Source organism: Schistocerca cancellata, chromosome 2 (genome assembly GCF_023864275.1).
Source record: "Schistocerca cancellata isolate TAMUIC-IGC-003103 chromosome 2, iqSchCanc2.1, whole genome shotgun sequence".
Lineage (NCBI taxonomy): Eukaryota > Metazoa > Arthropoda > Insecta > Orthoptera > Acrididae > Schistocerca > Schistocerca cancellata.
Window position 1 is genome coordinate 211,142,612 of NC_064627.1, and position 144,179 is coordinate 211,286,790.

The 144,179-nt window shown below is 43.0% G+C and overlaps 1 protein-coding gene across 1 annotated transcript; it reads right to left on the reverse strand.

The window, feature by feature from the left end:
* Positions 1-2,551: 2,551 nt before the first annotated feature.
* On the reverse strand, positions 2,552-118,654 carry LOC126152570 (craniofacial development protein 2-like). The gene is made up of 3 exons (XM_049916015.1): positions 118,584-118,654; positions 65,068-65,756; positions 2,552-2,748 (listed from the first exon to the last, which is right to left on the reverse strand). Exons 1-3 carry the CDS (start codon positions 118,652-118,654, stop codon positions 2,552-2,554), a joined length of 957 nt encoding a protein of 318 aa, XP_049771972.1.
* Between the last annotated feature and the right edge of the window lie 25,525 nt (positions 118,655-144,179).

A 144,179-nucleotide genomic window follows, 5' to 3' on the forward strand; every position in this document is an offset into this window, starting at 1 on the left:
TCCTTTTTCAGTTTTCCAACCTACCTGCCCGACTCAGGGATCTAACAGTCCACACATTGATCTGCAGAGTGCCAGTTTTGTTTCTCCTGATGATAGCATCCTCCAGTCTCTGCCTGGAGTTCTGGATGGGGGTCGTCATCATTTAACCATACAACAGAACCGCATGTCCTCAGAAAGAATTGTGGCTGTAGTCTCCCCTTGCTTTCAGCCATTCACAGTACCAGAACAGTAAACTGTTTCGGTTACAAGATCAGATCAGCCAATCATCCAGATTGTTGCCGCTGAAACTACCCAAAAGGCTACTGACCCTCTTCAGGAGCCACACATTTATCTGGCTTCTTAACAGATAACACTCCAGTGTAGTTGCACATATGGTATGGTATCTTAATCGCTGAGGCACGCAGACCATCCCATCGATGGCGAGGTCCATGGTTCGTGGAGAGGGCTGAATTAAGTGCTAAAAATTCCCTCTTCTTCGCAAGAGGGTTACCATATACTTCGAAATATTTTCAGTACATTCTGAATTAGGTGCTGAAAATATTTTCAAGTGCATGATGACCCTCCTGCTATCAACATAGAATTTTATGAACGTTTATGTATTTATCAAACGTGTTTGAAAAGCTCACTAAACTGACACACAAATTTCCATGGTTGAGAAACACTCGTATAAAAGAGTTTCTAGAAAGATAGAAAGAAAGACTAACCTGCTGTTGTTGACTAGGTGACACAAAGCTATTGGTTATCATTTTAATGGAGAAGATTTCTCAATCTTTGCAGAAAATGCATCCTTCTTGCACAGAGAACAATAAACACATTACATACAGCCAAATGGCGAAAATATCTATCCGAACAAGAGCTGTGCCTGAGATACGTCTGTAAGAGTGGTGCTGACTGGACAGGAGAGCTGACAGGAGAGCTTCTGTGAAGTTTGGAAGGTAGCAGACGAGGTACTGGAGGAATTAAAGCTGTGAGGACGGGGCGTGAGTCGTGCTTGGTTAGCTCAGTTGGTAGAGCAGTTGTCCGCGATAGGCAAAGGTCCCGAGTTCGAGTCTCGGTCCGGCACACAGTTTTAATCTGCCGAGAAGTTTGACTGGAATTTGTTTATAGTGAGGTGTCATGCTTGTACTGTGTAAAGATAACAAAAGAGAGACCTTGAAAGCTGGTTCTCGCACGCAGCCCACTCCTCTCAAGTAGGAACAATACCGCCAAAAGAGCGCCTCGTCTGCGTCTGAAGGACGGGTTTGCACCAACATTTTAGCATACCAGAATTTCATGAGACACTGTGGAGCATTTGGATTTAAATCCAGGGACTCATTGTCGCGTCTCGTGATGAGAATTTTTATATCTCCACGTCACGTGCCGGGAAATTATTATCACAACGTAATTACTTTCCGGCGGTTCCACTGTTCAGTTAACAGAAGAGCTCATTTTTGATGGTCATACACCCTTACAACACTGCTCGCCTGCCCAAACCACCACCAATGACAATTAGAGTCACCATTAATAATATGTATTAGGTCTGAGAAAGTATTGAATATCAAGACAAAATTCACGACACTACTGGAATTTCTTGTCGTATCAATAACTAAAATTTCTATTTCTTACGAAAGCACAGATGAAGTCACCATTCTAATCTTCATAGGCAACATTTAAATGTAGTACCAGCTATAGCACTTCCAGATGTTTGTAATTATCAGTGTGCTACATTTTCTACATAAATCACTCATCATATCAATTCTTCTCTCCTGTAGTGGCGAAGTGTGTTACATTCACTTTTAAGTCTTTAACAGAACAATGTGAACTGCAGTCATAGCATTATCCCAGATAGAACACATTCCCTAGTGTTCTGTCTGACAATATGTATCATCCATACTAGTCGTACTGCACTTCAAAAAGGTGGAAATTACTTCAACCCTTAAGACCCCAGAGATGGATCAACAGAGACACAATGGAACAACAGAGACCTCAGAGAAGAGTTCCAGACTTCACAGTGGCATGCTGTATCTATCTCAGTTATGGTACCGTGTGGTTTAGCATTCGGTTTAGGGTATCTACGTATCTGTTTACACTAAAGCCTTATACTAGCTCACATGGCACTGGAAGCTGGACTGGAGTAAGTTCGAGGAACCTAGTGTAAATCAAAGTCTTTTAGTGTATGTCAACTGAACTCCACATTGGTGCAAAAGAAAGATAACCTTTATTTTTTTCTTTATCTGATACATGAAACGCTATGCTACTAACGTAATAAAATACAGATAACACTTCACCTTATCGGCAGAGGACTGATGGAGCTGCTTTTTGAGTAATGGCATGAAGATGAGCGCATGTAGATACTTTAATGAAAGTAGAGCAACTTAGGAATGGTAATGGGCCCAGCTGTTGTTATTATTATGTTTTTTTTCTGTCACAGGTGTGAGTTCCAGGTGTCAGGTAAATGTACCTCCTTTTAAGTACCTACATTATTAATAGAGGAAATGGAAACAATTGATACAACTATTCTATTAGTTTTTTGTTTCAAACAAACTTCCTTAAATACAGGCACTGGCATCTGTCAGAATGCACTGTCAGCAGAAGGCGATGCACCGAACTGCAACAGTATGATGGCATGTGTCACGACTGTGGCCACAAACCCCGTCAGCAGCCCGCTGTCCACATTAAAGATGGAGCAGGCGCTGAAAGAGACAGGGTGGTGACGCACCTGCTGCGACAGCTGGCGCAGCTGCTGGGACAGCTCCTCCTGGCCATACCCTGTGGAAAGCAACAGTAAACGTTAATTCCGTTCCAGTCATCAACATTCACTAGGCTGGTGTAATGAAGAAAGATTAGGGCTTAGCGTTAAGTCGACGACGAGATAATTAGAGACAAAGCAAGAACTCGGGTCATGGAAGGAAACTGCATGCGTCCTACTTATGAAGCCATCCTGGCATTTATTTTAAGCGACATAAGGCAGAACATCTTGGAAAAAAGTATTACATAATGTTAATGGTATTGTGGTTTGTCTCAATGCGTCACACTCACAGTTCAATTGAGGTTTGGTGATTATGGTGGCCTATCGAGTTGATGTATACCTAGTGCAGTCTACTGTCTCTGCCTTACTGGAACATCATATATCTGATTTTGTGACAACATCAAGAGACTAGGATAGATGATGTTATTGATTTCAGCTGCATTGCTCGTTGTTCCTGTAGTAAACGCTTGTAGTTACAAATTACGTAAGTAATTTGTTGTCATGCTGAAACCCAACTATATTCCATCAGTCCCTGCAGTGACTGTTTGATTACCCTGTTAGTGGAAGGCTGCGTGGTGCATGGTGTACGCCCAGATTGAGAGACACTGGACTTGAGGGATAGTTGGCTTCTAGTACCTCTGACTCCTCTTTCAATTTTTGAGGGCTTCTTTAAATTGCTTTAAGGCAGGTCATGAATGGGTCTTACGAAGAGGCCAGTCATTCAACAGCCAACTGGTTGTGCTACATCTTTTAAAATGTTGTCACCAAAGAGACACTTCACTCTATCTTCCTTCGCGTCACATCCCATATGCAGAAGTCAGTCAATGGTGATCCTTAATGACTCTATGTATGCCAAATCGTTTATACCTTGTGCATGAAAGAAAAGATCTCAGTTTCAGCACAATAGTGACTGCATGCTGAGTATATTTTCTTTATTGCATTATGAAACACTCTGTCTTATGTCCTCAGTTAGTGTCCAGTACTAATATGGTGTGCATCCAATGCCAGTGCTTTCGCAACATGCTTTTGCAACACCCATGTTCGCTGCACTTCGTGTTTTTAGGCATATTATAAAGTGCTATTGTGGGTTTATGGGTTTTCTAGTTTTAACCCTGGTGGGTCAGATTCGAATTTCGACGTGGTTACCAATACGTAGGCAATGTGTAGTCAGAGACCTAGAAAATATTGTAGAAACATAATTACTATTTAATCTTCATGTTTACAGTGTGCCCCTCGTGGTCGCATCAAGACAACATCAGGATAATCGCATAATGTATAGATCTCCACAGTGGTGTTGAAACTACACTGGTGTCGATTATAAATATTACAAATCTTACAAAATAGCAAATGAGTTGTGTCTATTCCAAAACCGAAAGTCCACGTCACATGCTCTTCCTATCCTAAGAATGAAGTACCAACAATATAATTATCTTTTCTTCTAAAGTGATGTGAGACTGTTAAACACGGTTGATCAGAGATGGGTTGACATTAGTCCTAAGACCCAGGGCACATTGATGGACATGGATTTCTGCCTTTCCTTCTCTACTTAGCCCTTGTCAATTCCCCACATGTAAAGCATGATTGATTAACTGAATACATTTTAGAAAATTCAAGTGAGTGACTACTAATTAGCAATATGTGTACTGGATGGTATAAAATGAATGAAATGAAACATCTTACAATGTGAAAGCTACAAATTTGTAAGACACCTGGGGATAACTCGCACACCACACTACCCACAATGCAAACTTCTGCTGGTTGCGAGAACCACAGATCACTTCTCAACCAGGAATATCTCTCGTTTCAGAGAAATTAGTGTACAAGACCACCTCTCATCTATTTGACACGAGCTTAGAGAATATAATTTTGTCAAGCTTCAATTCGTGGAGAATGTGAGTGATGAAGGAACGAAATGGGATAAAAGTGATACCTTTTACTTTCATGTTACACACTCTGAAGTATTAACATTCCACATTCCATAACTGTGGCAACAGAATAACTCCACATGGTGGAAGATTAATTTTATTGCCAGAAAGAGAGCCAGAAGAAGTAAGAATATCCCTCACTAACACTTTTCCTTAACGCACGAAAATAAGTTAATAATGGATAGAAAAGTATCTTCTTCTGACGCTATGAATCTTTGTAGTGTAACCCAGCAGTCAACAAACATTAGAATCCAGTTTTGTGTATGTATGGTACAAGAACTAGTTCTTCAATGGGTACAAAGTTAGCTGTTAATTACTTGAGGGTTTCCAAGTTAACCGAGATAATGTAAGAGTTATAAAACTTTTCAGATGGTGGATAACATGAACATTAGAATTTATCAGCGTCAAATGATTGGTAAGAATAGAATGTGTTGTCATAAGTTCGCAAGTTCTCTAAATTCTACCTTCTTTTTGAATCAGCCATGAAATACACTCATTATTTGTTGAAAGTGAGCCATCTCTGCGTCGTTCACGAGAACATCCTTTCTGCTGGTGCCATGTAGATATCTACTAATGTTCACGGCAATTATTCATAGTTTTCATCAAAAAAAGTATCTACATTCTTGAAGTGCTTATCGCTCAGTGGTCGATTACTGTCATGGCAAGCGCACCAATGTGAAATCTCATGTTTAGAGGTATCTTGCAAGCAAGAGCCGGTATGATTTGCTTCAAGGCGGCAAAACCTTCCCCAATCATCCTCAATCCTAATTTTTGCACCGTCTCTAATTACATATTCGCCTCCAGAATGTTAAACTAATGTTTCTTCTGCCTTCGTACTTGCCTTCCATTGTGGAAATAGGATTTATTTATTTAATTTTTTTTTTAGTTTCATGTGGCCTGCCACGAATTCCTCTCCCGTGCCAACTTCTTCATCCCAGAATAGCACTTGCAACCTACCTCACCAAGTATTTGCTGGATATATTCCAGTCTCTGTCGTCCTCTACAGTTTTTGCCTTCTGCAGCTCCCTCTAGTGTCATGAAAGTCATTCCGTGACGACTTAACAGATGTCCTACCATCCTGTCCCTTACCCTTGTCAGTGTTTTCACACATTCCTTTCCTCTTCGATTCTGTGCAGAACCTCCTCATCCCTCACCTTATCAGCCCACCTAAATTTTGACATTCGTCTGTAGCACCACATCTCAAATGTTTCGATTCTCTTCTGTTTTGGTTTCCCCAAGACTTGTGTTTCACTACTATACAATGCTGTACTCCAAACGTACATTCAAAAAAATTTCTTCCTCAAATTAAAGCTTGTGTCTGATACTAGTAGACTTCCCTTGGCCACGAATGCCCTTTCTGCCAGTGCTACTCTACTTTTGATGTCCTCCTTCCTCCATCCGTCACTGGTTGTCTTGTTCCCTAGGTAGTAGAGTTCCTTAACTTCATCTACTTCACTACTTATCATTACTTTCGACTTTCTTCGATTTACTCTCAATCCATACTTTCTACTAGTTAGACTGTTCATTCCATTCAGCAGATCATGTAATTTTTCTTCACTGTCACTCAGCATAGAAATGTCATCAGCGAATCATATCACTGACATCCTTTCACCTTGAAGTTTAATTCCACTCCTCAACTTTTCTTTTATTTCCATCACTGTTTCTTCGCTGTACAGATTGAACAGTAGGGGTGAAGTAATGCATCCCTGTCTTACACTCTTTTTAATCCGAGCATTCGTCCACTCTTATTTTTCCCTCTTGGCTCTTGTGAAAAATGTATATTACCTGTCTCTCCCTAAAGCTTACCCTTATTTTTCTCAGAATTTCGAACGTCTTGCACCATTTTACATTGTCTAACGCTTTTTTCAGGTCGACAAATCATATGAAAGTATCTTGATTTTTATTTAGTCTCGCTTCCATTATCAACTGCAACGTCAGAATTGCCACTCTGTTGGTTTTACATTTCCTAAAGCCAAACTGATCGTCATCTAACACATCCTCAATCTTCTTTTCCATTCATTTGTATATTATTCTTGTAAGCAACTTGGATGAATGAGCTGTTAAGCTGATTGTGCGATAATTCTCGCACTTGTCAGCTCTTGCAGTCTTCGGAATTGTGTGGGTATATATATTCCGAAAGTCAGATGGTATGTCGCCAGACGGGCACATTCTACACACCAACGTCAAAAGTCGTTTTGTTACCAATCCCCCCAATGACTTTAGAAACTGTGATGGAATGTTATTTATCCGTTCTCCCTTATTTGGTCTTAACTCATCCAAAACTTTCTTAAATTATGATTCTAACACTGGATTCCCTTCTCCTCTAAATCGACTGCAGTCTCTTCTTCTGTCACAAGACATAAATGTTCCATCTCACAGAGGCGTTCAATGTACTCTTTCCACCTCTCCTCTGCATTTAACAGTGGAATTCCTGTTCAACTCTTAATGTTAGCACCCTTGCTTTTAATTTCAGGGAAGGGTGTTTAGACTTTCCTATGCGCTGAGTCAGTCCTCCCGACAATCATTTCCTTTTCTGTTTCTTCGCATTTTTCATACAGCCATTTCGTCTTACTTTCCCTGCACTTATCATTTATATCATTCTTCAGCGACTTCTGTTTCTGTATTCCTAAACTTCCCTGAATATTTTTGTAGTTTCTTCTTTCAACGATTAGCTGAAGTATTTCTTCTGTTACCGTTGCCTTCTTCGCACTTACTTCCATTGTACCTACGTTCTTCTTTACAAGTTCTGTGATTGTCATTTTTATTGGTGTCCATTCCTCTTCAACTGTTGTGCCCCCTGCATTGTTCTTAATCGCTATATCAGTAACCCTAGAGAACTTAAAGATCATCTCGTCATTCCTTAGTACTTCCGTATCCTACTACTTCGCACACTTATTCTTCCTGACTAGTCTCGTAAACTTCAGTCTACTCTTCGTCACTACTACATTGTGACCTGAGCCTTTATCGGCTCCTGAGTATGCCTTACACTACAGCATCTGATTTCGGAATCTCTGTCTGACCATGATGTAAAAATGGTTCAAATGGCTCTGAGCACTATGGGACTCAACATCTTAGGTCATAAGTCCCCTAGAACTTAGAACTACTTAAACCTAACTAACCTAAGGACATCACACACACCCATGCCCGAGGCACGATTCGAACCTGCGACCGTAGCAGTCCCGCGGTTCCGGACTGCAGCGCCAGAACCGCTAGACCACCGCGGCCGGCTACCATGATGTAATCTCACTGAAATCTTCCCATGTCATCCAGCCTTTTCTAAGTATACCTCCTCCTCTTGTGACTGTTCAACAGAGTATTCGCTATTACTTGCTGATATTTATTACAGAACTCAATCAGTCTTTCTCCTCTCTCATTCTCACACTCCTCTCTCAAGCCCATATTTTACTGCAACCTTTTCCTCTACTCCTTCCCCTACAACTGCATCCCTGTCCCCCACAATTATTAGTTTTTCATCTCACTTTACGTACTGTATTACCATTTCAGTATCCTCATAGACGTCTTTCTCTACCTCTTCATCTTCAGTTTACGACATCGGCATAAATATCTGAACTATGGTTGCCGGTGTTGGTTTCCTGTCGATTCTGAGAACAACAACCCCATCGCTGAACTGTTCACAGTAACGCACTTTGTGCCCTAACTTCCTATTCATAACGAATTCTACTCCCATAACACCATTCTCTACTGCCGTTGATATTACCCTGTACTCATCTGACCATAATTCCTTGTATTCTTTCCATTTCACTTCACTAACACCTATTATATCTAGACTGAACCTTTGGATTTCCATTTACAGACTTTCTTGCTTTCTTATCACGTTCATGATTTTGACATTCTACGCCCCGTCTCCTAGAAAGTTATACTTTCGTTGGTGAGAGATATATGATTTGTAAGCTTGAAAATACTGAACTTTTAAAAGTTGCAGTGCTTTTGTATCGTTAGATTGTATTTACGCACAAACACATAAGCTTGTATATTACTGGCCACAAACCTGTGTCGTTCCAGAGTGCTAGTTCTTCTGCCAGTGCTACTGTTTTCTTTGACTCTGATGAAATTGACTGACTGGCCACAGATAAAACTGTCATCTGAATAAATAACAAAACCACGGAGATTATGGTAGCTGCTATTGTCATCGGTGTTCTGTAAAATGAATCCATGAAGAGAGTGACGATGAAAAACACAGACTGAGTAGTCAGCATGAATATCTGCACTACACACATTAAAAGGCTTAAACTGTACGTGTCGTTAAGAGAGACTGCGAGTTTGGATAGAGTCATATGGAGAACTTTAAACTCTATCACTCGCTTTCTTGTCATTCGCCGTGCGGGATACGACTGTCTACAGGCTGATATAGAAACGGTGGTTTGTCCACAACGGACGGACGTTACTCCTCTGGAGGTCTGTTCGGGAAAAACGCAATTCAATTCCTTCAGTAACTCCTCATTAATCCATCTGAACCTTTGTCCGAGAAGGAGACAAGCTGTTACAAACTGTAGTAATACCAGGGACATTATGAAGTCGTGCACTACCATAAGGGCAAAGAAAAAGTTTGTATGGAGAACACAATAGTAAGACATGCCAAAAAAATGCACGCTTATTACAGACAAGCTCACAGCTAAGAGACATTTTATTCTCACGTGGCTCCGCCGTGTTTCTTTTCTAGGCTGAAAGGCTACCAGCTGAATCACTGCAATAAGTTCCGTGAAGCTTTTGCTTCGTGGTTGAGGACAGAGTAGTACACAAGTGGCAGTGCATATAGTGGACAGCGAGCACGTCAGCACTCCAGACAATGTCCATTGTGTCGACATGTGCATACCCAGCTCTTCAAGAACTTGCTTGGTGGAAATGAAACCGAGGTATATCATAGCGATTACGACCGCAGTCTTGTAGGCGCGAGCACACGCGATCAACAGCGGCCGGGTGGGTCTAGACAGCGGCACGCCTACTAGTGTGGACAGCAGTGACAGGGGCCACAGAAGGTTTTCCAGGTCCGCACAGCCTCCATTCTGAAGAAGAGGAGCCATCACTGCGCACTACGGAATGAACGAATTGCGCTATCGCAGCTACTGGCGCTGTACTGTAGCTTCTCCTGTCGTGTGCTAAAAGCGACGCCATATTGTGGGTAAATGATTGACAGTAAAAGGAAGGTTCGCTGGCAAGCAATTAATAAGGCAGCTGAGTACTTATACGATAACAGCTACTGCCACATGACGTTTTCGGTGCATTGATTAATCTGCCTTCTTTAAAGTTTGATATTCGTTTGCATCATTTGGGATGATACAGAAAAGTGTTACTTGATTACGTACCGTTGTTCTACCGGCGTGTGACAGTGTGTGATGACCTAAATTCAGCTCGAATTCTGGCGAGGGAATGTCTGCAGCGCTTTTAGGTAATTACGCACTTCCACTAATTGAGAGAGTAACAGTTTAATGCTGATGGAACACAAGATACCTAAGAGGAAATCGCCTTGCGCTGTCAGCGCTAACTGAGCCAATCGACTGAGCTCAGCCAGTGAGAGCACACACGCTGATAACCACCGTCGCTATTCGAATGTCGGTCCGGCAACAGTTTCAGTCTGCCAAGTAGCTGCATGTTCTCAGAAAGCAAGATGCATCATGGAAGGAGGTGTAAATCTGTAGAATCTTTCAGTAATTTTAAGGAGATCAGGTCGTTCACTCCGATTAACAGAAAATAATAATAGGAACGTAATTGGTGACCTATGTCTGACGTACTTGGGGATCAATTTATCTACTCATTTTGCGTTGAAGCATGTTTCTTAGGAGAGTGTAAAACGGAATTTAAAATTCGGACTGGCCAACTTTCTCTTTACTTGAATGAGATTTTCACTCTGCAGCGGAGTGTGCGCTGATATGAAACTTCCCAGCAGATTAAAACTGTGTGCCCGACCGAGACTCGAACTCGGGACCTTTGCCTTTCGCGGGCAAGAGCTCTACCATCTGATCTACCGAAGCACGACTCACGGCCGGTACTCACAGCTTTACTTCTGCCAGTACCTCGTCTCCTACCTTCCAAACTTTACAGAAGCTCTCCTGCGGACCTGGCAGAACTAGCACTCCTGAAAGAAAGGATATTGCGGAGACATGGCTTAGCCACAGCCTGGGGGATGTTTCCAGAATGAGATTTTCACTCTGCAGCGGAGTGTGCGCTGATATGAAACTTCCTGACAGATTAAAACTATGTGCCCGACCGAGACTCGAATTCGGGACCTTTGCCTTTCGCGGGCTAGTGCTCTACCATCTGAGCTACCGAAGCACGACTCACGGCCGGTACTCACAGCTTTACTCCTGCCAGTACCTCGTCTCCTACCTTCCAAACTTTACATAAGCTCTCCTGCGGACCTGCACGGCATTGGTAAATTACTGACAGAAAACCTCACAATTTTTGTTGTTTCCACGATACCTGCAACAGATAAATTTTATTTTATTTCGGTGCTGCTGCACACTTTAAACCTTAGGCCATATTCAGACATCCTCTTAACTAACTGTTGTAGCACAATATTAGATCTTCAGTACTTCACCTATTTTAGTTGATGGCAGCCGCTAAAAAAACGTAAGTTAAGTGTAATAACGTAATGGATACATGTGTTAGGTCTGTGACCATGAAACATCTCCTGCAACCAAATTTGATAATTAAGCGAAAGGTGTTGTTACTACAATTGTTCTCGCCGTACATTGCATCTTTAGAGAGATGAAACATCTTTGTCATACCTATTCTGTGTCTATTTAATACTGCAATTGCAGGACCAGGAGCAGCTGATAATTGCATTTCAGCTACAGCAGTGTTAAAAGTATTAGTCCACTTTGTTATATAAATGAATAAAAGATTCACTTAACTTCGACAGACCTCTTTGCCACAAGAGTACTGGACAATTTACAACTGTCTTGTACTAGCAAAGCATCACTTGATGCATTAACAAACTGTTTTTCTGCAGTACAATGTTACACTCCTCCATATGAGGTCACCAAATGGCCTGAGATCTTGTGCCTCCACACAATATTTGACCTCAGTGTGAGGGCGCTTCAGGTTTGATAGGGGAGGTGTGAGCACTGGGGGCTCCTCCGACACATCGTTACGGATCACAGTGAGACCTCGATAATGTCTTTGGTATCGATTCGTGTTGCCGTCTTTGACGTGGCAACGCGATCTCTATAGGATACCATATAGGGTATTTTCATAATAATCTCCATGTCAGTTAGAAGGAAACTGAGCCGTGGTCGACTCGTGTTGCCGTTTATTACTTGACATCTTGTTTTTGCGGTACCGCCGTCCCATTTCTTATTCGATTTACTGGCGTCACTAAGTTGCTGGCCTGACTGCCCGTGAGTGACAGCAGCAGCGCTATCCATAAGAGCACTGTCTTCCTATCTTTGGAGCACAGCTAGTATTTCTGGGTCGTCGTGCTCGTAGAGTTCAGTTGGGATGGAGCTCCAGTGAGGGCCAGACAGCCAGTACTCTTCCGACCATTTCTGGGCCCCTTATTGCGGGACGTGGGTCGGTTCCTTCCTTGTGCGGATATGTCGGGTGGCCAATGGGCCGGTGTTCACTCTGCATGGTTGGGTCCGAGCCAGTGTCTCCGGGTCATTGTGTGTCCGAGTAGCGAACGGACATCAAGGGAGTCGGTATAGAGCTCCAGTGTGGTCTGGACAGCCAGTACTCGCCCGACCGCTGGGGACACACACATGCACCGTCTGACGGAAGGAGACTTGAACGGCGACGACCGGTGGTTGGTCGTTCGGTCAGTCGTCTCATTGGGCGACATAGATTTGGTCTTGCAATCGCTTCTGGGCCCCTTCAATTGATCATCTTCCGGGAATTGGGTTGGTTCCTTCCTTGTGCAGAGATGTCGGATGGCCAATGGGCAAGTGTTCCCTCTGCACAGTTGGGTCTGAGCCAGTGGCTCCGGGTCGTCGCACATCCTAAGGCAGTTGGGACGGAGCAGCAGAGGCCCAGACAGCCATGACTCGCCCGACCATTGTCGATACACATGCCTTGAGTGGTGACGACCTCGGTTGGTCCTTCTGTCGGTCGTCTCATCGGACGACGTGTGTTTGATCACCGATCGCTTCTGGTTTCTGTGTCTGTGTGTGTGTGTGTGGACCTGTGATTCGTCCTGGTTGTTCCCCAGTGACTGGTTTTAGTATAATTAAAGTTGTTTGTGGAAGTGTTTCCGCGAAACCGAATGTAACCTGTGGTTTTGACTGACCATTTATTGTAATGCTGTCTGGTGGTATGTGTGCTAGTGAGTCGGTTGGGACAGAACAGCAAGCAAGTCTCCACGGCGTGAGGCCAGGCTGGGGCCGCTGGTCGTGTTCACGCGCTGTCGGATCGTGTGGTGCTAGTTGTGAGAACGACAAGTCCGTTGCGAGGTATTTGGCCGTGTATCAATTCTTTTTTTTTTAATTTTACGTAATGGCCTTCAGCCTTGTTGAATTTAAATTGTGAGCATTGATTGCTTTTTTTTTATTTTTTTTACTTTTAGAAATTGTTCTATCTGAAATTGTTTGTAATCCTGGCCTTAAGCCGTTAGTTGGTCCACGTGTTGTGTCTGGCCTTCAGCCGAGGATTTACGTGAACCCCTCAGTAAGGCCTTCAGCCGTTTGTATTCTCTAAAGGAAAATTTTTAATAGCAAGCAAGGGGTTTATTCTAAATTATTTATCTGACTTGTTTTCCAGGATTTTCAGCCATTGTTTCAAAATGGCTCTGAGCACTATGGGACTTAACATCTATGGTCATCAGTCCCCTACAACTTAGAACTACTTAAACCTAACTAACCTAAGGGCAGCACACAACACCCAGTCAGCCATTGTTTCAGATTTGTTTGTGGCCTTCAGCCCTGCAATAAGTTAACCAGGCTTCGACAGTTCTGTTGTAAGTTTAAAAGGAATTTTCTTGCTTAGAAAAAATTATTTACTAACGTCCCATAATTATAGTTGTCCTTCAGACGTGTGGTGTAGGGCTTCAGCCATCAATTGTTTTCATTGCATGGTTTTTGAAAAAAAATTACCTTCTGCTTTTAATTGCTTTTGATTTCTAAGCCAGGCTTTCAGCCGTTCTTGTGTTTGCTGTGTGGTTTGGGCCTTCAGCCCAGGAAGCACCTCAAGTTTTCTTTAACTAGGACTTCGGCCTATTGTTTAATTGTGATCTTTTGAACCAATACGTAAATAAGTGGTTCGTAGAAAAATAGTTGTGTGTGTGATTGTGCAACTCGCAGTATCTGTTTACGGCCCCACCCACAATCGTAACCTTATACTGTGCGCTCTCTGACTACCTACCAATCAGGTCTCAGAAACTTACAGAAAACGTCCTAACTTTAGACAAGATATTTCATTGGCTAGGAATACACGAAAATAGAGGGAGAGTAACTTCAATGTAATTCCACATTTAGCTCCAATCAATCATAGACGCCTCAAGAAAAGAACAAGATATAGGATGTATGTGGGTTCCTCCAAACAACTCGAGAAGAGACAATCTTGGAGCATTTTAAAAACTTGTTGATGACGTAAGAATGATGGTGATATATTTAGGGTGAGTATGAAAACTTTTGACGATCTACATCCAAGAAGAAAGGAATTAATCCAATGCCAAAACACACCGTTCACGGAATATATCCGAAGTATATGTATGTTCGTTGACACAATCAGGTGAGTGAATAAATTAAAAATATTAAATTTTCTTGTCTCATAGGACGTTAAGAAAACGTGAGAGAAAGTGAACTTCTTAGCCAAGATTGCTTATAAACAATCTTTATTGTCGATTACACGCTTTTGTAGGCATGGTTATCATCTTCATACCTGCGAATGCATTCACACAATGTGAAATTATACAGATATCTACATCTACACAGATATTCCGCAAGCCAAAGTGCGGTGCGTGGTGGAGGGCACCCTGTACCACCACTAGTCATTTCCTTTCCTGTTCGATTCGCAAATAGAGCAAAGGAGAAGCGACTGCCTATGGGCCTCCGAATAAGCCGTAATTTATCGTATCTTATTTTACAGGTTCTTACTTGCAGTGTATGTTGGCGGCAGTAGAATCGTTAAGCAGACAGCTTCAAAAGCCGATTTTCTAAATTTCTCCATACTGTTTCTCGAAAATGTCATCACATATTCTCCAGGGATTCCTATTTCAGTTCCCGAAGCACCTCAGTAACACTTACTTGTTGTGCGAACCTACAAGTAACAAATCGAGCAACGTGCTTCTTAATTGCTTTATACACTCCTGGAAATGGAAAAAAGAACACATTGACACCGGTGTGTCAGACCCACCATACTTGCTCCGGACACTGCGAGAGGGCTGTACAAGCAATGATCACACGCACGGCACAGCGGACACACCAGGAACCGCGGTGTTGGCCGTCGAATGGCGCTAGCTGCGCAGCATTTGTGCACCGCCGCCGTCAGTGTCAGCCAGTTTGCCGTGGCATACGGAGCTCCATCGTAGTCTTTAACACTGGTAGCATGCCGCGACAGCGTGGACGTGAACCGTATGTGCAGTTGACGGACTTTGAGCGAGGGCGTATAGTGGGCATGCGGGAGGCCGGGTGGACCTACCGCCGAATTGCTCAACACGTGGGGCGTGAGGTCTCCACAGTACATCGATGTTGTCGCCAGTGGTCGGCGGAAGGTGCACGTGCCCGTCGACCTGGGACCGGACCGCAGCGACGCACGGATGCACGCCAAGACCGTAGGATCCTACGCAGTGCCGTAGGGGACCGCACCGCCACTTCCCAGCAAATTAGGGACACTGTTGCTCCTGGGGTATCGGCGAGGACCATTCGCAACCGTCTCCATGAAGCTGGGCTACGGTCCCGCACACCGTTAGGCCGTCTTCCGCTCACGCCCCAACATCGTGCAGCCCGCCTCCAGTGGTGTCGCGACAGGCGTGAATGGAGGGACGAATGGAGACGTGTCGTCTTCAGCGATGAGAGTCGCTTCTGCCTTGGTGCCAATGATGGTCGTATGCGTGTTTGGCGCCGTGCAGGTGAGCGCCACAATCAGGACTGCATACGACCGAGGCACACAGGGCCAACACCCGGCATCATGGTGTGAGGAGCGATCTCCTACACTGGCCGTACACCACTGGTGATCGTCGAGGGGACACTGAATAGTGCACGGTACATCCAAACCGTCATCGAACCCATCGTTCTACCATTCCTAGACCGGCAAGGGAACTTGCTGTTCCAACAGGACAATGCACGTCCGCATGTATCCCGTGCCACCCAACGTGCTCTAGAAGGTGTAAGTCAACTACCCTGGCCAGCAAGATCTCCGGATCTGTCCCCCACTGAGCATGTTTGGGACTGGATGAAGCGTCGTCTCACGCGGTCTGCACGTCCAGCACGAACGCTGGTCCAACTGAGGCGCCAGGTGGAAATGGCATGGCAAGCCGTTCCACAGGACTACATCCAGCATCTCTACGATCGTCTCCATGGAAGAATAGCAGCCTGCATTGCTGCGAAAGGTGGATATACACTGTACTAGTGCCGACATTGTGCATGCTCTGTTGCCTGTGTCTATGTGCCTGTGGTTCTGTCAGTGTGATCATGTGATGTATCTGACCCCAGGAATGTGTCAATAAAGTTTCCCCTTCCTGGGACAATGAATTCACGGTGTTCTTATTTCAATTTCCAGGAGTGTATTTACGCACAAACACATAAGCTTGTATATTACATGGCCACAAACCTGTGTCGTTCCAGAGTGCTAGTTCTTCTGCCAGTGCTACTGTTTTCTTTGACTCTGATGAAGTTGACTGACTGGCCACAGATAAAACTGTCATCTGAATAAATAACAAAACCACGGAGATTATGGTAGCTGCTATTGTTATCGGTGTTCTGTAAAATGAACCCATGAAGAGAGTGACGATGAAAAACACAGACTGAGTAGTCAGCATGAATGTCTGCACTACACACATTAAAAGGCTTAAACTGTACGTGTCGTTAAGAGAGACTGCGAGTTTGGATAGAGTCATATGGAGAACTTTAAACTCTATCACTCGCTTTCTTGTCATTCGCCGTGCGGGATACGGCTGTCTACAGGCTGATATAGAAATGGTGGTTTGTCCACAACGGACGGACGTTACCCCTCTGGAGGTCTGTTCGGGAAAAACGCAATTCAATTCCTTCAGTAACTCCTCATTAATCCATCTGAACCTTTGTCCGAGAAGGAGACAAGCTGTTACAAACTGTAGTAATACCAGGGACATTATGAAGTCGTGCACTACCATAAGGGCAAAGAAAAAGTTTGTATGGAGAACACAATAGTAAGACATGCCAAAAAAATGCACGCTTATTACAGACAAGCTCACAGCTAAGAGACATTTTATTCTCACGTGGCTCCGCCGTGTTTCTTTTCTAGGCTGAAAGGCTACCAGCTGAATCACTGCAATAAGTTCCGTGAAGCTTTTGCTTCCTGGTTGAGGACAGAGTAGTACACAAGTGGCAGTGCATATAGTGGACAGCGAGCACGTCAGCACTCCAGACAATGTCCATTGTGTCGACATGTGCATACTCAGCTCTTCAAGCACGTGTTTGGTGGAAATGAAACCGAGGTATATCATAGCGATTGCGACCGCAGTCTTGTAGGCGCGAGCACACGCGATCAACAGCGGCCGGGTGGGTCTAGACAGCGGCACGCCTACTAGTGTGGACAGCAGTGACAGAGGCCACAGAAGATTTTCCAGGTCCGCACAGCCCCCATTCTGAAGAAGAGAAGCCATCACTGCGCACTACGGAATGAACGAATTGCGCTATCGCAGCTACTGGCGCTGTACTGTAGCTTCTCCTGTCGTGTGCTAAAAGCGACGCCATATTGTGGGTAAATGATTGACAGTAAAAGGAAGGTTCGCTGGCAAGCAATTAATAAGGCAGCTGAGTACTTATACGATAACAGCTACTGCCACATGACGTTTTCGGTGCATTGATTAATCTGCCTTCTTTAAAGTTTGATATTCGTTTGCATCACTTGGGATGATACAGAAAAATGTTACTTGATTACGTACCGTTGTTCTACCGGCGTGTGACAGTGTGTGATGACCTAAATTCAGCTCGAATTCTGGCGAAGGAATGTGTGCAGCGCTTTTAGGTAATTACGCACTTCCACTAATTGAGAGAGTAACAGTTTAATGCTGATGGAACACAAGATAGCTAAGAGGAAATCGCCTTGCGCTGTCAGCGCTAACTGAGCCAATCGACTGAGCTCAGCCAGTGAGAGTACACACGCTGATAACCACCGTCGCTATTCGAATGTCGGTCCGGCAACAGTTTCAGTCTGCCAAGTAGCTGCATGTTCTCAGAAAGCAAGATGCATCATGGAAGGAGGTGTAAATCTGTAGAATCTTTCAGTAATTTTAAGGAGATCAGGTCGTTCACTCCAATTAACAGAAAATAATAATAGGAACGTAATTGGTGACCTATGTCTGACGTACTTGGGGACCAATTTATCTACTCATTTTGCGTTGAAGCATGTTTCTTAGGAGAGTGTAAAACGGAATTTAAAATTCGGACTGGCCAACTTTCTCTTTACTTGAATGAGATTTTCACTCTGCAGCGGAGTGTGCGCTGATATGAAACTTCCTGACAGATTAAAACTATGTGCCCGACCGAGACTCGAATTCGGGACCTTTGCCTTTCGCGGGCTAGTGCTCTACCATCTGAGCTACCGAAGCACGACTCACGGCCGGTACTCACAGCTTTACTCCTGCCAGTACCTCGTCTCCTACCTTCCAAACTTTACATAAGCTCTCCTGCGGACCTGCACGGCATTGGTAAATTACTGACAGAAAACCTCACAATTTTTGTTGTTTCCACGATACCTGCAACAGATAAATTTTATTTTATTTCGGTGCTGCTGCACACTTTAAACCTTAGGCCATATTCAGACATCCTCTTAACTAACTGTTGTAGCACAATATTAGATCTTCAGTACTTCACTTATTTTAGTTGATGGCAGCCGCTAAAAAAACGTAAGTTAAGTGTAATAACGTAATGGATACATGTGTTAGGTCTGTGACTATGCAACCAAATTTGATAATTAAGCGAAAGGTGTTGTTACAAAAATTGTTCTCGCCGTACATTGCATCTTTAGAGAGATGAAACATCTTTGTCATACCTATTCTGTGTCTATTTAATACTGCAATTGCAGGACCAGGAGCAGCTGATAATTGCATTTCAGCTACAGCAGTGTTAAAAGTATTAGTCCACTTTGTTATATAAATGAATAAAAGATTCACTTAACTTCGACAGACCTCTTTGCTACAAGAGTACTGGACAATTTACAACTGTCTTGTACTAGCAAAGCATCACTTGATGCACTAACAAACTGTTTTTCTGCAGTACAATGTTACACTCCTCCATATGAGATCACCAAATGGCCTGAGCTCTTGTGCCTCCACACTATAATGACCTCCGTGTGAGGGCGCTTCAGGTTTGATAGGGGAGGTGTGAGCACTGGGGGCTCCTCCGACACATCGTTACGGATCACAGTGAGACCTCGATAATGTCTCTGGTATCGATTCGTGTTGCCATCTTTGGCGTGGAAACGCGATCTCTATAGGATACCATATAGGGTATTTTCATAATAATCTCCATGTCAGTTAGAAGGAAACTGAGCCGTGGTCGACTCGTGTTGCCGTTTATTACTTGACATCTTGTTTTTGCGGTACCGCCGTCCCATTTCTTATTCGATTTACTGGCGTCACTAAGTTGCTGGCCTGACTGCCCGTGAGTGACAGCAGCAGCGCTATCCATAAGAGCACTGTCTTCCTATCTTTGGAGCACAGCTAGTATTTCTGGGTCGTCGTGCTCGTAGAGTTCAGTCGGGATGGAGCTCCAGTGAGGGCCAGACAGCCAGTACTCTTCCGACCATTTCTGGGCCCCTTATTGCGGGACGTGGGTCGGTTCCTTCCTTGTGCGGATATGTCGGGTGGCCAATGGGCCGGTGTTCACTCTGCATGGTTGGGTCCGAGCCAGTGTCTCCGGGTCATTGTGTGCCCGAGTAGCGAACGGACATCAAGGGAGTCGGTATAGAGCTCCAGTGTGGTCTGGACAGCCAGTACTCGCCCGACCGCTGGGGACACACACATGCACCGTCTGACGGAAGGAGACTTGAACGGCGACGACCGGTGGTTGGTCGTTCGGTCAGTCGTCTCATTGGGCGACATAGATTTGGTCTTGCAATCGCTTCTGGGCCCCTTCAATTGATCATCTTCCGGGAATTGGGTTGGTTCCTTCCTTGTGCAGAGATGTCGGATGGCCAATGGGCAAGTGTTCCCTCTGCACAGTTGGGTCTGAGCCAGTGGCTCCGGGTCGTCGCACATCCTAAGGCAGTTGGGACGGAGCAGCAGAGGCCCAGACAGCCATGACTCGCCCGACCATTGTCGATACACATGCCTTGAGTGGTGACGACCTCGGTTGGTCCTTCTGTCGGTCGTCTCATCGGACGACGTGTGTTTGATCACCGATCGCTTCTGGTTTCTGTGTCTGTGTGTGTGTGTGTGGACCTGTGATTCGTCCTGGTTGTTCCCCAGTGACTGGTTTTAGTATAATTAAAGTTGTTTGTGGAAGTGTTTCCGCGAAACCGAGTGTAACCTGTGGTTTTGACTGACCATTTATTGTAATGCTGTCTGGTGGTATGTGTGCTAGTGAGTCGGTTGGGACAGAACAGCAAGCAAGTCTCCACGGCGTGAGGCCAGGCTGGGGCCGCTGGTCGTGTTCACGCGCTGTCGGATCGTGTGGTGCTAGTTGTGAGAACGACAAGTCCGTTGCGAGGCATTTGGCCGTGTATCAATTCTCTTTTTTTTAATTTTACGTAATGGCCTTCAGCCTTGTTGAATTTAAATTGTGAGCATTGATTGTTTTTTTATTTTTATTTTTTTTACTTTTAGAAATTGTTCTATCTGAAATTGTTTGTAATCCAGGCCTTAAGCCGTTAGTTGGTCCACGTGTTGTGTCTGGCCTTCAGCCGAGGATTTACGTGAACCCCTCAGTAAGGCCTTCAGCCGTTTGTAATCTCTAAAGGAAAATTTTTAATAGCAAGCAAGGGGTTTATTCTAAATTATTTATCTGACTTGTTTTCCAGGATTTTCAGCCATTGTTTCAAAATGGCTCTGAGCACTATGGGACTTAACATCTATGGTCATCAGTCCCCTACAACTTAGAACTACTTAAACCTAACTAACCTAAGGGCAGCACACAACACCCAGTCAGCCATTGTTTCAGATTTGTTTGTGGCCTTCAGCCCTGCAATAAGTTAACCAGGCTTCGACAGTTCTGTTGTAAGTTTGAAAGGAATTTTCTTGCTTAGAAAAAATTATTTACTAACGTCCCATAATTATAGTTGTCCTTCAGACGTGTGGTGTAGGGCTTCAGCCATCAATTGTTTTCATTGCATGGTTTTTGAAAAAAAATTACCTTCTGCTTTTAATTGCTTTTGATTTCTAAGCCAGGCTTTCAGCCGTTCTTGTGTTTGCTGTGTGGTTTGGGCCTTCAGCCCAGGAAGCACCTCAAGTTTTCTTTAACTAGGACTTCGGCCTATTGTTTAATTGTGATCTTTTAAACCAATACGTAAATAAGTGGTTCGTAGAAAAATAGTTGTGTGTGTGATTGTGCAACTCGCAGTAACTGTTTACGGCCCCACCCACAATCGTAACCTTATACTGTGCGCTCTCTGACTACCTACCAATCAGGTCTCAGAAACTTACAGAAAACGTCCTAACTTTAGACAAGATATTTCATTGGCTAGGAATACACGAAAATAGAGGGAGAGTAACTTCATTGTAATTCCACATTTAGCTCCAATCAATCATAGACGCCTCAAGAAAAGAACAAGATATAGGATGTATGTGGGTTCCTCCAAACAACTCGAGAAGAGACAATATTGGAGCATTTTAAAAACTTGTTGATGACGTAAGAATGATGGTGATATATTCAGGGTGAGTATGAAAACTTTTGACGATCTACATCCAAGAAGAAAGGAATTAATCCAATGCCAAAACACACCGTTCACGGAATATATCCGAAGTATATGCATGTTCGTTGGCACAATCAGGTGAGTGAATAAATTAAAAATATTAAATTTTCTTGTCTCATAGGACGTTAAGAATACGTGAGAGAAAGTGAACTTCTTAGCCAAGATTGCTTATAAACAATCTTTATTGTCGATTACAAGCTTTTTTAGGCATGGTTATCATCTTCATACCTGCGAATGCATTCACACAATGTGAAATTATACAGATATCTACATCTACACAGATATTCCGCAAGCCAAAGTGCGGTGCGTGGTGGAGGGCACCCTGTACCACCACTAGTCATTTCCTTTCCTGTTCGATTCGCAAATAGAGCAAAGGAGAAACGACTGCCTATGGGCCTCCGAATAAGCCGTAATTTATCGTATCTTATTTTACAGGTTCTTACCTGCAGTGTATGTTAGCGGCAGTAGAATCGTTAAGCAGACAGCTTCAAAAGCCGATTTTCTAAATTTCTCCATACTGTTTCTCGAAAATGTCATCACATATTCTCCAGGGATTCCTATTTCAGTTCCCGAAGCACCTCAGTAACACTTACTTGTTGTGCGAACCTACAGGTAACAAATCTAGCAACGTGCTTCTTAATTGCTTTATATCTGCCTTTAATCCGATCTGGTACGGATCCCAAACGCTCGAATAGTACTCAAGAATAGGTTGCACCAGCGTCCTATAAAAGGTCAACTTACCAGGTGAACGATTGCTTCCTAAAATTCTCCCAATAAGCCGAAGCCGACCTTTCGCCTTCCTTACCACACCTCTCACGTGCTCGTTCCATTCCATATAGCTTTGCAGCATTACTCCCAGATATTTAAACGGCTTGACTGTGGACTGAATCCAAGCAATACAGGTGTGTCCGTCCTACTCATTAGCATTAAATTACATTTTTCCACATTCAGTGCTAGTTCCCATTCATCATATCGACTAGAAATTTTGTCTAAGTCATCTTGTATCTTCCTACAGTCACTCAGCTTCGACACCTTGCCGTACACCGCAGCATTATCAGCAAACATCCGCAGATCGCTGTCCATCCCGTTCGCCTTATCATTTATGTATACAGAGAACAACAGTGGTCCTATCACACTTCCCTGGAACACTTTTGACGACACACTTGTCTCTGATGAACACTCACCATCGAGGACAACATACTGGTTTCTTTTTCTTGAGAAGTCTTCAAGCCACTCACGTACCTGTGAAATTAGTCCATATGCTCCTACCTTCGTTAACAACCCTCAATGTGGCACCGCATCAAACGCTTTCTGAAAATCTAGAAATATGTCACCTGCCTTTTGTCCTTCATCCATAATTCGCAGTATATTATGTGAGAAAAGGGGAATCTAAGTTTGTCACGAGCGATGCTTCTTAAATCATGCTCATTTGTGGACATAAGCTTCTCAGTCTCAAGAAAATTTATGGCTGTAGTAGAAAATTTATGGCTGTAGTAGAAAAACCATGATGTAACATATCCCAATAAAACGTTAATACATTGTCTCCTATACCAGCTCTACAAATAGCTTTCTAAAACCCTGCCAAGTTTTGAGGGACGACATGAATGAGGGGTCGGCCAGTCAAGTTTAAACGCACAGTATATAGAGACTAGTTAGCCAGATGCTCTTGCCCTCTACCACACACTACTGAGAACTTCATAACAGCCAGGGCATCGTTCTAGATTGGCGGGTGGTGGTCGCTACTGGACGAAAAATATTGACAACTGGCATCGACACATGCCACTAGTGTATTCATGTACTTCTCACTTATAATTATTTATGTCTTTTAATTACAGTAAGAGACGCCTTATGTGTCGGTAACTGATTCGGAACACATTTAAAAAAATAGTAAAGTAGATATCAAAACATAAGTTAAAATTATTCTTATTACGTTCACTTGCACATGTGCGCCTACGTAGAATCTGCTTTAGAGCTTTCTGTATTTTCCACAAACTAATATACACTATGTGATCAAAAGTATCCGGATACCCCCAAAAACATACTTTCCACTATTAGGTCCACTGTGCTGCCGCATAATGCCAGGTAGACCATGTCAGCGACCTCAGTAGTCATTAGACGTCGTGACAGAGCAGAATGGGGCGCTCCGCGGAATTCAAGGACTTAGAACATAGTCAGGTGATTGTGTGTCACTTATGTCATACGTCTGTACGCGAGATTTCCACACTCATAAACATCCTTTGGTCCACTGCTTCTGATGTGTTAGTGGAAACGTGAAGGTACACGTATTGCACAAAAGCGTGCAGGCTGACCTCACCTGTTGACTGACAGAGACCGCCGTCAGTTGAAGAGGGTCGTAATGTGTAATAGGCAGACATCTATCCAGACCAGAAATTTCCAACTGTATCAGGATCCACTGCAAGTTCTATGGCTATTAGGCGGGAGGTGAGAAAACTAGGATTTAATGGTTGAGCGTTTGCTCATAAGCCACACATAGCGCCGGTAAATGCCAAACGACGACTCGCTTGGTGCAAGGAGCGTAAACAATGGACGATTGAACAGTGAAAAGACGTTGTGTTGAGTGACGAATCACGGTACGCAATGTGGCGATCCGATGGCGGGGTGTGGGTAAGGCGAATGTTCGGTGAACGTCATCTGCCAACATGTGTAATGCCAACAGTAAAATTCGGAGGCGGTGGTGTTATGGTGTGGTCGTGTTTTTCATGGAGGGGGCTTGCACCCATTGTTGGTTTGCGTGTACTATCAGAGCAGAGGCCTACACTGACGTTTTAATCACCTTCTTGCTTCCTATTGTTGAAGAGCAATTTGGGGATGGTGTTTGACTCTTTCAACACGATCGAGCACCTGTTGATAATGCACGGCCTGTGGCGGAGTGGTTACACGACAATAACATCCCTGTAATGGACTGGCCCGCACAGAGTCCTGTCCTTAATCCTGTAGAACACCTTTGGGATGTTTTGGAACGCCATTTCCTGCCAAGCCTTACCGATCGACATCGATACCTCTCCTCAGTGCAGCACTTCGTGAAGAATGAGCTGCCATTCCCCAAGAAACCTTCGAGCACCTGACTTAACGTATGCCTGCGAGAGTGGAAGCTGTCTTCAAGGCTAAGAGTTGGCTAACACCATATTGAGTTCCAGCATTGCCAGCCGGAGTGGCTGAGCGGTTCTAGGCGCTACAGTCTGGAACCGCGCGACCGCAACAGTCGCAGGTTCGAATTCTACCTCGGGCATGGATGTGTGTGATGTCCTTAGGTTAGTTAGGTTTAAGTAGTTCTAAGTTCTAGGTGACTGATGACCTCAGAAATTAAGTCCCATAGTGCTCAGAGCCATTTGAACCAATTCCAGCATTATCGATGGAGGGCGCCATGAACTCGTGCGTCATTTTCAGCCAGTTGTCCGGATACTTTTGATCACATAGTGTACAATAAATTGCTGCATGACAATATTACGTAATTTATAAAAGTATGCAGACATAACCACAAAATTATTAAAAGATATGGGGCTGTAAAGTTACAGTATTGGCTTCTGATGTGTCATTTTGGTATCAATCTACACTCCGGATGACAACATAAGAAATTACCACGTATGCAGATATAAAACAATTATAGTGGTAGAATATAAGACACCTAATTTACGTAGTAACAACAGTCATACCATGTGACTGCCAATGAACAGTCACGATCTGTGGCTACATTGTGTTCCAGGGGTTTACTACTTACAAAATATAGACTCACCGTCATGATATTAACGTATAGGGCAAAATCAATGAGTTAATAACACACTGAAAAAATATGAAAAAAGTAAAAGGCTCTAGCTAGTGAACAAATTATAGTCACACGGAAGACGTATGAAACGCCCTCAAAATGCTCGTTTACTACGCTCTGTTAATGGTCTCTTCCTGTGACCAGCATTTATTATTATTGCTTGCAATCCCCCCCCCCCCCCCCCCCCCATCATTTGCTGATACCGAAGAAAACGGGATGTCCAAAACGTTTTGAGTGTGGAAGGATACGTCGCACGATGTCTACGTTTGTAAAGGTATTGCCGCACCTTATTAAGACACGTTATCTCCTTGGGCTGATAAAAGACCTGAACTCATTAGCAGTGGGAACATAAAAGTAAACTGCAAAAGTCGCAGCCCGTAGAGATCAGCGGAAAGAAGCCATCATTGTAGTTCAAACAAATCCTCAATCAACATTTAATGCTGTGATTTATCTGGTTATCAAATACAAAAGATGATCTCTTGTATTGATCTACTAAGCAGACCGACATATGACTCTACATGATACATGTAACTTATTTCAGACATGAGCTAACTACCATATGCAGTACTAGATGTTTACTCTCAAGATACCTATAGAATGCAGTAACAACAGCTCACTCGAAGTCTACGTACTGTAAATATATACATACGTACATACACCTCTACATATGAAATCCAACTGAGGAAGATAACCATTATAATATATTATAGACTGGGGTTTACAAGCAATTTGTGGCGGTGAATCTTACTAGGGGAACCTACATTATACGACACCACGTGCTATGTTAAAAAATTAGCTCCCAGAGTCCAACAAGAATGTAAAAATCTCAATTCCACAAAAACAAGGGAAGGGAGTTCCTGAACAGAACGAAGAAGACTGCAAAGGAACAACACTGAAGTGTAGTACGTAAGGACAGATTGAATAATGGTCTCGCAGATGACTGATTCATATATCAGTACCAGCACCCGTAGGATTTTTTTTTACTAATCACTGGCCGACATCTGTCTCTTCCCACGTCTATCTCAATGTAGTATCTACCTTTAATAGCTCTAGATAGATACTGTTACATATGTGACTATTATAAATGATTCCACTGGATGGCCTGTCGCGTTTTCAAACAATACCGGGTGTTTTCGTTCATTAATAAAAACTGCATTACATTTATGTTTTCCAGGTGTTAGCCTACGTTACGGCTAGTACTCGTACGATCACCAGGCGAAACCTTGGAACTTGTAGAATAATTTACAGTGTCAGTTTAGTACAATTATCAGTGAACCATGTGTTACAATCTATGGTGAGATAGCGGCAGTAGCTAAAACGTCTGTATATTTAGCTAGTTCGACCCCTATATTCTATGAAAAACTAGCTGATGCCAAATCCACCTTCAAATAATACATTAATGTCGTATATTGCTACATAACATTATGCGGCTGTTTTTGATGATAAGTACTGTATTAATGAAACTGGCCATTGCAAAGCTTCGTAAATCAATTATTATTGGTTGTTCCGCTTTAGCTAACTGTAAATAATTGAAAAGTATTTTTCACCACACGTATTTCGCTTGTAATTATAAAGAACCTCCTGTGGTTCTTCTGGAAATATAATAAAACTCTACACTTTGTATTTACACGTTGGAAACAGTGTTCCCTAATAAAATTGGTGTACAGTGTATTCACGGTGCTTTTGTTTCTCATTTGCATATTCTGTAAACCACTCATTTTCATTCGTTGTCAGCGGAGATTAATGTCTTGAAAAAATTGGTTGCACAATCACTAATAGTGAAGGAAATAGTAGTTGTTTTCAAAATTTGTTAACAAGAGGCGAAAACGCTTTGAGCAAATTTGTTAAGGATAGTCTGTCATTAACATGTAAATGTGAAAATGAAGAAATATATTGTGTATGCAGTACCATATTTCCGGACTGACTGCAGACTATGCCAAGCGACATGTGTTTGATGAAATATGCTTTAGTAAGCTTAAGCTGAAAAAAACAAAAGTAACTGATTAATAGTGAGCTGCTGCGAAAGACAGCCGTGCAAATAAATATAAACCTACTGAGGCAACGCGAGCTGTTTATTAAAACGAATTTCGTTCACTGCAAAGTAACTTCCTTGACGAAAGAAAACAGTTAGAAAAATACTCAGATACGTTGGTGTTGTCAGTAAGAATCGGATCCCAAGTTTGGAACCGTATTGTTTTTAGCTAACTCATTCCTCATTATGAGCAGAAATAAGACAGACTGGTTCAAGTTGACCAAAATAAATTCTGTACTTGTTGATTTATTGATCATTCACAATTTTCTCTGAATAATGCCTCTCTAATTCTAGGCTTAACCACAAATCTCTTTGAAACATTATTAATTTGGATGTCTACTGCAAAGAACATCGTTAAATTATTTAATCACAAGGAGATGGAAGCACTGGCACTTAACTTGAATTCTAGAAGATCTCTATGGTTGCCACTTTCAATATTCAAATTTATGTTTCTTTTAATACCACACGTTCATAAACTGGAATCAGGCTCAAGATAAATCCTTCATTACTGTAATCAATGTTAAATTTCATCTCACACGTTTTTGTCATTAAGTTAGCAAAGAGGCTTAGGAATTTTGATAGTTACAGAACCGATATTGTCTCAAAACATCCTGAATTGTAAGAGAGATACTTTCTGTTAACAGCAGTGACGTACAAATACATTACAAGACAAGTGCATTACGTCCCTGACTCATTACATTAGAAAGAAATCATTATAGAAATGTGCTGACGCCGTTAAAGAAACACTGTCATCCTGTAATGTTTGCTGTGCAGATTCTGATAGCATATGTTCCAAAGAGCTGATGTGCACTCTGTTAGTTTCCCCATTTGTTTCCTCCGGAGAGAATATGGCCGTAAAAGTGACGTGGTTGGGAACACATTCTCGCCAACTACAAGGTGTAAGTGCAGATTTTTCTGTTGGTGACTGAGGACGGTGTACTGAACAACAGTACATCAGTATTTACGTCATTTGCAGACTAACAATAATAGCTGTTAATAGTAGCACGTCCTTAGGTTCCTTAGTACCCCCAAGTACATGCGGCAAGAGCAAGTCGTTAATGATTAATTTCCCCTGGGCTCCAGGTGATATGTTTAAGTGTGACCGGTGCACGTGAAACGGTTAGTCTTTAGCGACAGACGCACTCCACTTAGTGGTGCAATTGCAATCATGCAGAAAACTTCGGGTATTATATTACGTCACGAGCTTGTGGAAAGACTGCTCGACAGAAAGAAAAAAGCAATCAACACACCGATGTGTATACCACATATAAGGTACCACATATAAAAATTCTCATAGCACTTAGACATCGTAAAGTAGCAGTTGGAAGGGGGGCGGCACTATTTCTAAAGCGGTTTAGTCCCTGTTTTGTTTGCCTTCAGAGGGATGATGATGTCGGCGGTGTGGAAACTGGACCTTCGGATGCCATGAGATCTCAGATGAAACATGGTGAAACATTCAATGGGACCTTTAATACTGTTCGCTTTCTATGATAAGATTACCCATCCAATGGTCACGTTCGGGCGTACTTTATAACCCTGTGGAAGATGAATTATCTTGATACAAGGTAGCCCGAAATTTCGACACTACACATAGTTTTAAATGAGAGCAAGACTACGCTCAACACTGTAAGATTTCTTAAAGTAGTAAGAAGTAATGGTAATTTTCGTTACTTGGCATGAAAGATGAAGGTGAAAAAAGACAGAACAGGTGAGTTATCAGACGAAGTTGTAGTTGAAGGGAATCTAATATTTCTCAACGATGGGTCAGTTGTGCCTAATCGCCCAAGAAAGCGCCATGGGTTTGCGTTTAGTTTCGACTGTCCTGCCGGTAGGTTTAACGCAGTAAATAAAAACTAAGCTAATTCGACGTGAAGTACAACCTTGGGCTGCAGATAGACGAGGAAGAAAATCAGCTGTGTTTCTTTCAAAGTAACTATCACGGCATTTGCCTATGCGGTTAGAGAAATTTAAATGTGGATGACCGGACCGCAATCTAAATCCAAGACCCGCTGATTGGGAGTGCAGTGACTTCCGACTGTTCCACCTCTCTCGTTGTTCACTGGAAAACAGCAACTGAAGGACGCAGAGGGAGATCGACTGTCATCCAACCTGCTGGCAGATGAAACATTCAATCAGTAAAATGGCATCAAAACGAACACAGAGAGACCTTACAGACAAACCTATATCTTTGAAGAAACCACTTAATTAGAGTGGGCATGCGAGATGATGTATTCAAGAAGTTGTGGTAAGCTTAATTCCGTAAACTAGATCGTGTAATTAGCCACCACATCAGTTCTGAAACTGCATATGGCCTGTGCAAGTGTTACTAAGATCTTGACTATCTATTGTAGTGGATAGTGGGAGCGCGGCCACATATAAATACAATGGCCCCTGGCTGCATATTTGCTGTCCTAACTTTTTTATGACGAGATCGATTTCAGGACAAAAAGTCCCACACAGATATACATGTGCGCACACAGCAAAATACTCAAAGAATTATAATAGATCATTGAATGCACAACAAAACATTTACTTCAAGGTATGTGTAACAAGACATCAATCCAACCGGTCATGAAACTACATTTAAGTTTTTTTTTTTTGCAGTCACTAGTAGCCAAGATGTAATAGGTAGTGAATAATATTTTCCACTTTTGGAATATTAATGTGATTGCACATAGTTATAAGCAGTTGGTAACAATCAGAATAGAAAGCAGCAATAGTGGGATTGTGTATAACCACGTACTGCAAGGAACAAACGTTTATGGTGTTGACAACAACCCTATATTCAGAACATAAGTGAATATTACTCTGGAAGAACACTGAGACAGAGTATTTATTTTATGTCCCAAAGGGCTACGTAGTCAGGCGGTTAGATTAGATGAATGTTCACATGTAAGAGCGTCACTTGACAAATAAAACTACTTAAAATCACTAAAAATGTGTTTTTTGACCTACTGTCTAATTATTTATTCATAGTTATAGTATTGCGTCAGAATAAAATGACGGTCAAAACAAGAACATCAGACTTCATATTAAAGAGTTTGAAACTCGCAGAATATTAGTGCCAGGTAATTTGCTGAAAGGCATTAAAAATCAGATTAGGGAAAGAAAGAAATTATATAGTAAGAAGTGATTAAAGTAAATAATCGTAACATTACAATTTAATTCAGATACTACATTAACACATGACACAGCCTTTTAATCCATCTTTTCAGGAGGAACGCTACGAAACAAACGAACAGAAGACGATGGCGAGGCACCAGCATTTGTCCTTCCAAAGCAAAGAGCAAAAACAGTCAGAGCACGGATTTCCATGCAGTTTACGATATCTGAGAACGAGAATCTTTAGGAATAACGTCAAATGTAGCATTATACAACAAAGTTATGAAAGATATGTGGTGAGAGTAGCAACTTTCAAAATACTTACTAATTATATAATTGATAATCACTGCAGTAAAACTAAGTGAACATAATTTTGGAGGTACACAGAGACACAATGAAACACTGTGTCCCTTGGGGTATTTTATGCTCTATTTGATTGATGGGGCAGAAAAGAGTCTGTTATATCTCAGCGTTCTTCCAGACAAATATTCACTCACATTCTGAACAGCGTTTCTTGCCGAAGCCATACAAGTTTATTGTTTGTGCTACGTGATTATACAATTCCAGTGTAACTGGTTTTGATTCATCTGGAAATAGATTGCCAACAATGTGTAGTGGTATTAACATTTCTAAGTTAGACAAATCTAATGAGTTAATATCTGGTCTTGGCTATGAGGTAGTGTAAGTTCATATGTAAACGGACATAAGCAAATGAACTTTAACCTGATTTTACGAAAGGTATGCTTGCCAAAGTGTACCACACAAAAGAGTTTTTATGTTGTGTATGTATTTATGTATCACAACTTTTGGGAACTTTTGCTACGTGCACAAGTGCACCTGAGGATGGGACCATTGGTCCCAATATCGATCATGTAATAAAAAGCTACGAAGAAAACTTTCGATCTGGAGGACATTTTGTTTATAACTTCCAATTATACATGGCTGCGTTACCACTAGACACTACCATACACAGTCAAGATATTAGTAACAAATGTTTAGCTCATACACAGCTAAGAATTATACTGGTGGCTGGTTACATGATATGGTCTGCAGAATTATGCTCATTACAATTTCTTAAATACAGACGCCAAAGACTAAATAGGCCCCTTAGAAACCAAAAGTTTCTTCTAAGATTTATGTTACGTGTCTGTGTTGATGCCAGCATGCTCTTCTGACCTTCTATCAACAAACATACTGAGTGACAGTCGCTGTAACTCTTAGTCTTTCAGCTTACCCACTTAAAAACAAGCAGGGTCGAGCAGTGGTGACACAATGGGTCCCATTCGGGACGACGTCGATTCAGACAGTCCGGTTCAGTCCAGTCATCCAGATTTAGATTTCTCTAACAGTCTGTAAGGCAAATAGCGGGATAGTTTCTTTAAAACAAACACAGTTGATTTCCTTCCCCATCTTTTTGCAACCCGCGTCTGTTTATCGTATCTAGTCATCTCATCATCGATTAGACGTATAATCCTAATATTACTTCGCATCTTATCTGTCGCGTTAAATCTTGTGGCAGGCTAGCCGAAACGAAACACGAATCCATGGCGCTTTCTCTTTGATTAAGCGAAGATCGGACATCACTGAGAAAAATTACATTCTCTTCAATTACAACTTCGGCTGATAATGCATCTGTTTTGTCTTCTTCTACCTCCATATTCCACGCTAAGTAATGAAAATTACAATTTCTTGTTACTATTTTAAGAAACCTTACAGTATAAATCGCTGTTTTCCTCCTAATTAAGAATGTGAGTACTGGTGGTGTACCAGAATAATCAGTCTTCCTCAGGATAATTATGTATTATCATTTTAGGAAAATTTTGTTGCGCGCACAATTTTCCTCTGGTGTTTGGACCCGTGGTCCGCGAATCGATCTTGTAACAATAAAGTAGTGAAACCAATTTTGCAGCCAGAGACCATTTCATTTGTAGTTGCTGACGTGTTACTAAATCTCAAATATTTACATGTGTGAATTAGTGCAACTTAGTTATAATTGAGCACTTATTTGGTTACGTTAGCTACACTCTTTTTGTTAAGGTTGATATTTCTTCTTCTCAGTTCATAGTAGCGATTGCGTAATGTGCAAATTTCGAAAAGTCATGTTGTCATTACAGTGATTCTAAATCAAAATTCAGCACTCGTGAGTCTTGCATTTACTTCACTTTTCATATAAAATCTGTACAATGTCTTATGCTAAAAGTGTTTACCATTTTGCATTCACATAATGTCGTAATAACAGCCCTCGACGTGGTCTGAAAAAGACTTCATTCCATGAGCTCTCCGCAACAACTTCCCTCAACGAGATCCACATATGACCTAATTTAAATAGCGACGCATTGTGACGTTAATTCCCGGGCATTGTAATTTATAGTTTTGTTCCTCTCTTTTTAGTTAATTAATAGTATCAATTTACAAGTATATACAGATATTAGTGATGTACACGTACCTTTTGTGTTGTACCGGTGCTATATCCACAGATTTTAAGAAAAGAAATAATACTTCTGGGTAAAACAACATGTAAAACAGACAAACGGACAGTTAAAGATATGTAGAAAGAGGTCAAGACAGGAATGGTTGGCGAGTGTGTTTGTCTAGATCGAGTATTAAAAAAAAGGAATTAAACAATTGAAGAACTGATAGATAGTAAGGAAAGTGCAGTAAAGAAGTGTAAATACAACTGCTTAAATTTGTTGACTTTCTGCAAGCGATTTGCGATCTGTGAGCATTTGTAGAGTGGTAAAATTTTACTTTCAGCAGCGGCGGCGTAGTATGTTCATGTTGAGAACAGCGTTTTATGTTGAGCATGAAGTAAATAATTTATGCTGCTCGTGCTATTTGACTGACAGGCTCTTGTATGTACCCTTGTACTCGTTCTCACCCTCGTAAAACGAACATTTCATAACAAATCATTTGTATTAATATGAAAAGATTAATACCAACGCACGCGCTGCCAGTATCAGTACACCATGCCGCCACTGCCGTAAGTAAACTTTAACCAGCAGAGCTGATACATTACCTCATTACCTGTGAATGACGCATGAATGTGATTTTTTATTGACTTATGGAGAGGAAGAATTTAATAGTAACCACAATTTTTGTGAAGGCATGACATATTCAATTTCACGCAGCTGTTTGCAATACATTTTCAGGCTCTTGTAATAAAACAATACCTGTGACTTCAACAAAGTATATTACAGTAGAAATGTTTTGTTTCCAACAGCCTTTTTATAGTTTATAACTCCTTATCACACAAAAAAGAAAATTAAATTAACTGTACTTCCGTAACTGTTACGATTTACGGCAGCAATCAGATGTCAATAAATATGGAATTCTCTTTAACAGAAGACTGAACCCTTCGCAGCACTTCGCTAGTGACAACAAAGATGTGACACAGTTTTTTTTAATGGCACTGAGGACGCTATGAACTGAATGGATACTATTAATCGGTAGTACTAACATGACATTGTTTGATAACTGTTTCAGCAAAGTGGTGTAGAAATCGGAAAGCTTATTATGAAATTCCCTTTAGAAGCAAGCAGGCCATCAGCTAATGAGAGTTTTCCAGGCTGTCACGTCAGTTTCTGGGTAAAACAAAGCACACCTAGTTTAGCGGAACACTTACAAACTCCACCAGCTATTGATTCACAGGCATGGTACATATTTTGAATGGTACTGACGTCCTGTAGATATCCTCAAGCTACTGATAAAATGTGTCAACACAATTTGTATGATTTCAGTTAAGACATAGAATTCAATACTATGCCAATGCTTCACCAGAAGAAATGGATAGAATTCCATGTTGGCTTCCAAACGATATGTAAATTATGGTGGGCGTTTGGGCTGGCGCCATTTCCTAAAGCAAACAGACATGAGACGCGCTGCATGGATCGGAAGATGAAACTGTGGAAGAAATTGGTGACTGCTTCTGTATTCTGGTTCTTATTGGTACTGGTCATGTTGTTGTTGTTGTTGTTGTTGTGGTCTTCAGTCCTGAGATTGGTCTGATGCAGCTCTCCATGCCACTCTATCCTGTGCAGCTTCTTCATCTCCCAGTATCTACTGCAACCTACATCATTCTGAATCTGCTTAGTGTATTCATCTCTTGGTCTCCCTCTACGATTTTTACCCTCCACACTGCCCTCCAATGCTAAATTTGTGATCCCTTGATGCCTCGACACATGTCCTACCAACCGATCCCTTCTTCTAGTCAAGTTGTGCCACAAACTTCTCTTCTCCCCAATCCTATTCAGAACCTCCTCATTAGTTACGTGATCTACCCACCTTATCTTCAGCATTCTTCTGTAGCACCACATTTCGAAAGCTTCTATTCTCTTCTTGTCCAAACTAGTTATCGTCCATGTTTCACTTCCATACATGGCTACACTCCATACAAATACTTTCAGAAACGACTTCCTGACACTTAAATCTATACTCGATGTTAACAAATTCCTCTTCTTGAGAAACGCTTTCCTTGCCATTGCCAGTCTACATTTTATATCCTCTCTACTTCGACCATCATCGGTTATTTTACTCCCTAAATAGCAAAACTCCTTTACTACTTCAAGTGTCTCATTTCCTAATCTAATTCCCTCAGCATCACCCGACTTAATTTGACTACATTCCATTATCCTCGTTTTGCTTTTGTTGATGTTCATCTTATATCCTCCTTTCAAGACACTGTCCATTCCGTTCAACTGCTCTTCCAAGTCCTTTGCTGTCTCTGACAGAATTACAATGTCATCGGCGAACCTCAAGGTTTTTATTTCTTCTCCATGAATTTTAATACCTACTCCGAATTTTTCTTTTGTTTCCTTTACTGCTTGCTCAATATACAGATTGAATAACATCGGGGAGAGGCTACAACCCTGTCTTACTCCTTTCCCAACCACTGCTTCCCTTTCATGCCCCTCGACTCTTATAACTGCCATCTGGTTTCTGTACAAACTGTAAATAGCCTTTCGCTCCCTGTATTTTACCCCTGCCACCTTAAGAATTTGAAAGAGAGTATTCCAGTTAACATTGTCAAAAGCTTTCTCTAAGTCTACAAATGCTAGAAACGTAGGTTTGCCTTTTCTTAATCTTTCTTCTAAGATAAGTCGTAAGGTCAGTATTGCCTCACGTGTTCCAACATTTCTACGGAATCCAAACTGATCTTCCCCGAGGTCGGGTTCTACCAGTTTTTCTATTCGTCTGTAAAGAATTCGCGTCAGTATTTTGCAGCTGTGACTTATTAAACTGATAGTTCGGTAATTTTCACATCTGTCAACACCTGTTTTCTTTGGGATTGGAATTATTATATTCTTCTTGAAGTCTGATGGTATTTCGCCTGTCTCATACATCGTGCTCACCAGATGGTAGAGTTTTTTCATGACTGGCTCTCCCGAGGCCATCAGTAGTTCAAATGGAATGTTGTGTACTCCCTGGGCCTTGTTTCGACTCAGGTCTTTTAGTGCTCTGTCAAACTCTTCACGCAGTATCTTATCTCCCATTTCGTCTTCATCTACATCCTCTTCCATTTCCATAATATTGTCCTCAAGTACATCGCCCTTGTATAAACCCTCTATATACTCCTTCCACCTTTCTGCCTTCCCTTCTTTGCTTAGAACTGGGTTGCCATCTGAGCTCTTGATATTCATACAAGTGGTTCTCTTCTCTCCAAAGGTCTCTTTAATTTTCCTGTAGGCAGAATCTATCTTACCCCTAGTGAGACAAGCCTCTACATCCTTACATTTGTCCTCTAGCCATCCCTGCTTAGCCATTTTGCACTTCCTGTCGATATCATTTCTGAGACGTTTGTATTCCTTTTTGCCTGCTTCATTAACTGCATTTTTATATTTTCTCCTTTCATCAATTAAATTCAATATTTCTTCTGTTACCCAAGGATTTCTATTAGCCCTCGTCTTTTTACCTACTTGATCCTCTGCTGCCTTCACTACTTCATCCCTCAGAGCTACCCATTCTTCTTCTACTGTATTTCTTTCCCCCATTCCTGTCAATCCTTCCCTTATGCTCTCCCTGAAACTCTCTACAACCTCTGGTTCTTTCAGTTTATCCAGGTCCCATCTCCTTAAATTCCCACCTTTTTGCAGTTTCTTCAGTTTCAATCTGCAGTTCATAACCAATAGATTGTGGTCAGAATCCACATCTGCCCCAGGAAATGTCTTACAATTTAAAACCTGGTTCCTAAATCTCTGTCTTACCATTATATAATCTATCTGATACCTTTTAGTATCTCCAGGATTCTTCCAGGTGTACAACCTTCTTTTATGATTCTTGAACCAAGTGTTGGCTATGATTAGGTTATGCTCTGTGCAAAATTCTACAAGGCGGCTTCCTCTTTCATTCCTTCCCCCCAATCCATATTCACCTACTATGTTTCCTTCTCTCCCTTTTCCTACTGACGAATTCCAGTCACCCATCACTATTAAATTTTCGTCTCCCTTCACTACCTGAATAATTTCTTTTATCTCGTCATACATTTCATCTATTTCTTCATCATCTGCAGAGCTAGTTGGCATGTAAACTTGTACTACTGTAGTAGGCATGGGCTTTGTGTCTATCTTGGCCACAATAATGCGTTCACTATGCTGTTTGTAGTAGCTAACTCGCACTCCTATTTTTTTATTCATTATTAAACCTACTCCTGCATTACCCCTATTTGATTTTGTATTTATAACCCTGTAATCACCTGACCAAAAGTCTTGTTCCTCCTGCCACCGAACTTCACTAATTCCCACTATATCTAACTTTAACCTATCCATTTCCCTTTTTAAATTTTCTAACCTACCTCCCCTATCAAGGGATCTGACATTCCACGCTCCGATCCGTAGAACGCCAGTATTCTTTCTCCTGATAACGACGTCCTCCCGAGTAGTCCCCGCCCGGAGATTCGAATGGGGGACTATTTTACCTCCGGAATATTTTACCCAAGAGGACGCCATCATCATTTAATCATACAGTAGAGCTGCATGTCCTCGGGAAAAATTACGGCCGTAGTTTCCCCTTGCTTTCAGCCGTTCGCAGTACCAGCACAGCAAGGCCGTTTTGGTTAATGTTACAAGGCCAGATCAGTCAATCATCCAGACTGTTGCCCCTGCAACTACTGAAAAGGCTGCTGCTCCTCTTCAGGAACCACATGTTTGTCTGGCCTCTCAACAGATACCCCTCCGTTGTGGTTGCACCTACGGTACGGCCATCTGTATCGCTGAGGCACGCAAGCCTCCCCACCTACGGCAAGGTCCATGGTTCATGGGGGGAGGATACTGGTCATAACATTTACAAATTTATACTCACATCTAATATTATATTGTAATATTTCAGAGCTGTTAACGCTCACATACATCGTCATAGATATTATGTCGTCACTGAAAATGCAATTTACGATGGGGACATGCATCATGATTGGTCTCCAAGAATTGCGACAATATGGTAAACAGCTGAAGAATGCAGATGCTGTTCTGACCTGGAGGCCTTTTTGCTAGTCATTTCGCACGGCCCGCGACTGCGTGCCTCAGCCGCCGGGTTCTTCATAGTCGACCGCTGTTTGCTAGTCCCTGCATTGGTCATTGTTATCACTCAACTTGTCATCTTGAGACAGCTCACTCCTAACAGAGAACTGGAGAGAAGGTTTGTTACCATACACGAGAGAAGTTCATGGGACATTATCTTGGTCATTCCCTTAAAAGAGCACATTAGTAGTTTTGGAACATGGTAAAGACCGTGCTCCAAGCAGTAATGTGACCATCTAACATAGACGCATGTCATGGCAGTGGAGTCATTTGTACTTTTGAGACGGTTGTATGGACCAAGCGCACTGCAACAGACCAATAAGGGAAAACGATCGAAAGGCTGAAAGGCACTCCCCATGACCACACTGTGATTGACGCTGGCTGAATTGTTGGTGTCTCTATGTGGAGTGTTGGAGGTATCTACAAGGAATGCTGTACCACCTGCAGCCATATGACATGCAATAAGAACAGTGATCGTCAAACAGTGCTAACTAAAAGGGACTAGAGATAGGTGTTACACATTCTCTTTCCCAACCAGATTGAAAACCAAAAGGAGCTGCTACTCTCCAAGACTGCAGCTCAGTCTTAAACAGTTTTCCAATGAACACTGCAAAGTGAGGCAATGGACAATTAGTGTCAGGCACCATCCAAAAGTTCGTTGTTGACAATGGTACATGAAGCTACACATCTCCAATCTGTTAAAAACACCGAAAGTAGACAACAGATGACTGCGGGAATACATTGTAACCCAATGAGTTGGTATTTAGCTTGTTTTCTGACGACACAAGGCATCGAGTGAATCGACAAACCAGTAGGTCTTGTAAAGCAAGGTGTAAGCATTGTGTAAGTCAGAGGAGGTTCTGTTATTTCCTGGAAGTCTTTTCTATGACCTGAGCCCATTATTTCAAGTTACTGTGAATATGAAACGTGAATCTGTGTTTCAGTAGTAACAGCGACCTAGCGTTGAACTTTCTTTTACATTTTCATAATCTCTATGCTAAATACATCTCCTCTTCCAAAATAACAGCGTAATTCACAGAAATTCAGACATATGTTCCCGGTGTGCAACATATATCACCTTCACTGCCTTCTAAATCAATCATCTCATTCCCATTAAAAATGTCTGCGGCTATTTGGAGCAAGATGTTAAACACTAAAATCAGCATCATCAAAGGATGTCTACAAAATGCAGACGTGAGCTGGTGTTATGGGTTTTACTTAAGTATCCTGAGGTGAATCACATTTGTACAGTGTGCTTGTGTTTCACTGTTGACCTTATGTCCAGGTTTTGGTTTCAAGATTACCATCTCGTGCCTGCGGTGATCTGTCAAGTACCTAGTTAGCTTTCCGTTTGCTCCTTTTTGTCAAACACTACTGGCCATTAAAATTGCTACACTATGAAGATGACGTGCTACAGACGCGAAATTTAACCGACAGGAAGAACATGCTGTGATATGCAAATGAATTAGCTTTACAGAGCATTCACACAAGGTTGGCACCAGTGGCGACACCAACAATGTGCTTACATGAGGAAAGTTTCCAACCGATTTCTCATACACAAACAGCAGTTGACCGGCGTTACCTGCTGAAACGTTGTTCTGATGCGTCGTGTAAGCGTTCGTACCATCACGTTTCCGACTTTGATAAAGGTCGGATTGTAGGCTATCGCGATTGCGGTTTATCGTATCGCGACATTGCTGCTCGCGTTTGTCGAGATATAATGACTGTTAGCACAATATGGAATCGGTGGGTTCAGGAGGGTAATACGGAACGCCGTGCTGGATCCCAACGGCCTCGTATCACTAGCAGTCGAGATGACAGGCATCTTATCCGCATGGCTGTAACGGATCGTGCAGACACTTCTCGATCCCTGAGTCAACAGATGGGGACGTTTGCAAGACAACAACCATCGGCACGAACAGTTCGACGACGTTTGCAGAGGCATGGACTATCAGCTCGGAGACCATGGCTGCGATTACCCTTGACGCTACATCACAGACAGGAGCCCTTGCGATGGTGTACTCAACGACGAAACTCGGTGCACGAATGGCAAAACGTCATTTTTTCGGATTAATCCAGGTCCTGTTTACAGTTTCATGATGGTCGCATCCGTGTTTCGCGACATCGCGGTAAACGCACATTGGAAGCGTGTATTCGTCATCGCAATAATAGCGTATCACCCGGCGTGATGGTGTGGGGTGCCATTGGTTACACGTCGCGGTCACCTCTTGTTCGCATTGACGGCACTTTGAACAGTGGACGTTACATTTCAGATGTGTTACGACCCGCGGCTCTACCTTTCATTCGATCCCTGCGAGAACCTACATTTCAGCAGGATAATGCGCGACCGCATGTTGCAGGTCCTGTACGGGCCTTTCTGGATACAGAAAATGTTCGACTGCTGCCCTGGTCAGCACATTCTCCAGATCTCTCACCAATTGTAAATATCTGGTCAATAGTGGTCGAGCAATTTGCTCGTCACAATACGCCAGTCACTACTCTTGATGAACTGTGGTATCGTGTTGAAGCTGCATGGGCAGTTGTACCTGTACAAGCCATCTAAGCTCTGTTTGACTCAATGCCTAGGCGTATCACAGCCGTTATTATGGCCAGAGGTGGTTGTCCTGGGTACTCATACGACATACGCAAACTGAAGATAGATCATTAAAGTCATCCCAGAATTAACACTTCACTCGAAAACGATCTCATGGTTAAGTGTATCCCGAGTAACTTATTACGGCGTCTGAGGCTGTTTATAGCAATGATACCAATGCGACGCGACTCCCGGCACAGGTGGTACGCTAATCAGCGTCTGGAAAGAACTGGGGCCTTTTTTTTCTCACGCAGCGTTCTTATATATAAAGCCGCCGTGCGGACAGCTAAGGGAACGCCTGATCAAATCCGCTCTCCCGACTAGCCGCTGGGCTAGTAATGCACCACTTTAAGTTACTGAATAAATCATTGCTTCCTTTGCTGATGGCCGATGAAGCTCTCAATTTAAATGTGCGATCAGCACACAGGTAAGTAATCGTAATAAAAGTCTGACGTGGCTAAATCAAATAGTTTGGGCGAGAGAATTAATTTAATTACGTTACACGCAGTAGACGAGCTCTGAATTTGCCCTTTGGAGATACGCTATCGCTATAGTTTTATAGTTATTCAGTTGAAACTTCTCACATCTTTATGATTATAGCGGATCTCCCTTCTACTTAAATTTATTCGCCTACTTAATCTATCTTGCTTCCTTAATTTCTAAGACAAAAACCAGAAAATCATGAATTTTAATTTGTGAGATCCAGAATTCTGTTTCTACTAAATTATTATGAAAAAGGAATCTAAATATAAATTTTTAAGTTTCTAGCTCTTTTCTGTTGGGCCAATGATTTTTCCAGAAAAACGTCCAAATTTCGAAAATGGTTAAAGTTATTGAACTGATGTTCAACGCATATTGATTTAGTATTACTCCTGACCTGCTAGAAACGTTACAGGTTACTTACTTGATTTTTAAGGTATTGCGCAACATTTATGACGTCAGAGCTAGTTACAGCGGACTGGCTGGCACAAAATGGAAAGACTAATGTGAATTTTATACGGCGTGAGTAGGCTACTTCCCTACAAGATGGCGTTGCATATAACAAACACTGACAGTAGCACTAAGTACAAGGCCAGCATACAATTAAAATCACACCTCTCAATACACAGGAGAAACAGCATTTAACACAACACTGACATGGCACACTGACAATGGTCAAAACGGAGGATCTGCTAGGCGCAAGGAGATGAGGGAGAACAGAAGAAGGGAGGGAGGAGAAGAGAGGGGGGTAGATGGGCGGGGGGCACTGTGGCGAAGAGAGCCAGGTAGGGAGAGATGTGGGAGGGAATGAGGCAAGGATGGGGTGCAGGGTCTTGGGGAGGGGGGGATGAGGAAAATCCGCTCTAGGACAAGGAGGGGAGAGGAAAAAGGGGGCCCTGGGGAGGGGGGGGGACAAGGCCAGGTTATAGTTGGAAGGAAGGGTATATGTCATGGCAAAGTTCATCTGGGAGGGGTATGTGCTGGAAATTGCCCTGATGAAGGAGATAATGTGGAGGTGGAGAGAAGGAGGGATACAGCGATAGAGGCGCGGCAGCAGGTGGAGCGTGGAGAGGAAGGAGGAAACCATGGGGTGTGTCTCACCTAAGTGAACGTTAGTGTTTTAAGTGCTGTCCGACCCCCGAAACTTCTGTGCGCCGTTAGCTGCACTGCCTTTTCTTATTTTCTGTTGTGTGTATTTGTATGGCTCATAGCCGATTGTCTTGAATTGAAGTTGAACTATTGTTAGTGATGTTGTAAGTCATGGGCCTTCAGGAACTTTAAAATGAAAGTTCCTAGCTTTACGATTGTTAGGGCCTTCAGCCTGATTAATATATTGTTTATAGATAAACTCTCTGACCTTCTGCCTAATAAATATTATTTTTGGCATCTGAATTTTGAATTAATGGCTTTTAGCAGTTTTTTTTTATTAAAGTGGTTGTGCTCTTAAGGCATGAGATAGTGTGGCATATTCTGCCAACAACTAAGTTCAAGAATTTGTACTGTAATGTTTGGTCAAATAAATAAACTTATGTGTTTGAGTGTAACTGACAGTCGCTTATTTAGGCTCCTTTCCACTACCTGTCCTGTCCTGTCCTGTCCTGCGATTTAGCAAGGCGTTTCAGGTAGTTTCATTCACTTACTATTATCATAATCGTATACATAATGTGAAGTGTGAGATTATATGAATATTTAATGAGTTGAAATATTTCATTATTAACAGTAATTTGATTTCTTGTTTTATTCCTGGCTTTAAAGTCAGTGGTATAGTTTTTCCTACTGATCCATGAAGGTATATCCCCCATGTGTTATGACCTGCAAGTAAAACCTGTTCCTGCAATATCTAATCTGCAGAAAATATTACATTATCTGGGTGTAAGAGACAGGTTAGAGTAGTGTGTCTATTAGTACAGCAGCATGTAATACAGGTTTCTATTTACCTGTTGCATGACTGATGTGAAGGTGACCAACTATTCGTGTTGGTGACCACTTAATAATAGTAGTGTCAGATTCCCTTTTAACTGTAGGCTGATTGTACTTTTAGTACGAGGGCTCACGACCAGAACCCTGCCTCATCGTTTTATGGCCAAAACGATATCAAATCGCTGAATCAGACGATCCTGAACCCATCTAGATGGGCAATAAGTCAAAAACACTACGGTTTTGTGGAGTTCATTTCTGATATATCACAAAAAAGGCTGATTATATTTTTACAAAACGTTTGTATTAAAAAGCTACATGTATTTTGTCATCTTATTGCAGAAATGTTTATTTTCAAACTTTAAATGTAGCATTTGGCCTGAGCGCATGGAGCACTTGTCCAGTGTCAACAAATTTTAAGGAACAGTATTTTATTCACCAGTTTTTAAACTTTTGAAGGATTATGGCAAGAACGAAAATATAGTTTTCAGACGCTTTCAATGTCACCCAAACTTCCATAAACGAAAAGAACGTTTCAGTGCTTGTTATACTCCTATGTTGACGACTGCTATTTAGTTACATACATGACGACAACAACGATGATCAGTCTTTGATTAAAAACGTTTACATTTTTTCACTTTAAAGAAACTGTGCTTTTCAAATTTGATCCCACTTTTGTGCTAACTATTTAAAAAATCATTAATCATCAGTATGATGGTTTCAATTAAGCTCCTTATTAATCATCACAATAACTATGGGTTGCACTACATTTATTGACTTACTGCATAAGTTTTCACATAGCTCAATACGACTTTTTAATGATTTTTAAATATCGAAAAGTTGTCTCTTTAACAAACTGCTGCATTAAATTTTTCTGTTATTTTCTTTTTACTTATGTGCAACATAGTTTATCATGTGTAATAGTTTTTGTAAGTAATGCTTGGTCACCAATTTTTAAATTATTTTAACATTTTCAAAAAGGTGTCAAAATGGAAGTTGCTCATAATTTCTTCTAAAACAATTTTTTTCGTATTTAATGTCCCAAATCTACTAGTAAAACAGACGATCTACGACAATTTGTTGTTGTGGACCTTTTTCCCCCTCCAATGGTTCTGCAGATTTGAGCTTGCTCAAGTTCAGTAAATTTCGTCGACATTTTTGAAAAAGTAAAAGATGATATCTAATGCAATGCGAAGCATTTCTGAAGTTATTATTCCATTTAGAGTAATCAATTTTATGTAGATTTGGCCATATTTCTATTCATCAAATATTTTGGTAAGGGGCTCTCGTAGTTGTTGTTCTCGCATGCTTTCCAGACTATCAGTCAAATATACAGGATAATCAGTCTATTCTATTGTCTTCCACAGTTGACTGTGTGTTAACATTATCCGAAATGTTACAAGGTTTATGCGTGCTACTTATGGCACTCCTAGTTTTTATCTAAAAAACATAAATAATTCCAACAAACGGTGGTTTAATATCTAATTAATGTATACTTAAAGTCTGATAATTCTTAAATTTCAGCCTTTTACCTTTGTGTGTCTTAAAACTTCAACGGATTTTGGAACTTCTCTATAACCAGATCATGCTCTGCATTCAAGCTTTATTTTTAATTCTGTGTGACTTCATACCAGTCGTCCTGATAAGGAATTGTTCATAGAATTTATACTGTATTTTGTGTAATTGTAAATATCATCTTAAGTGACTTACAGAACATTTTCAATCTTTTATAAGCTAAGTTTTATCCCTGAATGTTGCACTCAATTATACGTTTCTACTGTGACTTTTAATGGGATTTCCATTACATTGTCATAGATTTATATAGTATAAAACTTATATTTTCTCTTAAATTTTAGAACGTTTTTACTGTGTACTTTCCTATATTTCCCACATATTGTATTTTCCTCTTTCTTGATCGAATTTTTGTCTTTTGGCTGCGATCATTACTTTTCTAATTTACAAAACGTTTGTCCATTCACTGGTCTATAGTAGACATTTAGTAAAACGGAGGTAGACGGTCTTTATTGATTTCTATTTTTTATAGATTCCGATGCACAGAAGACAAATAATATTGAATTTATTTTTTAGTGCATGGTTACAATTAAGTTGGGACCTTATGTTCCAACTGTAATCAATAAGATACATACATTAATTGTAGTTACCCGATTTATTCGCGCTGTTTCTTTGCCCTCTTCTTCTTGTGGGTGGTGTCTAGAGCTAGCCTCCAGCAGAAATCGCCCAACACATCAGTAGTGCACCAGTGTGTTCCATTATCAGAGAAATTTCCACGTGGAACCGATCGCCATGCACATCACTAACTGGTAACAGATCGAGGTGGAAGTGAAGAAAATGCATCTTCGGGCTCATGCTGTAGCCATTGACCTTACAAGCATGAATGAGTTCGTCTGTAAGGACTCCGTGGTCTCAGCTATCTTGTTTCCAAAGAACAATACTGTGACGTTACGAAAGCAATGCCACGCATGCAGTTGATGCAGGGTTAGAATGGATTCAAAATCGGTGTCTCACAACAGCTAGCACATCTGTGAACCAATGTCTCTGTGATCTCTGTACTGACAAGTGGAAAGTTCTTATATAAACACTGAAATGCTGCTTCAGTCCTATGCGCATCCTTCGCAAATGCTGTCATGAGTCATAGCTTAACGTGCAGTGGTGGAAAAACAATTTTGTTAGGATTAATTACAGGTTCTTCGGTAATATTTTGTGACTTAGGCACAAGAGCTGTTTTTGAAAGTCATTCCCTCTCTGTGTTGTGTTTTTCGCTTCCACAACAGTCCTGATCTCACTGGTATCAGCAATACTTAGTATCAATCACATGCAAACCTAACAGCATACAAATGAATTAGAAATCGGCACGTATTAGCCATTACATAAGGCAGCAGATGCGACGGAGATGAATGATCTTTCATTCCACTGTGTAACAGCACTACCTTCAGGCTTATTTTTGAGAAATTTAAAGAGTGTTTCCACTCGTCTGGTTTGTTTGTAATGTTCAGGTCTTCAAATAAACCTTCAATGTCTTCAGTCCTGAAATGACACTCATGTTTCTTCTGACGATCCCAAAACACAGAGACATGTCAGATAGCGATTCCACTGCTGAAATCATGACGCCAAGAGTTCGGTGATACACTTTCGAAGATCTAAATCGCTGATCAGATCACTGGTTTCGCACTGTGTGTTTTTGTGTGGTTCTCCAAATGACAATGTTCATGTAACTGTACGGTCTGTGTCACTAGCTGTATGTGTCGGTTCAGCATTATCGCCTGATGTGGGGGAAGAGAAAGTGGATAGTCCTCCTCCATTAGCTGCAGTGCGAGTGACACATGGGGTGTTTCGGTATTGAGTATTCCCCTTTCTCTTGTTACTGACTCTTTGCTTCATGGGAGGAATCATAGAAAAATAGGAGTCTTATGTATGATGTGGTTTCAAGTCAAGTAGCAAGCACGCCAAACTTCGTGGAGACCTCTTGATGTATTTTTTAAGTGTAGAGGAAAGCGAGGTGCAACGTACATAGGAAACCCACGATTTATCTTGTTCACCAAGTTGACATACAAAATAGAAGTCATATGCTGGCTTCGCTGTTTTAGCTAACAGTCGCGTTTTTGAACCGCAGGTAACATCTACAGCAAAGTAACCAGTTGCCAGGTTGGTTACTGCAGGTGGGAGGTCCGTTTGTTAAAGCTTACGCCATCACAATGACTCAATCTTCATTTACAACACTCCACCTCACTAACATTCACTGCTAAGTGCCACAACAGCCATTCCAGTAAAAAGTGAACTATCGCTGCACATGACCACATAGCAGTAACAAGCTATAATTGCGTCCGGTTTCTGCATTCAACAATCCTCACGTGACTGGATGGTGTGCACATGAGTCATGATCTAAAGCAGTGTTGTGAAGCAGAACTGGAAGCGCCCACCATACTCGCTCACAGCAGAAGAAATCTTGTCACAATATCTTTTTACGTAGCTTTTATAATCGCCTGTAACTGTGACTGAAACGTAAACACCTCATTTGCTTGCAACAATGAGCTACAGAACAACTTTAACTTTGATATTCATGCAAGAAAACCTGCAAAGCATGGCTACTTTCGATTCTGTACAAAATTGAAAGTTTGTGGACTAGTGTTATTTTCCACCTCTCTCTCAACTGGTATCGCTTCTTGATATTTCGTATTGCTATCGGATTTTCGCGTTTTACATTAGAATCCATTTTTGGTGACGAGATATTTAGGCGAAGTTGTGTTTACCACACTTGTTTAAGTTGGGTCGCGCTAATTTCTATTTCGTCCCTCTTTGAAAGTAAGCAATATGCATATTCCTGTTTTTGTTTCGTTTTTTATATTTTGATATTACTGCAACTTTGTGGTTGTAAATATCTTAAACAATTTTAATAAACATTTTTGGAACAGTGATCAAACAATTTTTTTAAATTTTTTTTCTTAAATCATGAAGCTCAGTAAGAAAATTAAATATAATAAACTATGTCTCATCAAACACGTTATACCAAAGTATGCTAAAGTTAATATCCAATCTAAATCTAATGATGCAAAATATGTACAGCAAAAGAGTAGCATTTTATGGATTAAATCCGAAATTAGAGAAGCTTTTAAAAAGAAAGATCTTTTAAATGTTGATATGTATACAGTTTACATTTGTCGTTAAGTAATGAACTTTTGCCTTTAATTTTTTCCACGTTATCTGACGATAATATAGATTTTTTACATAAACAAATTATTAAGGGACACCAGAGAAAAATTGACTCGCTTATGAGCCAACAACAAAATCAGCCTTTAGAAAGATCAGATGTTTCAAAGTACAATGAATCTTACAGACATATAGTTTACAATAGGTTTGTTTATAAATAAATAAATCTTCTGCTACCAGTCACGATTTTTCTTTATTTTACTATTTGCACGACACATTTCGAGAAATAATTCCCATTTTCAAGTGCGTTTTTTTATGTGTGTGACGCCATTTCTTTTGATGTTGTCAGTGTGTGTGAGTCTGCTTCATTTTGTTGACTTTCACCGAAATACATAAGAAACGCGATTTTTAGTTGGGTATCAATTCTTTCTGTGAGGTTAGTGGCTAAAGTTTGAGAACAATTTGTACTTACAGTTTTCTAATGGTCCATTTGTGTAGTCTCACACACACTTAACATCACACACAACTTGTACACTTTACACATCGAAAATATCTTATATAAACAAAACAGTTACAAAGATCTTCTTACAGGTAGTTCACAGAGATAACGTTATAGGTCTTCCACAGATTATGATATGCTTTTGTACAGAGGTTATTTATCTTAACAATTTGGCTCATGAATTACTTATATTGATTTTACAATTGTGCTTATTTCTATGTTTTACTATTTTTATTTAAGTATATTATCGAAATATCTGAAGAAATTCACTGATTCACTTTCAAGTTTTTCATTTAATATTTTATCTTCATATTTTCTGTAATGTGAATATATCTCCAGTTCTTCAAGCAAATCCAGTTTATGTCCTTTATTTAGTCGGTGGAGTACTTTGACATTTTGCTCTGTTTATCCAAATGGGTGTCCTGTATTATGTATGTGTGTTGCTATTGCTGATGTAGTGTGTTTGTTGTGTGTGAATGCTCTAATGTGCTCTGTGTACCTGGTGTTGATATTTCGGCCTGTTTGTCCTGTGTAGAACTTGGAGCATTCCAGGCTTGTTACCTTGTATATTCCAGAGCCTGGATATGGATCATGATTACACTTTATATTATGTATTAGTTTTTGGTGTAGTTTATTGGATGTAGAAAACCCAATTTTTACTCTGTGATTTTTGAAAATATTTGCAATCTTCTGTGATACATTGCCTATGTATGGAATGCTAGATATATATATTTGTTTTTCTCTTTTTCTTCTGTTGTCCAGTTTTTACCTGGGTTTCTCTTCACTTTGTCTAAGATTGTGTCAACCATGGAAGCATTGTAACCATTGACAACTGCAATCTTCTTCACTGTGTTTATTTCTTGTTGCATATTTTCCTGGTTCAATGGTATTTTTGTTGCCCTATGCAGCATTGACCTGTAAGCTGCCTTTTTATGGGTATTTGGGCGACATGACGTTGCCAAGATTGTGGTGTCAGTCATTGTGTTTTTTCCTGTAAATTTTGAATGCGCATGTGTTGTTGTGTCTTGTAATATTTAGGTCCAGAAAGTTGATACTTGTATTTTGCTCATGTTCCACTGTAAATTTGATTTTCTCATTTAGATTATTGCAATCTCTGTGATGTCTTTGGTATCTCCTTTCACTAACAGTAGTATGTCATCTACATACCTACTATAAAATTCTATTTTCCTTAGGCGAGGTTCTTGGCTGTCAATTTTTGTTCTAAGTGATTTATGTATACGTCAGCTATGGTACCGGATATACATGATCCCATTGCTAGGCCATCTGGTTGCTTATAAATGTTGTCATTAAAGGTAAAGTAGTTGTAACTTAGGGTTAGCTGAAGGAGTTCCATAAATTCGACAATCTCTGTGTATGAAAGTTTCTTGTGTTGCATAAGGTTCTTTTGTATTACTGTTAGAGCTTCTTGTATGGGTATGTTTGAATAAAGGTAGGTGATGTCAAGTGATATAAACTGTGTATCTTGAGGGAGCTATCTGGTTCTTAGTTCTTTGGTTAGAATCATTCTGTTTTTTATGGAATATGTTGTTTCACATGTATAATTTTTCACCAGTATGTTATTCAGTTTTTGTGACAGTTTGTATGCTGGGCTGTTTATAGAGTTGACCACGGGATGTATCGGGTATCCATTTTTGTGTATTTTTGGCTGTGCTCTTAGGTGTGGTGCTTTTGGATTCATACATGTATGGTATTTCTTTTCAGTTTCTGTCAACAGGAAATGTGTGTTCTTTAATTGTTCCTTAATTTTACTTTGGAATTGTTTGGTTGGGTCTTTTTCAATGTGCTGAATGTTATTAGCAGCAAAAACTTTATTTGTTTTGTCTATGTATTCTTTTTCTTTCATCACAACTAATTTATTACTTTTGTCTGGCAACTATGGATTGGCTGTTTCTCAGTTTATTATTTATAGATTTTAAAGTTTTTGTATCATTTATTGTATATTTAGATCTAAACTTATCTTTATTCATTTCTTTCTCAAGAAGCTTGCTTACTTTGTGACCTATTGCTGCTTTTGTATTTGAATTTAATTTTGCAGCATCTGCTGCACTTTTAGTTGCAGCTATAACCTGTTTCAGTGTATGGTTGTTGAGGATAGATTTTACATTGTATTTTAGTCCTTTTTGGAGTAGGTCGTTTTCTCCTTGGTTGAACTTTATGTCAGTGTTGTTCACCACTCTACTGTAAAATGTGTGTTTGCTTTTGTCAGTTATCTCAAGGTTGGATCTCTTGTCTTGTTTGGATGTCAAGGTCTGTAGGTTCTTGTTATGTGTGTTGCAAATGGTCAAGTACTCCTTGTCAACTATGTCCTGGATATGCCTGCAAATACTGTCATAAACTGTAGGTTCCATGTTGTTTGCTGCTTCTATCTGCATGTTATGCATTTACCTGCTGGTGTCATAGCTACAAGTAAAATATCAAAGATAAATAAATCTGATGCATGAAAGGTAGCCCTAAAAACTGAAGATCTGATTATCAAAGTGAAGAATAAATTATGGGGAAAATCCGAAAATAAAATACTTAGAAATATTAACAATAAATTAATAGTCAGAAATGCTATTACGGTGAAAGCCGATAAAGGGAATACAGTTGTCATTAAAGAAGAAGACTATATTTGTAAAACACTTTCGTTCTTTAGCGAAAATGAAATCTCGAAATAACTAAAGATCCCACCTGTAAGTTTCAGATGAAGATTAAAAAAATAATAGGTAACAATAACCATCAACTGACCTATGGGTAAAAAATTCAATAAACATAATGAATCCACTACTACCAAAATTAAGATCCCAGATCAAGTTGGACAAAGAAGAGAAGTCGATATGACCCATAGTTAATTATGAGAGTTGCCCATCATATAAATTAAATATGAAGCTTAAATCTTGAAAGCATTTTATGTGTATGAAGATAACTTTAGCATAAAGAATAGTTGTGAACTAACTCAACAAATCCATAATATAGGGATTCCAGCTAATGCTTATTTTGAGACGATCGATATAATTAAAGACTATTTATTAAAACATAAGGTTATGAATAACGATGATATAACTGAATTTATAGAATTACTTGTATGTACTCTTGATTACAATTGTTTCTCCTTTAATACTAAAATCTACTATAAGAAAGATGCCTTAGCGATGGGTAATTCTGTAGCTGGCACACTCGCAGATATTTTTGTAAACCACATTGAAATTAAATTTTTTTAAATACTCCAGACATTGCAATCAAAATTTTGTATTGTGAACGGTATGTAGAGGATACTTTAATACTTTATAATGGTCCAATAGATCAAATCGATAGGTTTACTACAAAATAGAACTCTGTACATCCAAAACTACAATTTACAGTTGAATATGAAAATAAAAAAGGTATTAACTACCTGAAACTCGTTACATCCAATAACAATGGCAAACATTGCTTCGCCATAGACAGAAAACCTACAACTACTGATGTCATTATTAATGCTAGGTAATGTCATCCTGATAAATATAAAAAAGCATTTCTTAAGTCAATGATCCACCAGATGCTAAAATTACCCCTTGAAGAAAATGAGATTAAAAAAGAGACAACTATTCTAAAACAGATTGCGAGGACCAATTCTTTTGATATGCGTCAAGTTGGCATTATGTTTAAGAAATGCAACAATCACAAAGTACACCACTAATAAGAGCTCATAAATACACAAAAATGACGTACATGGGGAACATGTCAGATAGGATCAGTAATTTATCTAAGAATTCCTGAATAACAATAGCATTTGAAACTAACAATACTTTGCAAAATAAATTAAGACATACTGTAGGTAATGATAACGATAGATTTCTCAGATAAGGGGTTTACAAGATCCAATGTGGTGATTGTAGAAAAATATACATTGGCCAAACAGGCCAGAGCTTTACTATACGATACAAAGAACATAGGTCAGGCACCGCACGAGCAAAATCAGCCTTCAGCCATCACATAACTTTCAATAAGCATGCCGAAGGGATGGTACAATAGAATTTGCAAGTACTTCATTACGCTAATAAAGGCTTATTATTAAATGTTTTGGAGGAGATCGAGATACATGCCCATTATAGAGAGAAACCGTCAGTGCTTCTCAATGAACAGTTGGATTTTCGTGAAAAACATTTTTATGTCTCTTTGACGAAATTCTGTGAACACAAATGTACTCTTTTGTCCAGAAAATCATAGGACCTAGTTGTATCCACGGCAGAATTGTACCTTAGAACAGTGCTTAAATATTTATATCACAGTCAAACTAGAAACATTACAAAATAGGACTCCATTTCTAATATATCAGTTTTATGACATTTTAAAAAGTGTATGTAATATCATAGCACTCTGCAGCAGATCATCCCATTATTACATATATCACCAGTGGCAAATAAAGTTAATATGAGACACACACACTGACTTTAGCATAGGTGTATACTTGCAGTCGAGTCACAACTCGTACATGGATATGCTGCCGCAATGCCAAAGACCTTCACAGCATTGTTGACTTCGAAACCATTGAGTAGTACCACCTTAGCCCATAGAGGGCACACTGATTATACATCGTCTATACAGTCATTTTAAAGCTTTTAATTGATACTTTATACAATATAAGTAGTTCCATTGTTGTAAAGAGATATTTTATACATGACTATTTGTATGTTATTATTGCACTACGTTTTGACGATTATGTGAACCCATTTTACACTGATTGGTTGACATGAGGAAGAGGGAGAAGAGGTAGGCAGGGCATCTTCGTATTTAAGCGTATGCCCACCAGTCACTTGCTGGCACCTGTTGACATCACAGCAACTGAGAAGAGTGCTCCACCTACCATCTTCGAAGGATGCCATGGATATAACAAGTCTTATCGTATTTTATTATTATAAGCATTTTGTCATATTTTATTGTCAATCCAGCAAGGTTTCTATTATTTTGTAGACTAAATTACAGGTCTGATGATGGTCATGCGATTTGACCAAAATAGGTCAAAAATTTTAATTACTTATTTTAGTTTGCCGCCACCAAAAGCCCTCAGCTTCTTACTGTTATTCTCTTAGTTTCAACATATATTGTCAGGAACTTACTAAATTATCTTTGATGTTTATATTTCAGAGACTTTGACATCAAATTTGCTTTGTATTTTAGGACTTCATTGGATGTCATGTGTCAGAGATGGAATTGAAGGCTCTGGTTTATCCCATTCCCCCACTTGCAACCTGCACATTAATAATGACTTTTCCTTGCATAATACATTTATATACTTTGCTTTTTAATTCATATTATTGAAATTTATAAGCGATGTAATAATATCTGTAACTGGCTGTTCAATTTGAAATAGAAATCTCATTAAAGAAAAGCAAGAAGAATAAGAAATATTAAACACAACTCATGTATGAGAAATTCATTGCACTATAGCAACTACAAGATTAACAAGAAACTACACATACACATATTCTTTTACACTTTGTTACTATTATCTACTAAGAGATGTCTTCTGTAGTGGGAAACATAAGGTTGTCATCAACTACTACTGGATCGCTTAAATCTTTTATAAGCTGTCTCCTTTAAAATCTGAGAGCATTTCTCTTGTATCCTCCAAAACTAATGATGCCTCCAAAATTCCTTATTGCATCTGCATCATCGTTCTATGTAATATCCCTGAAAATTGTTGCACTCAGAAATATTTATGGGTTGACAAATTCCAACTCTTGAGATGTGTCTCACTAGTTTTTGAAGTCTTAGGATAATTATCATTTCTTCGTTTTCTCAAGCACAGAATGCTATATTCCTGAACATATAAAGCAAGTTGCCAGTCTCCACATTTTCAATTCTTAACAACATCCGACAATATCTGTGGAGTTTTCTTAAAGCAGTATTGCATTACAGATACCATGGATATTTCCAAGTGCAAAGTTTCTAGTTTATTTTTGGCATTCAACAAAAGTGATGTGAGCTCTTTTTATTGGAAGTGTTGTACTTCGTGCTGGTACACTAGATGTTGTTCAAACAGCAATTGGTATGTTATGCCCAAGAGATTCTGATAACAGGTCATTTGATATTTGGTGGACAGTAATACCGTCATTGACACTGTAGCATTCAGAGTGAAGTAAGTGATAAATTCGGGTCTTCTTCATACTGCTGGGCAGTGTGGAATTAACTAGCAATACGCAGAAATACAAATGCAAATGATGTTACTTTTTGGAAAGATGATTTCGTGAGGATTGATTTAAGACATGCAAAGATATTCACGTAATGATGCCAATGCATTGCTTGCTCAAGTAATTTATCAGGTGAATTCAATTTCAGAAAGATTTTAAGATTATTATACAGAGATTTATCCGTAAGTTGAGCAAGTCAATAATGCGTTGGTTCACTTTATTAACGAAGTTATTGATGGAATTGTTGGAAGTCCATCTGAGGAATATCGCACCAAATTCTGTCCAATTGGCGCGTTGTATTATTAGAATCCAATGATGGTTGGAGGGCACCACCTGTAACCCTCAAAAAGGTCTCAGCTAGGAAGAGATCAGGAGGTTTTGCTGGCCAAGTACAGTTTGGAAAGCATAATAACAAGCAGAAAGAACTCTCGCCATGTGTGGGTAGGCATTATCATGCTGAACTGTAAGCCCATAATGACTTATAGGAAGGGCAACAAAACGGGGCGTAGAATGTCGTCGACATACTGCTGTCCTGTAAGGGCTTCTTGAATGACAATCTAGGCGGTTCTGCTCTGAAACTTGAACCTCAGACCATTAATCCTGGTTGTCAGATTGTAGGGGGAGTGACAGTCCGGTTGGTATCCTACCATGTCTCCCGACATGTCTTCTCTGTTCATAATAGCTTAGATGGCGTGATGTGAGCTCAGCATAGCTACTTTTCCTTGCAGTGTACTTGGCAAGGTTTCTCTTTCGCTGATTTTCTGCGCCGCTCTATTTTTGTACTAACCACTTTCGAGCAGTACCAAGGTTCAGTTGCCACAAGGTAAGTAACGAATATTTGTTAGGGCCAGTGTAATGTCACTGTCAGAGTCTTCTCAGTCAAGCTTTGCATTTCAAAATTATCATCCGATCCAGTGCATTAATATTAAGTTCAGGCCGCATTTATTTTGCCAAACAGTCTTATTCTAACAATTCAATATTACATGTTCGTGTGTACATCTTTAAAGGTTTGGAATTTTATTTACTGAGTCTAAAGATATAAATTTACAGGGAATTTTCAAAAAAGCATTCTGTCCATTCATTCTTTCAAAATTCTAATAGCTGGGGAAATGACACTGACTAGAAAGAATAAATTGCATTTAAATAAATAATACAGTGGTAGTTACTACATGAATTTTATGTTCCTGCGGTATGACCTAAACATGAATTTACACACACACACACACACACACACACACACACACACACACACACACACACACACACACATTAAGAGTTGTTTCTTTTATCGATTTCTGAATGTGGTGATTTTCTTCTTGCATCACAAGGTATTTTTTCATTGTTGTTTCCCCCTCACGTTTTCCATGTTTGTGTCTTCGGTAGTAATTCTGTGTTGCTCCTGGTGTAAGTTTTTGGCAGAAGTTGAATTATTTGTTCTGTACTTCCATGCTATTACGTGCTCACTGAATCAGTGTCAAATGTTCTGCTACTTTGACCAGTGCATCAGTCATCGCACATATTTTAGTTGAAAAATTTATGATTTTGATATTGACCCAATTTTTAAATTTTGTTTTGAAAGTACTTCTGAACTGAATTGCTAACTTGGTAAGCTATTTTCATACCACATTTCCTTGAAATATTAATAAGTGTTCATTTGATGTTTCATGTTTTTGTTAACCATCTTTCCTTCCCTATTTTTTCTAATTTTGAGCTGTTCCTGTTCTTATGACTTGTACGTCGGTGAGTTGGAGTATGCCCTTGTGTGTGTTAGGGCTGTTCGTTTGTACTTTTTTTGTAATTTAAGAGCAAAGCTAAGCCATCATGTTCTTTTTATTGTTTTTATCAAACAAACTTCAGTTAATGTTGGTGTCATTGTAATATGGATTTTTGAGCTTAATTACTTAGACACAACTCGAACTTCCAAACTCAGAAACATTTTAGTTTTACATTCTGACAATACTATTAAAATTAATTAACTGTCAAATTATCTTTCACAGCATAGTCTGAATTCACAAAAATTCTAAGTGGAGCTGTTCCAGATAATAATGACGTGGGAAAATCATTACTATAGTCTACATTTATGTTTCACACACAATTTATTGTTCATAGTAAACAAAAAATTTGCAACCCCTTTACACAACTAAAAATGTGCAACAGTTTTGCCGTAACTGCAGCAGCCGCGAAGTAGTACTGCAGTAGCAGATATGTTCCATCCTCCACAATACCATTCCCTATTCTGAAAATCCTCATGCTTGCAGTAGCGGCATTCAGAAAACCATTACGAAAGCCAAACAAGTCATAAAAGATCGCATCAGCTTGACAACCCCCCCCCCCCGCCCCTACACCCACACCCACACGAAAAAAATATGTTCATGGTCGGAACTCCCCAACTCTCATACCCTACAACAGAAAAGCAAATTATCAATCATTGCTCTGAGTGCTGAACACATGAAACCACTTCTAATTCTGTTGTGATGTTTTACAAAGTGAGGTCAAGTAGAAGAATGTCAAGGCAGTGAAAGAGAAAGTAGTTTCACGAAAGGCGAAACACTGTACAAAGTTAACAACAAAGCTACGTTTCTTTCGACATCAGCCTCTGCTAGCAACGAAGGGAAGGAGGTAAAATTGCAGTAGGTATGCTATGTACTACCTTTACAAGGAAACAACGTTTTTTTAATTTATGAAGTCCAAAATGTACAGCCTATTATGTATCCAAATTTCCAGAATGACCACAAAAGGTGTTCCGTAAATACGAGGACAATCAAATGAAAAACCAAACACCCGGCACAACAGGTCTATGGAATGGTTCCATTTAGAAGTAGTTACCACAACACTTAAGACATTCGTCCCACAAGGAGATGGTGCGATCAATTCAGGTTTCGTATAACGTGGTCGTTCCGCGCTGATGGATCCACAACCGTATCCATTCTTGCATTTCCTCTTTTGGTTGAAACCGACCTTCACACGTCTTCCTTCACGTGGCCAAAGATGTGAAAATGACATTAATTTGACATTAATTATCGGAGCTGCACGGAGGATGTTGCAGTGTTTCCCAGCCAAATCGCCGAAGTTTAGCATTAGTCCCATTGGCAGAGTTGGAGTGGGCGTTATCGTGGTAACAGCACTCCTGGATGTTATGACTTTATGGCGCTTCGCTGTTTCTTCACCGTCTCTTCATAGCACTGCGCACTGATTGTGTTTCCACACTCAAGGAACTCGAGTGACAGAGAGCACCTGCAGCCGAAGAAGAAAGTCTTCATGACCTTAGGTGATCGCGCCATTTAGAGCCCGAGGGAAGACGGCAGAGTCAACAGTGAAACCATCCCAAATCTCCATCGCTAAAGAAATTCAAAGCTGTCCACATAAGTTCTCGTTGAGATCCTCGATAACGCCCTCCCATGCTACCTATCGGACGAAGTGTTTCAGCTATTTGGCTGGGAAACACTGTAATGTCCCTCCCGTACTGCACAGACCATTCACCGTCTTGAAGACCTGAAGAATGACAGGAGTAGACCTCTGTTTCAGTCGCACGAAGAAGTGCAAGAAAGCGTGGTTGTGGAACCGTCAGCGCCCGACCACGTTCTGAGACACAGGAACTGATCGACTCCTCTCGCAATGAGACAAATGTCTTAGAGTGTATGTTAATTACTTCTGAATGCACCATTCCATGGCCCCATTGTAGTGGATGATCTGTTTTCATTTGACTGCCCCTCATAAAGGAGAAACACATATGGCGTAAGAGTACAATTTAAGACTGGCAAATCAATAGTAATTGATATAATTTGTTTCCTTTCCACATTATAACTATGCTTTTTTTCTCATTATACCTGATCAAATACATTTCTGCGTATACATCGTAAAGTAATTATGAAATATGCATGTGTTAAAAGTTGCAATATTTTAATAAAAATGAAGACTGCTTTCTAAAACAATGTGGTCGATACATTGGCAGTCAGAGATTCAGTACTGTATAAATCATGCAACAGGGTGAGGGGTGGAATAAGGTAGTCCTTGAAGGTGTATTAAAAAAATATTTAGAAGTACGAGAAAGTAGCAGTCGTGAGGAATATTGGTGGAATTGCGGGAGGGAACGGGACGCTAGACTCTGTAGCTCTGGGGCCTTGGAGTCGAGAGCAGGAAATTCTTGTATCAGTGATTGCATTGCGGGATACGAGGGTAACAGTATATAGGCCGTAAATTATTCGTCTCCGACAGTGATGACAGGGAGACCCACTGTCCAGTAGTAATAACCACTTTGCCACTACAACTACCAGGAACTCTACTGTAGGAACTCTTACTGTAGGGAGGTGGAACGTTATTGCCTTTGGGGTACTATTTCGCGTCTGCTGCAGTAAAAACTTGAGACCAAACCGCAACAGACGTTCAGCTGTATGAAATACTTTGCCACTGTTTACATAATACGAACAATATAATTTGTGCATAAAATGTAAATGTAGACAGTAATGATTCCACCAATTCATTGGTACCTGGGACAAGATCGACCTTCTAATGTCCTCAATAACAAGTGTTATGCCATGCATGACAATTTGACAACTTTTATAATATTGTCAGATTGGAAAACAAATTCTTTCCAAGTCCGAAAATTCAGGTTTCTTCAAAGTAATTTAGTACATTAATCCGAAATAGAATAACATCAACATTATTTGCTAACACTGTTCAAAAATAGATGATCCGGTAAATTTGTTAATTTTTTCTCTTTAAATCCAATTATTAATTTTTGTGCTCAGTGTCAATAGGGAACCAGTGGGCATAAGGGAACAATTGGCCTGTTTTTTCCTCTCTGTTCTAGAGTCAATGTCCTCCTTAGCATCAAGGTCAATGGTCATTCCTTCCCTCCTCCCCCGCGCGCCCCCACCAGTACCCCATCCGCACCATTTGGGCAGGTGTTTAACCTGTGTCAAAAGGCTCGCCACTACAAGCAATTTCACTGCTAGTGGATCCAAATGTGTAAAGACGGAGACTAGGATAAGCTAAGTCATAAGGTGGAATACATCAGTGCCCAGATAATGAGCGAATATGACATGTTTCATACTTCTATCAGTATCTGTCTCTGACATTATTGCATCTATTATCGAGTTGTATGGAGACGCAACACTTGAGACAGCAACTGGAGGCTTCTCCATTTATTTAAATTATTCGAATGCTAGGAAAGTGCGTGATCTGTAAAATGCATTATGGATTGCGACAGATGCGCTGAATTGCAAACAACTGTATGTCAGGGCTATATTCAGTGACTTTGTAAACAATATTTGTGACCACAGCGTTCCTGTGACTGACTTCCAACAGTCGTGAACTGATGTCCTTACGCAGTAACAAAGTAAGCTAACGATCACCCCACCACCCCCATCGACCCAGCATTAAATCCATGAACATGGAAGTTACAGACAATACTTAAGTCTTTTTGCTGCTTCCATTTATTTAACTGTGATACAGTACGCATGCAAATTATGTAAGAAACAAGTGCTTCGGATATATTGTAGTGTAAGTGCTGTCGAAAGGGGAGAAAACAGACAACAGTGAAAAACATTGTATGGAAATATATAGTAATATTTTCTTTCATAATTGTTTTTATTTTCCAAATGCCAACACGTCATTTAATGTGATTTAAGGTTTTATAAAGATGTGCAGCCACTGTAGTCTGTAAATAAGCTACACGTTTCTGAAACTGGTTACACCAAAAACAGCTTAGCCCTCAACTTGCTAAGCTGTGGGTCCCGTCAGTCTGACACTGTGAATGTAATTAATAATATTTATAACAAGGTTCGTACTTAGAAATAAGCATGTCACTCTGAAACATTTGAGACACCCAGTGAAAGCTCTGTGGAATATCATATGACAAAGGTATCAGTTGTTTAGAAAACAAGCAACATTCTGTTGCGTTCAAACTACGATATCTTAAAGTAAATTTCTTATAAATTTTAAAAGTAACCTCTCACAATTTTTTAGATTTAAGCCACTCAAACAAATAGTGTTAACACTTTCCTCCAGCTTCTCTTCAGGTCTGCGGCCCACCAGTTATCATGACATATTCAAGGACAATTAATTATAAAATATTTAAAAGGCTGGACTTCGTAAGATTTCTTGAATACACCAACATTGCTCATTTGTCATTGTCTAACAGTGAGTTAAGGGATGTGTTCAAAGTAAAGGCGAATACTCAGACCTTACAGCATACATCATTGCTTTCACTTAAATTAAAAACTAGTATCTACAGCTCTGCAATTATTAGATTTAGTGTCAAGTATCATAATCTCAACGCGTACTACAGTATGCAATGGCACAAGCAACGGTGATGAACTTGCTGTGAAAGGCATCATCACAACTACCATCTGATGTGAAAATAATGCTGTTTAATGAAACAAAGTTTAAAATAACGGAGAAAGTAAGTGTGTAAGTGTCCTAATACTTCAGTAACTCTAAAAGCAATCTTCAAAAACAGCATTTTGTACTGATACCGCGAAGGGTGTTAAATAAGCAATGCAATAGATCATTTTTCTCTGCCAGTTACGGTTGGCAAAATTTGGAATTTGTCGTGGATCTTCGTGACGTATTCCCGTTTCATCCCCTACAGTATGATGAAGTGGCGGGGCTGTAAGTAGCCTTCAAAATGGCGTCAGGTGCGTTCCGAGTAGAGAGCTGTCTCTGAGTTTCTTTTGGCGTAAAACTAGAGCATCATAGATAGTCACAGGAGCTTGTACAATATATACATAGACTTGGCTGTAAACAAATACGCGGTGAGTAGTTGGGCGCGGTGTGTCAACAACGTCGAGCGAACCTGCGCGATAACCCGCGTGCCGACTGGCAGCACAGACCCTCTGGAAATGGAAGAAACGACTTAAGCGTTTTCGTAGCGTCAAAAATGCAAAAGAACTTCTCTTTATGTGTTACAACGCAAGGTCTCAGACACGTCTGCGCACCTGAGAGGAGCTCGCAAGAGAAGTTCTGAGATCATACCTAATCACTGGACTCATGGAAACTTCACGAGTGTTGCAAATCTAGCAGCTGGTCTCGCTGGCGGACAGCTGTTAAAAAATCTCCGTACTGTAAAGGCACCGCACTGAACAGCGGTTGTGAAACTACATCGGGGAAATATGGGCCGTTAAAGAGAGGGTATGTGATTGCCACCCATATCGTGGAGTTCTGCTTCTAAAGAAGGTATTGAATGATAGGGGAGTAGAGATCAGAAAGGAGCTCCATAGATTCGCTTTGAATTCGGCAGCTAGTCCTGTGACCTCATCTCCGAAATCGCCGTCTCCGTACGCCCGAAGACTCTTGAGTCTCCTCCGCAGCCCACTCGTTAGCTATGCCAGTTGTACGGCACAAGTGGACTCGACTCGCTGAGAAAGGAGAGGGAGTACACGAGTTCGTACGTGTAACCGCCGGACTCGCGGTATTCCAACTACGTGTGCAACCATTTTGACAGAAATTTCCGCCATTAAACTGTAAAGTATTATTCATTTATTTCACACAAACAATTTCGGCTTTATAGCCATTCTCAGGTGCAAGTTGAAAGCCATAAAATACCTGACCCGCCAAAAATGACAGAAGCAACTTCTACATCAATGTAACGATTTATTGGTTAGCAGTGTATACTATTTATAGTTTCATTTCATCATCCTCCTCAGTCATCATCATCATCACCATCCATCATCATCACCATCCATCATCATCACCATCCATCATCATCATCATCACCATCCATCATCATCATCATCACCATCCATCATCATCATCATCCATCATCATCATCATCATCATCACCATCATCATCATCATCATCATCATCACCATCATCATCATCATCACCATCCATCATCATCATCATCATCACCATCCATCATCATCATCATCATCACCATCCATCATCATCATCATCATCATCACCATCCATCATCATCATCATCATCATCACCATCCATCATCATCATCATCATCATCATCACCATCCATCATCATCATCACCATCATCATCATCACCATCCATCATCACCATCCATCATCACCATCCATCATCACCATCCATCATCACCATCCATCATCATCATCCACCATCACCATCACCATCACCATCACCATCACCATCACCATCACCATCACCATCACCATCACCATCACCATCACCATCACCATCACCATCACCATCATCATCATCACCATCCATCACCATCACCATCACCATCACCATCACCATCACCATCACCATCACCATCACCATCACCACCATCACCATCACCATCACCACCATCATTTAAGACTATGCCTTTCAGCGTTCAGTCTGGAGCATAGCCCCCCTTATACAGTTCCTCCATGATCCCCTATTCAGTGCTAACATTGGTGCCTCTTCTTATGTTAAACCTATTACTTCAAAATCATTCTTAACCGAATCCAGGTACCTTCTCCTCGACCTGCCCCGACTCCTCCTACCCTCTACTGCTGAATCCATGAATCTCTTGGGTAACCTTGCTTCTCCCATGCGTGTAACATGACCCCACCATCTAAGCCTGTTCGCCCTGACTGCTATATCTATAGAGTTCATTCCCAGTTTTTCTTTGATTTCCTCATTGTGGCCACCCTCCTGCCATTGTTCCCATCTACTAGTACCTGCAATCATCCTAGCTACTTTCATATCCGTAACCTCAACCTTCTTGATAAGGTAACCTGAATCCACACAGCTTTCGCTCCCATACAACAAAGTTGATCGAAAGATTGAACGGTGCAGATAACTTAGTCTTGGTACTGACTTCCTTCTTGCAGAAGAGAGTAGATCGTAGCTGAGCGCTCACTGCATTAGCTTTGCTACACCTCGCTTCCAGTTCTTTCACTATGTTGCCATCCTGTGAGAATATGCATCCAAGGTACTTGAAACCGTCCACCTGTTCTAACTTTGTTCCTCCTATTTGGCACTCAATCCGTTTATATTTCTTTCCCACTGACATTACTTTCGTTTTGGAGATGCTAATCTTCATACCATAGTCCTTACATTTCTGATCTAGCTCTGAAATATTACTTTGCAAACTTTCAATCGAATCTGCCATCACAACTAAGTCATCCGCATATACAAGACTGCTTATTTTGTGTTCACATATCTTAATCTCACCCAGCCAGTCTATTGTTTTCAACATATGATCCATAAATAATATGAACAACAGTGGAGACAGGTTGCAGCCTTGTCTTACCCCTGAAACTATTCTGAACCATGAACTCAATTTACCGTCAACTCTAACTGCTGCCTGACTATCCATGTAAAGACCTTTAATTGCTTGCAAAAGTTTGCCTCCTATTCCATAATCCTGTAGAACAGACAATAACTTCCTCCTAGGAACCCGGTCATATGCCTTTTCTAGATCTATAAAGCATAGATACAATTCCCTGTTCCACTCATAACACTTCTCCATTATTTGCCGTAAGCTAAAGATCTGGTCCTGACAACCTCTAAGAGGCCTAAACCCACACTGATTTTCATCCAATTGGTCCACAACTAATACTCGCACTTTCCTTTCAATAATACCTGAGAAGATTTTACCCACAACACTGATTAAAGAGATACCTCTGTAGTTGTTACAATCTTTTCTGTTTCCATGTTTAAAGATTGGTGTGATTACTGCTTTTGTCCAGTCTGATGGAACCTGTCCCAACTCCCAGGCCATTTCAATTATCCTGTGTAGCCATTTAAGACCTGACATTCCACTGTATTTGATGAGTTCCGACTTAATTTCATCCATCCTAGCCGCTTTATTGCACTGTAATCTATTGACCATTTTTACCACTTCCTCAAATGTGATCCTATTTCCATCATCATTCCTATCCCATTCTACCTCGAAATCTGAAACATTACTGATCGCATTTTCACCTACATTGAGCAACTCTTCAAAATATTCCCTCCATCTGCCCAAGGCATCCACAGGATTCACCAGCAGTTTTCCTGACCTGTCCAAAATACTTGTCATTTCCTTCTTACCTCCCTTTCGAAGACTGCTAATTACACTCCAGAATGGTTTTCCAGCAGCTTGACCCATAGTCTCCAACCTGTTTCCAAAGTCTTCCCACGATTTCTTCTTGGATGCTGCAATTATCTGTTTGGCTTTGTTTCTTTCTTCAACATAACTTTTTCTGTCTACCTGGGTTCTGGTATGTAGCCATTTTTGATACGCCTTCTTTTTCCTTTTACAGGCTGCCTTGAATGTATCATTCCACCAAGCTGTTTGCTTCATCCTACTTTTACACACTACTGTTCCAAGACATTCTTTAGCCACTTCTAGTACTGTGTCCCTGTACCTTGTCCATTCCTTTTCCAATGACTGTAATTGACTACATTCAACTAACTGGTACCTTTCTGAGATCGCTGTTATGTACTTGTGCCTGATTTCCTTATCCTGAAGTTTCTCCACTCTTATCCTCCTACATATGGACCTGACCTCTTGCACTTTCTGCCTCACAATCCCAATTTCACTGCAGATTAAATAATGATCAGTGTCATCAAAGAATCCCCTGAATACACGTGTGTCCCTCACAGCCTTCCTGAATTCCTGATCTGTTATTATATAGTCAATGACAGATCTGGTTCCCCTGCCTTCCCAAGTATACCGGTGAATGTTCTTACGTTTAAAAAAGGAGTTTGTGATTACTAAGCCCATACTGGCACAGAAATCCAAGAGTTGTTTCCCATTCCTGGTGGCCTCCATATCCTCTCCAAATTTACCCATAACCTTTTCATACCCTTCTGTTTGATTTCCAATCCTGGCGTTAAAATCACCCATGAGCAGAACACTGTCCTTGTCCTTTACTCTAACAACTACATCACTGAGTGCCTCATAAAAACTATCCATCTTATCTTGATCTGTACCTTCACAATGCGAATATACTGACACAATCCTAATTTTCTTGCTAGACACTGTCAAATCTATCCACATCAGTCGTTCATTTACATACCTTATTGCAACTACGCTGGGTTCCATTTCTTTCCTGATGTAAAGCCCTACACCCCACTGTGCTATTCCTGCTTTGACTCCTGACAGGTAGACCTTGTATTCTCCCACTTCCTCTTGTTCCTCACCCCTTACCCAAATGTCACTAACAGCTAAAACGTCCAGCCCCATCTTACTTGCAGCCTCTGCCAGCTCTACCTTCTTCCCAGAGTAGCCCCCATTGATATTAATAGCTCCCCATCTCATTACCATTTGTTTGCCAAGTCGTATCTTAGGAGTCCCTGGTTTGTCAGTTAGAGGTGGGACTCCGTCACCTCCAAAGGTCCGAGGCATTTTGCTCTGATTGTTGCCAGCATCATATTTAAAGTAGCAGGGAAGCAGGTTGCTAGCCTTACTTGCCCTGAGTCCCAATGGGTTTTACCCCTAACGGCTGATGGACTAACCGGTGGATTTGGTAGTCTTTGCCGTATGAGCACAAAGGTGACCACGACTCAGAATATGTCCGAGATGCCCAGCCTTATTCCAAAGTAACTGGTATCCTAACTGTCGGGACCACTTACTTGGCCACTCACTCATACGTTGCCCGTGGTTCATGAACTAGGACATGACTACAGGAACCCACACCATGAACCACATAGTTTCACTTATGTAGATAAAAGATTTTCGATGACTGCTGTACCTTTAATAATTAATATCTAGTCAGAGAACGTCTACGCAGAGTCTGTGAACGAGTATCTAGGTGAAGATGGTCGAATGTGCTACTTCCATGAGCATCTACGGAAAGAGATAGGACAGCGAAACCATTACTTAGCTCTAAATGGTTGTACGTCCAGTACTCTTCGCTGAACGTGGGGTTCGGAGACTTGTCTGCTCCATGAAGTAGGATATATATAGACCTGTGGCATCTCTGCCGAAAGTGCTCAGTGCTCGTGCAGGCACAAATGTTTCGGGGCACACCGTTCTTCGTACATTGTTGAACATGGAACTCCGCATCGGCACAGGACCATCGGAACTCGACTGTCTATCAATGGAAACCAATCGGCTGTTCGTGTGAATCACATCTTTGCTACACTACATCGGTGATCTCCACAAACCGTGAATGAGGTCAACGGCTGCTCTAAACGTGCAGCGCACAACGGTGGTAGCGGTAAAGTGCTATGGGAGACATTCTCCTGTTTTTAATGGGAACTGTTGAAGTAATCGAATACACGCTGACAGCTCTGACCCACCTCCATCCCTTCATGACTGAGGTCTTCCCGGGAGGCGATGTGATATTTCAGCCGTATAATTGTTCGTGTCTGGGAGCTACAACCATGCTACACCGGTTTCAGGAGCATTATAGTAAACTCACGTTCATGTCTCGGCGACCAGGTGCACCTGAGGTAAATCCTAAGGAACCCGTTCTGCGTCGCTATTGAGCACCATCACCGCGTGCGCAAATCAGTGGCTCGTTATTTAAGCGAATTACATGACCTGTCTGATTTCTGATACGCTGAATCAGTGACAAATTTCGTTCCAAAGACGGACAAACAAGCGATTTGGCAGGTGATCAAAATGTTTTGGCTCAGCAGCGTATATACACTTTCGAGGAGTTACATAGTCTGCAAGAAAGATACCAGGAATCACGACACGGGTGTGAAGTGCAGTCAGCCAGTGGAGATTAATTATCAAAATAAGGTACAGACATGAATGATAAGCTACGCAACTCGCTGTTATCCCCAAAAATTGAGTTGCCATGACAAAATGAATACAGAAATAGAGTCCTTTTTTGTCATAGGGATATAACAGCGATGTTGCACCGTGTCCAGATTTCGTTAGAAACATCACATACGATTTCTCATGGTGGAGTTGGAATAAACAATAATACAACCACTTTGCTTGCAATGGTCGAAATTTGTATGTTTTTTCGTTTGAAGCGTGCACTATAGCGCGAAAATTATTCGAGATGTCACTCCATCTCTAACGGAGTACATTTGCAACTTATAGTTTGCATAATTTTCGTCTTACACCTTCCATAGTCTCAGAAAACACAGCTTTCTTAGGGGTCATCTGATCTCGGCAATCGGTCATTTCGTCTTCACAGTGCTGCTTTACAGCAGCTATATTCTGTAATCACGTTCCTTGCTAACAATAGGTTAAGCCTAGAGTTACACTCCTGGATGTTTCATAAAATAGAAAAAGTGTGTGAGTACAGAGGCGACTGTAGTGTGTGGTATGACGTATGCCTACCACCCTACGAGCGTCAGACAGTTGGAAACTGAATTGCACGTTTCCATCAGACGTCGATAGCGGCCGTCTGGGATCCATCAGACCCAACGGTGCACGCCTACTGCGCCACGAAACCAGCATCTCTGGACTACGAGCGCCCTTTGCTGCAGGAATATAGGACGGCCGGAGGCAGCAATACGGCCCACTTGCACTTGGAGCCTCTTTCCTAAGACACCATCGTTAATTCTTACATTAGGGAGCCTCATCCTTGTTGACGTTGTGAGCTGAAGAAATACAAGTTACCTAAATTTTCGATTTATCGTGTTAACTTGTCCCCTAATCATTTCTGCTCCTATCAAGCTTTCCTACGACGGTTGCTGCACCACTCTCTACACCACTTCTCCTTAATGTTACGTACGAAGTCGTACACAACACGTTGGGCCACACCTGTAATGCTCGTAGAACTACAGTGGGAATAAAAAACTGTTAACACTGCTCTAAGAGCGGCGCTCTGATTTATGAAGTGCGCAACTCAAACACTTACACTCTATGTTCCTGATCTCTAGTAGCGGGAGAGTGCACTCATAAACACCACACCCAGCAGTACTAAACACATGAAGAAGTTTTGCATCACCTCGGTTCCTACAGTTCCGGAACCTGTACAAAAAATTGGAATGGAGATCAACATCAACATTATTTCCGCCCTTTTTATTGCTCATAAAAAGCAGACATTGCATGTTGTACCACCATACAGCGACACCTTCAGGTGTGGTGGTCCACATTGCTGTACATACCGGCAGCTCTAATACTCAGCAGTACGTCCTCTTGCATTGATGCATGCCTGTATTAGTCGTGACATACTATCCACAAGTTGATCAAGGCATGTTGGTCCAGATCGTCCCACTCCTCAACGGCCACTCGGCGTAGATCCCTCAGAGCGGTTGGTGAATCACATCGTTCATAAACCACCCTTTTCAATCTGTCACAGCATGCTAGATAGGGTTCATGTCTGGAAAACATGCTGGTCACTAGTCGAGCGATGTCGTTATCCTAAAGGAAGTCATCCACAAGATGAGCGCTATAGGAGCGCGAATCGTCGTCCATGAAGACGAATGCCTAGACAGTATGATGCCGATATGGTTGCACTTACGGCCGGAGGATAGGATTCACGTATCGTACAGCCGTTACGGCGCCTTCCATGACCACCAGCGGTGTACGTCACCCTCTCATAAGGCCAACCCAAAACAACACGAAATCTTCACCTTGCTGCACTCGCTGGGAAGTGTGTCTAAAGCGTTCAGCCTGACCAGGTTGCCTCCAAATACGTCTCTGACGATTCTCTGGTTGAAGACAAATGCGACACTCATTGGTGAAGAGAACGTGATGCCAATCCTGAGCGATCCATTCGGCATGTTGTTGGGCCCATCTGCACTGCGCTGCATGGTGTCGTGGTTACAAAGATGGACCTCGCCATGGACGTCGGGAGTGAAGTTGTATAGCATGCGACCTATTGCGCATAGTTTGAGTCTTAACACGACAGCCTGTGGCAGCACGAAAAGCATTATTCAACATAGTGACGTTGCTGTCAGGGTGACTCCGAGCCATAATCTGTAGGCAGCGGTCATCCACTGCAGTAGTAGCCCTTGGGAGGCCTGAGCGAGGCACGTCATCGACAGTTCCTGTATCTCTGTATTTCCTCCATGTCCGAACAACATCGCTTTGGTTCGCTCTGAGACGCCTGGACACTTCCCTTGTTGAGAGCCCTTCCTGGCACAAAGTAACAATGCGGACGCCGTCGAACCACGATGTTGACTGTCTAGACGTGGTTGGACAACACGAGCCGTGTACCTCCTCCCTAGTGGAACGACTGGAACTTATCGGCTCTCAGACCCCCTCCGTCTAATAGGCACTGCTCATGCATGGTTGTTTACATCTTTGGGCCGGTTTAGTGACATCTCTGTACAGTCAAAGGGACTGTATCTGTGAGACAATATCCACATTCAACGTCTATCTTCTGGAGTTCTGGGAACAAGGGTGATGCAAAACTTTTTTGATATGTGTATATACATCATTTATTCTGGTGACTCGCGCTAAATTTTACCACAGTGAGGCCGATTTTACAATTCAGTGTGTGTTTGCGGCGGATTACATATACATGCCGGATTTGTCCAGGTGGGTATAGATATGGATGCTCAATTTAAAAGCTATAATTTTTTGTGCCAAATGGGCGCACGTTTTACTTATGACAACTATTTAAAATTTAAAAGAATAGCAGTAAGAATAAAAGAGAATGTCACTGTCGATGCGCAACCACACTCGTAATCGATGTGGGACAGCGACTCACGTAGCCGCCACGTGTCCCTCGCAAGCGACAGTCCGTCAGTCACCTAGTCAGCATCCGGACGGTTTCCCGGCTCAGCAGCGGCGGGAACCTGCAAGCATACGAGTCGCGTGAGTGTCTCTCAGTCACCAAAATAAAACTTAGTTTATAACAAGTTTAGAAGTTTTATGAGTTTGTCGTAGTTGTCACGAACTGTAAACGTCAGCTAAATGTTGGAAAGAGATAACTTCCAGTCAATGCCTTGAGGCTTTCGACCACATAATTTTTTTTGTCTTCTTTATGTATAGTCTATCGCGCACACTGTACCTGAAGCGGACGGAATGGACTGTGGGGACACAAATAAATGCATCTCTCTTAAATTTGTCTCAATTACACACTTGGGTCATGTTCGCAAAACGTAATTAGCTAATATTTTAATTTTCATTTATTCATGGCCGAAAACACCCCTCGAAACTATGTCTTTGTTTCAAAACTTGGCCTTTTATTGTCAAATTTCAAAAGCTATGTTATTCTCTGCTTAGTACCCTACAGCTCAAAATAAATGTTTTTATTTCAGGTAAGATCTGCCGAGTGCAGGACGTCCGTCAAGGACACACCTCATTTAGGACAGAGCAAATTCCTCTCCTTGGATTGGGTCTTACTGTCATCGAGTTTCCTTAAAAATCAGAAAATGTTATCCAGCAATCAATAAATAATGTGCAGAAAGATTTACGTTGAAGTTTCATTTGTTTTTCCAATACAAAATCGTAAAAATGGCTGATATTGTAGGCTGACTGAAACGAGTGAACCCTTAACTGTGCAGATTTACATCAAGCTATCTGGACACAGTAACGGAAAATGGAAGAGAGAAACCGTGAAATGTCAGGTCGAATTTATCAACCTTCGTGGAGATTATTGACACGTAACGGGAATTAAATATCCGCCTCCTTAGCTGAGTGGTCGGCACGGCCGACATCCACGCAGATGACCCATGTTCGATTCCCGAAACTGCAGGGACTTTTCCCTGGTGGGAGGACTAGAACGGGGAGTACTGAGTCTCGTGGTGCCAACTGCGGAGTCATCACTTGTCCCATTATTGGTGGCTACAGGTCACGAAAACCGGCAATAACTGCCAGGAAAGCTCTGTGCAAAGCCCACGCACTTCGATGTCGCATCCAAAGAGACGTTGTTGGAAGAGAATGACAGAGCGGATGGTCGGTTCTGATGGGCCTGCCAGGACCTATACAGGACTTAACTTAAGGGAAATTGAATGACTACAGTTGCCCATCAACATCGTTCTGAGATTTGACTCCCACGGACAGAAATAGACTTTTATTCATGGTGTACGGAACATAACTGCACCCGAATATCTTCAAGAATTTCTTGTCATGCCTGAAACACATACTGTATCAGATCAAAAATTCTGGTAAGGGAGTTGTGCAAAAATGTAAGACTTCCTATCGGTCAGTGGCATACAAATCAAGAGAGAAGGCAGTGTTTTCAAGGATCCTTACATTCCTCAAGGCGTTTAAAATATGAACTGCGCAGGGTGGTTTCACATTACCTCGCTGTAACACGCCGTTTGCAACCCTGGTCTTCAATGGTATGAGAACAGAACTGACCATCCTTAAATAATCGCGAGTATTCAAAGCGTGCTTCAAAATTCCTTATGCATCCAATACCTCCATGAACGAAGATTTCAGGGTTGGAGTAGTTATAGACCTCTAGAGTAATTACTTCATGTGACTTTACAACAGTTTGTTTACACATACGTTTCCATCGTTCGGATTTACAAACAGCAGCGGGATTTATCCTGACCGCCTTAGAATGCCACTCAGTTGTCAGACGACTTCGGTTGTACACAATGTAAATGTTTTTTTACCCATGGTATGTTGTCAGTAGTGTACGAGAGATGATAGTACGAGTTATCAGTCTGCAGCTCGTGGTCGTGCGGTAGCGTTCGCGCTTCCCGCGCCCGGGTTCGATTCCCGGCGGGGTCAGGGATTTTCTCTGCCTCGTGATGACTGGGTGTTGTGTGCTGTCCTTAGGTTAGTTAGGTTTAAGTAGTTTTAAGCTCTATGGGACTGATGACCATAGTTGTTAAGTACCATAGTGCTCAGAGCCATTTGAACCATTTTTGAACGAGTTATCAATCCAGTTCCATGCTGCCGCAATGCTTATAGTATTAGCCCGGACTTCAGCTGTGGTCGTCCGTATATTCGCCATAGCCTGTCTAACTATCCTTCAATCCTCTGTAACGTTAGACCCATCCAATAGCCATTACGGCCTCATACCGTTCTCCATCTGTAGAAATTGGATTTATGGTACTGAAAGTAAAACCTTCTAAGGAAGAAATCCTAATCAACATATCTCACAGACAGTACGAATACTGTGTAAGTAGGCTGTTTAGATTTTTATATGGGTAATGCCACGTAGCGCTCTGTATGAAAATCACTGGCTGTGCTGTGTGCAGTCTGTGGCTAGTTTGCATTGTTGCCTGCCATTGTTGTCATGAACTGCTATAGCTGGATGTGAACAGCGCGTAGCGTTGCGCAGTTGGTGAGCCGCCAGCAGTCGTGGATGTGGGGAGAGAGATGGCGGAGTTTTGAAAAATGTCATGAACTGCTGTATATATTATGAATATTGAGGTAAATACAGTGTTTGTTATTAATATCTTTCATTTGCTAACTATCCCTATCAGTAGTTAGTGCCTTCAGTAGTTTGAATCTTTTATTTAGCTGGCAGTAGTGGCGCTCGCTGTATTGCAGTAGTTCCAGTAACGAAGATTTTTGTGAGGTAAGTGATTTGTGAAAGGTATAGGTTAAAGTTAGTCAGGGCTATTGTTTTGTAGGGATTATTGAAAGTCAGATTGCGTTGCGCTAAAAACATTGTGTGTCAGGTTAAGCACAGTCGTGTATAAGTTGTTCTAAGGGGACGTTTCGTATGTCGACCCTTAGCCTAGGATACCTCACTGGAATCTTCTGATTTTTTCTTGTAGTTTGTGTATTTAGTGTAGCTTTTGTTTATTGCTAGCGCGTAATTGTAGAGAGAATCTCCTTTGTAGTTGCAGTCTTTCATTGTTGTACTGTAAAACAGTTGTGGCATGCATGTAGATTTGCACCAAGTATTTCGCAGCTGCAATTAACTACATATTATTTTCAGTGCTATATTAATGTGTTCTCTTATTTTTGCTATTCAAATTGTGCTTTTCTGTGTTATCGTGTGAAATATTGTGACAATAATGGCGTGTGAAAAACGTAACACTCGGCTCCAAAGTGTTGGCCCCACCATGTAATGAATTAACTAACGTTCAAAGTAGTAATTTGGTAACTGTGCATATGGAAATGGAGTGGGCGTCAAACAATGGCGTAGACAGTCAAACAGGTAGTGAACAGGGAAGCATTATCGATCGATCGGTCGGCAACAGCTCGCCTCAGGAATCCGAAATGATAGGACACAATTTTGCAAATACTGTAGATTCAGATTTTGCGTCCTCACCGGTTTCTCAAATGAGTCAAGACACATTTTCTGCTTGTCAAAATGTGAATGCTGCCGGTGAAAACGCACTGCCGAAAAGCGTAGAGGAACAGATTCCAGACACTAATGCATTGTTATTACAACTAATGCAACAAATGGAACAAAATCAGAGACAAACACAGCAACAGTTAGACACAATGGGACAAAATCAGAGACAAACACAGCAAAAGCTTCAAAAGTTAGACACAATGGAACAATACCAGAGACAAACACAGCAAAAGCTTCAGAAGTTAGACACCACACTTGAACAAACACGTGAAGATTTAACTACTGAGTTACATAACATCGAATCGAAATGCCAAAAGGTCTGTAATGACGTAAAAACACAAATTTGTGAACATTTTCAACCTATTTTTTCGCGGCATGAAAATGCATTACAGAATCACGAAGCAGCCATAAAAGAACTGCAAATCATGAGACCTTGCAAGCTAAAATGGACTCAGTTGCATCTACCGATTCGGTTACGCAACTTGCAAAAACTCAGGAAAACTTAAAGGACACAGTAGAAAGACACATGGAGAAAATTAGTTCATTATCAGAGAAAGTAGCCGAACTTTCGGATCAGGTCACTAACTTATCTACAAAGGTAGATGATGATCTGAATGACACAAGACCCGTAGCCTTCACTGACACAGAAGAGTATGAACAAATAAGAAAATTCAAACAAAATCAGAATCAAATTAATACGCAATACAAAAGAGAAATGCGGGAAGTACAAGATCAGTTGACGCAGGTGATACAAGAATTACATATTTCAGAGGACATTCGCGCTCCAACACGGGAAGAGGAACTTAGAAATACAGAAAAGCCACAAAATAATAACACAGGGCATTTCGGTAATTATGAAAGAAATTGGCAAGGTACACCGAATTTTGAGATGGAACCGCCGATACGACGCAACAATGACCGATATGCTACTCGCCGACACGATGACTTTGACTATAAGCTGTTCATTACTACACGTAAATTCAAAACGTTTAAGAATTCTGGCAACGACATTCATCCACAAGCATGGCTCCATCAATTCTCTCATTGTTTCCCTCCCAACTGGTCATTGGAGCACAGGTTAGAATTTATGTGTGGCTACTTAGAGAATGAACCAGCTGTAAGAATGCGATCGGTCATTCACGATTGCCACAGTGAAGGAGAATTTTACCATGCCTTCCTCTCAGCATATTGGTCTCAAGCCACACAAGACCGCGTAAAACATAGCATCATAATGATGAAACACTTCGAACAATCAGAATTTTCCAGTCTTGTGAAATATTTTGAAGACATGTTGCACAAGAATCAGTACCTGTCAAACCCATACAGCCCCTCAGAACTCATCCGCATTTGCTTAATCAAATTACCTGAACATTTACGGCATATTATTTTGGCAGGACGTTGCAAAGACGACATTGAAGCTTTTCAGGGACTCTTACAAGAATTAGAAATTGACACAGACAGTCGCGGGATGCGAAAACGGGAAAACAATCACTACAGGACACATCCGTCACAATTCCGTGACGACAGAAATAATAACTGGACACGACAAGGCTATTCTTACAACGCAAATCGTGATCAAAACAGACACCACCCATATGACAACCACTGGCAGAGTAATAATAGTTACAGAGAAAGATCGCATTTCCGTAGTAATGAATATGACAGAGATAACCATAGAAACAGACAATATGGTAATCAGAACTATTATTATCAAGGGAGACAGAATAATTTCAGACGCAACAGTTCAGCGCGCAGTTACGATTCATGGAGAAATTCTCCACCACGTGACCGACACGAAAGAAACTGTGTTAACTACCGACAAAACGACAGACCTGAATTCTATCAGAACTGGCGAGCTTTAAACAGAGCTGGGCCCTCTCGGCAAGGCGAATTTGTGGAAGTTAGGCCTCCTAATCCCAATAACAGCGCGCGCCGACAAAGAGGTAGCAGACAATGACTCGCACCGCAGGCACCCGCGTGCGCCGGCTGGCTCAGGGAAAAATAACAGACGCTAACCTTGAGAAAAATTCCAGTATTCTTCACCGACGTATACCACATGATAATTAAGTTGAAACTCTGCGTACTAGGAAGAGTAAAGGTTTACACCACATTTCTCATGTAAAACCATTTATTGACAGATAATCTGCTTTTTAACTTAGTCTTTGCAATTTTCACTTCACGCTACTTGTACAATTTGTCACACTGAGAAACTGTTAACATGCAACTATGTTTTAAAGCTAACTAACCATCCAGTCAAGAACATAGGTAACAGACAAGTAATTGCGAATGCATTGTTATTGCGAACAGACGACACAGTGTGGTTATTTATACATTCCTCCTTGTTAGTTGCACGATTATGTAATGAATATACGGCTTACATACTTAGAACATATACCAGCACTGCTAATGAAATTCTCATGCAACATTTTGGTTTGCTTGAGAGTGGATTCTGGATTTGAGGTGCTTTCTGTGAAATGCCAGATGACACAGTGGTTAGTTTATGTGACAGCTACACGATTTTATCACAACGCTGCTAATACGTGACAATTTACAATGTTGCTTTTGCGGTGTATCTGTTTTATATCTGCACAGCTTTTCTGAATTCTTCTGGAAACCAAAACATGTTTTAGTAGTAACTTTTGTGGTATAGCTACAATGAGACAGCCTTTTCCGTAGCACAACAATACGTTACACCACAGTACTTTCTTCATCACGGCAATAAGCGTAATAAGTATGATATCTATACGCAAAGCATTTCACTTTGTTTATCATGAGGTAAGTACATTGACTTCTGCAGAACTTAGCTTTCGGAGGACAATAACTACGACACTTCCCAGAGATTATCTTACAGCAGGACGCACATTTAGCGCTACAGGACATGTATTTGAGTGATTAATTTTGTACTTAAAACATTTATTTTTAGAGATTTTTGAATTACAAAGAAAGTTTTTCGTGATATATTTCATTCCATTGCTGTAAGCTATAATACCTAAGGATACAATTACAATAATCCTCAGGGGGGTACACGTTTACTTTGTGTACCATGTGTCTGGCAAGCACAAGGAGCCCTAGCTAATATGGTATTTGCTTATACAATTTAACACATCGGTACCATATTTCTCTAACACATAAATTACACAGCTATCTGATCATTTAACAGAGAAACAAACATCTTTTTTACTATGTCAGTGACATGTTTACGCAATTACAGAGTTGGATTACTTCACACTTAAGAAATTGTATTTTGTCTGTACTTTTTGCACTGTTCATATTTTTTTGGAACCATTGTGATACTATGAGAGCTTTGAATGATGTATTTGGTATGGGATCATGATTTTTAAAGAACGTTTGAGGTAGATGACACTTTTGACATGAGCAGAGAATCTTTTTAGATTCTGAAATTATTGCAGAAAGCTACGACGTTTTTGAGATTTGACTGAGGTGTTATGATGTTACTATTACGACGACGATGTGTATTATGCTGCTGAGGTATGTTTATGATCAATAAGCTAATGCTATATGAGTTATTTGATTATGCTACGTATGTTATGATGAAATATTGAAGAAGTGTTGACGAATAAGGTAAGGAATAATGAATAGAAGTTAGGGACTCTTGACTTGTGAAAAAGGATGTTGGAAACCGAGAATCGTACTTTAAGAGTTATGAAATGTGTGTAAATGCGTGAATGTATCACAATGCTGGCGAAAATTTTTTGGACACTGTTATATTCATAAGATTTTGTTTCTACAGATTTGTAACGCAAATTCTTGACCTGTGAAGACTGTCACTGTAGCGGAAACTGCTGTCGTAAATATTTCCGTAAGAAAGTTAATTGACCACCTGCACGTGCGTCGTCGGGACACAGCTGTGTCAAACACCTGGAGAACAAGCCATTAGGGTGTGCCTTTCATCGCTAATGCGACACCCTCGTTACTTAAAAACATATGATTACTTGCACTTTGTGCTAATTATTGAAATGCTTATGAATTGATGGGAAATATTCGTACATCTGCACACCTGATTATGACAAGTGTCTTTCTCCGAGAGTTGAGTGCTACTGACTTACGAAATGCCACATGACTATTGAATGATATTTTTATGCTTTGCTTTTCATAGTTGCTTATTTCATTTAATATCTGGTTTCCAGCTGTGTTGCAGCATTAGTTTTATAAAATAAACTTAGATGCATTTGCTAATGTGAACTCTTTCTGTCAACAGATCTATTAAATAATTATTTTATGATCCACATTCTTTAAAAAAGGAGCACTTGGAAAGGAAAGAACAATAAGAAGGAACTAGTAACAGTAACACAATTTTCTTTTCAAGTACATGGTAATATTTTTTTACAATCAGTTGTTATGGTGCACCACTTTAATTACATAGACATTAAGATGTGAATAGACATTTCCCTTGTCTGCATTGTTGTTTTTACTGTAATATTTTTTCTGCTTGAGCTATGTCATGTGTAGGTATAAGTTCCTGCTGTTTGCCAGGCATAGTGTTATTGAATTTGACTTTTGCTAATTTCTTAATGCTGCTTGCTTCGCAAATCTGCGTTTTTTTTTTCATTGCTGTTTATATTAACTGTGTTATGTGATGCTGCATTGCCTCGTCCCTTGGTATATATATCTGAGCTCAGTAGATTTAAGTTAGCTTAAGAGGGGGTAGACTATATAAAAAACTGACTATGGAGAATAGGTAAAGAATGCATTGCGAAGTTATATGAAAAAGATTTGGGCCCCAATGAGTATTGTACAATCAGAAATAATTAGTTTGAAAGAAATATGAATAGAATACAGGAAGGAGGTATAAATAGGACTTTTGGGAATAATGATGAACGAAGGGAGATCTCCATGCAAAATACTGCAGTAAAACAAACCCTGTCCTTTCCTTTTGTGTCATCCCTCTATATGTTTGTGTACCCTTGTGTATTTGTGTTTTTCCTGTCTTTATGTGTTGATGTGTTTATGTGCTGATGAGAGCTATGTTGTAGAATTTTTCTAATACTCTTATTTTCTTTGTAAAGATGCTTAGACATTATTTATTCTGTGTTGTTTTAATGCTCATGTGTGAAGTTGACGTTTCAAAAGTGATTCTGATCTTTTATTTTTGTACTCATGTCATCATTCCTGTAACACTGATGTATATGTTTATTTCTATTCTTTTGTAAAGCCTGTACTACAAATGTTATCTGTATTGTTATGTTTTTAATTATGTATTTTGTACCTTTGTCATTGTATTCTTATGTTCTAAAATTGTAATTGACAGCAGTTCACCAAATTAAGTAACTTGTAAGTTCCATCTCACTGCACACATTTCTGTTGGTCATAGTATATGGACAATATGTGAGAAGTAGGGACTGACAGTGTTTGCACGTGTGTTAATAATTCAGCAAGGGACTGGATAACAGCATTGCTGGTTCTAAGGACAATTCCAAAAACTTTGTGAGTGCACAAGTGGTGGTTATGGACTTGTTATATTAACTGTAAGACTCTTCACTGGTGATTGTGCACCCGCACAGTCACAACAGATGGCTGCTGGCCGTCTCTACAAGGACTACAGTGGGTCTGCATCTCTGGTGGCCCACCAATACCACAATCTCTACCAGGACTACAGTGGGCCTGTCCACACTTTCTACAAGGACTGCAGTGGTTCTGCACCTCTGGTGGCCCACCAATACCACAATCTCTACCAGGACTACAGTAGGTCTACTCTGTGATGACCTATCTACCAATCTTCTTCAAAACGTCGAATGACTCTGCTGTGGGTTTGCTCTGTTGTGGCCCATTACCTGTCTGCATGTCAAGAGTCAGCACTGTCTTTCCGTTGGAAGGACCACACTACTACTTCAAGACTGCATGGAAATCCACTACTTCTGTGTGCAATTTCTTTTACTAATGAGACAATCTGAAAAAAAACTGTAATTACTATTGTGATGAACGATCAGGACTGTCTTTATGGACGGTGAGAAAATTTTAGCTTTAGACCAACATTGTATCAATAAGTGTGTGCATTGGATATCTTTGTTAGTATAATTATAAGAAATTTTCTCAAATCATTATTGGCCACTGGCCAAAAAAATTTGTAAAATTTTTTGTGGGGAGCATGGGGGCTATGTAAGTAGGCTGTTTAGATTTTTATATGGGTAATGCCACGTAGCGCTCTGTATGAAAATCACTGGCTGTGCTGTGTGCAGTCTGTGGCTAGTTTGCATTGTTGCCTGCCATTGTTGTCATGAACTGCTATAGCTGGATGTGAACAGCGCGTAGCGTTGCGCAGTTGGAGGTGAGCCGCCAGCAGTCGTGGATGTGGGGAGAGAGATGGCGGAGTTTTGAAAAATGTCATGAACTGCTGTATATATTATGAATATTGAGGTAAATACAGTGTTTGTTCTCTATTAATATCTTTCATTTGCTAACTATCCTTATCAGTAGTTAGTGCCTTCAGTAGTTTGAATCTTTTATTTAGCTGGCAGTAGTGGCGCTCGCTGTATTGCAGTAGTTCCAGTAACGAAGATTTTTGTGAGGTAAGTGATTTGTGAAAGGTATAGGTTAAAGTTAGTCAGGGCCATTGTTTTGTAGGGATTATTGAAAGTCAGATTGCGTTGCGCTAAAAACATTGTGTGTCAGGTTAAGCACAGTCGTGTATAAGTTGTTCTAAGGGGACGTTTCAACTGGAGTACCACTCAGATGTCTTTCGATCATGATAACCACAGCACGTTCCAATTAAATTAGTGCACAAACAATTTGTACAAATTAAAACCAGACTAAACCATCAGCACATAGAATGATGTCAAATTAAACTGGGAGGGAGAGGGGAAGCTAGTGGTGTGATGCGGAGGTTATGCAAGTCAGAAAATTCCCACACAATATTAGCGATGCAATGAGGTTGAAAGTTTTTTGTTACATTTACCAGATTAAATGCATATTATGTTTATTAAGCATCTTCTACTCGAGAGCGATCTTTGCTGTCATATTTGTTCCCAATGATCGAGTTTTAATTATCCACAGCTGCACGTGCTATGCTAGTTTCTCTGTATAAGATCCTTGAGGTGAAGGGGGCCTCGACTATCAGCAGTGAGGGCATTTAGACGCGCTTTATGGCTGGTGAGTGTTAGAAGAAACAAAGCGTCCTTTAGTTTGTTCGAGACAGATATTGAGGATAGGTGTGCTTTTGTCTATGTGCGATATAATGTACTAAGGAGTATGGTCGCATTGAATTATAATGGGTAAGAGCTATATACGAAAGTAGTGATGGGTTTTTACTAGCGGAGATACAATATATACAGCTCTATTGATATATACAGCTCTACTGATCCTTCTACTCTCGAACACAGGGTAATACAGGGTATCCAGGCTACAGGTGTACACAAAGAAACGCTTATAAAGAAAAACTCTAAATTTTTTTGGGTAAATCCGCAATCGACACTCTCCAAGATGTGATCCTTACCATTTCATGAACAGCATTGCATTGTCTGACGCAAGCGTACAATTTTCTACTGTGCAACAGACATATTCCTGAAAGTCAGTACGTGGACGCAGCAATGGAAGACGCAATGGGTGCTGTGGTTAGGGGAGTTAAAATCTCGACACATATTCTGCTTAGTAATGTAATATGAATCCTCGCACATGTAATATCATTTACCAGTGAGACCGAACTCTTAGATAATTAGGAAATTTGATTTCAGATTTTGGAAGACATGCTAAATCACATGTGGATGAGGAGACCATGGAATGTGTGCATGAAGCTTTTGCTAGAAGCTGATGTAAATCTGTTAGACAAGCAACTAGGGAACTAGCCGATCCCCGTTAGATACTTCATGACCTAGTGCACAAATGTCTCTTGTTGCCTGCTTACAAACTCCAAATTTTGCATAACCTTAAGTTTGAGGATCACTCCAGGTGAAGTGATTTTGCTGTTGAAATGTTGCATCTTTTAGACGAAAGTAGCTAATACCTTATGCAGCGCTGTTCAGTGATGTTTCTGCCTTCCACGTCTGTGGCAAACTCAACCGACCTAAATGCCGAATACGTAGAAGTGAGACTTCTGGAGAAAGGAACACACCAAACTTCAATTTTTATTTGGGATGACATAAAAATGGTGTGATTGATCCACTTTTAAGGGGTACATCTATCTCGACATGTTGGCGAACAGTTCCACAGAGTCCTCCCAATGTCATTTTGAGCCCGTTTATCATGGAGCTGTTACCACTTTTCCTTATGAAACGTTTCCTGAATATTGATACAAAACGGGCCCCCACTGCAAGGCCCGTTCGTGTGATATTTCTGGCTCTAACAGCCGCCATATAAAGCTCCAAGATTCTTTCCTCAGAACAGTGGAGATTGAAGCATTATGCATACGCCGAAAACAGTGGTGCTAGATACCAGTAGCAGATGCTGACCTTTCTCGTGTAACGACCGCCAGAATTTTAGTCTATCAATGTCACTGACTGAGCATTCGAAGGCAGCACGCCAAAATGTTTTCTTTCATTAATATTTTAATAACAATAATTAAATTTACCTAACATTCTGGAATAGGTATGTCTAACTAGTAAACTATCGCCTACGTATTTCGGAAGTTAGGTCTTCATGCAAAACTAAAGACGAAAATTAAATGAGAGGAAAGATTAAGCTCTTCGGGTTTCCTCAAAGCTTTGTCTAAATCATGCTCCATAGTGAAGTAGCGGCGTTGCCTAATCAGATTGAAAGGCATATCTTTTGGTGCAGACGTGCTGTTTATAAAGAGTTATATTAGAATGCATTTAAATTCAGTACAGTGCTAATCTTAGGGAAGGAGTAGTCATGGGGCTATTAAGGCGTGTTGTCTGATGCAGTCAGTTATTTCTCAATTTTACATACAAATGTTGAACAGGTCAGTTTATGAATTAGCAAAGTGTTTTCAGTAACTGGTGTCACAATATGAAGCTGTAAATATGTTAATAACGTGAGAGCACTTCAAAAGACAGTCGATGAAGTTTGTAACTTGCAGCTTCTCGTGTTCTGCTTAAATACAAGTGGCATCCATGAGCAGTGAACAACCTGTTATTTAGATAACTTCAGTTCCTCGCAAACAGCTCATTAGAGCCTCAGGGTAACGAATCTACAGTGTACGTACGCTGTCTGCGCATGAAACGTCTTTGGAAGACTGCAGGTTTGTCAGAATTAACGGAAGTCGATTGCTAGCATTCCTAACGGCCGTCAATGTATTAGGGTATTCCGCGTCGACGCAACTCCTCACAAGAACCGACTATCTTTAAATTTCCTCTGTGCTATTCAGTTTAAACTTTTATATTTCGTTCATGTTTTGTGTTTATCAGGTCGTCTTTAGTATGGATAGGAACTGTGATTGCTGAGATGCGATCTGAACTGTCGACCCTTTGCTCACAGCTCGAGGCAGTGTTTGCTTCGGTCATGCAGCTGGAGGCTGTTGCCAATAGGCATCGCTGTGGGGATCGGACGTGGAGACGTGAGAAACGTCCAGCACGTATCATGTGTCCCGTTATCAGTTAACTACTGTGGATGCTCGAGTTACTACTGCAATGAGGGTGACTCCCCTATCTGTTCAAAATGGTTCAAATGGCTCTGAGTACTATGGGACTTAACTTCTCAGGCCATCAGTCCCCTACAACTTAGAACTACTTAAACCGAAGGACATCACACCCATCCATGCCCGTGGCAGGATTCAAACCTGTGACCGTAGCGGTCGCGCGGTTCCAGACTGTAGCGCCTAGAACAGCTCGGTCACTCCGGCCGGCCCCCTATCTGTGGTCGAAGACAAGTTGTCCCAAGATATGGCAGGCAGCGAAAGAATTACTGGGCAGAGCCGATTGGAGGGCCTCCCCATTAGCGTGACAAACTGTTTTGGTCTGGGCATTCACATGAGATGGGATTACTGGTAGTTGGAAGCTCCCTAATCAGGCACATGATGGATATGGCTACCAATAAGGGGAAGGAATTCAGTATGAACTCAGTGAGCATACTGGGAGGAGTGGAAAAAGTGCTTCCAGATGCCATGAACTACAGGTGGTGGCTCATGTCAGTACCAGTGATGTATGTCGCTTTGGATCGGAAGAGATTTTCTCTGATTTCGGATGGATAGCTGAAGTGGTAAAGACTGTCAGTCACGCTTGTTCGATGAAGACGGAGCTCACCATCTGTAACATCGTCAACACAATCGACTGTGCTACTTTAATACAGAGCCGAGTGGAGAGAGTAAATCAGGGGCCCAGACATTTCTGTGGCTGTTTAGGCTTCGGACTCCTCGACCTGTCACATGGTGGTGGTGCTCCTGCTTCCATCTATTAGGTCAGGGGTCCACCACACACAGGTAACATCTAAGTAGGTAGCGGATGCCGTGAGGAGGGGAGTGGGTGGTCTTCTAGATAAGAGGCTTTCTGGAAAATATAGAAAGGGCGTCAGTCTAAAAGAGAGCAAGGTAAGAAAGGACGAAGGTAGACCTAGTAACATTAGGTAATGTAGCTGTAAAATGTCGTAGCTATGTTTGGGAAAACCAGAGCTCCAAATGCTAATAGGAAGCACGGAATCTCAAATCAGTATAGGCACGAAAAGCTGGCTAAAGTTGGAAATAAATTCAGATGAACGTTTTACGAACGCCCTAACTTGTCTATAAAAGAGAGAAAACGTGGTTGGTGGTGGAGTGTTTATTGCTGTCAGACGTACATTACCTCTTAATGAAACTGAAGGAGATAGTTCACGAGAATTAGTATGACAAACAGAATAAATTAATAGTTGGTTCCTTTTACTGATGCCCAACTCAGATGATACAATTGCTGAACAGTTCTAAGGAAACTTGAGTCGTTCCAAATAGCTGCTCCACTCATACCAAAGTGACTGATGGTGACTTGAAACTACCCTCGATACGTTGGTTGTTGTTGATTGGTTGTGGGGTGCTCAACTGCGCGGTCATCAGCGCCCGTACAAAGTCCCAATTTTTACACAACCCAATGTAGCCACTGTCACAAATGATGATGATGATGATGATGATGATGATGATGATGATGATGATGATGATGATGATGATGATGATGATAACACAAACACCCAGCCCCTCAATATGTTGGTGAAAGTAAGTTTTTGATGTCTGTGGTAGGCATAAATAGTCGTCCGAAATCATACAGAACGCTTTCTCACCAAATTACTTGGAACAATTACTTCAAGAGCCTATTCGCGGTGTAAATGGTTGCTTAAACATATTTGACTTCTTAGCAGCAAATAATCCTGAGCAAACAGGAAGCATCACGACGGATACACGGATTAGTGACCAGAAGGTGGTTGCAGTGAGAGTGAATACGGTAACAGCCCAACCCACCAAAAATAAACGCAAAATACATCAATTTAAAAACTGATAAAAATTCGCTTGACACCTTCCTAAGAGACAGCCACATTTCCTTCCAGTCTGACCATGACAGCTTCGACCAAGTGTGGTTTAAATTTGGAGAAATATTAACGACGCTAGCTGAGAGATATTAGTATATAAGATCATAATAACAGGTAGTGCTGATCGTACATGGAACACAAAAAACAACACTGTTGCAAAGCAAAAAAACATACCAAATTTAAAATAATGCAAAATCTCCAAGATTGGCGAAGTTTTACACAAGCTCGAAATTTACTGCTAACTTCAGTGCGAATATCTCTCTCGAAATCTGTGAGACATCCCGAAGACGTTCGGGTCATATGTAAAATACACCAGTGGAAAGAAGCAATCAGTACCTTCACTGCGCAATAACAATGGTGTCGTTACTGCTGACAGGGCCAGTAAAGCAGAGTTACTAAACAGTTTTCAGAAATTACTTCACCAAAGAAGACGAAGTAATCATTCCTGAATTCGAACCAAGAACAATTGTCATCATCATCAACATAGAAGTACATACCTTCGGTGTAGCGAAGAAGCTAAAATTACTCAAAAAATGGAAGGCCTAAGATCCAGTTTTGCACCAATCAGGTTCCTTCATAGTATGCTCATACCGAATCTCCATACTTAGCAATCTATACACAACGGCTCGCTTGTCGAGAGATTTGTACCCAAAGACTGGAAGGCTGCACTGCTCACACCAATATCCAAGAAAGGAAACCAGAGTAGAAGCAAATTTTCATTCTGCAGCGGAGTGTGCGCTGATATGAAACTTCCTGGCAAATTAAAACTGTGTGCCGAACCGAGACTCGAACTCGGGACCTTTGCCTTTCGCGGGCAAGTGCTCTACCAACTGAGCTACCCAAGCACGACTCACGCCCCGTCCTCACAGCTTTACTTCTACCAGTATCTCGTAGACGTTGGGCGCAGCAATAAGAGCTATGAGAAGTCGAAGGCAGGTTGTTGCATTTGAGATGGATTGGGTTGCTGATGTCATGCGACGTGGGTGTTGCTATGTGCTGATGTCCACGCAGGTATTCGCCTACTCTGTTGTGCTGGAAACGAGAGTTGGTCGGCCGTTGATGGCGATGGTGGGGATGTAGGAAATGATTGGAGGTGTGCCTACAGCGACCGTCCCTGTTTGGTGTATGTTCGCAGGGCATGTTGAAATGTCAAGCAGCCTCGCCAGGTGGCGGGATGTTCGTCGTTGCAGTAGATGTACTGAGGTTTCTGCAACAGTGATTTGGTGCAGATGTTGAGCGGGTGGAGCTCCGTGCACTTCACACACCGTACTGCGAAGTGACGGTAGTTGACGGTATGAAAAAAATCTCTGACATCGTTTGCAATGATGCGGGCCCTCCTTGGGACACTAAGTTTCAAATGTCGCTTTCGTCACCAATAGGTGTTTCAGTCTGTCTGTCGCGACATCGCTCAACTGTGTGAGTCCTGCCTCAAGTTCACCACGTTACCTGAACAGCAGCCAGTGTGGCAGCCTAGAGCTACAAACACTAGTAGCGCACAAAAGAAGGAAAATTAGCGTAAGTATTACGTTTACACATCGCAGTTCAAGGTCAATAGTTGTAACTGTTAAGGCATTGCAGAAACTAACAGCACTTAAATTCTTTACCGCAGGGATTATTGTAGAAAGAAACTTTTCTAACAAATTTTGTTGACGTTATATTCATTTAGATAAAACGTCTGGGGGAAAGCGAAGTGAGATGCACTTTCAGTAGAAGAGAGGGAGTGCAATCTCATAGTACCAATAGTTAGCAGCAGGTAATGAGATACAAGTAACCGGCGGTAACGTCAGATAAGACTTTAATAAACTGGGAAATTTAGTCACGAATGACCATTGCATACAGTTATGTGGTCTAAGACATTTTGCAACTCATTTTTATCATCTCTCATGACTTTGTAAGATGGTAAATGGCATCATCATTTGCAAACAAGCTAATTAGTCTCTAGCATTATCTCTTAATCGTTCATGTATATCAGGAACAGCACAGGATATGTAATACTTCATTGTGGAAGGCCAGATATTACTTGTGTTTTAATCGATGACTTTCCGTCAGTTACTACAAACTGTAATCTTTCTGAGAGGAAATATCGACAGACAACACTCCATAGGCATGCACTTTGATTTTGAAGTTTCTTGCGAGGAATGGTATCAAAAGCCTTCTGGAAATCTAAAAATACAGAATCCATTTGACATCCCCTGTCTACAGCACTCGTTACATTGAGAGGCACACAGCTAGCTCTGGAACGATATTTTGTGAATTCGTATTGGCTGTTTGTCAATAAATTGTTTTCTTCGATGTAATTCATAATGTTCGACCACAGTGTAAGTTCCTAAATCCTACCGCAAATCTACGTTAGTGATAAGGGTCTATAATTCAGCGGATTACTTCTATTTTCTTTATTTGGTATTGCTGTGACTTGTACTGCTTTCCAGTGCAGCAAACGAAATGTTTATGATTAATAAGTATAGAGCTTTGCTTCATCATTCTGTCAAAGAAACTTTACTGGTACACAGTTCGGATGGGAGGCCATGCTTTTATTAAGTTATTTAAGCATCTTCGCTACACCGAGGATATGTGCTATGCTGCTCACGATCTCAGTCGTTATTGATTCGAGTTCAGGAATATGTATTTCATCTTCTTTGGTGAAACAATTTCGGAGAACTGTGTTGTACAGTCAGCATTAACATCACTATTGTTATCACGCAGTGTTGGTAATGACTGTCTTTCCACTGGTGTACTTCGTATACGACCAGAATCTCTCTGGATTTTCAGCCGGATTTCGAGAGAGAGAGAGAGAGAGAGAGAGAGAGAGAGAGAGAGAGAGAGAGAGAGAGAGAGAGAGAGAGAGAGAGAGTTTCTCTGTGGAAAATATTAAAAGCGTGTCTCACTGACGTCCTCGCTACGTTTCGAGCTTCTTTAAAACTTTGCATCTGAACCAGTAAATTCAGTTACGAATTTAGATAATACGGAAAAGGAAATCAGTGAGGAGCAAGATAGGAGGTCAATGTTAAATTTGTTTCCAAAAGGGCAACACGAGGAGTGAAAATAAATTGAGCAAGAAGAAGAAACACGAAAGAATATAACCTACTTATACACAGAAATAACTCCAATTAACTGATATTTCGGGGCTCTAGGGCGGAAGGTTACAAGACCTTAATAGAAGGTTGTATCAAGCAGGTAAATCAAATAATGAAGGAATGGAGTAAAAAATTACATGACAGACTAAAATCAAACAAAATGTTGACACACAGATGAAACAAATAACTAGAAACTTACAGGCCCATGACACCATGTCAACAATTAGATAATGGCATTCCTCAACGAGAAATTATGAAATTAAAATTAATGAAACGTAGTGCTAGACATAAACAGCAAATGAGCGAGCTTGTAGAATTCTCTAGTAAAAGCAACCCAGCTGCAATTCAGGATATACTGATAGAAATAGAACAGAAAGTACAAACATCCTGAAATAAACAATGTAAGTAAGAAGGTACCAAAGACAGAAAGGGAAATTAAACGAAGGTTGGAAACTTGGTACGAACAAGAAAGAAAGGAAGAAAGAAAGAAAACACGTTAACGATTCGGTGTATTATAACAATGTATGCAATTTCCTAATTTCTCTATTAAAGGGAAGCTATACCCAGTTACTTTCATTCGACAGTCTTGGGTTATTATTCCTGAACGGTGGCCAGACCAACCTTAAGTAATGTGGAGGGGTAGCAGATTCTAAGTAGTAGTAGTTTCATAGGGGACGAGTCATCAACACATGCAAAACGTGCGATGTTTGTAGAAGTGTTCTTCTATCACTACGGGTCTTGGGGCAAGCAAAACAGAGGGAGTGGTGAGGTATTTGTGTACAGAAGATGTGATAGTGAGAAAGTCATTATACGACAGCTGGCTAAGAAAAGGTACTAGCAATCCCTGTAGAGAAATTAAATTGTGTCAAGATATAAACGCAGACAGGAGAGCCAGCTTCTCTCATAAGCCACTAGCAAAAAATTGACAGAGGTACATTGCGTTCATTGCTGGGGGACTAAGCTGTAAGTTCAGTTCGAAACAGCTTGTTATGGGGACGGATTACATATTTGAGTCTCAGAAAGCTGTGAATGAAGTGCGTTATTCCATCACGGAAATAACCCCACAAGAATTACTAACTGGAGAAAGATTACCTAGTATTACTGGACAGCTGTTAAGATTACCAAAGAGAGACGAGATCTCTGTCAACGAATAGGGGGAGTTGGATCAGGGAAAGGGCTGCTAAAAGAAGGGATAAATAAATTAATCAGATTAAGGAAAAGACGTATCAAGATGAGATGGATCTGATAATGTGAAGACACAGGTCTTTCAAAATAATCTCAGTGATCAAAAAGTTTGTGAAAAATATGATGAACCACATAAAATAATTATATTAGTGCATCCCAATGCAATGAATGTAGCCAATGCAAAAACAGAAGAAAGCAATGGAATGGGCTAAGAGGTGACAAAAGTTATAGGACAGCGTTACGTATCTATAGAGATGGCCATAGTACCACATATCCAGGATATAAATGTACAGCGCAGTGGCAGAGCTGACATTTTTACTAAGATAATTTGTGTGAAAAGTTTCCAGGGTGTCCATGGCCGCACGACGAAAATTAACAGACTTTGAACGTGGAATGATAATTCGAATTAGACCCATGGGACATTTGATTTTGGAAACTGTTAGAGGATTCAATATTCCAAGATCCACAGAGTCAAGTGAGTGCCGATAGTATCAAATTTCAGGCATTACATCTCACCATGGACAACGCAATATCCGGCGGCCTCCACTTAACGACTGAGAGAAAAGGAGTTTGCTAGAGTTCTCAGTGCTAACAGACAAGCAACACTACGTGAAGTAATAGCAAAAGTCAATGTGGTTCGTACGACTAACATATCTGTAAGGACAGTGCGACGAAATTTGGCATTAATGGGCTATGGCAGTAGACGACCGACGTTGAATGCCTTTGTTAACAGCAGCACATCGCCCTCAGTGGCTCTCCTCTGCAAGCTGGGGGTGGTTCAGTAATGGTGTGGGCTATGTTAACATGGAATCGACTGAGTCCTGTGGTACAAATGAACTGATCGTTGACGGAAAATGATTGGTCAGTTTCTTGTTTGAACTAATACGGTCATCAGCCCATTATCCTATAAATACACACCCGTCTCTATCCGCCAGCTACTTTACAGTGCACTAAAACCGTCAGCCTAAAGCTTAGGCTGAAATTCAGGCACAGCAAAAAACGGCTGAAATTCAGGCACAGCAAAAAACGTTGTCAGACAGACATGAAAAGAGGAGGAGGAGGAGGAGGAGGAGGAGGAGGAGGAGGAGGAGGAGGGAAAAATGCAAGTAGGGTGAGGGCCTGGGAGATTAGGTGAGGCGTCCACCTTTAGACTGATACAGCCCTCCCCCCAACACTCCACTCTCAAATTGAACTTAAAACTGGATCAGCTGTTGACTCACTGTCACCTAACGCCGTAGATAGAGCGTCAGGAATGTTAAGGCTGCTAGTTTGGGACAGATCAGCAAGATGCGGATTACTGTCAATCAAGAAGCATAGCAACACTGGGGTGTGTCCTCGCAACAGATGAGATGACCTGACTCAACCAACTGTGGCCAATGCAGAGCCGGTAAATGACAGTGTAATACCTTTGAGTGGGTCGCGTGGATGACCTCCCCACACTCGTTGTCTCCTTTATGGCATGTAATTTATTTGGCATAGTTAGGGTGTGCTATTCGGTATATCAGATCCCGGAAACTTTACAGCGTAATACCGATCAGAGACCACTTTCTGGTGTGCCGTGTGCCGATATGCATAGTGTTTTCTGGTACCTTTTTTGGCTGCTTGTCAATTAGTTCATTTCCCGGAATTCCGAGATGTCCTTGGGGTCCAGATAAACGCCAACGCCACTAAACGTCTACGTTGTTCGAGGGCGTGAACAGACTCCTGGATAGTCATTACAAAAAAAAAAAAAAAATGGCGAGGGTAGCACTGGTCGAGAGCTTGTAGGCTGCTTAAGGAGTCGCTACAGAGAGACTCCCTGGCGCAGGAGAGGGCATGCTCATGAGCGTGAGAGGTGGCTACCAACTCTGTTGTAAAAACACTGCAGCCATCCAGCAAGGGGCGCTGTTCAGGACTTCCAGCTTGAACTTAGGTGAAGCCAGCATGACCATCTCTGAGTCCTGGAATGCGCCAAGAAACGAGAAAAATTGGCGCGGATGGCATCAGCGTGAACTGAGTCTTTTGGCCCTGTGACAGGTTCACATGAAGCTGTGGCCTAGGTATGCACCATGGAGGTGTACGTGAGTGGACTCACAGGAAAGGCGGTAGAGGGAAAAACTAATTCAGTAAGTAGGTACCAAGTGCAGATTGCTATCGTAAACCTCTACCTGGGCCGCTTTCACAGGAGATGGATTACCCTGTTCAGAAAGGGGAGCTGGTAATTTGGATGGTCAGGTGACCCATGGACATATGCAGTATAACTGTCAAGGAGTTGTTGGAGCCTGATCTGCAATAGAGGGACTCCGCCTCCACGAGCAGGCTGTTCACAGGGCTAGTTCTGAAAGTTACTGTCGCAAGTTCAGTCCCACTGTGGTGTATTGGGTCCTGTATCTGCAATGCTAATAGCGATGCCGAATCATGCACCTATCATCAATGCTGGACTGTATCAGAACTTTATAGACCTGTAGAAGAGTAATGTTATCCAGCAGGGAAGAGTGTTAAGATGCTGTCAGCATTCTTGTTTATGTTGATGAAGATGGGGAAGCCAAGTTGGCAGAGCATCGAAGACCAGCCCTGAAAAGCGGTAAGTCCCAATTACATTTAGTTGTTGGTCATCGAGGTAAAGTTCTGGATGTGGGTGGACAGTAAAATACCGACAGAAGTGCATGACCACAAGTCTTGGTAGGTGAAAACTGAGAGCCATGGGTGAGAGCCCATGACTGCAGCTTTCGTATGGCTCCCTGCAGTTAGTGTTCAGCAACAACAGTACCAAAGGACTCAAAGTTAATGCAAGATCATCAGTGTATAGAGAAGGTGATACTGAGAACCCCACAGCTGCTGCCAGACCATTAATGGCTATTAAAAAGAGGAACACTAGATGGAGAGCCCTGCAGGACCCCATTCTCTTGGATATGGGGTGAAGGTTGATAGCAGCAACTTGAAAACGGGAACTACAGATAGACGAAAAATTCTGTATGGGAGTGGGCCCTTGAGACCCTACTTGTATAATTTAGCAACGATGTCACGTCTCCATGTGGTGTCACAACCATTTTTAAGTGAAAAAAATACGGCAATAATGTGTTTTCGGGCAAAAGCTCTACAGATAGCAGACTCTAGGGATACCAGATTTTCAGTGGTGGAGCGGCCTTGGAAGAAAGCACCCTAGGACCGAGTCTAAGGCTCCAAGACTCAAGGAATAACCACAGCCACCAGCTCACCATGTGTTTGAGCAACTTACACCGGAGACTGGTGATACTAATGGGGCGGTAGATGTCGACCTCTTGACGGTTCTTATCTGATAACTTTCTCATAATGTGGTGCCGCAGATGTATTTCTTGAAGATCAGTACTGCCAATGGACTTTTTTATTTACAGTGTTACATTTACACTTACACAATCATGATTTCGGCTTCAAAGTGCTATTATCAAGTGTTTTCTGAAAGCAAATTAGACAATAACAGTGAAATACATAACAAGTGATATAACCGTCCGTATAACAATCCATATTTGCAATGCTTACTTACAAGTGTTATAAATTGCCTAAGATGGCATACTGTTGTATTAAAATACACTATTAGACACATTGTCTAAGAGTCGATATATCTGGCACAGCTTATTGCTTTGTTTCATTACTGAGTACACCATCTTGACTGAATAACAGTTGGCTAAGTTTCAAATTGTCTTTGTCAAAGAAATTCCTGTTACAAGCAGGCGAGTCTTTGGACTCAGTTTCCAGTGGGATAGGAAAGGTTATGAGCAATTTATTTTCTTTGGTAGTTGTTGCATCTTTGCAGTAGCTATGTATCTAGTTTATAATGAAGTTGCCTTCTCATAAACATAAACAGTAACAAACCTCTCGATAATATTCGCTGCATCCATAAATATAAAAGTCCAGCTAGTCACTGACGTTGTTTGAAGTACATTTTAGTAGGTAAATATACAGCTTTGTATGTGAAATTAACACAAGGCTAGCTCTCAAGTTGATACACAGGTACCGCAAAGATGTAACAAGTACGAAAGAAAATAAATTGCTCCTAACCTTTCCTATCCTACCAGACACTGAGTCCAAAGACTCACCTGCTTGTAACAGGAATTTCTTTGACAAAGACAATTTGACACTTAGGCAACTTACTCAGTCAAGATGATGTACTCGGTAATGAAACAAAGCAGTAAGCTATGCCAGATATATCGACTCTTAGACAATGTGTAATAGCGTATTTTAATACGACAGTATGCCATCTTAGGCAATTTATAACACTTGTAAGTAAGCATTACCAATATGGATTGTTATACGGACGGTTATATCACTTGTTATGTATGTCACTGTTATTGTCCTATTTGCTTTCAGGAAACACTTGATAATTGCACTTTGAAGCTGAAATTATGATTGTGTAAGTGTAGATGTAACACTGTAAATAAACAACTGTCTAATGGCGGTATTTACATTAAAGAAAAGGTTCTTATCTGGTTTCAGCACCAGGATGATGACGCTTTGCCACCATTGTGACGGGAACTCGCTCTCTATCCACATGCGATTGAAGATGTCAAGGATGTGAGTGGTAATCCATTGAGAGAGGTTTAAGCATGGCCTGGCCCTGGAGCTGTATCAGGGCAATATGCAAGGTCACTGAGGAATTCCCACTCACTGGATGGAAAATGTATCGCTCAAGGTGGGGTTTAGTGAAGATAAGCACTTTCGTTCCACGCATTAAGATACGAAAAGCAATTTGATAATTCTCAGACTCAGAAGTTCGATTATAATGCGCAACAAAACGTTCGGCAATTGTATCTGGGTCAGTAGAGAAAGCTCCATTCGTGTGGAAACCTCAGGTACATCTGCAGGGGCTGAAATCCGTGCAGACGTCTGATCTTTGTCCAATCCTCAGAACGAGAGGTACATGATCAAGTGGTTGAAACGTACAATTTCCAGCACTCCAGCTTCCTTCTTTTTATTAACTAGTGGGTAAGGACAAGGAGCCATTTTACAACAATGAGGTGCTCCATCAATGGGTGCCTCTTATGACGAGGCGAGCGTGCCTACGATCTCTAACGGCCTCAGCGATATCTGGCGACAACCAAGGCACTGTCTTCCACTGGAGGGATCCTGAGGAACAGGGACTGTCTATTCGAGAGAAACAACGGTCACATTGTGTTTTGGACCACTATGTGGTGGCGATCCTACAATGCCAGCCGAGACAAAAGCATTCTAGTCAGCCATGTTAAGAGCCCATTTGGGCAGCCATCCAGGGACGTGACACTGGGGCAGGGACAGGAAGATCGGGAATTGATAACTACCTCACAGGCCATCATGAACTCTCCAGTCAATAGATGGCAGAAGCCCAGGACTGCAGACAGAGATCAGTGGCCGAGTAGGTGCCTTGTGTCACTCTGGAATGTGCTGGAGCATCAGTATATCAAAGACAAAGATCGATTTGCATCAGTAGTTCTTCAGCATCCTAGCCTAGGCCTGTGGTCATCGTTCCACCCCACAGAGGGCTATGGGCATTGAAATCACCCACAATTAGTAATGGTGTGGGGAGTTAAGAGAAAGTGCAGCCAATACATTTTGAGGTACATCATCATCTGGGGGAAGATAAACATTACAGATAGTAAGATCCTGAAACTTCCTGGTAGATTAAAAATGTGTGCTCGACCGAGACTCGAACTTGGGACCTTTTCCTTTTGCGGCGAAGTGCTCTACCAACTGAGCGACCCAAGCACGACTCTCGCCCCGTCCTCACAGCCTTGCTCCTGTCAGGGTCGCAGAAGAGCTTCTGTGAAGTTCGGAATGTATGAGACGAGATACTGGCAGAAGTAAGACTGTAAGGAAGGGGCGTGAATCGTGCTTTTGTGGCTCAGTTGGTAGAGCAGTTCCCCGAGAAAGGCAAAGGTCCCGAGTTCGAGTCTCGGTCCGGCACACATTTTTAAACTGCCAGGAAGTTTCATATCAGCGCACACTCCGCTGCAGAGTCGAAACCTCATTCAGAAAGATCCTGCATTGTCATTTCTCTGACAGCCACAGCCTCGGTTACTCGGAGAGACACAGATTCACTGTTGACAGCGTCAAGGACATACATACATACTCAACCTGACACCCTGTGATAGTCAATATGGTTCATCTAATATCCCCAATAGCCGTTATGGGCAGGGGTCTGCATTGCGGAAAACTAATTCCCTGAAGTGCTTAACAGTAGTTGTAGCTCAGCCAGATGGTGGAAAATACCGCCGCAACCCACTGGAGGATTAAGCTTCAAGGAGGCAATTATGCGACTGAGGAGGCAGTTTATGCTCCAAAGTCACCTGCTTCCAGCAATCGAGTGCTTGTGGTAGCTATGTCCATTATTTCTGAGGCTGTGTGGAGAACGAGGTCCTCAAGGGACAACAAGATCTCTACCTCATCCTCAGAAAGGGAACTTCCCGGACATTGTGATGTAGGGACCACTGGGATCTCTTTCTTCTTTATGGCGTTGTTCTTTTTCTTCTCTCATTTCTCCTCAGGTTTCACTGGATGGGAGGGCTTCAAGTTGATCTCCGAAACCGATTATGATAGTGAAGCTCTACGACCAGCTGCTTGAGGCTCATTCAGCCACTGGCTGGTAAACGGCTTCATGGTAGCGGAAACCATGGGTGGTAATGTCCTGACAAACCCCTTCCTAGCGAGAGAAGCTGAAGAAGGTTAGTGCTTCTCTGACAGAGATCGAGATTGAAGTGTCGAATGGCGGGGAGGGCATTTTTCTCAAAGTAGTTGGTAAGAGAGCAATGGGAGAAGGAGATCCCACAACCATCGAGGGGAAGGCATAGTCTAGCAGCCTTCGGCGTCTACTGTAAGTGGCACTACTGATGGGGATGTAGTCTTTTAAAGGGCGACGTCGTCGTATTCCTCTCCTTAATCCAAAAGGGTACCTGACGATTCCCCCATGACAGATTGGCTACCACGCTGCATACTGGATGTGAATGAAGTATACATTATTATTTTGGGTGCAGGAGATGACAGTGTACAATTAATGTAAATCATGCAATCCATAAGGTGTCCTTGCCCAAGAGGCAGGATTACATGTGCAATTACATTTCCATTAAAATAGTAGGTGTAGAATGTCTCAACACACGCTGGATAAGGAATTCACCAAATAAGGCATCCTTCCCCAAATGGCCTGCTCTTGTGTAGAATTTTAAAAGAGTGATGCCAAACTTATTAAGCCTAGAAGCAAGAGATCCCATTTAGTCGCCTCTTACGACAGGTAGGAATACCTTGGGTTTCTTATAACCCTCAAACCCACAGGGGGGATAGGAAATGCTTATGTTCAGCTACTTGAAGACTATTTGGTGCGACTCATGGACTTTATTTTCCCAAACAAAGTTGGAATTTTTATGGATGACAGTGCGGCATGTCACCAGGCCATAGTTGTTCACGACTGGTTTGAAGAACATTCTTAACTATTCGAGTGAGTGATTTGGTCGCACATGGAATATTCGTGAGACACAATCGAGAGTTCCATTCGTGCACAAAATCCTGCACCAGCAACGCTTTCGCAATTAAGGACGCCTATAGAGGTATCCCCGCTCAATATTTCTGAAGGGAACTTCAAACGACTTTTTGAGCCCATGCCACGTCGAGTTGCCGCACTACACCGGACAAAAGGAGGCCTGACACGATATTAGGACGCTTCACACGACTTTTGTCATTCGAGTGTACAGTTTTGTGAACATCACAAAGTACTATTTCTACATCTACATCCATACTCTGCAAGCCACCTGACGGTGTGTGGCGGAGGGTACCTTCAGTACCTCTATCGGTTCTCCCTTCTATTCCAGTCTCGTATTGTTCGTGGAAAGAAGGATTGTCGGTATGCCTCTGTGTGGGCTCTAATCTCTCTGATTTTATCCCCATGGTCTCTTCGCGAGATATACGTAGGAGGGAGCAATATACTGCTTGACTATTCGGTGAAGGTATGTTCTCGAAACTTTGACGAAAGCCCATACCGAGCTACTGAGCGTCTCTCCTGCAGAGTCTTCCACCGGAGTTTACCTATGATCTCCGTAACGCTTTCGCGATTACTAAATGATCCTGTAACGAAGCACGCTGCTCTCCGTTGGATCTTCTCTGTATCTTCTATCAACCCTATCTGGTAAGGATCCCACACTGCTGAGCAGTATTCAAGCAGTGGGCGAACAAGCGTACTGTAACCTACTTCCTTTGTTTTCGGATTGCATTTCCTTGGGATTCTTCCAATGAATCTCAGTCTGGCATCTGCTTTACCGACGATCAACATTATATGATCATTCCATTTTAAATCACTCCTAATGCGTACTCCCAGATAATTTATGGTATTAACTGCTTACAGTTGCTGACCTGCTATTTTGTAGCTAAATGATAAAGGATCATCTTTCTGTGTATTCGCAGCACATTACACTGGTCTACATTGAGATTCAATTGCCATTCCCTGCACCATGTGTCAATTCGCTGCAGATCCTCCTGCATTTCAGTACAATTTTCCATTATCAACCTCAGCGGACAAGTGTACTTGTTGCATTGCCAGGTAATTAATGATTACCAGGTGCAAGACTTAAGTGATGGGACCAGTTCATTATCCCTTCATGCAGTTATTTCTTCCATCACTCTTAACTAAATCTGTCATCTTTCATCTTCTTCACAACAAAAAAAACAGAAGCTAAGACGAGAACACAATACACTGGATATGAGATACACGTAAGTAACAATTAGATGACCTGTAAAGTATAGAATAAAATAAATAACGGATGTTTGATAGCACATGAAGAGACCAACAATCAAGTAATGATAGATATGGGAACAGCAGAACAAAATAAAATTACATTGAAACACACTGGTTCTGTATACAACTCAAACAAGCATAGGTAACAAAACCTGCCGTGGAAAGCATCCATAGCAAAATCTGCCTTGGAGAAATTATTTTGCTGAATATGAAAAATAACAGTGCTATTATAATGGAACAAGTGAATAAGAAGAGTAAGATATATAATAATATGAATAAGAGGCAGAGGAAGAACTGTGCTAAACCAGATAAGTGAATAAGACGAATTAAGAAACAAAGCAACAGCTTGCATGACGTCTCGAGATGAGAAATAACGTATATAAATGTTATACATTTGAGCAAAATTAATAAGGCGAATTAGTTTCCGCTGAAATAAATGACTGGACGATTACGCAAGGGACGGTAACGCAAGTGAAGTTTATTGTGAAGCGAGGATAATTAGTACACGACAGGTAAGTCAGCAAATGGAGAGACGAATAAGACGACTTAAGGGTTAGCCAGTGGTTTATAGTATTGGAATGCATCAGACGACAGGTAGGTTGGAGAGTTATTTAAGGAAACGAAAGTTGATGTTTATAGGTGATGTAATTTCCGCCAATTGCTTATGAAATATGATGAAGTAGAAAAATATTATTGAGCTATACACTGTGAGATCAGAAGTATCCGTTCACCCCCAAAAAACATACTTCATATTAGGTGCATTGTGCCTCCACGTACTCCAGGTACTCCACATCGGCGACCTCAGTAGTCATTAGACATAGTGAGAGAGCAGAATAGGGTGCTCCGCAGAACTCACGGACTTCGAACGTGGTCAGGTGATTGCGTGTCACTTTTGTCATAAGTCTGTATCAGAGATTTCCACACTCCTGAACATCCTTAGGTCCACTGTTTCCGATGTGATAGTAAAGTGGAAACGTGAAGGGACACGTACAGCACAAAAGCGTACAGGTAGACGTCGTCTGTTAACTGACAGAGACCACCGACGGTTGAAGAGGATCGTAATGTGTAATAGGCAGGCTCTATCCAGCTATCCAGACCATCACACAGAAATTCCGAACTGCATCAGGATGCACTGCAAGTACTATGACAGTTAGGCGGAAGGTAAGACTACTTGGATTTCATGGTCGAGCGGCTGCTCATAGGCCACACATCACAGCAGTAAATGCAAAACGACGCGTCACTTTGTGTAAGTAGCATAAACATTGTACGATTGAACGGAGGAAAAACTTTGTGTGGAGTGACGAATCACTCCCTGTTCTGCACTCATAGGCAGCACACTGTGCCTGGTACACGCGGCGCTCGGGGACCACAGCCCAGCTACGACACCTGAGGATGGGCTTATAACAGTCCGAAACAGGTCGTGTGAAAATAAAGTAATTTAAAATTGAAGCGGTATTTTCAACCTCTGCTAATGGCAATGAGTCCAGTCAGTGAAGAGTCCGCCACAGGGCAGCCTGAGAAGGACAGCTCAGCAAGATATGGGCCAATGTCAGCAGGGCACCGCACCAACACTGAGGTGGGTATCACGGCACAGGAGATAGCTGTGTGTCACCCAAGCATGGCTAATGCGCAGCCGGCAGAGAGCCACAGAGTCCCTGCGAGAGGCCCGCATGGAGGACTGCCATACAGTCCTAGTCTCCTTAGTGGCAAGCAGTTTGTTGTGAGTGATGAGGTTATGCCATTTCGTCCCCCAAAACCGCAAAACCTTGCTGAGTAGTACTGAACGCAGATCATTTGCAGAGAAACCGATCTTCATAAGCGGTTTTCACGCAACCTGTTGGGGTAGCCTGTCTCCAAGTTCGTAGCCTGGCATTCAGACGTGTCCTGGAGTCCAGACAAACACCATTGAACGACCGGACCGTTCCAGGGCATAGATGGACTACTGGATACTCGCTAACAAAGGATGACGAGGGCAGCACTGGTCGATATCCTGTAGGCTGCTCAAGGAGTCAGTACACAGAAGAAACTGCTTCCCAGGGCATGAAAGGATGCACTCAAGAGCACGAGATATCGCCACCACCTCAGCAGTGAAAACACTGCAGACTTCAGGCAAGGAATGCTGTTCAATATGTCCTCCATGGACATACACGAAGCTGATGTGTGCATCAGCCATCGAGCCATTGGTGTAAACCACTCTGTGGCCTCGGTACATGTCAAGTATAAAGATGAAGCGGCAGTGGAGAGCCGCAGGTTGAACTGTGTCCTTAGGGCGAAGCCACGGCCTACGTGTACACCATGGAGTTGTAAGCAAATGGACCTCAAGTACAGCTGCTAAAGGCAAGGACTCCAGTTCAAAAGGATGAAATCGGACAAGATCTACAATTGGAATCCCTGACCTGTGCCGTCGATGCGGAAGATGAAGCACCGTGGGTGGGAAAAGGAGACGGTGATTCAAATGCAGAGGAGAACTACGAACATGTGCAACGTAACTGGTCATCAGTTGTGCACGCGTAACCTGCAGTGGAGGGACTCCGGCCTCCACAAGGACGCTGGTCACTGGAATAATTCTAAAAGGTCCTGTCCATAGGTGAACGCCACAGTGGTGCACTGGGTCAAGTAAACCCAACTCTGAGGGGGCTGCCAAACCATAAACTAGACTCCCACAGTCAACTCATGTTAGAAGTTCATAAGGAAATCGACAAAAAATTGCAAGAAGTTCAAGGTATTTCGGAACACAGTAAAAGAGAATTAGAGGGTATTTTACGGGATAAAGCAGAGGTATTTTTACCTAAGATTGGCAGTATTAAACACTTTCAGTACAAGTTTAAAGATTAATTTTATTACTGGTAAATAATCAGCACAATATTTCAAGATTATGTTGCAGATAAGATCGTCAGGAGAAAGAAGAATGAAGAGAGAGAAAGGTGGGAAAAAGAAAGTAGTTTCAATAGAAACAAAAACAAAAATAACACAATAGTACCATAGATTAAGGTGAAGGGATAAAGTGTAGATAGTCTAACAGCATGAAATACTAAAATGCTATACACCACGACACTACACAAAAATAAAAAACGAATTTGAGGTTTCTTGTAGACGTTAAGACTCAAAATATCTTAGAATCGTAACATGGAAAGGGCACCAAAATTTGTAAACCTTTTTAAGAAGGCATAAAATAATGTAGGTACTAGACATATGTTAGATGATTATAAGTAAAACTTTTTGTAAGAACCATTGTAAAAACTCCAGCAAAGACCAGATGCAACAACCCACTAGTCGCAATGAGAGAAGTATCAAGAGAGAAAAGGACGTAATTAACAAGACACGATTCCTACAAGGCAGAAGCATTGAGAGAAAGGAAAGGACAGTGAGACCAACAGAAGGCCCTTGTATCGAAAGTGGGCAATAAATCTGCCCACTAGACGGAACCCTGCTGGGACGGAACACAGAGCCGCACAGTGGCGGAGCCCTGCAGAGACGCTATGGGACGCCGGATGCCCCTACTCGGCGGAGCGAGCAAAAAGACGGCCTGACGAGAAAACCGCTTGGGCAAGCCACCACTGGCAAAAAAATGTGTAAAAGTCACACTATTGCTATTAAACAGCACACTGATGCACGAAACTGAAGAAAACTTCCACAAAGTAAAAATGACATGCCCAAACAATTTATCAAACTGTTACTAAGAGGAGAACTTCAAAGCGCCTAGTTATCAATAAATATTTCCCTATCCTGCCCAGAGAAGAAGCAAGTAAGAAGCAGAGAAAAAGCAGGAAGAACAGAGGTTGAAGATTCGCAAGATTGAGACCAAGAAAGAAGATTGGTGAAGAATAGACGACATACCTTCCCAAATCACTATCCTATTGTAAACTAGTCGTCTGCAAAGTATTACAACGAAAAACGACCGCTTTCAGCGACACATAACGATGACTTTCACGCATACAAAGCCAGTAAACTACGAGATTCTGCACTCACAGCTCCATTTCATTATGGGACCTCCACAACAGCAACACACACTTGCAAAGTCAACAAGGAACGACGAACGAAGCTGTACATCAAATACTTGCCCACATCCAACTCGCTCAAGTCCATCACCTTCGTGCAAAAACATTCGTCAACCTCGTGCTTAAACATTCATAGGATTGCGTGAAAGTGTGAAATCAAATTATGAAAAATAAGTCATTAGTTCTGAAATGGACAGTATGTAAAGAACAAAAGTAAGGCATAATAAACACTAAAACCATATGCCACTTATTTCCTCTTCATAAAAATAAAAGAATAGCCATATTTTACTTATTTTCTCCTTATAAAAACAAAGAATAAAAAATTATCTTGTTGGATGTTTTCCCTTTTTTTTAACATTTGTACCATTTGTTAGGATAATATCTCAATACTTGTGTATGTATATTTCTTTGTCAAAGCAATTCTTGGAAATAATTCTTATCTGTTAGTGTAACAATGTTGAAATAAGTATCTAGAAACAAAAACATTTTACTTGTACATGATATTAAGAAAATGTGTTAGGAATAGATTATACTTAATTACTACACTTGTAAAAAAAATATATTTCTAAGACAATCGATGTGAAAGACCCCTCACTTTCGATAACAAACTTCTTAAAAAACAGACTTAACACGACTTAGCACCCGAGAACTGGAAGCCGTGGGCGAGAGCCGAAGATTGTGCCTTATGGATGGAACCCTATAAGCGCCGCTCAGTAATATCAATACTAGTGGAGCAGTACGAAATGCAGAAGTCATCTGCATACAAAGACGGTGAGACAGACAGCCCTACAGCTGCTGCTAGACCATTAATGTCCACTAAAAATAGAGAAAGACTCAATACAGAGCCCTGCGGGACCCCATTCTTCTGTGTATGTGGGGAGAACTTTGGGAGGCACCAACTAGGAAACTAAAGTACGAAGCGACAGAATATTTTGGATAAAAATCGGCAGCGGGCCTCCGAGACCCCCACTCATATAATGTGGCAAGGATATGATGTCGCCAGAACGTGTCATATGGTTTTCGTAAATCAAAAAAACCGGCTACCATGTGTTGGCGACTGGAAAAGGCTGTTAGGATGGCAAACTCGAGGGACACAAGGTTATCAGTGGTAGAGCGACCATGGCGGAAGTCACCCTGACATGAGCCAGTAGGCCACGTGACTCCAGGGTCCAACCCAACTGCCGACACACCAAATGTTCCAGCAGCTTACAAAGAACGTTGGTGAGGCTGATGGTCCGATAGCTATCCACATCAAGCGGGTTTTTACCGGGTTTGAGCACCGGAATGATGGCGCTCTCCCGCCATTGCGACTGAAAGACTGTAAGGTGTCAGGCAAATCCAACACCTTCCATGAAAACCCTGACATGATAAGCAAATCCAGTAGTATGTCACATAGCCCCGAATAAATCGTGACATTAAATTAACCAAAGTAATACGAGTAACGAGTGAGCAAATGGAATACCACAGACTAACACAAGAATGCCTAAATGCATGTCATACCTTCCCACCGTGAGACAAACGCAGTTCCAAGGGGAGAAACGAGAACAGAAGCCTAGAGCAGAACCGTGTTAAGTTAGAAGGCCCTACGATAAGGGACGGACACCCACGTCGCCAGTTAACCGCTAGGACCACACCCTAGCCGCAAGTTTTAGCGTGAGACTTTTTCACGTCTCTGTTACGTTGCAAACTTTAAAAACATTGCCCCACCACGGAAAGTATAACGTTTCTCATTGGATAGACAGAATTTTTGTAGGTGGAGCTTAAGGTTAACATTGAGACCCTGACTGGTCAGAATAAAACACAGCCAGATAGTTTTTTAAACCAACTTCGGTAAATTGTAGTGAGGAGAAGTTAGGGGAGAGTTGCTTCCGAGACGGCGAGGTGAGCGGAGCTGTGCTGCCCGCCGCCCCCTGACGAAACCGACAAGGTAATGAACACACGCGATGCCGCATAATAGCGCATAAAGCTTCACTCAGAACTGCAGAAGTCTCATCTGTTACACCCCCTTTTTGCGTAATACTAGTGTCGATCGTCAATTAAAGCTTAATACTAGTGTCGATCGTCAATTAAAGGTCATGGTGTTCACATTTGCCACTTGAAGTAAAAATCTGAAACGCGACGATTTTTCTGTTATATAGTTATTGCGAAGCGACATCAGCCACTGTAATTTACGAGAAGTTAGATAAGTAATTAAAGATAATTGAGGGTCACTGTAGAACATTTTGATAGTTTTCTCTTTTGTGAAACTTAATTTAAACCTAGATTATAGATGTGATATGGCATAGGTCATCCTTTGATCCATTGTAGAACTTGGAAACCCATATTCGTTCACGTTTTTTTTAACGCAGTTGGTTTTTACCATCCTGTATTAAAACATTTCCTTTTATCAATAGTGCAATTTATAAACGATGTTTTGTGAGTAGAATAAAATTTCCAATGGTAAACTTAACTGCTTTTTCGACGTTATTTTACCAGCTAACTAAAAATAGGAAAGCCTTGAACCCCTTCCACTAAATTTAGTTAGTATTAAGATTCTTTTACAGGGAGTGCAGTGGAACTGACACTGAAATCATTAAGTATTTGGTTATATCATCGCTAGTCTCACTGAACTCTTCTGAATTCTACATGTCATGTGTGGTCTGGCGTCTCCTTACCAGCAACAGGTCCCAGGTTCAAACTAGTAAATTCCTTAAAAAACACGCTCAGAGCGTCGTTGCGCGAAACTGGTAGGGAGACACGATATAGAACAAACAGGCACCACGCAGAATGTTATAAGACGCCATCGCACCAGATCCGGTTGAATATGACGAGGAGATGTCACTTGTGGTCAGATGAGAGATGTTTAATCATCTGACTGTGGACCCGATCTGGTCCACGAGCTATGATGGGCCAATGTGCAAGGGCACAGAGGAGCACCCACTCTGTAAATGGGGCGTTATAGGATTCACTGCAGCGTGTAGTGAATGAGAAAACTAGCCCTTCCAGCCGCCGTTTGAGAGTGCGAAAGGCTGGGGGTGATTCTCCCATGCTGAGGCTCGAGGAGAGTGCTCAGCAATCGCGTTTGCGTCTGTAGATAGCACTCCATTTATTTTAACAGCGGGAGCACCTGTTGGGGTGTGGTACCCGGAAACACATTTGATCTTCGTCCAGGCTTGAGAAGGTGGCGTATGGCACCCAATGTTCGAGACATATCTCTCCCAACACTCCTGCTTCCGTCGTTTGGTAAGTTGGCGAATGCGTTCATGGAGCTGTTTGAAGGCAACAAGGTGCTCCAGGGAAGGGTGCTGCTTATGCCGCTGTAGAGATCGCCGACGTTCCTTAATTGCTTCAGCAACTTCCGGCGACCACTAAGAGACTACCTTCCGCCGAGGGCACCCTAAAGAGTGAGGGATCGTGTTTTCTGCCACAGAAACTATTTTTGTAGTCACCTTTCACCTATCACATCGATGTTACCGTTTTAGGGAGATTCAACAGTGACAGCAGAGGTGAAAGTTTCCCAGTATGCCTTGTTTAAAGCCCATCTGGGCAGGCGTCCGTGAGCCTGACACCAGGGCAGTGACAGGAAGATGGGGAAGTGCCCACTATCACACATGTAGTCATGTGCTCTCCAATGGATAGATGGGTGAAGCCTGGGCTGCAACAAATCGATGTCCGAGTAACTACCATGAGCGACACTGAAATGTGTGAGGGCCCCAGTACTTAAGAGGCAAAGGTCGAACTGCCATAGTAAAGTTTCGACATCTCTGCCTCGCCCAGTAAGCACGGTGCCACCCTACAACGGGTTATTGGCGTTAAAATCTTCCAAAGCTAGGAAAGATTTAGGGACTTGATCACTCAGGCAGTTAATACATTCAGGGGTACGGCACCATCTGGAGGAAGATATACACTGCAGACAGTTATTGCCTGCGTCGTCCTTATTCTGGGAGCCACAGCTTCAAGAGGGGTTTGAAGTGGCACAGGTTCACTACAGACTGAGTTTAGGACAAAATACAAACTCCACCTGAGACTCGATTATAGTCGCAGGGGTCCACATTGCCATGAACCAGGTTTCCTGGAGGGCAATGCAGAAAGCAGGTGCAAAGCTTAACAGTTGCCACAGCTCGGCCAGGCGGTGGAAAAGACCGCTGAAATTACACTGGAGGATGACATTGTGAAACTGGGAAGGCACTGAACATTCAATGAGGCATTTTATGCTCGGTCATCTGCTGCCACCGAGGTTTTGCCTAAGCAGTCTATATCCATTGTGTCTGAGGGTCCGGCGAGATCTGGGTCCTCAGTGGACACCAAATCTCCACCTCATCCACAGACCAGAGTGGTTGCCACCGAAATTCCCTTCATCTTGAGGATCATCTTTTTGGATTTGTCTCGCTGCTCCTTGGGTTTACCTGGCTGGGAGGACTTCACTGCATCACTCTCCAGGACAGAGGATGAGCGTGAATCCCTATGACCATCTGCCCTTTGGCTTCGGCCACTGGTGGGTATCATCTTTCCCACTATCAGAAACCTGGGGAGGGTGACCAGGGTATCCCTTCCTAGCGGGAGGAGCAGAAGAAAACTTACACTTCTCTGGCTCACAAATGGGGATTCTTATCTCCAATGGTCGTGGGCTGTTGCTCAAAGTAGGTAGTGTGGGAGCAACAGGGAGGGAAGTGCCCCCCCACCATCAAGGGGGCAGGTGTAGCCTTCAGGTTTTCAGAGGAGACAGGAACGCGAGGAACTGATGGGGTGACAACTGTTTTTGTAGTGGCGGCATAAGAGGTGGTCATAGCCACAGGATGAAGGTGCTCAAATTTCATCTTAGCATCAGTGTAGGTCAGTTTGTCCAGGGTCTTATATTCTATGATATTCCTCTCTTTCTGTAAAATCCCGCAGTCTGGTGAGCAAGGTGAATGATGCTCTCCGCAGTTGACATAGGTTGGAGGCGGGGCACATGGAGTATTGGGATGTGTTGGACGTCCACAGTCTCGACATGTGACGCTGGAAGTACAGCGGGAAGACATATGGTCTAACTTCCAGTACTTAAAGCACCGCATTGGGGAAGGGATACCTGGCTTGACGTCACAGTGGTAGACCATCATCTTGACTTTTTTGGGAACCCTCGAAGGCCAAGATGAAGCACCGGTGGCAACCTAATTATGCCACAGATTCCGATGGACGCGCCGCACGAAATGAACAACTCGCCTCTCTAAATAGGCGCTCAGCTCGTCGTCAGAATTTAAAAAAAAGCCCTTGTGGCATATAATACTCTGGACCATATTTAAGCTCTTACGTGGTGTGATGGTAACAGAAACATCGTGTAATGTCAGTGACTGGGCAGAGGATGCTGTTTTTATCAAGACTGACCCAGAGCGCTTTTTGGACCAGCCCTCCACCTCCCCAATCTTGTCGTCCAAATTCTCCAAAAGAAACTGAGGCTTCATGGACATGAAAGATTCCCCATCGACTCTTGTAGATACGAGGCACAAGGGTGAATAAACTTCACTGACATCCTTAGCCTGGCATTCCTCCCATGGTGTGGCCAGAGAGAGGAACGCATTGGGGTCATATTTCTCAGCAGTGAAGTTAGTCTTTGAGCACTTAGAGACTGTTGACAGAAGACCACCAGCAAGAGAAGACGTACTACGCCTCACGGCTCCTCATCCGCCCTGATGCCACCCACTCTGACCAGGGGACCTCTGCATGGGCGCCACCCAGCTGACAGCCTCAACAAGGGCCACCTGGCAGGATGGCCGTTTCTGGGATTCCCAATGCCCCAGGGAGATGATCATCTACTCCATGTCATACGTGGGAAGTTAACCGCGAAGGCATCAGCAGAGCGATACCTGTGTTGTCAGGGGGCTACAATCAACAGGGTACATGGCAGCCACACCACAATGGACTGACTACCATTCTGGGAATGAGGTGCTAAGAAGTCCATGGTCATCGATGGCGCAGAAAGCGACACCGCACAGTTTAAGGTGGAAAACGCACACAGGTAGGTGTCCTCGCCCAAGAGATGGAGAATGAGTGGGATTGAAATGCGACGACGAGAAAGTGGGCTAAAGATTTCAATGCACGATGGACACGTTGCACCATGTAAGGCACCCTTCCCCAACTGGCTCGCTCTTTGGAAAAATTTTGAAAAATGGTAGTCAAACCCTACAAGGGATCATCACATAAAGGGCGAAACGTGCGAGACTCCTTTTAGTCGCCTCTTACGAGAGGCAGAATTACCTTTGGACCCATGGGGGGAGGGGGGGTTTACACGTATTATATGGGTATGAGGCCACATGAGACAAACTACATGAAGTAACGTTATGCACTTGAGCTCAATGATAGGAAAACAAGAGTAATATCTGACTATAGGAGATATAATCAACCCCAGAATGTATTATAAGGCTAAATGTTGGTACACAGGTATACTACGTACACATACCAGTTCTAATGGCAATGATGACGACAACAACAAGTGTATAAAATGAATAAAACTCATACTGTCAAGTGAAGCGAAGGGCTGCAACTCAGTTTTGGTTTGAATTTAACAGCAGTACAGCAATAGCAGTGTTCTTTCAATGTATCTTTGAATCGCAGCTTTATGACTAAGGAAAAGCAAAATAGTGTTATGGTCAACAGTCAAAGGCAAATAATTAAAATCTGAAAAATCTGTGAGAAATGAATACTAAATGTGGCGTAATTGTGAATTGACCTTATTAGGGACATAAATACCTGAAGATGCATTGAGATTACACATTATTTACATTGATCTTTGTAACTACGAGCAAATCGGACAAGTAACGCTGCAGAAGGAAAAAACGAACCGTCAAAGATCAAATCATGTGATTACTTTGCGTAGCAGCCAGTGTCATGGACACAGCGGGTCATTAGCGACAGATGGTTACTAGTACCCAATGATGCTGTTAGTATGTCACGAGAAATGCCCTGGTAGTAAAAGAGCAATGCTGTCTGAATGTCACACAGCCACACTTAAAAAACAAGACAATAATCCTATGTACTTATTTATATTCACGTGTAATGTATGGGTGTGTTTCAGATTTTTGTTTTAGTTGTTAAGAAACTAATCTCAGTTATTTGGAATTGCTACATGAAATGATCCAGGTCCTGTATGCTGACGGAAACAGGAGGGCTGTTACTGAACCAAGAACCAGTTTGGGCGAATCTGAAGTCACGCAGCGTGAAACCACGCCTCAGTCAACGGTATCATGCCTGTATGTTGCTGTCCTGGGTTGTCTGCGTGTGTTTATCGCAAATTTGATCCTTCGCATCAACGTTAATACGAAATGTGTATAATGCTTTTATTTTTACTCTGTTAACTGAGACATCTGGTTGATGAGAGGAAGTGCAGAATTATGCAAACGACGTCAGTGGACTGTTACGTGAGTGGGGATGAAATTGTGAAGACATCCGAATGATGTAAGTGCTTTAAAAAAAAACTTTAAGCAAGACAATGCGCCAGTAGCTGAATAATTCTCTTAAGCATTTCCTTTATAATGTCTTTCATAACAAGCATAATTGTAACAGAAATCATACATAATTAAGTGAAATAATAGGTTATCAATATGCTGCTCTCAACTTATGACACCAGAATAGTTCAAATTGTAAGATTAGCATTGAAAGGTGTTCATATCTTTACTTGGAAAGTTGGCTATTGATTCTGCTGTTGCGTGCATACATAAACATTGAGTCTGGTACATCATTATCACGAGACGTAAACAGTGAACACTTGTTGGGAGCAGTCGGACGCAGCCTGGCGTGGGGGGAAGCCGCACGTCAGGAGAGTTGCAGCCTGGCCTGACCGTGCTAGTGGCGCCAGAGGAGATTCTTGTACTGATCGAGAAATTTTTTTTAATTTGCCTTTTTGGTGCGTGTAGCTGTTGTTTGCTTTTGCACTGGAGGATTTTATCAGATTTGTGTATGCATATACTGAAAGTAATATTCATATCTTTGTTCTGACCAGATATGTGCTTTTAGATTAAAGACATCGCGTAATAATTAAAGTTTTTGCTAATCAAACTGTCCAAAGAAAAGGAAGATCTGAGTAAGGTTTGTCAGAGTGATAGTCCCCAATTTTCAGACTATAGTAAATTAAAAGTTTTTATTGATTCCTTTACTACTTACACCGTTGAAGGCTTGTTGACTGAACCTGTCCTGCTTATTTTATTTAAAAAAAGATAGGGTGTAGTTGTGTCAGAAGTTGTGATCATGTATTGCATTTTGCATGGATCGCAGCATTCCTATCGAATTATTTTAGGAAGTTCCTGGATTCACAATATTCATGAAGTTGCAGTGACGAGGTAAGTTGTCTGTTGCGTACAAGAGCATTATAATATAATTGTTAGCAAATGTCAGAGAATATTTTAAAAATCGCAGTCAGGTAAAAGAACTGATTTTTAATGATTTAGACGAAGAGTAATTAACATCAGTTTTCCTTCTTTCTCTTCATCAGAATTCTGGCGGGTCCGATAGTACTATGTTCCAGAAAATGTTTCAATATTGCCATGTCAGAATAAGTTTTTTCATAATACAAGTTGTACGGCTACATACTAGATTTTATTGATAACGATAAATTCACTGGATAGCCTAGCAGGTTTTAGAGAAACAGTATACATAACGATAATATTGTCAGAGATACAGCTTCACACTTTTTCATGTGTGTGTTGTCATAATAAAAATTTTACATAATAGTTTCACCACGCTAATATTAATAATTATTATTATAATTATAATAAGTAATTAGAAACCACAAATCGTAGTTAACTTTGTGTGATCCTCTATGGATCTAAACAATTTAAATAAATAAAATTATTATTATTATTATTATTATTATTATTATTATTATTATTATTATTATTATTATATTATTATGTTGATAAAACTTTCAGTACTGATACCCTGATGGAATGCCGACAGGATTGGATTATTACATTCTAAGAAAAAAACGCACGACGAAGGAATTATCCGAATGAGACGGAAATCGCTAGATGTAATGCACATGTACAGACAAACGAATGTTTACAATTTCAGAAAAGTTGGATTGTTTATTCAAGGGAACGAACTTCACAAACTGAGAAAGTCAACAATGCGCTGGTCCACCTTGCCCCATATGCCAGCAGCTAAGCTGTTCGGCTTGGTTTTCATTGACTGAGTTATTGGATTCTTTTGAGGGATATCGTGCCAAATTCCGTTCAACTGGCGCGTTAGAATGTCAAACTCTCGAGCTAGTTGGACGGCCATGCATATAATGCCGGCTTTTTTCCCGCTGAAATGTAAGCGCAGAACGGCTTGTCATGAAGGGCAGGAAAGAGGGTGTAGAATGGCGTCGACTTTCCGCCGCGCAGTAAGACTGCCGCGGAGGGCAACCAAAGCCGCCCTGCTACGAAAGGAATGGCACTCTAGACAATCAATCACTCCTCGTTTTTGGACAGCATGGTGGACGACTATCATGTTGGTATCCCACCCTGTCTGGGGCGTCTCCAGACGCATCTTCGCTGATCATCGGGGCTCAGTTTGTAGCGGGCCTCATCGCCGAAGACAAGTCTGCTCCATCAGTGAGGATCCGCGCTACGTTCGCAGGATGCACGCCAAAATGGTAACTGTTCGAACAAATTTCGGACTTGCACCCTGTCGTCGTTTAATTCATCGTACGATATTTCGACTGGGCACCTGCCAGCCCTCTTCAGATTAGCCATCTACGTCTGGTGAAGACTCGTTCCGATTCCCAATATATTACGCGCTGCGAGTATTCCGCGCAAACATCAAAATCAAGTTGACAGACAGACCACACTGGCCGGCAGCAGCGCACTAGCTAGTGCAGCATCCAAACTGAGCATTACCGCTCGCTGCGACCGTTGGCGCACTCACCTTCGATTACAACAAATCGTGGAGATCTTGGGGTTCCATGACCTATGCAACTGGTAACCACTACCGGTTCATTAGCTTTTCTGCCAAATGTATTTCCCCCGATTGTTGTTTAATAATAATAGTGTTACGCACTACAGAATTCGTTCTCTTTTCTTCAAGGGATCATTAAGATGTTAAGGCTACATGATTGTGTACCACCAACATTGTGTGGTCTTCCAAAGATTCGTAATGGAAGTGTTGTATTATGCCCAATAGTGAGCAACAATGGAACTCCTACATATGATTTAGCCAAACATCTCGGTTCCTTACCGAGATCATTGACAGGCGAATGCTCACACACATCCGTAACTCAGCTGACTTTATCAATAGACTGGGAGCTCTCAGTCTAAGCAGCTGTGACCGTTTGGTTACCTTTGATGTGGTATCACTTTTTACAAAAGTCCCCTCTCGCAGATTCTTTGGCATTAACTGGAAAAACATTTCAAGGGAACATCACTGCTTTGTTTCGGCATGCTCTATCTTCAGCCTATCCAATGCAACCAAGAATATTTTGAACAGCCTGACAGCATCGTTATGAGCAGCACTCTCCCTGCCTTAGTTGCCATCCTTTTTATGGAGGGTTTCGAGGAGGGACCGCTTGATTCAGCTGCGCTTAAGCAACTGTATTTTGGAGGTATGTGGATTATACTTTCTTAGTGTGACGTCATGGAGAAGATAAACTGATGGAGTTTCTTCACTACCAAACCCCATTTGTAACAGCATTCGGTTCATTATGGAAATAGATGGTTGGTTGGTTGGTTGGGGAAGGAGACCAGACAGCGTGGTCATCGGTATCATCGGATTAGGGAAGGAAGTCGGCCGTGCCCTTTCAGAGGAACCATCCCGGCATTTGCCTGGAATGATTTAGGGAAATCACGGAAAACCTAAATCAGGATGGCCGGACGCGAGATTGAACCGTCGTCCTCCCGAATGCGAGTCCAGTGTCTTCTAACCACTGCGCCACCTCGCTCGGTTGGAAATAGAGAAAGATGTTTGACTGCATTTCTTTGATGTCTTGGTTACACGAAAGAATGATGGCTCTCTGGGCATTCAGTTTATCCTAAGACCACTCGTACTGATTTGTCTTTGCAGGGGTCAAGATGATGATGATGATGATGATGATGATGATTTGGGTTGAGGGGGCGCTCGACATGATGGTCAACAGCGCCCTGACGAAAAATCAACAGGAAATCTCATGGGTGGAGACTAAGGCTGTGCTCACTAGCAGAGCAGTTTATAATGTACTGAAGTCTGCCGCCCTTCCCCACCAGTTTAGGGATGAGGCCCGATAGATCACACAATTTCACCACTCTGTTTAACATTCGTAAAGGTATCTGCGAGGACGATGGGCAGGAACTGAAAGCGGCACGCCACAAACTTCACAGAAAGGTGGATCCTCCCCCCGGAGGAGAAAGCTGTGTGTGAAAAAGCTATGCCCGATGCGCATCTGGTAAGCAAAACCTCCTTCCAGCGGCGAGGCTGACACGGAGTCCGCCAAACTTTTGTGGTCAGTTTGAGCGACCGCAGTTTGTTGTCCGACACCTGCTACCATTCAGTCTCCCACTGACGCACGATACATGTCAGAAAATGAGATAATGGCATGCAACGGGATGGGACATTGATGGACAGCACCATCCCAATATGCTTCCTTGGCAGCTTTATCAGCAATGTCGTTACCCTGTATCCCAAAGTTGCCAGGTACCCAGCAAAGGATCACCTTGCCATGGCGTTGGAGCCGCTGTAAGCAGTCATGGATGAGCTGAAATCAGCGGGTCTACCGGATACATTTGGTGAAGCGCTTGCAGTGCACTAAGAGAATCGGAACAGAGAAGAAAACTCGTACGGTGATGTCTGTGAACTCTCTCCAGTGCCATCAGAGGGGTCAACTTGTCATCACCAGCCGAAAGCAATGAGCGTGATTAAAACACTCGTACACTGAGTTCACACAGTCTCAGATCATGCACGTTTGCCTAGAAGGCTCGCGTAGTTAAAGGCAGTGTCCAGAATAAATGGATTAACAGCCATTGTTATTTAAAAACCAAATGTCAGGAAGTGGTTAAACAGGACACCTTGCTTTTGTAGGAAACATTTCGGCTAAAATAGCAGGAACCCTCTGTAAATTTTAGGTGAACGTAATTATCCGTCCACCATCTGAGGCTACAGACTCTTTGGGATCAGTGAAAGATGACATGCTATTGCGGAAGGGCGGAATTTACCTAATACCTCGTCAGTGTAGGATGGCTTACATAGGACAGGCCACACGCACTGTGAAGGAACGCTGCACACGCCTTTTGCAGCCAAACAAGTCCACTGTTGCAGAACACTGTATTCACAGCGGACATTCAATGGAGTGTGATAGAAGTATGATTATGCCCACAGCAACACCTTTTTGGGACTCCGCTGTTACATAATCCGCGGAAATACGAGTGGCGGAAAATCTGATGAATCGTGAAAGCAGGTGGTGCTCTTCGGTTGTCCTCGGTGCTTCGCCTAATGAGATTAGAAGGGTTCGTTATGTGGTACAGATATATTGGCTGGCGCGGTTGATTGTATCTCAATTTTATATACAAATGTTGATCAAATCACTTTAAGAAATACTGAAGTATAAACAATTACTCGTGGCCCCACACAGAGTCGTAAATACATTGATAACGTGTGGCTTGTTCAAAAGACAATGGATAACGTCACTAGCAGATTCTTGTGTTCTGCTTGAATAAATTCGAATGGTATCCCTGGACAGCGAACGAACCAATAATTTACAGGCTGACAGTTATTGAATCGTCGTAACTTCTCAACGATTTGCGTCAGGACGATCAAACTGCACGATTGGCCGCGGGAAATGATGGGAATTAGCATGCGCATGCATGGTTAGTGATAGCGGCGAAGCCCACGTTCATTAGGACGGTTTCGTCAATAGGCAAAATTGACGCAAATGCGGAACTGAGAATCCGCATTTCGCGGTCGAGAAGTCTCTCCACCCTCAACGGGTGACTGTGTTGTGTGCAATGACCAGTCACGGAATAATCGGTGCGATATTCCTTAATGGCAAGGTGACTACCGAACGGTGCGTGAAGGTTTTGGGAGATGATTTCATTCCCGTTATCCAATGTGACCCTTATTTCGACAAGATGTGGTTCATGTAACACAGCAGGAGAGTGTTTGATGCTCTGGAGGAGCACTATGGGGGCCGCATTCTGACTCTGGGGCAACCAGAGACCACTAGCATGGCTTCGAATGAGTAGTCGAGTGAGGTTTGCGGTTGCAATTATTGTGGGGCCAGACGGTTATAGCAATCCGGTATTTCATTCACCATAAAGTTTCCTCAAACCTAAATTACGTAGCAAGTCTTTGACTGTGCCACGACCCCCATGTAATCATGCAACCATCTTATAGTTCTGAGTAAAACACTTTTGTTTTTGGGATCCAGCAATTAGAAGGTTAAGAAGAATCTAATATATAAAATTCGTTTCATTCATCCACGTATTTAAACGTACTGTAACATTTCGAGATGACTGAGTAAGCGTGAGGCACTGAACTAACGCCTTGCATAACAAAGCAAGATAGTAACCTTTTCTCTCACACTGTGCGCACTAGTAAGGTTTCTTCCCACTTACGCAAATTATTTTTTCAGGTCGCAAAAGGTAAGTTTGTCTCGAGAACTTCAGAGAAGGTGCTTTTTTGTCACTCTGATAACGTATTCCTATAACATCACCAGCTCACAACAAAAAAGTGTTAAGTTCATGGCTGGATTCATGATTTGTTCTTCATATAAAGTGAAACCTGGAGGTCGAATTCTGAGGTCACTTATCGGATCCAAATTTGGGTTTAGTTACGAAAGAGTTAATTAATGACGAATAGTAAGTCTTTTCAGACGCCAAAGAATATCCGTAGTGCCAACTATGCACGTCTGCGACGAATTGTACCCGAGGATAGTCAGTTTACGTCATTTCATAAGTTGTGCACACTGCGCAAGAGCGACCGTTACGTTGGCGTGATCTAGTTGAAATTTGTCACTTGTCATCGAGACTTCAGGCGTGACGGCCGTAAATGTGTGTACTGGTTCACGTGGCTGAGTCGTGCGTAATTCAGATTTAAAATGCAAGCTGGTTGGGGGTTGAGTTGTTTGGGGAAGGAGACCAGACAGCGAGGTCATCGGTCTCATCGGATTAGGGAAGGATTGGGAAGGAAGTCGGCCGTGCCCTTTGAAAGGAATCGTCCCGGCATTTGCCTGGAGCGATTTAGGGAAATCAGGGAAAACCTAAATCAGGATGGCCGGACGCGGTATTGAACCGTCGTCCTCCCGAATGCGAGTCCAGTGTCTAACCATTGCTCCACCTCGCTCGGTAAAATGCAAGCTGGAACCGAGTCAGGTAGAATTACACGTACAGACCAGCATTCCTACATCAAAATCTAATCCCTACATTGAAAGAAAGCAAAGGAAATTTACAATGCTCAGAGAGATGTGTGGGAGGAATAGTGTAGTGGATCGAAACACACTATCGCGGTGATCTGCTAGTTTATTGATAGAACATTTTGAGAGAGGTTCGAAGAAATACACGTGAGTAAACTGCGTATGAGACCACAATATCCGTAACCTAAATTTACAGAATCGTAATTGAAAAGTCAAATGTCAGGTAAGTTGCTGCCAGACTGGTTCCGCATAATATGAGAAGGGCAGGTAGCAGGTCACAAGAGAATTGCAGAGGAATTCAGCGATACCAAATAGAACGAGAACAGTTCCTGAAAAGTGTATGATTTTGTTTACAGAACATCCGCTGCTGAGCTGCATGGTGAGACTGAAAATATCTAATTCAGTCGCTCCTTATAATTTACTATAAAAGTCACAAGTGAAGCGCATATTTTCAATGTCATCAGTTTCTGAAAGGGATTGTTGCTCTTGATGGAATCTGGATACGAGATTTGGTGCCAGAACTGGGAAAGTTGCGACTCTACACCCGAAACAATTCCGTCACCAACAACGTTAAGGCTAAATCGTTCATGATCTTTGCGCTTGACATGAATGGAGTCATAGCTACAAACAGTGCTCCAGAGGACGGCTGTAGCAGGCATGTACTGTAAGCTGTTTCTGAAAATTATTTTGCACCCGAAAATTCGTGAATGAAGGCCTGATATTCTTCCAACCGGTGTCCATATTGTGGAACACTGGATGTTTGCCTACCAGTGAGAGAAATGCTCGACAAATATGGATGGGAAATACTCCCCCCACCCACGATACTAATTTAGTCCACTGGACTGATTTGTTTTCCAAATTCAACGAACAACTGCGTGGAAAACGTTTTTGATACAATTGATGAAGCTTCCTGTGAGGTGACCCGAGTGATCACATAGGTGCCCTACTGGAATACAGTAGTTGTCACAAGGTTGGGAAGCTGTCAGAAGTAAAAATGAAGATTATATTTTATGCCTGAAACTTATTTTACAGAATAAATTGTTTCTTCACTCTCATCTTACAGTGTGCAGAATTTTTCAAATGACACTAGTACCTTCTTTGGGGGCTTTATTCACTCCATAGAGAGTGCATCTTTAATCAGAACAATTTTAGATGGAACTTAAACGTTCACCTCTATACGTAAGTTTACAAACACGCTCAGACGTCATGGACTTCCTCGATGGCTGGTGGTTATGGAACGAATGGGGATCATGTGGGGGGGGGGGGGGGGGCGGGGGCGCTCAAAGAGAATGTGGCAGTGCAGAAATTATTCTGAGCTGCCTGAAGACCTCACTGGTATTTGTCTTACTGAGGCAGGTGGTGCATTGTTTTCCACTCTTTCATGCAATATCCTGTTTCGCATGAGAAAATAGGCATAAGACCATTCTAATCGCCAGGACCTAAGAAGCAGTCTAGCAGTGGGAAAAAGGGCATTCCTGGCCAGGAGAAGCCAATTAGTATCAAACGTAAGTCTTAAATTCGGGAAGAAATTTATGAGAATGTACGTTTGGAACACAACATTGTATGATAGCGAAACATGGACTATAGGAATAGCGAAACATGAGAGAATCGGAGCATTTGGGATGTGGTGCTACAGAAGAATATTTAAAATTAAGCCGACAGGTAAATTAGGGAACGAGAAGGTCATATGCAGAAAATCGGTGGGGAGAGAAATATATGGAAAATACTGACAAAAAGAAGGAACAGGACAGTAGGACATCTGTTATGACATCGCTGAATGGCTTCCGTGGTACTAGAGGGATCTGAAGAGGGTAAAAACTAGATCATGACAGAGATCGGAATACGTTCAGCAAATAGGGGATGTAGGTTGCAAGAGCTTCTCTGAGATAAAAATGTTGGCACAGGAGAGGAATTCGCGGTGGGCCGCGTCAAACCAATCAGGAGATTGACGGCTAAAAAAGTCTGACGTTTGGCAGCGCTCAACAGATCTTAACTCCCTCTTAATGGCGCTACGAAAGTAGTTTCATAGTACAAGATGTCATTTTCCTACGGCGAAGAATAGGTGGAATAATAAATTTGGGTTCACGCAATTGAGGTTGTCTCACCATTGCAGCTCTCTGCTGCCAGGGAATACTAATTTGCCGTGTCAAGTGAACGGCACTACACATTCAGCTGTAAAATTTTTGAACTCTCTATTAAGCTACCAGTTTCAAAATTTAGGACTGAATGTGTACTGCTGTTTACTTCAACCCTACTGGCCGAAGTCCCAATCACTGTCCTCTACAAAAATGGACGAACAATAACTTACTGTTTGGCGTCCCATCCTCTTCCTGCCTCTGCTGCTTGCTTCTACAGAATCGTTAGAACTCTTGTCAGTTGCAGCTGACATTGATGCTGCTGCTACTTCCACTGATGCTGGTGCTGCTGCTGGCGCAATCTGTTGCTGTTGTCTACACACAAACTACCATCAGCTGTGATACCATAATGGCAGATGCCTAGTACTCGTTTGGCGGCGGCTGCTGCTGCCACGCCAGGGTAGCCATATGTTGTTGTTGCTGCTGCTGGGCCACCATGGTAGCCATCATTCCTGGTGTTGTGGTCGCATCGCCATGGCAGCTATCTGCTGTTGCTGTGGTTGTGGTTGGCTCACGACGACAGCAGTTATCTGCTGTTGTGGTTGCGTATGTGATTGGCTCACCATTGCAGCTGTCCCCTGTTGCTGTGGTTGGGGCTGGCTCACCACCGCAGGTACCTGGTGCTGTTGTGGTTGGCTCACCATTGCAGATGTCCCCTGTGGCTGTGGTTGTGGTCGGTTCACCATAGCAACCATCCGCTGTTGCTGTGGTTGGGGTGATCTCACCACAGCAGTTACTTGCCGTTGTTGTATTTGTGGTCGGCTCACCATTGTAGCTGTCCTCTGTGGCTGTGATTGAGATCGGTTTACCATAACAGTAACCCGCTGTTGCTGTGGTTGTGGTTGCCTCGCCACAGCAGCTACCTGCCGTTGTTGTATTTGTGGTTGTCTCACAATTGCAACTGTCCCCTGTGGTTGTGGTTGTGGTCTGTTCACCATAGCAGCCACCCACTGTTGCTGTGATTGTGGCCGGGTCACTGTAGCAGCTGTCCGTTGTCGCTGTCGTGGTCGGCTCACCATGGCAGCCATCTGCTGTTGCTGCCGTCCTGGTTGGCTCACAACAGCAACCACCCGCTGTTGACGTCGTCGTGGTTGTCTCACTGCGGCACGCGTCTGTTGTTGACGTGGTTGAGGTTGTGGATGTCTCACCATGGTACCAAACCGTGGTTGCTGTAGTTGGGGTCGTCTCACCATTGCAGCCCTCTGCTGCAGCTGTTGGTAAAGTATCATACCAGCTATCAGCTGCTGTCGAGGAATGTGACTGGTTAGGTGGTGGCAGTCCTGCTGCTGCTGCAGCTCCTCTCGTTCTGGTTGCTGCTGGACATCCACATTTAGGCCCATGTAAGGATCAGAAACCAGCTTCGCTTGTTCACACGCAGAGGGAGAAGCTGCTGTGTGAGGTACCTGTTTCTGACTTTGCCATCCAGAAGGTACCGGCATCTGTGCAGGCATTAACGGTCTACCCGCTATCCCTGCCACCTGGGATGTAGCGCTTGTTGCTGGAGTAAGATCCAAGGGTGATATTTGCACGGGCACCAATTGTCCATCCTCAGCCCTATGAAAAGGGACAACAGAATGAGGTTCGCTCGAACCACACACTATACAAGGTTGTTCGAACAAAGAATTCAACGAAGTGTCAGGCGCCTCTGGACTTGAGCGAGCTGCAGGAGGCGTGTGTCCAGCGCGTGGGGCAGCACCTGCAACAGCTGAGGCACTAGTGCCATCCCTGAAACACAAAACGAACTTTACTTATACCAGGTTTCTGGTGTGAACACAGGAATAACTGTTTCAACTCTTAAACAGAATTAGATATAAGTAGCTGTGTATTGGCGATCAGATTTAGATCGTACATGGAGAAATTTACACTGGCGTATTTATTATGTGATCAGACCTGGTTGGTTGGTTGGTTAATTGAGGGAGTAACCAAACGGCGAGGTTATCAGTACCGCGATTCCAAAGTGGGTTACATAAGGAAGAGCGTCTCTAAATGTGGACAGATTCAGTCAGACGAGTCATAGAGGAATGAACATTAAACACAGTAACAGCATAAAAGGTGAGACCATACCTAAAAAATGGAAAAAAGGGGAGGCAGTCATGGGGTCACAGACTGTGAAGACTGCAAAAGGAGTCCCGACCACAACCAATCCGTCCCTGCTCCGAGACTAAAGGAGAACCTAGTATCTGGAAATGAAAACCACTTTCATGAACTGAGGATCAGGTCAACCATCCGTGGATCATCTACTAATACTAAATTTAAGGAAGCAGGAATACTATACTTATCACAAAGGGTCGAAAGAAAGGGACATCCCACCAATACGTGAGATGTCATTAGTCAGGCACCATAACTACACTGTGGGGATGAGTCATTATGTAGGAGGAAACAATGGGTGAGCCACGAGTGGCCAATGCTTAACTGGCATAAAACAGTGGACTCCTTCCGAGAGGAACGGAGAGGAGTGCCCCAAACTGCAGTAGACTGCTTGATTGTGCGGAGTTTATTACTATGAGCAGTAGCGCTCCAGACGGCATTCCACTGTTGGGCAAAGAGAGATCTGACACAGATCCGCATATCCAGAGCTGGAATTGTGGAAGAAAATGGGAGATAAGTATCTCCTTCTATAGCCAAACGGTCAGCCAGTTTATTCCCTGGGATTCCCACACGACTTGGGACCCAGAGAAAAACGACTGAACAGGCGGCATGCTCAAGGGCAGAGAGAAGGTCATGGATGTCATAGACCAAGGGGTGACGAGAGTAGCATCGATCGATAGCCTGCAGGCTGCTCATGGAATCGGAACAAATTGAAACACTATGGAGGGAGGCCTGAGAAACAAAAAGGAGGTCCCTGTTAATGGCTAGAACCTCTGCTGTAAATATACTACATGATCCTAGCAACAAATGGGGCTCGAAGCTGGTAGGAGACATGGAACTGTATCCCACCTTATCAGTAGTCTTAGAACCATCAGCGTAAAAGATTTTGACACCCTGAAACTCTCCAAAGCTGGCACATACAAGACGCCAGTAAACAACAGGAGTGACAGAGACCTTAAGATCCTAGAAGAGATCAGTCCTAATCCGTGGTCTAGGCACCGTCCAAGGGGGATGTGGGAGGAAAGACATGGGGTGCAGTCCAGTGAGTGCAAATGGAGATTCTGGCAGAGGGTAGAGAGACGCATGCCAATCGGCAATCTCACCTGTGGGCCAGAGATAGGAGGGAGGCATCCCTCATGGGCGAAGATCAAACGGTACACAGGATGGGCAGGGAATTTGTGAATGTCGACTGCGTAAGAAACAAGGAGATGGTGCCATCACATGTGCAGAGGGGGAAATCCCTGCTTCTGTGAAGAGACTATCAACAGGAGTAGTAAAAAGGCACCAATAGCCAGATGCACCCCACTATGATGGACAGGGTCAAGGAGTTTCGAAGTCGAAGGGGCTGCTGAGCCATAAATCTGACTACCATAATTGAGTCTGGACAAGCGCAGAGCATAGTAAAATTAGAGCAGAGTGGAACAGTCTTCATCCCAAGACGTCTGGGCCAGGAGGTGGAGAGCATGAAGCTTAGGCATGCATGTAGTCTTTAGGTGGCGAATGTGGGGAAGCCAAGATACGGGACTGTGCTACAACATCAAGGAGCTGGTTGCCTAAATAAAGTTCTGGATCACTGTGTACTGTGGGTCGACGACAAAAATGCATAACCCGCGTTTTGGAGGGGGAAAACTGGAAGCCATGGGCGGTGGCCCACACAGAGGCCCGTTGGATGGCGCTCAGCGGATGTCACTGAGTGGGAGCTGCACCAGATGCAAAAATCGTCAATGTACAATGCCAGGGTAACCAGAGGCCCAACGGAGGTCACAAGCCCATATATGGCAATGAAGAAAAGTGTGACACTTTGCACAGAACCCGGTGGGATACCATTCTCCTGAATCTGAGGGGTGCTGAGTGAAGTGACAACTAGAACCCAGAAGAGCTGGTAAGATAAAAACTCGAGGATAAAAATCGCAAGGGGACCAGGGAAGCCGTGGTCATAGAGGGTACTAAAATGTGATGGCGCCAAGCCATGTCATACGCCTTACATAGGTCAAAGAATACTGCCACCAGGTGCTGGCAGTGAGTAAAAGCCTGTCACATGGCTGATTCCAATCGGAGAAATGGTCAGTTGGAGATCTTCCTGCCCAGAAGCCACAGTGATACGAAGACAAAAGACCCTGATATACGAGTACCCAACATAATCTGGAGTTGACCATCCTTTCAAGCAGTTTACAAAACACGTTCATAAAGCTAATGGGTTGGTAGCTGCCTAGAGACATTTGGTTTTTCCTGGGCTTAAGGACGGGGATAACTATACTGCCTCGCCATTGCGATGGAAAAGCACCCATGAGCCAGATGTGATTGAAGACCCTAAAGAGTTGTTGCCTTTGGGAAACGTCCAAGTGTCTAATTATAGAGTTGTGAATGGAATCTTACCCTAAGACTTTGTCGCGTCTCCTCTATACGAAGGAGTTCATTGGCAAGGTAGAGCTCTGGATGGAGATGGACCATTTGACGATGGCAGATACGCATCACTCAGGTCTTAGAGGCTGAAACTGAAACCCATGGTTGGAAGCCAAAAAATGTGCCTTACAGGTAGCTCCCTGCAGCCGCCGTTCAGCGACACTGATGTTTGTGGAACTGTAATAAAGACAAAAGACATTAGCATATAGAGATGAACAGACTGATGAGCCCACTGCAGCTGAAAGACCATTAATCGCTACCAAAAAGAGGGGAACACTGAGAATCGAGCGCTGCAGGACACCGTTCTCCTGAATATGAACAGAGCTAAAATAAGTGCCACCTCTAACCTGAAAGGAGCGATTGGAGAGTAAATTCAGTAAAAAATTCTGGAGTGGACCCCGTAAGCCCCATTCGTGCAGCGTAGCAAGGATATAATAGCGCCAGGTGGTATCGTACGCCTTCCAAAGATCAAAGAAAACAGCAACTATATGTTCTCGCCGAGTAAAGGCTGTACGAATAGCCGACTCTAGCGATACTAAATTGTCGATCGCTGAGCGGCCCTGACGGAAGCCCCCCTTTTGCTGGGCCAGGAGGCCCCGAACTTCGAGGATCCTAATGAGCCGCTGACTTCACTCAGCAACCGTTCCAGGAGTTTGCACATAACGTTGGTAAGGCTGATAGGACGATAGCTATCAACCACCAGCGGATCTGCACCAGGTTTCAGAACCGGGATGGTAACGCTATCCTGCCAACGACTTGGGAAAACGCCCTCCATCCAGATGCGGTTAAACAGGGCGAGTAATTCACCCAGACAGTGCGATGAGAGATGGCGAAGAAACTGGTTGTAAATTCGGTCTGGACCTGGAGAGAGATCGGGGCAAGCTGTAAGGGCACTTTGGAACTCCCATTCACTAAACGGGTCGTTGTATCGTTCCCAATGGTGCGTGCGAAACGACAACTGCGTACGCTCAGCCTGCTCTTTAATTGCATGGAATTCTGCGCTGTAGCCTGCTTTCGCAGAAGTACAAGCGAAGTACTCTGCCAGATGTTTGGCGATGGCGATTGGGTCGGTACAAAATGTACCCCGAAGAGAAAGGCAAGGGACAGTAGCCTCAGGGCGGCTGCCAAAAACGCGCCGATCCCGCGACCACACCTGTGATGGGGAGGTGCGAGAACCTATGGTGGCAACGTATCATTCCCAGCAGTCCTGTTTGCTCCGCCGGATTAACCGCCGAGTCCGGGCCCGCAACCGTTTAAATGCAACCAGATTCTCTAGGGAAGTATGACGCTGGTGTCATTGCAGGGCTCGCCGGTGGTCCCAGATAGCTTCTGCAATCTCTGGCGTCCACCAAGGGACTGACATATGCCTTAGGGTACTTTAGGAACGGGGGACAGTTGCCTCGGCAGCAGAAACAATGGCCGTAGTGACCTCGTCCACTGCCAAATCAATGTCACCAGGGAGCGGAGCAATGACCATGGTAGTTGAGGTGCAGGCTGCCCCATCAGTTCCACGAAGAGACCATCGTGGCAGCTGGTCAGGGGGTTTGGGATTGAAGAAGAGAAACCAGGATAGGAAAGTGTTCGTTACCACAGAGGTCGTCGTGGACCCTCCAACTGAGGTATGGAAGAAGACCTGGGCTACTAAGAGAGAGGTCAATGGGCGAGTATGTGTCATGAGGGAAGCTAAAATATGTGTGAGCACCAGTGTTAAGGAGGCAAATGTCCTGCTGTGCCAAGAGAGCCTCAACGTTCCTACTTTGGCCCGATATCTGGGCCCCACCCCATAAAGGGTGGTGGGCATTAAAGTCCCCCAAAAGGAGGAATGGCAGGTGGAGCTAGGCGAACAAGGCAGCTAGGTCAGCAAGAGGGACAACGTCATCTGGGGGAAGGTAGAGGGGACAGATGGTAAGCTCCATTCCTGCCCAGATTCTAACAGCCGCAGCCTCGAGAACCTTGTGAAGTGGCACTGGGGTACTAGGAACAGTGGCAAGAACATAAACACATACACCGCCAAACACCCTGTCATAGTTTACGCAGTTCTTATTGTAAACCCGGTAGCCACAGAGGGAGGGGGTCCGCTGAACAGGAAACCAGGTTTCCTGTAGGGCCACGCAAGTGGCAGGGAAGCGGCACAAAATCTGTTTCAACTCAGCAAAGTGGTGGAAAAAACCACGGCAATTCCATTGAAGGAGAATGGTATCCAACTGAAGACATGAAAGAACCTGGGGGGGGGGGGATAGGTCACGCCTTAGAAGCGCCCACCGCCACCGATTGCGAAGTAGCCTGATCAACTTCCATAGGAGCTGCGGGTCGAGCAACATCTAGCTCCTCAGTGGACTCTAGATGGTCCACATCATCTTTAAGTGCAGCAGTGAACTCCTTTTCTGTCTCCATGTCTTTCTCCTTTTGCTTTTTCTTCCTTTTGGTAGGGTCCAGTTTGTCCTTCAGTTTATCAGGCTGGGTGGGCTTTTCCGACCCAGTCTCATGGGCTGAGTAAGACCTGGAAGCCCTACAGCCCTCAGGTGGTGGCTTTTTCAGCTGCTGGCTGACATCAGGAGGGGCAGTAAGCGTGGAATGGAGGGCACCAAGCAATCTCTTCCACACGAGAGAAGCTGGAGGAGGCGGGCACTTCTCCGGCTCACAGGTGGGGACAGAAGTCCCCAAAGGAGGAGGGGTTGTTACTCCTGATGATAAAAACAGGGGAGCAACGGAAGAGGGTGTTCCCCAACTACCAAGGGGGCAGGAATAGACGGCCAGGCTGGAGAGCCCACAAAAAGCGGCTGAGCTTGGGGGCTCATCGCCAAGGATGGCGACATCAAAGCCACTGCAGCATACGTCGATGAAATGCACACAGGGTGAAGTCTGTCATACTTGGGTTTAGCCTCTGTGTAAGTGAGCCTGTCCAAGGTCTTATACTCCATAATCTTCCGTTCTTTTTGACTAACCGTGTAGTCTGATGTGCAAGGTGAATGTTTCTGTCCGCAGTTGACACAAACGGGGTGGTGAACATGAGACGTTGGGGTGGGAGGCACATCCACAATCCCAACACGTAGGGTTGGCGTCACATCTCAATGACACATGCCCAAACCTCCAGCACGTAAAACATCGCATGGGAGGAGAGATGTAAGGCTTAAAATCACATCGATATATCATCACCTTGACCTTCTTGGGCAGGGTGTCATCCTCGAAAGTGAAGATGCAGGCGCCGGTGGCGACCTGACTATCTTTAGATCCCCTGAAGACACATCGTACAAAGTGGACACCGTGGCGTTCCAGATTTGCACGAAGCTCGTCGTCAGACTGCAAAAACAGGTCACGATGAAAAATAAGTCCCTGAACCATATTGAGGCTCTTATGAGGCGTAATGGAGACTGCAACAACACCGAGCTTGTCACAAGCAAGCAATGCCCGTGACTGTGCTGGGGATGCTGTCTGTATGAGGGCTGCTCCAGACCTCATTTTAGACATGCCCTCAACTTCTCCAAACTTGTACTCTAAATTTCCCACAAAAAAACTGAGGCTTTGTGGTCAGAAATGAGTCCCCATCTGTTTGGCTGCAAACCAGAAATCGAGGAGAACACGTCGCACCAGGTAATTTAGACTGCCATTCCTCCCCTGGTGTTGGCAGGGAAGGGAACGATTGGGGATCATGCTTTGCAGCATTGAACTTTCCTTTCTTAGAGACTTGTGCCTGCGTACTATTTATATTTTTCATGGTGGTCTCACGAGCAGCTAGGGAGAGGAGTGTCCACCCAGACAGAGCCCCACTTGCCTGGGTAAGCCTAATAGAGCGGGGTGAGGCAGGTTCCCCAGAGGTCGCCCACTAGCAACTGTTCTACCTCAACAGCCATACGTTTCCTGGGTGCGCAGCACACCTTGAGATTTAGGTTTTTTATAGAGGTTTATACCATCCTCACGACCCAGGCAGTTAAGCCAAGATCCCCGGGCTCTGTACCATACAACATTCCACCATAGCACCTGACGGTGGTCGTTTGGCGCTTCCCAGTCCTCAGTTCAGGGACCCCAGGGTCGCCAAGCCCATTCCCAGCAACTAAATGCTGAGCCCCCTGAGGGGTGAAATGGAGTGGGGTTCTGTTCAACTCTGCATATCTGCTGGAAAAAGATATGAGGGTAGGAAGTGTAAGAAGATGCCATCACAAAGTGTGTCGCAAGGTGTTCTGTTAGGACCAATGGATCAGTGCTCAGAGCTCCTTGGAGGTCCAGACCCTGGACGGTTGACTGTTGCTGGCGGCCCAGAACACTATGGAGCTTTGACCAAACCTGCGATAAAGAGGCATACATCCCCAGGGAGGAAACATAGAGCTCCCAGAATTCCTTTTTAATCTGGTTTAAAAGATAACGAGCCTAGCTCAGAGACGCTTAAAAGTGAGGTGGTTCGGATGGGAGTGGTGTCCCTTAAATCACTGCAGCGCCTGTCGGCAGTCCTGGACAGTGATTGCGCCGTCCTTGGTCCACCATGGTACCGGCCAATGACAAAGGGGGGCCCTATGGATAGGGGTACAGCAGTGGCAACAGCATGAAGTAGAGTGGCAGAGATGCCTTGTATGACTACATCAATGGAATTCGAGAGGGAGGTGTCAAAGCAGACAGCAGACATGTATATTAGCCAATTGGCCGTAGAGACGTTGGGTCATGTCTGCCTGGCGGCAGCAGGGGAACGATTGTTACTGGAAAGTGAGGAGATCGTGAGATCGATAGCAGAGAAGGTGCCATGAGCAGCACTGGAGTGGGTAGGGGAACCATCGTTGAGCAGACACAAATCAAAGTCCATGATAAGTTGGTCGATTAGGATACCCCGACCCATTAAAATGACAGTCCCCCCACAGTTGGTGGGAATTGAAATCCCCAAGGAGGGAATTGAAATCCCCAAGGAAGAGATATGGGGGCAGGAGTTGCTGGATTAAGGTAGATAGTGGCAGACCTGGAGGTAGGTAGACATTCCAAAGGGTGATTGTCAGAGCCGTTTGCACTGTCACTTCCAAGGTGGTCACTAGGGACATTAGAGCAAACCAAAGTGCAGACCCCTCCAGATGCTATCGAAGGGCCAGCACAGTTCTGACAGAACGTCTGATAACCACTGTCCAACTTTCTGTGGGTATCACAGAAATGTGTTTCTTGGAGAACATCTAACGCAGTATAAGAGACAAGACGGTACATTTCCAGTAGGCAACCATAGTATCCATTGCAGTTACAATGGAAGATCGTGTGGTGTGAGTCCAAGGTAGCCATGAAGGAGCTGAGGAGGATGTTAGGCCAGTTTGTCAGTAGTTGTCACTTACAAGGGTGGGGTGACATCTATAATGTCAGTCTCAGGTTGCAAGCGGGGAGTTAGCACCTCCAGGGGCACTGGGGGTGCAATGTCATGGGATTTATGTTTCTTCTTCTTCTCTTTCTGAGGTGGAGGAGGGCAGGGGACAGGGGAGTACAGACATGTGCAATATCGGGGACCAAAATAGAGGTGGTGACCTTGGGGCGACAAATAGTGTGCCTTGTGTTTGATTGGTGGTGAGAGTCTTCTGGCCTGAGAGACGCTAGGGCGAGGTTTCCTGGGAGGGAGCCTGATCACTGGCAGATGCCGAAGAAGGGGGGCACTTCTTAAGCCAGAGAGGTGGAGTGACTCCCTGATGGGAGGTCGTGGGAACTGCAGGGAGGCAGAGGGGAGAGTGAGATGGGGCTGGGTTAAGGACGAGGGAGGAGGAGGCGGAGGAGGAAAGGAAGAAACAGAAGCAAAAGTTGAAGATATTGACATCAGATGGAGTGCCCCATACTTGCGGCGAGCCTCAGCTTAAAAGAGACGGTCCAAGGACCTTTATTTTTGTATTTTCTTTTCTCTCTTGTAAGCTGGACAGCGAGAGAGCGAGAGAGCGAGAGAGGGGAGTGGTTGTCAGCACAGTTGACACACACAGGCTGCGGAACACAAGGGCTTCCCTCATGGACTGGGTCGCCACAACCACCACACAAAGAGTCCGCTGTACAGCGGCAAGATATATATACCCAACATGCAAGCACCAAAAGCACCACATAGGTGGAGAGATGTACGGCTTCACGTCCTATCAGTTTCACATAACCTTTATCTTCTCTGGGTGGGTATCCCCCTCGGAAGCCAGAATGAAGGTGCCAGTATGGGTGCGGTCGTTTTAGCTACCCTTCTACACACGTTGAACAAAATGAATGCCATGTCACTCCAGATTAGCCAGGAGTTCACCATCAGTTTGCAGGATGAGGCCCCTATAAAAAATGAAGCACTGGCGCATATTCAGATATTGGTAAAGAGTGATAGACACTGGGACGTTGTCAAGACGATCACAGGCACGAAGAGCGGCCATTGCCAGGAGTTCTGATGCTCCAAGAAGACAAGCAACCACTCCTTGGCATAAACGGAGAGGGGACAGCTGAGGTATCAGTAGTGTGATCCCTGTGTTGTCAGGAGACTCAGCCATGTGGTTACATAACAGCCCCATGGGCTTGCTACATGTGCTGGTGACCTAGAAGAGGGAGAACGGGCTATAGTGGGGAAGGGAAATGTGAAGGAAGGGGGGAGAGGATACATGCTAGGGATGGAGTTCTTGCCCATATGGCTCACACTAAAAACAGGAAATTGTGAAGTGGAGGTCAAACCTCAGGTGGGGACCAAAATCCCAAAAGGGTGAAAAAACAGGCAAAAAGGGGCACAATTGCAACTAATACAGGAAACCAGGGCAATGGCCAAGTCGACATAAATCAGAACACCAAGAGAGGGGAAGGATGTGGCAACGAGGAAGGAGCAGGGATAGGGAGACAGGGAGAAGAATTCACAAAAGAACCGTGAGCCCCCTTGGAGGATCAGACGTGGAACTAGGGGCAAATTGTTTATGGAAAGAGAGGAGGGGCTCACTTCCAAGGCAATTAGAATAACTGCTAACTGGTTCAAGTACATGGTACATGGTAGAGAGGTAGCGTCGTTGCCAGGTAATCGAAGCCTCCGGGGTGTTGGATTGTTGTACGTGTAATGATCAACGGTATGAGGATACAAGGGCTGCACAAACAACTGCATGAAAGACAATATAAAGGGTGTACATAAAGTCCGGGAACACTTTCAATTATGTATTGCTCAAGAACCAAACATTTGCAGATATCATACATGTCATTTTGAAGAGAAATCCTGAAAGTTTTTTTTTTTCTTCGTGTATACAGTCACAGCGTAGTTTGGTAATTTGCTGTTAGTGAGCGCTAGTCGCCAACATGGGGAGTTCAGGAGCGGAGCGAGCTTTCTGTGTGTTGGAGTTCGACAAAAACAAGTGTGCTACAGCTGTTCAGTGGATGTTTAGAACCAAGTACGGTAATAAGCCAGTAACAAGGATGGCCTTTTACCACTGCCCCAACAAATTCATTACGACGGGTTTCTTGTGCCCGGCAAAGGGAAGTGGACGTCCCAGTATGAGTGAACTGAATGTGGAGCACGTACAAGAGAGATGATGGGACTGGTATGGCATGAATTCGATTACCGTATTGACGTCTGCCGGGTCACTATGGCTCGCTCATCGAATATTTTTCTTTTAAAAAAACCTTCCAGAGTTTATCTTCAAAATGCAATATGTGTGACATGTGTACAACGTTAATTCTTGTGCAACAAATAATTGAAAGTTTTCCCGGACTTCATGTACACTCTGTATAACCACAGGTCATGTGACTTGTAATTAAAAAAGTATCATGTTCTCTCAAATGGCATAAGATTCTGGATTTCTTCCCCATTCGGATCTCCAGAAGGGAACTGTCAGTGGGGAGTTAACCATGAGGTAAGGATTAAACAACCAACAAAAATGAAACGTCCTACGAATCCATGCGTGGAATTTCGGAAGTGGGAACGCGGTACTGAAGCTATATAATATGAAAGGTGAAAAAGGAAGGCTCGAACTCGATGGAGTTTAACTGAATTAAAGGGTCACATCACCTGCAACTTAAAATAGTGTATCTGGAGTAGGATTCGTCATAAATAGGAAGAGAGAGAGAGAGAGAGAGAGAGAGAGAGAGAGAGAGAGAGAGAGAGAGAGAGAGAGAGAGAAGAGAAAGAGAAAGAGAAAGAGAGAGAGAAAGAGAGAGAGAAAGAGAAAGAGAAAGAGAGAGAGAAAGAGAGAAAGAAAGAGAGAAAGAGAGAAAGAAAGAGAGAGAGAAAGAGAGAAAGAGAAAAAGAGAAAGAGAGAGAAAGAAAGAGAGAGAGAAAGAGAGAAAGAGAAAAAGAGAAAGAGAGAGAAAGAAAGAGAGAGAGAAAGAGAGAGAGAAAGAGAGAGAGAAAGAGAGAGAGAAAGAGAGAGAGAAAGAGAGAGAGAAAGAGAGAGAGAAAGAGAGAGAGAAAGAGAGAGAGAAAGAGAGAGAAAGAGAGAGAAAGAGAGAGAAAGAGAGAGAAAGAGAGAGAAAGAGAGAAAGAGAGAGAAAGAGAGAGAAAGAGAGAGAAAGAGAGAGAAAGAGAGAGAAAGAGAGAGAAAGAGAGAGAAAGAGAGAGTTACTGTGAACACTTCTCTGATAGGACTATCTCCATGAAAATCGGGAGCAAGTAAATCCCAACATCAGGTATACATGTCGACGTCACAAGCAGAAGACAAGAGATTGAATAATTACGACCATATTTAGTGCATAGGTCAGTGTGTATAGGGAGATGAAAATCTATTGATTATGGATGACAAAACTGTAATAGGGCAAGGACTGAGGAGCTACGGGACCTATGTATTCCGTAGTAGAAATGAGTTAGTGATAGAGAATACACTACTCAAAAAATTACAGGAGGGAGAGACATACTTGCAACGTACCTGGAGACAAGGAAGATACCAGCTACGATACACACAGATCAGACATACATTCCGAAATCTGAAACTGGCTTGTAAGTCGCACACAGGACCACATAAAGACTCATGTAAAAATGTAGTATTATTGAACGGTGGGCTTAAGTTTGAGAGAGTCGTCTAAAATAATCAATGAGGAAATAATTGTGTACTGAAGTAATGAAGACATATGTCTGAGGTTCTCTAAGAATGTCGATACTGGTTAACACCATAGGCAGTTCAGTTACGGATCAATAGACATCCCCAGGAACGGCACTATGAAAAGATGGACATAGAACTTAGTTACATCGAAGGTAATTGCGAAGAAACGTTGGGTAACTGAAGGAACACTTCAATGATCGACGAAAGAAGTAAGTACAAATATGTTCAGTGAAAGGAAGGAATGTACGTCGCTTAGGAATTAATCAAATAAGAAGTGCCGAGATCCAGAGGCTAAATGGTTGCAGATAAAATGCAAAGTATTCTAAAAGTAAGAGGCCACATGTAGGCTTGAAGAACCAAGTATAGAAGTACAACTTTCTCTGAAATTAAAAGCAAAGGAGGCATCATAAAAAGTTAAGCGGAATTACACGATTAAAAGCGGGAGTGTGTGGGTAGGTGGAAAGAGTAGATTTATATACCACCTGAAGTACACACATATATTTGACACCTCAAAACAAACACCGCCAAATTCTTAAAACAATTATTCTGCAATAATGTTGTTACGATGTATATCCTTTGCACTTTGCGATTATGTCTTCCCTTCTGCTATACGAACCTTGTACCCAGCTGATTCCAGACGCCATATTTGTGTACAAATGTGGCAGTATACATGTGATGTGGTACGACAGCAAAAGGAACCTATGACCACTGAAGGTACTCTAGTTTACTTATTTAATGTTTACCATTAGATATCAGTTTAATTTTTTGTCAAAAGTAATCATAAACCGTAATCTGAAATAGTGTCTTGTTTCTCCACTAGGCAGTGCCACAAGTTCCTCCAAAAATCGTAACACAACACACACACACAAATGTAATACTTACTAACGTAAATCCACCCGATGATGGAGGTTTAAACCTTCGAAACGCGTCGTGGAAATAAATAAAACGGTGACTAGTAACAGTGAACTTGTTGTTTCATTTAATTATGGGTCTGTTTTTCCTGTGCATCCGCATTAACTTACATTTTTTCTACAGTTGGAGCCAGCTGCCATTCACCACACTAACTAAAAATTCGTCATCTTGTGCCCTCCTGTAGTCACTCAACTTTGACACCGTCCCGTACACCGCAGTATAATCAGCGAACAGCCGCAGATTGCTGCCCACCCTGTCCGCCAGATCATTTCTATGTACAGAAAATAATAGCGGTCCAGTCGCACTTTCCTTGGCCACCCATGACGATGCATCAGACGTCCTGAAAAAACTCCACTTAATTCCGAAGATAGCAAGAGTTGAAAAGTGCTAGAAATATCGCAAAATCACCTTAACAGCTCAATCGAGTTGAGAATCTGTTACATGTTCATCGGCATTATAATCCGCAAGTGTCGTGGAGGGTACTTTTGGTACCGTTGACTGATCCCTCCCTTCCCTATTCCCCTCCCAAGTGTCGATGTCGTTACCCCTCTGAATGAGCCAAAATTTTTCATATCTCTTGTAGTAATCATTTCGTCAGATGTATGTGAGAGTATGTAATGTTGTTCGACTGTTCCCCTAAATAGCTCACTACTAATTTCAATAATAAACCTCTCTGTGATGCACAACGCCCCTATTGAAACGTCTGCCTGTTGAGTTTGTTGAGCATCTCTGTAATGCTCTTGCACCAATTAAACGAATCCGTCGCAGAACTAGCCTCTCTTCAATCTTTTCTGTATCTTCTATCAGTCCTACCTAGTATGCGTCCCAGACTGATGAACTTTGCTCATAATCTTACGAGTATCTTATCTGGTTCTCATTTCTTGTTAAGATTTTACGCGGCGAATATTTTCCGAAAACCGAATTAAGTATTTTGGGCCTCTCTCTTTTATCTTTGAGCCAGTATCGTCTTTGAGTGAATGTTTTCGAAACGATTACTGCATTTACGTTAGTCAGAACCTCTTAGGGCTTTTACTCAAATCGGTTGACAAAAATTTAATTTCAAAGCCACTGAACGCTTCTCTCATTGCTCTCCTTTCTCTCATTTTCGCTTCGTTCAGCTTCTGTTTATTCAGTTGCGTTTCGACTTTCCTTGAATCTGCGATGAAGCTCTGTGTGCTTACGTAGCAGTTTCCTAACAAGCCTATTACTACATTTTATCTTTCCCATCCCTTAAGACCTCACTCCTAAAATGCTTGTCTAAGATGTAGTAAACGGTGTTCCATAATTTTTTTTCCATTTCTGTGCCAAATTATCATTCTGAGAATTAAATATTTGAGACTCTATTCGGATACTCTGCAATTTCTGTCCTGTCACTCTTGCTAACGAAAAATATTTTCGAATCTTTGTGAACACTCCTTGTAATGCCCATAGCCATTGTTCGCATCACAGCCTTATGATAACTATTACCTTCCTTCACGTTAACTGATCCCGTAAGTTCAGGTCCATTTGTTGCTACGAGGGCTAAATAGTTACCTTCTCGAGATGGCTCTCGAATCATCTGCTCGAACAAATATTCACACATGACATTCAGAATAATGTCGCACGACTATTTAATCTCAGGCACCCATTTTGATAGCATGACTGGACCAATCTGTACCTGGCACATTGAAGTCACCCTGTATTACAACGGCATGATCAGGAGAATTTTTAACGATATTCTTCAAGCTCTCTTTACAGGGCTCTACAACCACAGCTCCTGACCCAGGCCGTCTATAAAATCATCCGGTTACAGCTTTTGATTGATCTTTGACAACTTCAATCAGGTTGAATAGATTCGGAACCATGATGACCTTGCTAGGTATTATCGAGTTGTTCTCTGCAATAAATACGCCAGCATCATTGGTGACGAATCTGTCCTTTTGATAAACATTCCGTTATCAACTTAGGATCTCGTTATTATTCACTTCCGGTTCCAATCAAATTTCTGTTCCTAATACTATCTGAGTGGTATAACCTTGAATAATCGATACTAATTCTGGAACATTTCCTTGAATGATTCTGCAGTTGTTAGATGAAGATATGTTTGGGGTTCGGAAAAGTAAAATCACTAGATGCAGTTGTAACGCTGTTCGTGATAACAGAATTAAAAAAAAATCAAGAAAGTTCATAAGGTTTATTTAACAGTGAACAAGCGTTCGTCAACGTAAAATAGTGTAAAATGTTCGAAATCCTGAGAAAAATGTGTAATCCATAAAGAAACCAATTTTATGTGCAGCATGTACGAGAATCAACAGGAAAAAATAAGAATGAAAGGACAAGAAGGTGCTCGAATTAGAACGGGTATCAGATGGGGAGGTAGCCTTTGTCCCTACTGCCCCATCTACACACAGAAGAAGCAATGACGGAAATAAAAGCAAAGATCAGCTATGCTACAGAACTTTATGGTGTAATGATATGAATAATATGTAACACTAATCACATTGCTAACTTCGTAAGTAAGGAATAATTGCAAGACCGGTAGAATGGATATGGACTGAGAATTAGTCGAATAGAAACGAAATAATGACGAATAGTGGAAATCCTATCAGTGATAAACTTATATAATTTGACGACTGTGAAGTGGAAGAAATGGACATAGAAAGTTTACCACAGGCTGAGATGGAGTTCCTGGCCAAAGGAAACCTTGCAGTGTCAAACATCCTTCGTAATGAGAGGAAAAAAAATTTCATAACCTTACGTTTAGGTGTGAATCATGAACTGTGGGTAAACCGAAAAGCAATGAGGACTGAAAATTGGGTGGACTCTTAAGAAATAATAGCTTCTCCGCAGAATTGGCGAGGAGAGGTACACTTAGAAAACACTGAAAAGAAGAAGGGAGAGGATGACAGAGCATATGTTAAAACATCAGAGAATAACTTCGATAACACCAGAGGTATTTGCAGAGGATGAGAGAATACACTATTATACAGGATGGTCCATTCATCGTGACCGGGCCAAATATCTCACGAAATGAGCGTCAAACGAAAAAATTACAAAGAACGAAACTTTTCTAGCTTGAAGGGGGAAACCAGATGGCGCTACAATTGGCCCGCTAGATGGTGCTGCCATAGGTCAAACGGATATCAACTGCGTTTTTTAAAATAGGAACTCCCATTTTTATTACGTTTTCGTGTAGTACGTAAAGATATATGAACGTTTTAGTTTCACCACATTTTTCGCTTTCTGATAGATGGCGCTGTAATAGTTACAAACATATGGCTCACAGTATCAGACGAACAGCTGGTAACAGGTACGTTTTTTAAATTAAAATATAGGACGTAGGTAATTTTGGACATTTTATTTCGGTTGTTCCAGTGTGATGCATGTACCTTTGTGAACTTATCATTTCTGAGAACGCATGCTGTTACAGCTTGATTACCTGTAAATACCACATTAATGCAATAAATGTTCAAAATGATGTCCGTCAATCTCAATGCATTTGGCAATACGTGGTTGGTTGGTTGGTTTGGGGGGGATTAAAGGGACCAGACTGCGACGGTCATCGGTCCCTTTTTCCAAAAAAGTAAAACCACCCAAAGAGAATAAAAAACGAACAACAGGAAAGACGTCAGACGACACAGGACAAGAAATACTCCTACAGAGATCAGACGAAACAAATTAAAATCACACAGAGTGTGACAGTGGTTGGCCGACCATAGAGATAAAAAGGAAAAGCCAACCACCGAGAACACGTTAAAAACTCAGTGTAAAATCGTAGGCCAATGGCCAGAATCAACACAAAAGAACAGAACAAACACTCAGAGTAAATAATAAAAAACCCCTCCCCGAATAAAACGGAAAACTAAGTCAGCCATACCAGGGTCATCACATAAGAGGGCAGGGAGCGTATCAGGCAGCGCAAATGTCTGCCTGACCACAGCTAAAAGGGGGCAGGCCAACAAAATGTGGGCCACTGTCAAAGCCGCCCCGCAGCGACATACAGGAGGGTCCTCCCGGCGCAGTAAATAACTGTGTGTCAGATGGGAGTGGCCAATGCGGAGCCGACAAAGGACGACAGAGTCCCTGCGGTTGGCTCGCAGGGACGACCGCCACACAGTCGTCGTCTCCTTGATGGCACGGAGTTTATTGGGCATGATCCGATTGCGCCATTCAGCGTCCCAAAGCGCAAAAACTTTTCGGCGGAGGACTGCCCGCAAATCAGTCTCTGGGAGGCCAACGTCCAGAGACTGTTTACTCGTGGCCTCTTTCGCCAGGCGGTCAACATGTTCATTGCCCGGGATACCGACATGACCGGGGGTCCACACAAAGACCACAGAGCGGCTGCAACGCGCAAGAGTATGCAGGGACTCATGGATAGCCATCACCAGACGAGAACGAGGAAAACACTGGTCGAGAGCTCGTAAACCGCTCAGGGAATCACTACAGATAACGAAGGACTCACCTGAGCAGGAGCGGATATACTCTAGGGCACGAAAGATGGCGACTAGCTCAGCAGTGTAAACGCTGCAGCCAGCCGCCAAGGACCGTTGTTCGGAATGGTCCCCTAGAGTTAGCGCATACCCGACACGACCAGCAACCATCGAACCGTCGGTGTAAACAATTCCAGAGCCCTGATACGTGGCCAGGATGGAATAAAAGCGGCGGCGGAAGGCCTCTGGAGGGACCGAGTCCTTCGAGCCCTGTGCCAAGTCGAGCCGAAGGCAAGGGCGAGGAACACACCACGGGGGTGTACGCAGAGGCGCCCGGAAAGGAGGTGGAACTGGGAAAAACCCAAGCCCGCAGAGAAGCTCCTTGATGCGTACGGCGATCGGACAACCCGACCGGGGCCGACGGTCTGGCAGATGGACGACTGACTGCGGGAACAGGACACGATAATTTGGATGCCCGGGCAAGCTAAAAACATGGGCAGCATAAGCGGCCAGCAAACGTTGGCGTCGGAACCGCAGCGGAGGTACACCTGCCTCCACTAGGACGCTGTCCACAGGGCTGGTGCGGAAAGCACCAGTGGCAAGGCGTATCCCGCTGTGGAGAATTGGGTCCAGCACCCGCAACGCAGTTGGGGATGCTGAGCCATAAGCTAGGCACCCATAATCCAGGCGAGACTGGATTAACGCCTGGTAGAGCCGCAACAGGGTAGATCGGTCGGCGCCCCAGCTGGTGTGGCTCAAACAACGCAGGGCGTTGAGATGCCGCCAACACGCTTGTTTAAGCTGCCGGATATGAGGCAGCCAAGTCAACCGGGCATCAAAAAGGACACCCAAAAACCTGTGGGTCTCCACCACAGCAAGAAGTTCGTCGGCAAGATAAAGCCGCGGCTCAGGATGGACCGTTCGGCGCCGGCAGAAATGCATAACGCGGGTCTTGGCAGCCGAAAACTGAAAACCACGCGCTACAGCCCAAGACTGCGCCTTGCGGATTGCGCCCTGTAGCTGACGTTCAGCTGCTGCAATGCTAATAGAACTATAGTAAAGACAGAAGTCGTCAGCATACAGGGAAGCGGAGACAGAATTTCCTACTGCCGCAGCGAGACCGTTTATTGCAATTAGAAACAGGCAGACACTGAGGACAGAGCCCTGGGGTACCCCGTTCTCCTGGACGAGGGAGGAACTATACGAGGCCGCGACTTGCACGCGGAAGGTACGATACGACAGAAAATTTCTGATAAAGATCGGCAGAGGACCCCGAAGACCCCATCCATGAAGCGTAGAAAGGATGTGATGACGCCATGTCGTATCGTACGCCTTCCGCATGTCGAAAAAGACAGCGACCAGGTGCTGACGGCGGGCAAAGGCTGTACGGATGGCCGACTCAAGGCTCACCAGATTGTCGGTGGCGGAGCGGCCTTTACGGAACCCACCCTGAGACGGAGCCAGAAGGCCCCGAGACTCCAGCACCCAATTTAAGCGCCGGCTCACCATCCGTTCAAGCAACTTGCAAAGAACGTTGGTGAGACTAATGGGACGGTAGCTGTCCACCTCCAGAGGGTTCTTTCCAGGTTTCAAAATGGGGATGACAATACTTTCCCGCCATTGCGACGGAAACTCACCCTCGACCCAGAGACGGTTGTAAAGGTCGAGGAGGCGTCGCTTGCAGTCCACTGAAAGGTGTTTCAGCATCTGACAGTGGATGCGATCTGGCCCGGGAGCGGTATCAGGGCAAGCGGCAAGGGCACTCTGAAATTCCCTCACTGAATGGAGCGTTGTAGGGTTCAGAAGCGTTGGTGCGAAAAGAAAGGCTCCGACGTTCCATCCGCTCTTTAATGGAGCGGAAGGCCTGGGGGTAATTCGCAGAAGCGGAACTCATAGCAAAATGCTCTGCTAAGCGGTTTGCAATGACGTCGGAGTCAGTACAAACTGCTCCATTCAGTGAGAGCGCAGGGACGCTGGCAGGGGTCCGATAGCCGAAGACCCGTCGAATCTTGGCCCAGACCTGCGATGGAGTGACATGGAGTCCAATGGTGGACACATACCGCTCCCAGCACTCCTTCTTGCCTTGGCGGATAAGGAGGCGGGCCCGCGCACGCAGCCGTTTGAAGGCGATAAGGTGGTCCATGGAGGGATGTCGCTTGTGACGCTGGAGCGCCCGCCGGCGATCTTTAATCACTTCAGCGATCTCTGGCGACCACCAAGGCACAGCCCTCCGCCGAGGGGACCCAGAAGAACGGGGAATGGCAGACTCGGCGGCAGGGACGATGCTGGCGGTGACCGATGTAACCACCACATCAATGGCATCAGTTGAGAGAGGCTCAATAGCGGCAGTGGAGGAGAACAAGTCCCAGTCAGCCTTATTCATAGCCCATCTGCTAGGGCGCCCAGAAGAGTGACGCTGTGGTAGTGACAGAAAAATCGGAAAGTGGTCACTACCACACAGGTCGTCATGCACACTCCAGTGGACAGATGGTAAGAGGCGAGGGCTACAGATTGAAAGGTCAATGGCGGAGTAGGTGCCATGCGCCACACTGAAGTGTGTGGAGGCACCATCATTCAAAATCGAGAGATCGAGCTGCGACAATAAATGCTCAACGGTGGCGCCTCGACCTGTTGCCACTGACCCACCCCACAGAGGGTTATGGGCGTTAAAGTCGCCCAGTAATAAGAAAGGTGGCGGCAATTGGGCTATCAGCGCAGCCAGGACATGCTGCGCGACATCACCCTCCGGTGGAAGGTAAAGACTGCAGACGGTAAGAGCCTGCGGCGTCCACACCCTAACAGCGACAGCCTCTAAAGCTGTTTGTAGAGGGACAGACTCGCTGTGAATAGAGTTAAGGACATAGATGCAGACGTCACCAGACACCCTTTCATAAACTGCTCGGTTCTTATAATAACCCCGATAGCCACGGAGGGCGGGGGTGCGCATTGCTGGAAACCAAGTTTCCTGCAGAGCAATGCAGAGGAAAGGCTGAAGGCTGATAAGTTGGCGGAGCTCAGCTAGATGGTGGAAGAAACCGCTGCAGTTCCACTGGAGGATGGTTTTGTCCATGGCTGAGAAAGGCGTGCCGGGACTGGGACGGCAGATTACGCCGCTGGGTCACCTGCTGCCTCCGATTGAGCACCCGTGCTAGTGCTATTGCTATTCACGGCGTCTGAGGGACCGGCGAGATCGAGGTCCTCAGCGGACGCCAGAATCTCCACCTCGTCCTCAGACGCATAGCTAGAAGGTTGCGATGGGGTGGCTACCACCGCGCGTTCCTTGGGCTTAGAGCTGCTCTTCTTTGATTTCTCACGCTGCTCCTTGGGTTTAACTGGCTGGGAGGGCTTCAGCGATTCAGTCTCCGGGACTGAGGAGGATCGGGAAGCCCTTCGACCTGCAGATTGTGGGCACTTACGCCACTGTCGATCGTCAGCCTTCCCGCCGGTGGAAACCTGGGAAGGGAGGGACCCAAGGGACCCCTTGCGAGCGTGAGAAGCCGAAGAAGTTGGACACTTCTCCGGCTTAGAAGCGGGGACCGACGTCCCCGATGGGGGGGATGGTGTTGCTCCTGAGGTAGGTGGCACAGGAGCAACCCGGTGGGTAGAGCCCCCCACTGGCAAGGGGGCAGGAGGAGTTGTACCACTCGTCGATCCGGCCGGAAGGCGCGAAACTGATGGGGCTAGCACAGGTGTTGTAGCAGCGGCGTAGGAAGTTGTCATTCTCACTGGATGTAATCGGTCGTATTTCCGTTTGGCCTCAGTATAAGTCAGTCGGTCCAGGGTCTTATATTCCATGATTTTGCGCTCTTTCTGGAATATTCTGCAGTCTGGCGAGCAAGGTGAATGGTGCTCCCCGCAGTTGACGCAGATGGGAGGCGGGGCACATGGAGTATCGGGATGAGATGGGCGTCCGCAATCTCGACATGTGAGGCTGGAAGTGCAGCGGGAAGACATATGGCCGAACTTCCAGCACTTGAAGCACCGCATCGGGGGAGGGATATAGGGCTTGACGTCACATCGGTAGACCATCACCTTGACCTTTTCCGGTAACGTATCACCCTCGAAGGCCAAGATGAAGGCACCGGTAGCAACCTGATTGTCCCTCGGACCCCGATGAACGCGCCGGACGAAATGAACACCTCTACGTTCTAAGTTGGCGCGCAGCTCGTCATCAGACTGCAAAAGGAGGTCCCTATGGAAAATAACACCCTGGACCATATTTAAACTCTTATGTGGAGTAATAGTAACGTTAACATCCCCCAACTTGTCACAAGCAAGTAACCTGCGTGACTGGGCGGAGGATGCCGTTTGTATCAGTACTGAGCCAGAGCGCATTTTAGACAAGCCCTCCACCTCCCCAAACTTGTCCTCTAAATGCTCGACGAAGAACTGAGGCTTTGTGGAGAGAAAAGACTCCCCATCAGCTCTCGTGCAAAGTAAGAATCGGGGCGAATAACTGTTACCTCCATCCTGGGACTTACGCTCTTCCCACGGCGTGGCCAGGGAGGGGAACGTTTTCGGATCGTACTTCTGAGCATTAAATTGAGCCCGAGAACGCTTAGAGACTGCTGGCGGCTGGCCGCCAGCGAGAGATGATGTACCACGCTTCATTGCGGGTCATCCGCCCTGATGCCACCTACTCCGACCAAGGGCCCTCCCCACGGGCGCCACCCAGCCACAGCAAAGGCCACCTGGCAGGATGGCCGTTGCCGGGAGTCCTGATACCCCAGGAGGATAGGCATCTACTCCTTGGCATACGTGGGGAGTTAACGGCGCAGGCACCAGTAGAGCGATCCCTGTGTTGTCAGGGGGCTACAACCAAGAGGGTACATGGCGGCCCCACCACAACGGACTGGCTACCGTGCTGGATCTTAGGTGCAAAACTGTCCAAGGTCGTCGTCGCAGTTAAAAGAAACACTGCAGAGGGCAGCGTGGTAATCGCACCCAGGGACGTATCCCCGCCCTAAAGATCGAAAACGAGCGGGACACCATTGCAACGACGTGAAAGCCGGCTAAAGGTCTAATTGCACGACGGATACAGTGCACCATGTAAGGCGCCCTTCCCCAATTGGCTCGCTCTTCGGAATAATTTAGAAAGATGGAGGTCAAACCCGAGAGGGGACCATCACATAAGGCCAAAACATGTGAGACTCCTTTTAGTCGCCTCTTACGACAGGCAGGAATACCGCCGGCCTATTCTAACCCCCGAACCCGCAGGGGGGGGGGGGGGGGCAATACGTGTAACGACATTCCTCTCAACAGCGAGTAGTTCGCCTTCCGTAATAGTTGAAATGGCTATGAGCACTATGGGACTTAACTTCTGAGGTCATCAGTCCACTAGAACTTAGAACTACTTATACCTAACAAACCTAAGGACATCACACACCCATGCGCGAGGAAGTAGTCGAACCTGCGACCGTAGCGGTCGCGCGGTTCCAGACTGTAGCGCCTAGAACCGCTCGGCAACCCAGGCCGGCCTTCTGTAATGTTCGCACATGCATTGACAATGCGCTGACGCATGTTGCCAGGCGTTGTCGGTGCATCACGATAGCAAATATCCTTGAACGTTCCCCACACAAAGAAATCCGGGAACGTCAGATCCGGTGAATGTGGAGGCCATGATATGGTGCTTCGACGACCAATCCATCTGTCATGAAATATGTTATTCAATACCGCTTCAACCGCACGCGAGCTATGTGCCGGACATCCATCATGTTGGAAGTACATCGCCATTCTGTCATGCAGTGAAACATGTTGTAGTAACATCGGTAGAACATTACGTAGGAAATCAGCTTACATTGCACCATTTAGATTTCCATCGATAAAATGGGGGCCAACTATCCTTCCTCCCATAATGCCGCACCATACATTAACCCGCCAAGGTCGCTGATGTTCCACTTCTCGCAGCCATCGTGAATTTTCCGTTGCCCAATAGCGCATATTATGCCGGTTTACGTTACCGCTGTTGGTGAATGACGCTTCGTCGCTAAATAGAACGCGTGTTAAAAATCTGTCATCGTCCCGTAATTTCTCTTGTGCCCAGTGGCAGAACTGTACACGACGTTCAAAGTCGTCGCCATGCAATTCCTGGTGCATAGAAATATGGTACGGGGCAATCGATGTTGATGTAGCATTCTCAACACCGACGTTTTTTAGAGTCCCGTATCTCGCGCAATTTGTCTGCGGATTAGCCGCGACAGCAGCTAAAACACCTACTTGGGCATCATCATTTGTTGCAGGTCGTGACTGATGTTTCACATGTGTTTGAACACTCCCAGTTTCTTTCAATAACGTAACTATCCGGCGAACGGTCCGGACACTTGGATGACGTCGTCCAGGATACCGAGCAGCATACATAGCAAACACCCGTTGGGCATTTTGATCACAATAGCCATACATCAACACGATATCGACCTTTCCCGCAATTGGTAAACTGTGTATTTTCACACGGGTAATGTATCACGAAGCAAATACCGTCTGCCCTGGCGGAATGTTACGTGATACCACGTACTTTTACGTTTGCGACTTACAGCGCCATCTATCACAAAGCGAAAACAGTGGTCCAACTAAAACATTCATATTGCTTTACGTTCTACACGAAGATGTAATAAAAAATGAAGGTTCCTATTTAAAAAACACAGTTGATATCCGTTTGACCTATGGCAGCGCCATCTAGCGGGCCAACCATGGCGTCATCTGGTTTCGCCCTTCAAGCTAGACGAGTTTCGTTCTTTGTAGTTTTTTCGTGGAATGCTTATTTCTTGAGGTATTTGGCTCGGTCACTATCAATGGACCACCCTGTCTATACAGGAAATAATTGAGGATAGTGTGTGCAAGTGCTACTCTGAGATAAGATTTGAAAAAGTAAGTTTATACATCAACTCCTCGAGCTAAGTAACATATATACACACCCAAGACAAATTGACTGGACAATATAGCCATTTCTTTTGGAGTATGCTCTGGTAATAAACGAAAGTAAAGGGTATCAGCCAAAGAATGACAGTATTGGAAAGGAAAAAAATACTGAAAGATGCTTCCAGAATGAGATTCTCACTCTGCAGCGGAGTGTGCGCTGATATGAAACTTCCTGGCAGATTAAAACTGTGTGCCCGACCGAGACTCGAACTCGGGACCTTTGCCTTTCGCGGGCAAGTGCTCTACCATCTGAGCTAC

Bases quoted from the DNA above. Each gene is read 5' to 3' on its own strand.
- LOC126152570 (XM_049916015.1), bottom strand. From the start codon at position 118,654: ATGGTGGCCCAGCAGCAGCAACAACAACATATGGCTACCCTGGCGTGG. The intron at 65,757-118,583 runs GTACTAGGCATC...ATTGGGACTCAG, and splicing joins CAGCAGCCGCCGCCAAACGA to GGCAAGTAAGGCTAGCAACC. The intron at 2,749-65,067 runs GTATGGGCTTAG...TGCTTTCCACAG, and splicing joins ACTCTTGGATTTCTGTGCCA to GGTATGGCCAGGAGGAGCTG.